Genomic DNA, 144,179 nt, shown 5'->3' with positions numbered 1-144,179 from the left:
GGGAATGGCAGCCCGTTCTTCGTGGAGTGCTGCTCTCAGAGAGGTATTGATGTCGGTCGGTGAGGCCTGGGACGAAGTCGGCGTTCCAAAACATCCGAAAAGTGTTCTGTAGGATTCAGATCAGGACTCTGTGCAGACCAGTCCATTACAGGGGTGCTATTGTCGTTTAATCACTCCGCCACAGGCCGTGCATTATGAACAGATGCGCGATCGTGTTGAAAGATGCAGTAGCCATCACCGAATTCCTCTTCAACAGTGGGAAGCGAGAAGGTGCCTAAAACATCAATGTAGGCCTGTGTTATGATAGTGCCAAGCAAAACAACAAGCGGTCCATGAAAAACACGACCACACCATAACACCAACACCTCCGAATTCTACTGTTGGCACTACACACGCTGGCAGATGACGTTCACTGGGCATTCGCCATCCCACACACTGCCATCGGATCGCCACATTGTGTACCGTGGTTTGTCTCTCCCACTGTTCAACTGTCCAATGTTTACGCTCCTTACACCAAGCGAGGCGTCGTTTGGCATTTACTGGTGTGATGTGTGGCTTATGAGCAATCTCTCGGCAATGAAATCCAAGTTTTCTCACCTCCAGCCAAACTGTCATAGTACTTGCAGTGGATCCTGATGCAGTTTGGAATTCCTGTGTGATGGTCTGGATAGATGTCTGCCTATTACACATTACGATCCTCTTCAACTGTCGGCAGTGCCTGTCAGTCAGAAGAAGAGGTCGGCCTGTACGCTTTTGTGCTGTACGTGTCCACTTCACTATCAAATTGTAAACAGTGGTCATAGAGATGTTTAGGAGTGTGGAAATCTCGCGTACAGACATACGACACAAGTGATACCCAACGACCTGACCAAGTTCCAAATCCCTGAGTTCCGCAGAGCGCTCCATTCAGCTCTCTCACGCTGTCTGATTACTACTGAGTTTGCTGATATGGAGTACCTGGCAGTAGGTGGCAGCATAATGCACCTAACATGAAAAACGTTTCTTTTTGGGGGTGTCCGGATACATTTGATCACATAGTGTATGTAGATGGATGTAAACTTTTATTAAAGAGAGGTTAGCGAAAACTACATCATGATCCAAACCTGGAATCAAGAGGGATTAGAATTTTGTTTCTAACTGCCTAATTTTCAGAATATGACAGCTACAAGAAATCATTGAAGCGCAGGAGGAAGACAGTGCCCACAAAAATCCCAAGTCATCGTGGCAGTAGTTTGGCTAGTCGCGTCAGGAGAAAAAATACTGTGTAATTTACAGAGACAGATACCCCCTGAGGTGCTAACAGGTGAAAGAGTCACAGGCAGTGTAGAACTCAAAGGAAAAATAGTCCCTCATAGAATTACACGTTGTCAGCGTTGGGAGGTATAAAAAATTATTTAATGGATGGTATGAAATGCATTATTTGTCCTACAGTGAACTGTCTGACGTCACTGCAGCCAAAAAATGTGAGCAGAGAGGATGGCAACCAGTTCTTCAGTGAGAACGCGCCAGGTGTTGGAAGAAACTGGACAGGCAAAAAATTGGTGGTTCACCTCTATGGCATGACAAGCTTTTCTTGGTCATTCCCAGTTAACAAACTGCCATGAAATACAGTTTCATAGGAAGTGAGTCTGTTTGACATTGATGAAGTATATTTTGTTTAGTGATAATCTACACAGACTTAAAAGATGATACATAATGAGCAAAGCTAACGAAGTGCAATACACCATCACCCCAACTCGAAATGGTAAGTGGGACGTTGTAGGATGCCAAGTTGTCGACTGGTTGAATGTTGTGACTATACCATCGTGCGTGGCCTCTTGGTCATGATGACAGGCTTAAATTAGTTTGTGTCGTGTTATTACTTGCCAGCAGATCCAAAATGATGTGGACTTTGTGGTCTTAAGTCCCATTCGGTGGACCACTCAGTACAGAAGTATTGTTGCAGGGTATAACTGTAAACTCATCTACACACATATGACTACCTCTGTGTCTGATGGGAGAAGCAATCCGTGAGTGCTGGTGATAAGTAGGAGGGTGGGCAAGGAGGGAGGATAGCAAGGAAGCGGTGGGGAAGGGTGCAGTGTTGCTTGTGGGAACACGCAGGAATATGATGGGGACATGACAAAAAACAAGATGTCAGTCCGCATGACAAACTGTGACCAAGAGGCAGCTGGACACCCAGTTGCTGAATATGCTGCCCAATACATTGGACCTCAGTTCAGTGACTGCTTCACAGCCTGGGCCATCTGTATCCTTACTAACAGCACCAGCTTTTTCTGAATTGTGCAGGTGGGAACTCTCCTGCAATTATCTTACCTTCCCATCTTTGCTATTCCTTTTGCTCCACACTCCTATCCCATTCCTACTCCCACTCCAGCTCTACACAGCCTTCTGTTTCATCAGTTCCTTTACTACTCTGTTTCCTCTCATCTCCCTTTGCCATTGCCCTTCCCACCTGCTCAAATGGTAACTTTAAGGGAAGTTCAGCTCCGTATGACAAACCTGAAGGCCGGCCGCAGTGGCCGTGCGGTTAAAGGCGCTGTAGTCTGGAACCGCAAGACCGCTACGGTCGCAGGTTCGAATCCTGCCTCGGGCATAGATGTTTGTGATGTCCTTAGGTTAGTTAGGTTTAACTAGTTCTAAGTTCTAGGGGACTAATGACCGCAGCAGTTGAGTCCCATAGTGCTCTGAGCCATTTTGAACAAACCTGAAGAGTCTTATGAACTCCAGCGGTCATTATCAAGTTCTCAGCCGGTGTCACAAGGTGTTACCTTGATGTCTCCTAGATGACCAAAGTTTCGTCCCGTCTACTGACTAACTAATATTAGTCTCGGAAAATAGAGGTAGTAAACAAAGCTTAGAGAACAAATATGAGAACTGGAGAAGAGGATTACACGTACGACTATGGGTTGGTTCTTTCAGCGGCGTACGTACCCTTGTGCGGAGCAAGAGCGAATGCAGTCGGCAGCGACGCCGCGGATGAGGCCCCTGCTGAGCTCCCTGGAGCTGTCCTCCGTGAGGTGGCGGACCTCGGCGAGGGCGCGGCCGCACTCCTCGTCCTCCTCGTGGCCTCTGCGCGGCACCAGCCGTGTGGCGGCCGGCACCGCGGCGGACGGCGCCCCCAGGTTCTCGCACGTTTCGAACAGATAATAATTTCCTGCGAAACGATTTTCAGTACCCATTAGGCTGGCACACTGACTGATCAGACAGGTTCTTGTTGACTACTACTGTCTAGACGGTGACTAGCAGCCTTTGAAATTGCAACAAAAAAGTCGACTCCACCGAGACCGAAGGTTGCCAGGTTGAACTGGTCACTCTCATATATCTCCGGCACCTGGTGTCATCGTACGCGGAGCCATTTGCTACACAGTAAATGGCTGGAAACTTTCACAACAATCGTTAAATTTCTGACATGTTAAGACCGGTCAGTGTTCTCTATCTTCGAGATCTGCATCATTCTGTCTCCAGCAAAATATTAAGTTCCTGACAGATGAAAATCGTGTGCCGGACGGAGACTCGAACTCGAGACCTTTGAATTCGTGGGCAAGTCCTCGATTGGTAGAGAACTTGCCCACGAAAGCCAACGGTCCCGAGTTCGAGTTTCCGTCCGGCACACGATTTTCATCTGCCAGGAAGTTTCAGGTCCAGAGTTCGAGTCTCCGTCAGGCACACAGTTTTAATCTGCCAGGAAGTTTCATATCTGAGCACGCTCGACTTGCAGAGTGAAAATCTCATTCTATGTTTCCCATGCTGTCCCAACGTACATCAATACAGGGAGTGTTGGGCTGTCATGTCCAGCACGTCCTGCAGACCTCTCACCCATTCAAAGCACCTTGTCACGTGTTGCTAAGAAACGGGCACATCAAAACTCACCAGCCATTGAGCTCTGGTACAGAGTTGAAGAAGGGTAGAATGTAACTACACCTGTCATCTAAGCTTTAGTTCGACTCAACGTCCAGTCAGATCACAGCCACTGTTGATGGCACAACTGGAGGCTCTGTGTACAACAGCTTGTATAGTCATCAATCAGCTAACAACGCAATCGTATAATCTGCCTGTATTCTAAATACACACAGAAAGTACAATTTAGTTATTTTCTGTACTTTCTTCTGTTACGATTCTAGTAACCAAATGTGGGCTTCTACATCCATAATTTAGCGACGACTTTGGTGTACAGCAAACCAGCTACTTGGAATTTCCTGAAGGAATGATACTGCGAGCCGGACCGGGGCTCGAACTCGGGAACTTTACTATTTTCTCTCCGGACTGAGCCACCCAAGCACGACTCACGACCCCTCCTCACAGCTTTACCTCCTCCAGTACTTCATAGAAGTTTTCCTGCTGCTAAACTTACGGGATTAGCACTCCTGCTTCAACGAGTTTTCTGATTTAGCACATTTTCTGCAGTTTTTGAGGTGTGACAGGAATCACTCGTCTTTTTTAAACAAAAATCTTGTTCAATACTGCAGCATTTTCAAGAACAGTCTCAAATGTCATCATTCGTTAAAACACTTCAGCGTCGATTGTAATGATACGTTCACTACCATACCTTTTATCTCCGTCATATAACGCTTCAGCTTAGTGAAGCATTATACACTTAAGCGCCAAAGAAACTGGTATAGGTATGCGTATTCAAATGCAGAAATATGCAAACAGGCAGAATACGGCGCTGTGGTCGGCAAGGCCTATATAAGCAAAAAGTGTCTCGCGCAGTTGTTAGGTCGGTTACTGCTGCTACAATGTCAGTTAATCAAGACGAGTTTGAATGTGGCGTTACAGTCGGCGCGCGAGCGATGGGACACAGCATCTCCGAGATAGCGATGAAGTGGGGATTTTTCCGTACGACCATTTCACTAGTGTACCGTGAATATCTGGGATCTGGTAAAAGTCAAATCTCCGACACCGCTGCGAACGATAAAAGATCCTGGAAGAACGGGACCAACGACGACTGAAGAGAATAGTTCAACGTGACAAAAGCCCCACCGTTCTGCAAATTGCTGCAGATTTCAATTCTGCGCCATCGACAGTGTGCGAATCATTCAACGAAACGTCATCGGTATGGGCATTCGAAGCAGAGCACCCATTCGTGTACCCTCGTCACCGCACGATACAAAGCTTGACGCCTCGCCTGGGCCTGTCAACACCTGCACTGGACTGTTGACGACTGGGAACATGTTGCCTGGTCGGACGAGCCTCGTTTCAAATTGTATCGAGCGGATGGACGTGTGAGTGTGTGGAGACAAGCTCATGAATCCACGGACCTTTGCTTGTCAGTAGGGGACTGTTCAAGCTGGTGGAAAATCTGTAACGTGGGGCGTGTGCAGTTGGAGTGATATGTGGCCCCTGATACGTCTAGATACTAGATACGACTGCTGTTCAGAAGAGATCTTCACGCCGTAGTACTCTTTCGGATTTATGGACAGCCCTGCAGGATTCATGGTGTCAGTTCCCTTCAGCACACCTTCAGACATCAGTCGAGTCCATACGACCTCATGTTGCGGCACTTCTGTTTGCTCGCGTGGGCCTTACACGATATTAGGTAGGTGTACCAGTTTCTTTGGCTCTTAAGTGTAAAAGAAATGAGATGATGTGGTTGGCATTGTTGTGGATAGGGAACTGTTTTCTATGTTCATTTTCGTAACGTCTTTTTGTAATCTACATTGTTTTATGTGTGGTTAGCTAACATTTTGGGAGAGAGAACCTATATCCACGTTGAAACAGTTACGAAAGAACTGATCAGTGAAATACCTAGAAGTAGCGCTGCAAAGCGATGTGCAATGGAGCGAGCTCGTAAGGACGGTAACAGGTATTAAGATGAATGGTCGACTTCGGTAACAGGGAAGTGTAGCTCATCTGAAAAGGAGGCCGCGTATAGAAGAATTGTGCGGTCCATTCTTGAGTGCTGGTCGCGTGTGTGGTACGTGCGCCAAGTCGAACTGTAGGAAGATGTCGAGGCAAATCAGAGGAGTGCTCCTGGACTTGTTACCTGCAGGTTCGATAAACACGCGAGTGCTACTAAGATGCTTGGTGACGTCAAACGGGAACTCATGGAGTGATTGGACCTTTGCACCACGTGGGAGAAGATCAAACAGAATATCCCCTTTAGAATCCGACAAGACCGACACCATTATTTTACCAACTGACCGTACGGCTTTCAGTTTTTTCTTCAGAAGTGGGGTTGTGTGGCGCCACTCCATGGACAGCCGTATTGTTTTCGTTTCGAAGTGATGAATCCAAGTTTCACAGCATGTGACGATGTCCGACAAAAATTTGTAACTATCAGTCACGTAACGAGCAAGCATTTCCGCACAGACGGTCCTTCCATGAAGTTAAAATCTTCTGGGCTATTAGGCCGCTTCATATTTCCTCTAAAATAATCGACGTTTCGACCCCTCTGCTGGGATCTTCTTCAGGATCTTCCCGTGTCCACTGCTGCTAGAACACTCTTTCTGTTAGGCGACGAGGAACCCAGCGGGCGCACACCTTTGAGCAGTTCACGTGGTGGACGAGTGTGTCAGCGCTAACAACACGGGCGTCCAGTTCTGCAGCGAGATGTCTGAGTGTGATCCGTCCATCATCTGGAATGAGAGTGTCCGCACGTTCCAACACTGCAGGAGTCACAGCTGTGTGTGGACGGCCGGCACGCGGCAGATCGGAAGGTTTTGCGCGACCTTGTTGCGATGACGTTAGATGCCTCGCCCAACGACTCACCGTGCTTTCGTTCACTGCCGCGTCACCGTAGACATTCTGCACGCACCTGTCAGTGTCTGCGACGCTCTGGTGTTCCGCCAATAGAAATTAAAAATTCTGTCTGCTTGGAACGCACCTCTGTTACAGACGCCATTTTAAAGGCTACCTGTTGTTCCCCACCACCTATCGGAGTTCCATGAGACAATAGGCGGGAATATTCCAATATGTAGCATACAAAATTCCGTATTTTTTCAATCAAAATTTTCCGAGAAAAATTGTGTTGCATTACTTATTGAACGCCCCTAGTGTAGTGGTTTTACTTTCTGTGATGCGCCTCTGAGCTGCATACGTTGAATATCTCGTCAGGTATATTTACCTGACGATCTCCCGCCATTCCTTGTTTTTTACTCTTGTAAGAGAGTCAGAGTGTTACAGTATTTTTTCTACGTAGACTTACACAGTTGACAGTAAGCTAATACGATAGCTAATTACTCAACAGTCTTCGGATCGGTTAAAACAATAATCCAACAGGATCTGCCTTTATATGTGGTAGTGTGGCTCACAGATGAGTACACGCCGGAAATGAAGCATCAGTCAGAGCACTGAATGACAGCAAGTGGACCCACAGTAAATAAAAAAAAGAAAAAAATTATATTCATCTGCCTAAAAATTTATGGTCAGATTATTCTAGCACGCGAAAGACATTATCCCCGCTAGTTCCGTTACGAAGGATACGAGAATATTTTAAAATGGCAAGTCAAGTCTCCTTTAGGAAGAGCACCGAGAAAGAGCAATAAGAGCCCTAGACTAAGAGATACAGGAGAAAATTCAGTGTCTCTGGAAGCAAACAACGCTGAGCCCGTGAGAAGCGACATCGGAGCCATCCGATAAAGTTTATCTCGGTTGAGAGGTAACCTCGCGAGAGAACATTTAAGCTGTTTCGTACCTGCTCCGTGTTACTGTTCGTTGCGATGTTCCCCGCAGTCGGTAGCACTGTCGTGAAGTAAACTCATGAAGCGAGGCCTCTGATAGGCAGCTATCATCAACAGCCGAAACATTGGGATGCCATCATAGTGTGTACATTGCAAATAATCAATGTGAGCTTTACAGTAATGTGCATGAGATATTAGTAAACTTGTAAATTCAGAAAGCTTCGAGGTCCTAATCGACACACAGATCTTGGCTGCATTGTGTCTGAAGAGCCAACGAACTCGCTTCGCACGCAGCACAGCCCACTGCGCAGTTTGGTACGACTGCGTGGCCTCTCGTCTCATCACTGTCCTCGTCATTTGTCTGGAGAAGGCTGGAAGTTTACTGGATCGGAGTAGCGTCGCAGTGGCTGAAAGACACTGCCTGACATTTTTTACAACAAATATTAATCATACTTATTTCTACTTGTAAGTAACTGCAATTTCCGACGTTGCCCAAGATGTTTAATATCTGTCAACAAAGTGATTAGCCCTGTGACTTGTTGATACCCACAGCGAAATCAACCCGCTTGGGAAACAGCAAACAACTTTTTTTCTTCCTTACTGTTGCTTCCCCCTCCTCCCCCGCCCCACCCCCACCCCCCGCCAACGTATGGGCTTTGGTTGGATCGTCAGGGGATACTATTTGTCGCGCTTCAGTCACATGACAGGGAAAATTTTAGAAAATTATTATAAAAGCTGAACATGGCAGTTGCCAAAAAATTTACGTTTTGTACAATAAAAGACAGATCGACAGTTATGTAAGTCAAAATACAAGAAGTTGATTTAGTAATTAATTAAATTACAGATACAGATGAATGGAAAATGAGAGTCGCATACGAATATACAGGGTGAGTCACCAACTATTGCCACCAAGAGTAACTTCGAAAGTATGATAGTAGCTGAAAAGTTTGTGGGACAAATGTTGCATGGGACAACGGTGGCCATTATATGACTTTGGTTTTTTGTTGCTAGGTGGTGTCGCGTCAGAGATATGAAGGTCAACTTTGTTTTCTTAAATGGGATGCTATAGTGTGGTACTTATTAGCTGATAGCAGCTATCGAGACGAATTCAATGACGTGTAACAGTAAGGTCTTTGAAGATCAACGAAGGTCAAAAACGTGGCATGAACGTCCGTGTACAGAAGGTGTTCCAACTGATGACCATTGGTATCAAGTCAGTGCTGCAATCTTCTTATCATGGATTGAGTCGTATTCCTTCTCAAAAATAGCTCTGATCACTATGGGACTTAACATCTGAGGTCAACACTTCCATAGAACATAGAGCTACTTAAACCTAACTAACCTACGGGGATCACACATATCCATGCCCGAGGCAGGATTGAACCTGCGACCGTAGCAGCAGCGCCGTTCCGGACTGAGGCGCCTTGAACCGCTCGGCGACCGCGGCCGCCTATTCCTTCTCACTTCGGCACTTATCGAACCACATGCTCTGACAATTCTCTCTCGCATATCTTCAGGTGTAGTAGGAACGTCTTTATTAACAATGTCCTTTATTAATCCCCACAAGAAAAACTCCAGAGGTGTCAAGTATGGCGAACGAGCCGGCCACGACTCGTCTCCTCCGCGTCCAATCCAACCATCTGGGAATTGTGTCTGCAACTCGTTTCTAGCCATAAACGAAAAATGTGTCGGACACGCAAAGTGTCGATACTACATTGTTCCTAAAAGTATTTCTTCCAATAACAGACCTAATGTTTCTCGCAGTAACACGGTGTACTTCCCAACATTAGGATTTCATTCGATGAAATAGGGGCCTGTAATTCTGTCCAGTATCCCACACCGTGCATTCACCGACCACGGTTTTTGGTGTGCAACTTGCCGCAGCCAACATGGATTTTCATGTTGCCCAGTAATGTATGTTATGGCCATTAATCAATTTGCGCATACGATTCTTCATTTAAGGAAGAGAACCACATTTGTAACTTTTTTATATCGTAAGATGGCATGCTCTTGTATATGCGTATAATCAGTTTAAATGAAACTTTCTTAAACTTTCCGTGTGACTTGATTATTTAATTGTTCAAATGGCTCTGAACACTATGGGACTTAACTTCTGAGGTCATCAGTCCCATAGAGCTTTGAACTACTTAAACCTAACTAACCTAAGGACATCACACACATCATTGCCCGAGGCAGGATTCGAATCTGCGACCGTAGCGGTCGCGCGGTTCCAGACTGTAGCCCTTACAACCACTCGGCCACTCCGGCCGGCGATTATTTAATATTAAGCTAAAAGTAAAGGTAGCTCAAGATATCTTTAGGCCCCTCTTTGAGGTTTTTCTGTATCTGCCACTGCTCGTGCGTAGGTATGTATACAAGTTTCTGAAAAGAGCCACAGGTTGCAGTTAGTACTATTTATGCACCGGTTTCACTCTCCAAATGACAATACCAGCTCTTGCTAAAAATATATGTAGCTTATGTCCTCCCAAACGTTCATTAGGGGATCATGCAGAAATTTGAAGTAAATCGGCAAAGAACTTTGAGAGTTATTTCGTAAAAACCTTTCCTCTATATATACCACATACACATATATTTAGAGCCACATTACGAGATATTATGCAGACAGTGACCATCCTCTTCCGTTGAAGGTAAAGTGTGCAAAATTTCATGAAGATCGGAATAATACTGTAGATTTGTATGAATTACAATGAAACGAACACTATACACCGTGTATCATAATTAATAGTGTAAACGCATAAAGTTGAAAGTACACGATGCTAGAAGCAAAAAAGTCTCAGGAAACATAGGGTCGATAATGGATACCTTAAGAACTACGAGCAGTTTTTCACCTTCGATACTATGAAGCAGGTCTCATCTACTGCAAGCTCTTTGCTTACCACATTTTGGGAAGTAATAGTATGGACGAAAACAAGAAAAGATGTCCAGTAAACATTGGCTCTAAAAAGTACACCTTAAGAGCTATGAGCACGTGCTCATCTTCGCTACTTGGAAACACAACTCTTCTAATGAACAATTGCTTATAACTTAACAGGTTTGCATTTTATAGCAAATGTTACTGGACATAATTCCTAATATGTGGAAAGCAAAGAGCCTGCAGTAGATGAGACCTGCTTCACAGTTGTTGTTGTTGTGGTCTTCAGTCCTGAGACTGGTTCGATGCAGCTCTCCATGCTACTCTATCCTGTGCAAGCTTCTTCATCTCCCAGTACCTACTGCAACCTACATCCTTCTGAATCTGCTTAGTGTACCCTCTCTTGGTCTCCCTCTACGATTTTTACCCTCCACGCTGCCCTCCAATACTAAATTGGTGATCCCTTGAAGCCTCAGAACATGTCCTACCAACCGATCCCTTCTTCTGGTCAAATTGTGCCCCAATCCTATTCAATACTTCCTCATTAGTTATGTGATCTACCCATCTAATCTTCAGCATTCTTCTGTAGCACCACATTTCGAAAGCTTCTATTCTCTTCTTGTCCAAACTAGTTATCGTCCATGTTTCACTTCCATACATGGCTACACTCCATACAAATACTTTCAGAAATGACTTCCTAACACTTAAATCTATACTCGATTTTAACAAATTTCTCTTCTTCAGAAACGCTTTCCTTCCCATTGCCAGTCTACATTTTATGTCCTCTCTACTTCGACCATCATCAGTTATTTTGCTCCACAAATAGCAAAACTTCTTTACTACTTTAAGTGTCTCATTTCCTAATCTAATTCCCTCGGCATCACCCGACTTAATTCGACTACATTCCATTATTCTCGTTTTGCTTTTGTTGATGTTCATCTTATATCCTCCTTTCAAGACACTGTCCATTCCGTTCAACTGCTCTTCCAAGTCCTTTGCTGTCTCTGACAGAATTACAATGTCATCGGCGAACCTCAAAGTTTTTATTTCTTCTCCATGGATTTTAATACCTACTCCGAATTTTTCTTTTGTTTCCTTTACTGCTTGCTCAATATACAGATTGAATAACATCGGGGAGAGGCTACAACCCTGTCTCACTCCTTTCCCAAGCACTGCTTCCCTTTCATGCCCCTCGACTCTTTATAACTGCCATCTGGTTTCTGTACAAATTGTAAATAGCCTTTCGCTCCCTGTATTTTACCCCTGCCACCTTTAGAATTTGAAAGAGAGTATTCCAGTCAACATTGTCAAAAGCTTTCTCTAAGTCTACAAATGCTAGAAACGTAGGTTTGCCTTTCCTTAATCTTTCTTCTAAGATACATCGTAAGGTCAGTATTGCCTCACGTGTTCCAGTGTTTCTACGGAATCTAAACCGATCTTCCCCGAGGTCGGCTTCTACTAGTTTTTCCATTCGTCTGTAAAGAATTTGTGTTAGTATTTTGCAGATGTGGCTTATTAAACTGATTGTTCGGTAATTTTCACATCTGTCTACACCTGCTTTCTTTGGGATTGGAATTATTATATTCTTCCTGAAGTCTGAGGGTATTTCGCCTGTTTCATACATCTTGCTCACCGGATGGTAGAGTTTTGTCAGGACTGGCTCTCCCAAGGCCGTCAGTAGTTCTAATGGAATGTTGTCTATTCCGGGGGCCTTGTCCCGACTCAGGTCTTTCAGTGCTCTTTCAAACTCTTCACGCAATATCATATCTCCCATTTCATCTTCATCTACATCCTCTTCCATTTCCATAATATTGTCCTCAAGTACATCACCCTTGTATAGACCCTCTATATACTCCTTCCACCTTTCTGCTTTCCGTTCTTTGCTTAGAACTGGGTTTCCATCTGAGCTCTTGATGTTCATACGTGTGGTTCTCTTATCTCCAAAGGTCTCTTTAATTTTCCTGTAGGCAGTATCTATTTTACCCCCAGTGAGATAAGCCTCTACAACCTTACATTTGTCCTCTAGCCATGCCTGATTAGCCATTTTGCACTTCCTGTCGATCTCATTTTTGAGACGTTTGTATTCCTTTTTGCCTGCTTCATTTACTGCATTTTTATGTTTTCTCCTTTCATCAATTAAATTCAATATTTCTTCTGTACCCGAAGGATTTCTACTAGCCCTCGTCTTTTTACCTACTTGATCCTCTGCTGCCTTCACTACTTCATCCCTCAAAGCTACCCATTCTTCTTCTACTGTATTTCTTTCCCCCATTCCTGTCAATTGTTGCCATATGCTCTCCCTGAAACTCAGTACAACCTCTGGTTCTCTCAGTTTATCCAAGTCCCATCTCCTTAACTTCCCACCTTTTTGCAGTTTCTTCAGTTTCAATCTACAGGTCATAACCAATAGATTGTGGTCAGGGTTCACATCTGCCCCTGGAAATGTCTTACAATTTAAAACCTGGTTCCTAAATCTCTGTCTTACCATTATATAATCTATCTGATACCTACTAGTATCTCCAGGGTTCTTCCACGTATACAACCTTCTTTTATGATTCTTGAACCAAGTGTTAGCTATGATTATGTTGTGCTATGTGCAAAATTCTACCAGGCGGCTTCCTCTTTCATTTCTTAGCCCCAATCCATATTCACCTACTACGTTTCCTTCTCTCCCTTTTCCTACACTCGAATTCCAGTCACGCATGACTATTAAATTTTCGTCTCGCTTCACTATCTGAATAATTTCTTTTATTTCATCATACATTTCTTCAATTTCTTCGTCATCTGCAGAGCTAGTTGGCATATAAACTTGTACTACTGTGGTAGGCGTGGGCTTCGTATCTATCTTGGGCACAACAATGCGATCGCCGTGCTGTTTGTAGTAGCTTACCCGCATTCCTATTTTCCTATTCATTATTAAATCTACTCCTGCATTACCCCTATTTGATTTTGTGTTTATAACCCTGTAGTCACCTGACCAGAAGTCTTGTTCCTCCTGCCACCGAACTTGACTAATTCCCACTATATCTAACTTTAACCTATCCATTTCCCTTTTTAAATTTTCTAACCTACCTGCCCGATTAAGGGATCTGACATTCCACGCTCCGATCCGTAGAACGCCAGTTTTCTTTCTCCTGATAGCGACATCCTCTTGAGTAGTCCCCGCCCGGAGATCCGAATGGGGGACTATTTTACCTCCGGAATATTTTACCCAAGAGGACGCCATCATCATTTAATGATACAGTAAAGCTGCATGCCCTCGAGAAAAATTACGGCTGTAGTTTCCCCTTGCTTTCAGCCGTTCACAGTACCAGCACAGCAAGGCCGTTTTGGTTATTGTTACAAGGCCAGATCAGTCAATCATCCAGACTGTTGCCCCTGCAACTACTGAAAAAGCTGCTGCCCCTCTTCAGGAACCACACGTTTCTCTGGCCTCTCAACAGATACCCCTCCGTTGTGGTTGTACCTACGGTACGGCTATCTGTATCGCTGAGGCAAGCAAGCCTCCCCACCAACTGCAGGGTCCATGGTTCATGGGGGGGGGGGTGCTTCACAGTATCGAAGATGAAGAATTGCTCGTAGCTCTTAAGGTATGCATTTACGACGCTATGTTTACTGAGACTTTTTTGCTTCTAGTATCGTGTACTTTGAACCACATGCGTTTACGCCATCAATTATATATATATATATATATATATATATATATATATATATATATATATATATGTGTGTGTGTGTGTGTGTGTGTGTATGTGTGTGTGTGTGTGTGTGTGTATAGATTATTATAACTATGATGTTTGGAGTCCCTTCTCTGGGTGATCCGCGATCTACATGATTGTATGCAGGCAGGAGGTCTTCTCAAGTACCGTTCCACCCCTCACAACTACGGCCTGCTCTAAGCACCACGCAGTCTGACTCGCCATGTCAGCTGAGCACGTTCACCCGCCGTTGAAAAACACATGTCAGCTAAGCACGTTCACCCGCCATTGGAAAACAGTGGTAGCACTACAAACCACTGCTCGAAATAACAGAGGGCACTGGAAAACTAATACAGCTGTTGGAAACGGCTGTAGCTGTTCAATGCACTACAGTACATACCGACAGGAATTGCAGAAAATATAGCCGGCCGAAGTGGCTGTGCGGTTAAAGGCGCTGCAGTCTGGTACCGCAGGACCGCTACGGTCGCAGGTTCGAATCCTGCCTCGGGCATGGATGTTTGTGATGTCCTTAGGTTAGTTAGGTTTAACTAGTTCTAAGTTCTAGGGGACTAATGACCTCAGAAGTTGAGTCCCATAGTGCTCAGAGCCATTTGAACCATTTTTTTTTTTTTTTTTTTTTTTTTTTTGCAGAGCGCCAAAGAAACTGGTGTGGAGAACACCGACATTGGGCCGTTGATGACTGGAAACATGTTTTCTGGTCGGACGACTCTCGTTTCAAATTGTATCGAGTGGATGAACGTGTACGAGTATGGAGACAACCTCACGGATCCATGGATCCTGTATGTCAGCAGTGGACTGTTCAAGCTGGTGGAGGCCCTCTAATGACGTGGACCATGTGCAGTTGGAATGATATGGGACCACTGATGCGTCTAGACACGACTCTGACAAGTGACACGCACATAAGGATCCTGCGTGATCACCCACATCCATTCATGTTCATTGTGCATTCCGACGGACTTGAAAATTCCAGCAGGACAATGTGACGCCCCTCGCGACCAGTATTGTTACAGAGCGGCTCCAGGAACACTCTTATGAGTTCAAAATCTTCCGCTGGCCACCAAACTCTTCAGACATGAACATTACGGAGCATATGTGGGATGCCGTGCAACGTGCTGATCGGAAGAGACCTCCGTCCCGTAGTGCACTTACGGATTTACGGACAGCCCTGCAGGGTTCACGGTGTCAGTCCCCTGCAGCACTGCTTCAGATACTAGTCGAGTCGATGCCACGCCGTGTTGCGGCGCTTGTGCTTGCTTGCTGGGGCCCCACACGATATTTGGCAGGCGTACCATTTCTTTGGCTTTTCAGTGTAAAAGACATCAAAAAAGCGTTCATTCTTAACAGGTGTTATGTGTGGGTTTCATGGAGAAAACATTAGCGATAATCTGCTTCGCGCCGCCCGGTTGCTCTTTCTCTGTACGAACGTTCTGCCCCTTCAGACTGCCGATGCCGCCTGAGAATGCTCGTATTGTCGGCGTAAGGAGGCGCTTAACTGAATCGTTGATGATACCTTCTCAGTACTGTCATGACAGACAGATAACTGATAAATTATAACACGCAGAATGCCGTTCGCCATTTTCGCTTATGACACGGAAATTTACATTTGGCTATCACTGCGCATGCACCGAATTCCGATTCCTTGACCCTGCAAAAAGATCGCAATCTTCAAATACCTTCTACAATTTCTTTCGTTCTGACTGATCTACACGGGTAATTTGCAGGCTTTCCCAAAAATACTTCAAGATATCGTCTCGCCTGAAAAACAGATTAGACAAAGTCCATAGATCTGTAGGCTTGAAACTGAGGTGTCGGTTTCCTCTAAAAAACTCAGTCCTAATAAACGTAGTCCTTCAAAGGAAGCTTGAGTCTAATGTCAAACAGGCACCCCATACGTTCAATTATAGGTGACGCTGACTTCGAACTACCCTCGATACGTTGGAAAAAAATATATGTTTACAGTCGGTGGCATGCAAGAAACTTACTTCGAAATACCACTGAATGCTTTCTTAGAAAACTATTTCGAACTGTTAGTTCAGGAGCGCACTCGAAGTGTTAATGGTTGCGAAACTATGTTTTAACTCTTAGCAACAAATAATAGTGAGCAAATAGAGAGCACAATGGCGGATACACATATTAGTGACTACAAGGTTGTTGTAGCGAGACTGAATACCGTAACACCTAAACCCACCAAACGTATGCCATGTTATCAGAAGTATCCGGACACTTGGCTGACAATGACTTACAAGTTCGTGGTAATGCTGGACTTCACCCTTAGCCTTGATGACAGCTTCCACTCTCGCAGGCGTACGTTCAGTCAGGTGCTGAAAGGTTTCTTGGGGAGTGGCAGCCCATTCTTCACGGAGTGCTGCATTAAGGAAATGTATCGATGTCAGTCGGTGAGGCTGGGCACGAAGTCGGTGTTCCAAAACATCCCAAAGGTATTCTGTAGGATTCAGGGCATGACTCTGTGCTGCCCAGTCCATTACAAGGATGCAATTGTCGTGTAGCCACTACGTCACAGGCTGTGCATTATGAACAGGTGCTCGATCGTGTTTTAAGCATAAATCGCCATCCCCGAATTGCTCTTCAACAGTGGAAAGCACGAAGATGCTTAAAGCCAGCCCGAGTGCCGGAGCGGTTCTAGGCGCTAGAGTCTGGAACCGCGCGACGGCTACGGTCGCAGGTTCAAATCCTGCCTCGGGCGTGGATGTGTGTGATGTCGTTAGCTTAGTTAGGTTTAAGTAGTTCTAAGTTCTAGGGGACTGATGACCTCAGAAGTTAAGTCCCATAGTGCTCAGAGCCATTTGAACCATTTTTGAAGATGGTTAAAACATCAGTGTTGGCCTGTGCTGTGACAGTGCCACGCAAAACAACGAGTGCAAACCCCCTTCATGAATAACACGACCAGACAATAACATCGCCGCCTCCGAATTTTACTGTTGGCACCGGGCGTTCGCCATACCCACACCCCGCCATCGGATCGCCACATTGTGTACCGTGATTCGTCACTCCATACAACGTTTTCCCACTGCTCAACCGTCCATTGTTTACGCTCCTTACACCAAGCCACGCGTCGTTTGGTATTTACCGGCGTGATGTGTGTCTTATGAGCTGCCGCCCGACCATGAAATCCAAGTTTTCGTGCCTCCTGTCTTACTGTCATAGTACTTGCAGTGGATCCTGATGCAGTTTGGAATTCTTGTGTGATGGTTGGATAGATGTCTGCCCATTACACGTTACGACGCCCTTCAACTGCGGGCGGTCTCCGTCAGTCAACAGACGAGGTCGGCCTGTACGCTTGTGTGCTGTGCGTGCCCCTTCACGTTTGCACTTTACTGTCGCATCGGAAACAGTGGACCCAGGGACGTTTAGGAGTGTGGAAATGTCGCGGACAGACGTATGACACAAGTGACACCCAATCACCTGACCACGTTCGAAGTCGGTGAGTTCCGCAGAGCGCCCCATTCTGCTCTCTCACGATGTGTAATGACTACTGAGGTCGCTGGTATGGAGTACCTGGCAGTAGGTGGCAGCGCAATGCATCAAATATGAAACACGTATGTTTTTAGGGATGTCCGGATACTTTTGAGCACATAGTGTACATGCAAAATACATCTACTTTAACAAGCAGATAAAAGTCCGCTTCACGCAGTCTTCACTCTTTTCGATCTCAATATGTAAATACAGACAAGACGGGGTTTGAATGCTAGGAAATGGTATCGACCACCGTTGAGAGATACGTATCAAACAGTTTCCCCATGATACATAAAACAGATCAGAACGGTGTTGCTGAAGCATCAGAAAAAAAGCACGCAAATTTTGAAAAGAACGGAAGAACACCTAGATCGTCAAAGTTTTACAAAAGCTCGAAATTTAGCGGACATGTCCTGAATAGTTTTCTCAAAATCTGAAAGAAAACAGAGAAATTCCGGTCATATGTAAAGTACAGCAGCAGCAAGACACAATCAAAACCTTCACTGTGCGTTAACAATGGTGATGTTAGTGATGACAGTGCCAGTAAATAAGAGTTACTAAACATCGTTTCTCGACATTCGTTCACCGAAGAAGTCGAGGTAAATATACCAGAATTCGAATAAAGAACAACTGTCAACATGAGTAACTTAGAAGTAGTTGTCCTCGCTGTAGCGAAGCAGCTCAAATCTATTAATAAAGGGAACTCTTCCAGTCCCGACTGTATAGCAGTCAGGTTCCTTCCAGGCTACGCTGATGCAACAGCTCCGTACTTAGAAGTCGCATACAACCGCCCCCTCCACGGAAGACCCCTACCTGAAGACTGGGAAGTTGCACGAGTCACACCAGTACTAAGAACGGAAACAGGAGTAATCCTGTGCATTGTAGATCCATATTAGTAACGACGATTTGCAGTATGATTTTGAAGATGCACTGTGTTCGAACATTATGAATCACCTGGAAGAAGGCGTTTTATCGAGAGATAACTAACACATATTCACTAAATATCGTTCTTGTGAAGAAACAACACGCTCTTTATCCTCACGAAGTAATAACTGATATCGAAAGGGGATGTCAAATTGATTTAATATTTTTATATTTTCAGAAGGCTTTTGACACTGTTCCTCACAGGCAGAATATTATCAAATTACGTGTGTATGGATTATCGTCTCAGTTGTGCGAGTGGATTCGTGTTTTCATGTCGGAAAGGTCATAGTTCGTAGTAATCGACGGAAACTCATCGAGTAATTCCCAAGGAATATTTATGGGACTTCTGCTGTTCCTGATCTACATGAATCATTTAGGAGACAATCTGAACAGTCCACAAAGATTTTTTTCATCAGCATCTACATCTACACGGGTAAATCACATTTAAGTACTTGGCAGAAGGTTCATCGAACCACTTTCACAATAATTGTGTATTATTCCAATCTCGTACAGCTCGGAGGAAACGAACACCTGTATCTTTCAGTGCGAATTTTAATTTCCGTTATTTTCTTATGGTTATCGTAGGTCAGCGTAAGCAAAATATTTTCACATTCGGAGGAGAAAGTTGCTGATTGAAATCTCGTGAGAAGATTCCGTAGCAACGAAAAACGCCTTTGTTTTAATGATGTCCAGCCCAAATCCCGTATCATTTCAGTGACACTCTCTCCCATATTTCGCGATTATACAAAACGTGCTGCCCTTCTTTGAACTTTTTCGATGTACTCTGTCAATCCTATCTGGTAAGGATCCCACACCGTGCAGCAGTATCCTGAAAGACGACGGACAAGCGTAGTGTAGGCAGTCTTTTGAGTAGACCCGTTACATGTTCTAAGTTTGTTGCCAATGAAACGCAGTCTTCGGTTAGCCTTCCTCACAACATTTTCTGTGTGTTGCTTCAAATTTAAATTGTTGGTTATTGTGATTCCTAGTTATGTAGTGGAAGTTAACGGTGCTTAGATTTGACTGATTCATCGTGTAACCGAAGTTTAACGAATTCTTTATAGCACTCAAGTGGATGATCTCACACTTTTCATTATTTAGCGACAATTACCAATTTTCGCACTATACCGATATTTTTTCTAAATCGTTTTACAATTCGTTTTGATCTTCTGATGACCTTATTAGTCGATAAACATCATCTGCAAGCAACCAAGGGCGGCTGCTCAGATTGTCTGCCAAATAGTTTACGTAGATGAGGAACAGCAAAGGGCCGATAACACTAACTTGGGGGACGCTAGAAATCACTTGTATTTTTCTAGATGACTTTCCGTCAGTCACTACGAATTGCGACCTCTCTGACAGGAAATTACGAATCCAGTCGCATAACTGAAACGATATTCCGTGAGCACGCTATTTCACTACAAGCCACTTGCTGCTGATGCTGTGATTTACGATTGTCGTAAAGTCATAAGATGATAAAAAACAATTTCAAAATGATTTAGGCAGGATCTCTGTATGATTTGAAAAGTGGCAACTGACTCTAAATAATGGAAAGTGTGAAATCATTAACATGAGTAGTAAAATATGTCAGCGAAATTTCAGTAACACGATAAATTAAAGAAATCTAATTGAGTTAAACAATTAGAGATTAGGATTACGAGTAAATTAAATTGGAAATGTCACATAGGTAATGTGTGTGGGAAGGCTAACAAAAGACGTCGATTTATTGGCAGAAGATTATAAAACTGCAACAGGTCTACTAGAGAAACAGGCTACACTACACTTGTCCGCCCTGTTCCGGAATATTGCTGTATTGAGTGGGATTCTTACCAGGTAGGATTGACGGACATCGTAAATGTCCAAAGAAGGGCACTCGTTCTGTATTACCACGAAATAGAGGAGAGTTTGCCACAGATATAATACAGGAATTGGAGTGGCTGTCATGAAAACAAAGACGTTTCACGTTAAAGCAGGTTCTTCTCATGAAACTTCAATCACCAGCTTTCTCCTCAGAGTGTGGGAATATCTTTTTTGGCGCCCACCTACACAGAGAAAAAGAAGAATAGAAATCAGGGTTCGTATGAAAAGATTTAAATGTTCATTTCTCCTGCAGGCTGTTCGAGAGTGGAGCACTAGCCACGTAACTTGAAGGTACAATGTAGTTCGATGAACTGCTTAAATGTGAGCTTTAGAGTGATCATACAGATGTAGACGTATGATGTACTCTTTCGCTGGTGGGCTGTGAACGTTTGACAGCACTACGTGTAAGTCAAACAGCCTGTTTGCAGATAATAACTGTGTACTGCGTAACGTCGAGTGGGTCGACACTGTACGAAGATGTACTCACCGAGGTCTTGGCAGTACGTCTCCCACATCAGTCCATCGCCGTAACTCATTTCGTCGGTGACGCTGGCGACGTGGTTACAGACACAGTCGAGCACCGAGGTGTTATTTGCTGCCAGCAAAACCAGCAGCGACGTAGCTACGCCCGCTGCGTCCATTGTCAGCTACTCACGCAGAGGTGGGAACGAACACACGCGGTGCGTACCGCAGGGAGCACTGACTGAGTGTGCGCTACGTGCAGCGGAAGTGTTTCCGCAGGAAGGTTAAACCGCAGGAAGCGTGACGTCTCCCACCCGTGACTCGCTCACTTTTCCCTTTACTCTACCAGTCATCAACTGCGGACACGCATTCGTCACAAAAGAGTATTTGTTTCACAAATACGCCTGCAACGTGGACTTAGGGCGACATCGTGTTACACTAAGAGACTTGTAGCAGATGTCCAGGCGTACTGGTTTACTATTCCGACACAAAAATCTCATTACGTGCCAGTCTTTAATAATGAATTGGGAACTGATGCACATTCAAGTGCCAAAGAAACTGGTACACCTGCCTAACACCATGTAAGGCACCAGCGAACACGCAGAAGTGCCACATGCACTCGACTAATGTCTGAAGAAGTGCTGGAAGGAATGAACACCATAAATCCGCAAGAGGGAGTGGAGATATCTTCTGGGTAGCACGTTGCAGCACATACCAGATGTGGTCAGTGATGTTCATGTCTGGGGAGTTTGGTGGCCAGCGGAGGTGTTTAAACCCATAAATGTGTTCCCGAAGCCACTCTGTAGTAATTCTCGACGTGTGGGACGTCGCATTGTCCTGCTGGAATTGCCCGAGTCCGTCGGAATGGAAAATGGACATGAATGGATGCAGGTCATCAGGCAAGGTGCTTACGTACGTGTCACCTGTCAGTGCCGCATATAGACGTATCAGAGGTCCCATATCACTCCAAGTACACATGCCCCACATCCTTACAGAGCCTCCAGCAGCTTGAACCCTCGCTACTGAGATGCAGGGATTCATGAGGTTGTCTCCATACCTGTACACATCCATCCGTCGCTAGAACTTGAAAGGACACTCGTCCGAGCAGGTAACATGTTTCCAGACATCAAAAGTCCAACGTCGGTGTTGACGGACCCTGACGAGGCGTAAAGCTTTGTGTTGTGCCGTCATCAAGGGCAGACGAGTGGGCCTTCGGTTCCAAAAGACCATATCGATCATGATTTGTTGAATGGTTCGCACGCCGATACTTGTTGATGGTGCAGCATTGAAATCTTCAGCAATTTGCATAAGTGCTGTACTTCTGTCACGTTAAACTATTCTCTTCAGCCGTCGTTGGTACCGTTCTTGCAGGATGTTTTTCCGGCAGCAGCGATGTCAGAGATTTGATCTTTAACCCGATTCCTGATATTCACGGCACACTCGCGATATGATCGTACGGGGAAAACTCCCCACTTCATATCTACCTTGGAGATGCTGTTTCCCATCGCTCGTGCGCCGACTATAGCACCACGTACAATCTCACTTAAATGTTGATAACCTGCCACTGTAGCTGCAATAACCAATTTAATGATTGCGCCAGACACTTGTTGACTTATATAGGCGCTGCCGACCGCAGCTCCTTGTTCTGCTTATTTACATATCTCTGTATTTGAATATGCATGCCCATAACAGTTTCTTTGGCGCTGCATTGTAGATCTACAAAGGGCGTTCAAAAAGTTTTGCACAGTGGTCGCTAATTTTTTTATTTTTTGCAGGAGGAAAGTTAAATTTTCTGTGAACATACTTGGAACATTCAGCTATAAGTGTATAAAAGTATTTCCTTTCATTTACAGGTGAGCCATAATGGACCGTGAAGTAGATGTCAGGTGGCGACTATGGTCGATGATGGAGTTCCCCTTTCAAAACAGGCGATGACTCTGCCACATTTTTCACAGGAAGTTTCTCCCTGTTAATGGGGAGGACACTGTGAATCGCAGCAGTATCCAGCGGTGGTTGCAGAGGTTTAAAGAAGTTTATTTCTCTCTACTGGACAATCCACGGTGCGGTAGACCATCGACGGCAGTGAGTGACGTGAATAAGGAAACCATTGATCAAATCATCCAAAATGACAGATGTTTGACGACACGACAGATTGCTGGAATGACTCGTTTGTCATTGGGTAGTGTGGTATCACTGGTACAGTCACTAGGGTACAGAAAAGTCTCTGCACGTTGGGTGCCTAGATTACTGACAAGCGAAATGAAAACGATGAGAAAGAATGTGTGCTAGGGTCTCATGAAGACCTTTACTGAAGAGTGGAAACAGTGTCTTGACGGCGTCATTACACAGGATGAAACATGGCTGTTTTTGTCCGAACCTGAGAGCAAAGTCCAATCCATGGAGCGGCGCCATCCGGGTTCCCCTCGGGAGAAGAAAAAAAAACTTTCACGAACAGCAGGGTGAAAGGTGATGACCTCGTTCTTCTGGGATCAGTGTGGTGTCGTTTTCATTGACTTTTTGGAACCTAGCTCCACAGTTAATCGGGACCATTACTGTTTGTCAATGGACAAGTTGCGACGTGCCGTCAAGACCCACAGACCACAGCTTCAGCGTCAGTTCTTCAGACTACACCGTGACAATGCCAAACCCCATACATTTCTTATGCCTCAGAAAAAAATCAGCACAATGGGTTGGAAAATTGTTCCTCATCCTCCCTACAGTGCGGACTTGGCTCCATCTGATTTTTACCTCTTTGATCCTCAGAAGGCCCACCTGCGGGGTAAAACATTTGATAGTGAGACTTATTTCCTGTGTCACGCGATGGTGTAAAAGTCAATCCCCAGAATTTTACCAAAGTGCATAGAAAGAACGTTGGGCCAGATGCGTCACAGCTGATGGAGGCTACATAGTGTAGGCTCAATGTAGAGCTAAATGTTCCAAGTATGTTTACAAAAAATTTCATTCTCCTCCTTCAAAAAATAAAAAAATTAGAGACGACTGTGCAAAACTTTTTGAACGCCCTTTGTGCATTAAATATATTCGAAATTGCGAATATGGACAACCATAAGCTGTGGAGTGGAATGACGACAGTGAAAATTTGTGCCGGATCGGGACTCGAACCCGGACGTCCCACTCGTCGCGAGTGGCCGCCTTACGATTAGGCTATCCGAGCAGGACCCGCGGCCAGCCGCAAACACCTGTTTGTTGTCAACCATGTGTCTGCAAGCTGTACTCTTACCTCCATTATGTGTATTCCAACACAGGGGAGACATTTCTCTAGGAAGTCGCCTGCCTACAGTCGGAGGATGAATACGCCATTGCAGTGCCTGCGTTACTCCGAATTACGATGCAGGCACGTCGAAACGAGCTTCACGTCGTAATTCGGAATAACACAGGCTCTGCAATATCGTATCGTTATATAAACCCGTCGATAACTGCGTTTGTAACAAAAATAAATTTGTTGAACAAAATGATTGTCGATGGATACGTTATGCAGGAAATACGCTAATGAGCGAACACATGACCACCACGGCAGTCCGGGAAGTTGAATGCCGCCAGGTACCGCTTAGTGTGTGTATATATTGTAGTAAGTGCGAGGTATCGAGATGACTACTATTCACGAGAAAACTGCGCTACTAAGATATTAGTTGAAAAGACAAAGGCACCACATCAGCAGGGGGGGGGAGTAGGTAGTGGCTGTGAGGGGAGGGGCGGCGAGGGGGGTACGCCAGGGAGGGATTCCTTCGAAACAGAGAAAGCTGCACCCCTATAGTCGGATCTGAAAATCGCAGCACCAAGGAGCAGTTGTGCAACATAAACGTAAGTTGGGAGGCGTCTTTCTGCTTCAGAATGATGATGTCTATCCAGATTTAAGAGCAGTGCCAGTCGCACAAGAGTGTGGCTAGCAGCGCCACTATGGGGATGCAAATCAGGTTTCCTTTAAATACTTTCTGCAACGTTCGTGAGCGTTAATTACCTTTGAAACTGTCCGCCCCCGGTAGCTGAGTGGTCAGTGCGACAGAATGTCAATCCTACAGGCCCGGGTTCGATTCCCGGCTGGGTCGGACATTTTCTCCGCTCAGGGACTGGGTGCTGTCTTGTCCTAATTATCATCATTTCATCCGCATCGACGCGCAAGTCGCGAAAGTGGCGTCAAATCGCAAGACTTGCACCTGGCGAACAGTCTACCCGACGGGAGGCCCTAGTCACATGACATTTCATTTATCTTTGAAATTGGACTTTGCCATTTGATGTTTGTCACTGGGGCTGAAAGAGGTTGTGTATCATGGCTACAAGAAGGTCCATGTTCCTTTTGCAACATTACAGAAAAACTTGCCCCGAATGTTGCCACTGTACATCATTGTTGGCAGAAACGGTCACGACAATGTACTGCGGAGCCAATGAGATTGGACTCCAAACGGCCACGTGGAACTACAGAGAGGGAAAACAATTGTGTTTGGCGTATGGCTCTGGCGTACCGTACTGCATCTGCAGCGGCAGCGTAGGTGGAAGTTGGCACCACAATGACACAATGAACTGTTAGAAAGTGGTTACTTCAAGAACAGGTCCGAGGTGGATGCCTTGTAGCGTGCATTCTACTACCCACAGACCAGCGACGTTTGAGACTTTAGTGGTGTCAAGCGAGAACTCAGTGGAGCGCAGCAGGGTGGAGGTGTCTTGTGTTTTCTGGTGGAGGCTGGTTCCACCTCGGTGCCAGTGATGGCCGGGAGTTGACTAGGATCAGGCGACTTGAGTGCCTGCAGCCGACCTGCCTGCCTGCTAGACACGCGGGACCCACACCCGGGGTTACGGTCTGCAGTGTGGCTTCGTGTGACTGCAGGGTCACTCTCGTGGTTACTCCATACAGCCTGACTGCTAAGTTGTACGCCAGTCTGGCGATTCGACCTGTTGTGCCCAGAAGCGACCTCAGAGTTCTGCTTTGCTGCCGTGAGGCGATATGCGAATGAACTGTTTACTGAACTCTGCATTCCGTTATAAATTCCCCAACGTTATTCTTATGCACTTAATGATACCAAGGTAATGCTGTTCCTTATCTATATAAACGATTTCGGAGACAAACGATGAATCGTCTGAGGTTGTTTGTAGATGGGCTCTGAGCACTATGGGACTTAACTTCAGAGGTCATCAGTCCCCTAGAACTACTTAAACTTAACTAACCTAAGGACATCACACACATCCATGCCGGAGGCAGGATTCGAACCTGCGACCGTAGCGCTCGTGCGCTTCCAGACTGAAGCGCCTAGAACCGCTCTGCCACTCCGGCCAGCTTGTTTGTAAATGATGCTGTCATTTACCATCTAGTAAAGTCATTAGAATATCAAAACCAATTTGCAATACGATTAGAAAAGATATCTGTATGTTGCGAAAATTGGCAGTTGACCATAAATAATGAAAAGTGTGAGGTTCTCCATATGAGTGCTAAACGGAATCGGTGAAACTTCGGTTAGACGATAAATCAGTCAAATTTAAAGGCTGTAAATTCAACTAAACACCTAAGAATCACAATTAAGAACAACATTAATTGGAAATCATACATAGGAAATGTTGTGGGTAGGTGAACCAAAGACTGCGTTTTATTGGCTGAAGATGCCACAGATCTACTAGAGAGACTGCCTACACCACGCTTGTCCGTCCTCTTCTGGAGCGCTGCTGTACGATGTGGGATCCCTACCAGACAGAATAAACGGACTACATCGAGAGTGTTCAAAGAAGAGCAGCACATTTTGCATTATCGAGAAACAGGGGAGACAGTGTCACTGACACGATACAGGATTTGGGGCGGACATAATTAAAACATAGGCGTTTTTCGTTGCGGCAGAAACTTATCACGAAATTTCGATCACCAGCTTTCGCCTCAGAAGGCTAAAATATTTTTTGACGCCGACCTCCACGGGGAGAAACTATCATCACCATAAAATAAGGAAATCAGAGCTCGCTCAGAAGGATATACGTGTTCGTTTTTTCCGCTCGCTGTTTGAGACTGGAATAATAGAGGATTATCGTGAAGGTGGTTCGATAAACCCTTTGCCAGGCACGTAAATGTAATTTGCAAAGTATCCCTGTAGGTGTAAATATAGATTAAGGGTTTACTACGAGTGATATTACGGACTTAAAAGGCCGTCTATGGTTCTTTCACTTGCTTGCATAAACTGTGATAATAATTAATTTAATGCATGAAACTTCCTTGCACATTAAAACTGTGTGCGGGACCGAGACTCGAACTCGGGACCTTTGCCTTTCGCGGGCAAGTGCTCTACCGACTGAGCTATCCAAGCACGACTCACGCCCCGTCCTCACAGCTTTACTTCTGCCAGTACCTCTCTCCTACCTTCCAAACTTAACAGAAGCTCTCCTGCAAAGACAGGAAGTTTGGAAGGTAGGAGACGAGGTACTGCCAGAAGTACAGCTGTGAGGAGGCGGCGTGAGTCGTGCTTGGGTAGCTCAGTCGGTAGAGCACTTGCCCACGAAAGGCAAAGGTCCCGAGTTCACTCATCAAACAAAAGCGGACAATTGATACACTTGTTAATATTTCTGTCAAACTCATTTCATGCCTAGTGCATGTCCCACTAAGGTCTCGTTTTCAAGACCCAACGTGAAATGCCTCCCCCTTGTTTTCTAACACAAGATTTACTAAGAAGATAGTAATAACTCAACATTATTGTAAAATGAATAGAGCACATCCACAACTCAAAATATCTACAAAATAATAACAATAATAATAATAACATAACTAGTAATGAGTAAATTTTCCATAAAATAACTTTTTTTTGCTAATTTTTCTCTGTAAATAACTAGATCGTACAATCAATGCTTATTCCCAATCCATTCTGCCACACGTACAGATGTAGTGTACAAAGACTCAGAAAAAGCTAAACTGCAACAATAAACAGTGCAAGAAACAACTAACAAAATGTGACTGACAAACTCTCGAAATATATATATATAAAAAAGCACCAAATGAAATAATTACCTGGACAGTACAGTAACAGAAAAATAAAAGCAAAGACTGGATTGTCTCGTCTTTAGAAGTAAAACGCAAACTGTAATTGTAAAACGAAAATTGTTATTTTGTAAATAAAAGTCTATATACGTTCAAAAAAAAAAGTTCGAGTCTCGGTCCGGCACACAATTTTAATCTGCCAGGAAGTTTCATATCAGGGCACACTCCGCTGCAGAGTGAAACTCTCATTCTAAAAATTATTTTTTGCCTGTTTGTTTTTAATGTTGTTGCTTTCTTTTTTCTTACCTCAAATTCTTTGCGATATAACTTGTGGCTATTTAATTCGCGTGAGCTGCTATGAAATTTTATTGTATGTATGTGTATTATCTTTCTTTTCTGCGATACATTCTTTGCTTTAGGAATAAACCTCATTGCCTTCAGATGTAGCGTCTGTGACTTAGATATGACGTCGGTCAAAGTCATAGAGTAGAAAAATCTCTGGAGTGTGCACTGCGTGACGCTCACGTTGTCAACATTAAGCAGAAATCATCACGTGATCTCGGCATGACTCTTTTTAAGAACAGTTCATCTTGGCCATTGAGTCCCGCCAAACGTTGCACAATGCATTTCAAATGGCGGCATTCAGTCAAGTCGTCAACAGACCGTCACGTCACGTCACAGCAGGTCAAGGTTTCCCGGGAAGTAAATGTCGACAGTATCATCGTCTGCTAACATCGTAAGTTAACCTATTTTGCCGCACTCACGCGTGTTATAGTAGTGGATATTGTGCTTTGTATCTTCTTAATCATTATTTTATTATTGTGCTTTATTTTCGTGCAAATTGTAAATGTTTCATGCCGACTTGGAGGTTTTTTGCAATGGATGTTTTTACACAAGCAGTGTGAGATATCCGAAAGCGACAAAACTATTTAGGTTTTACAGTAATAGAACAGATGCTCACTTTCCCACAGCACAGAAATGTCGACGTTTTGAAATGTTGTTTCACGTCTTAGCACAAACAAAACTGATCAAGAACATAATTTATGAGGTTTTCTTTGGCCATTAACAACCTTGTTTCCTCAGTTGCAATACTATACTCTCACACAGACTAAGCGAATTGACGTGACATGACGTGACAGACAGTGTGAACACACGCTGACGTGATGGTGCAGTTAGACGACGCCCGCTCATTTTACTCATCTAAGCTGAGAGAAGAATTTATTCCAGGTATCGAAAGCAAATTGTTATGGCGTCTACAAAACGCCTGTCCCAAATACTGAGCACATACGAAGGCACTCTGTCGGTACTAAGGATATGGCGGCATTCCAACTTTGTGGGACGTTTTACGGACAGACATACGCCGCCCCGAGGTCACGTGCCCACTGTGGCAGTGTGTGTCGACAACAGAAAATCAAATCCGTGCATCCGAATGCTCACTCTGTGGTCAAAGCCGAGGGTGAAACGGGACACTATAATTTATTCATTGCTTTTTTACCGTTTGTGTATCATTAAATGAGGCGTCTTCATCGTCCTTGCGCCAGTGAAATTCGTATCCTTAAAACCAGTGCAATACTGTCACGTTATGTTGGCTTCTCATCTCCCTAGAACTGAAATAATAGAGATTGCACGAATTCGAGCTGCTGATACTTTGATTCATTTCGCCGTCGACTTTGGCAAAGGCAAATTCTCGTAATTTTCTGTAGTATGGTATGTATGACACATGGACATGTTTCTCATTTAAACCTGTGTATGATGTGGGTATTCCTTTCGGCATGGTGTCACATTTTCATGCTATGAACATGCTGTTTACATCTTGTAGACACAGTAAACACTGATCTTCCAAAGATGTATTTGTAAGTGTATTCGCAGAAAACATAGTTCTTCCAAAGATGTATGATTTTATGTACCTATGATCTTCCTGTGAACATGTGTTATCGTACAGGGACATACAACCTATGCTATTCATCTTTCGGCATTAGTCCATCAGTATCTTACATAGTATATTTTCATACCAAATTCACTACACATGTAACTATTGTACTAATGTTCATTCTGTGGCTCGATTGTTTAATGACTGGAAAACATATTTGCTACCTGTTTGTCACAGATTCAGACGATTTTGGACTTTCTGCACGCTGTGACATCCATTTCAATAGACCTTGACGATGACTTCACTTAACAATGTCTGATTATACCCAGTGAACCTGATAATGACTTAAGGCCAAAATCATGATTTTAATATAGAACAAGGAAGTGTGTACAGTCAGAAGGCGGAAATATCATTCAAGAGCTGTGATCGTCATTGATTAAAGCTGTGTTTTATTTCAGTGATATGTAACATACAGCAGTGAGCATCATTTACCTGTGACCTCTTACACACTTGTGCATCCTATTATCTGATAGGTTCGCCGACGACGGGTTCATCTAGCAGGCTACACATGTGCAATATCTCGCTGGTAATGTCAGGAGCAATTGTTGCTAGTTATTGGTCACAAAACACACCAGCGTTTTATATAGCAATTTTAATCAGTAATTCGAACGATACAAAGTCTGGAACACCCGCTATCGAAAATTACCTGGAGTGATGAGCAAAATCTCGCATGTCGATTAATACCCGCAGAAAAACAAGAGTTTAAATGCATTAACGTTCTTTTGGGATGTTACAGACTGGAAACTGTAACATGTCAACTAAAATGGTGTGCAGACTTACACTCCTGCTCTTCTTCCTTTTCCCTTATCTCGGCATTTGTAAGTAAGGCTCAGGATTAACCCATTGCAGCTTATACGTATTATGGGTATTTTATGCTGTACTACATTGTTGTCAGTTAATTTTTCTCAAAATTTCCCTGGAAAGAACTACTCTCCTAACTCATACATATTTTTAAAGCATAATATCTAGGAACCCATAATGGAGAGAAATAATCGTAGATGCAAGATTGCAGAAAAATGCTCTACAAATTTTATTGACGCTGCGTTTACCGAAATTTCCACTGGAAAGTAGACATAAAGGAAAAAGATTTTGTCGTGATTTCGGGTGTTTTTTCGAATGTGTACATGTACACGTCCACTCTAACGTCGAGACCTTAGACTTTACAGCTTAACATACTAAAAATCTGGAACTACCGGAACGAATGCGATCGTGGATAAGCAATTGCATTGAGCTACAGGGTGTTCTGAAATTCCTGTTCCAAACTTCTAATACATGTAGATGGGAGTGGGTACATAATATTTTGGACAAAAAACCACGGCCGAAAACTTACGGTTTGTGTCCAGCTTTTGAATTCACCCACTTTTACTTGAGGAATTGAATTATACTTTGTGGTTGTGGTCTTCAGTCCAGAGACTTCTTTGATGCAGCTATCCATGCTACTCTATTTTCTGTGCAAGCTTCTTCATCTCCCAGTACCTACTGCAACCCACATAGCAAAACTCATTTACTACTTTAAGTGTCCATTTCCTAATCTAATTCCCTCAGCATCACCCGATTTAATTCGACTATATTCCATTATCCTCGTTTTGCTTTTGTTGATGTTTATCTTATATCCTCTGCTCAAGACACCGTCCGTACCGCTCAGCTGCCCTTCCAGTTAACTTTGAAACGTCCCCTTAGAACAATTTCTAAATTACTGTGCTGATAAACCTCTTACATTATTTGCTTTTCAAACAGCTGAGCAAAACTGAACGTACCCAAAGATTCACTAAAGTGACACACAATATTTTTTTAGCGCAACGCAATCTGACTTTCAAAAATCCCTACAAAAGAATGGCCCTGACTAACATTAACCTATCCCTTTCACAAGTCACTTACCTCACAAAATCTTCGTTACTCAAGCTACAGCAATACAGCGAGCGTGACTACTGCCAGCTAAATAAAAGATCGAAACTAAGGAAGGCACTAACTACTGATAGGCATAGTTAGCAAATGAAAGATTTTAATAGAGAACAAACAATGTATTTACCTTAATAGTCATCAAAAGTCATAATATATATAGCAGTTCATGACATCCAGTCTTACAAATTTCGAAACTCCGCCATTTCTATCCCCACATCCACCACTGCTGGCGGCTCACCTCCAACTGCGCAACGCTATGCGCTGTTAACAGCCAACAGCCCAACACTACGATGGCCGACAACAATGCAAACTAGCCACAGACTGCACACAGCACAGCCAGTGATTTTCATACAGAGAGCTACGTGGCGTTACCAATATAAAAACCTAAACAGCCTACTTACAACTTGCTGACTCTGACAGAATTACTAGGTGATCGAAAAACCTCAAAGTTTTTATTTCTTCTTCATGGATTTTAATTCCTGCTCCGAATGTTTCTTTTGTTTCCTTTACTGCTTGCTCAGTATACAGATTGAATAACATCGGGGCGAGGCTACAACCCTGTCTCACTCCCTTTCCACCCACTGCTTCCCTTTCATACCCCTCAACTCTTATAACTGCCATCTGCTTTCTGTACAAATTGTAAATAGCCTTTCGCTCCCTGTATTTTACCCCTGCCACCTTCAGAATTTGAAAGAGAGTGTTCCAGTCAACACTGTCAAAAGCTTTCTCCAAGTCTACGAATGCTAGAAACGTAGGTTTACCCTTCCTTAATCTGTCTTTTAAGATAAGTCATCGGGTCAATATTGCTTCACGTACTTCAACATTTCTATGGAATCCAAACTGATCTTCCCTGAGGTCAGCTTCTACCAGTTTTTCCATTCGTCTGTAGAGAATTCGCGTTAGTATTTTGCAGACGTGGCTTATTAAATTAAAAGTTCGGTATTTTTCACATATGTCAACCCCTGCTTTCTTTGGGATTGGAATTATTATATTATTCTTGAAGTCTGACGGTATTTCGCCTGTTCATACATCTGGCTCACCAGTTGGAGAGTTTTGTGAGGGCTGGCTCTCCCAAGGCTGTCAATAGTTCTAGTGGAATGCTTAGAACTGGGTTCCCATCTGAGCTCTTGATATTCATACAAGTGGTTCTCTTTTCTCCAAAAGTCTCTTAATTTTCCTGTAGGCAGTATCTATCTTACCCCTAGTGAGATAAGCCTCTACATCCTTACATTTGTCCTCCAGCCATCTCTGCTTAGCCATTTTGCAGTTGCTGTTGGTCTCAGATTTGAGATGTTTGTATTCCTTTTTGCCTGTTTCATTTACTGCATTTTTATATTTTCATCAATGAAATTCAATATTTCTTCTGTTATCCAAAAATTTCTACTAGCCCTTGTCTTTTTACCTACTTGATCCTCTGCTGCCTTCACTATTTCATCTCTCAAAGCTACCCATTCCTCTTCTACTGTGTTTCTTTCCCCCTGTTCTTGTCAATCGTTACCTAATGCTCTCTCTGAAACTCTCTAAAACCTCTGGTTCTTTCGGTTTATCCAGGTCCCATCTCCTTAAAGGACCACCTTTTTGCAGTTTCTTTAGTTTTAATCTACAGTTCATAACCAATAGATTGTGGTCAGAGTTCTCATCTGCCCCTGGAAATGTCTTACAATGTAAAACCTGGTTCCTAAATCTCTGTCTTGCCATTATATAATCTATCTGAAACCTTGCTGTGTCTCCAGGCCTCTTCCATGTATGCAACCTACTTTCATGATTCTTGAACCAAGTGATAGCTATGATTCAGTTACGCTCTATGCAAAATTCTGCCAGGCGGCTTCCTCTTTCATTCCTTACCCCCATTCCATATTCACCCACTACTTATCCTTCTCTTCCTTTTCCTACTATCGAATTCCAGTCACCGATGACTATTAAATTTTCGTCTCTCTTCACTATCTGAATAATTTCTTTTATCTCATCTTACATTTCATCAATATCTTCGTCGTCTGCGGAGCGTATTGGCATATAAACTTGTAGTACTGTAGTAGGCATGGGCTTCGTGTCTAACTTTGCCACAATAATGCGCTCACTATGCTGTTTGTAGTAGCTTACCCGCACTCCTATTGTTTTATTCATTATTAAACCTGGTCCTGCAGTACCCCTATTTGATTTTGTATTTATAACCGTGTATTCACCTGACCAGAAGTCTTGTTCCTCCTGCCACCGAACTTCACTAATTTCCACTATATCTAACTTTAACCTATACACTTCCCTGTTAAAATTTTCTAAACTACCTGCCCGACTGAGGCGTAACACAATACAATTATTGGGTAACAGAAAGAAAACATAACGAAACATTCACTGATGAAGATAACACATTAGTTTCTATCATCACACTACACCCTTGATTACACGTCGGTGATCATATACAAGCATCGGAATCATGCTGGCTTTCGTATACATTGCAGCAATACCCTCATACTGAAACTTTTTGATCTCTATTTACACCTCCTCTCAAAATATGGAAAGCAAAGAGCTGGCAGTAGAAGCGATTTGTTTCACAGTATCGAAGATGAAGAGGAGGTCACAGCTCTTAAGGTATGTGCTTTAGAGTATACGTGTGCTAAGGCGTTTATTGCTTCGAATGATTGTCGCTGGAATATCCCTGAATATCGAACGTTCCTCCTGAGTCACCCTGTGCATTTGCGTCTGTCAGGTATGTCGTAGCGCAAAGATACAACCTAAACAGCAAACTGGCGGAGTCATTTCAGACTCTAGGATGCAGTTGGTACATTAAGCGGGGTTTACACGGGCACGTATCGGTCGCGCCTGTTGACTTACACATGTAAAGATGCGCGTTTGGAAGCCCAAAATGGCACGTCGTAGCAACTGAAAACTGAAACCGTGTGTAGCTAGTACCTTGCCTCGTTTTTACTTTATCCATTCACCTACCTTCGTGCAAAATTTGAACCCATTTATGCAAGTTAAAAGTACAGAAGCTGCACGTTTCAAAAAATTCCCAGATAAACGTGTTTTCTGCATGTTATTGCACACAAAATGCTATCGGTGCAACTACAAATGGCGCCATTAGCAGTGCATTAGTTTCATCCCAATTAAAATCTTTTGCAAAACGAATTAATCGCGTTGCACAACTTCCCTGGGCGCCAGCTCGGGGTCGTCGTTCGAACCTCGCTTAATACAGTATACTGTAACGTAGCTGCAGTAAGACAGATGTCGAATGGCTACACAAATGGCCGCCGGTTCGAAGTAAACCAAAGGCAGTTAACCCTATGCAGCCAGCTCAGACAGGAACCGAGCACCAAAACCTTCCTCCCTCCCTCCCTCCCCCCACCCACACACACACTGTTACAGTGCTCCTGCGTTGTAACGATAAGTAGCCCGGGATGGGAGAAACAGTCTCGTAGCGAACATTCAGTGTTTACTGTCAGCCATAACAAAAAAGTTAAAAGAACTATCGATTTGAAAACAACTACGGCGATGGTACTAGTCCCATGTTACCCAGTATACGTATTGGGAAAAATGTTACTCCAATTCTATCCAGTTAATGAATTTTTCGCCCCTGTATTTTGGACGGTGCGTCTTTTTCAGTAAGCCAAAATTAAACTTCTTAGGAGATTAAAATTGTGTGCCGAGATTCGATCTCGGTCCGGCACACAGTTTCAGTCTGCCAGGAAGTTCCATATCAGCGCTGACTCCACTGCAGAGTGAAAATCTCATTCTGGAAGCCAAAATTAGACGCACCTGTGCAACTGTGTTTTGTTTGTTTGCTGAGGATGACATACAGATTCGCAGTGTGTCTCAAACTAACCGGTGCTCTTTCACCCTGCACTCAACACAGAGCATTTTCTTAGAGTAGGGTTGCCCAATCTGTGTCCTGTGGAACATTGGTGCTCCGCGAGGACAGAATATGTGCTCCACGAAAAAATGTTTATAACATGGAGTTTTTTTCGTCAACATCTTGACGATATTAGTTTTTATTTCATTTTATTATGGTTCCTGTGTTAATAATCATGAGCTACATTGAAGTAATCACCGAATAAAACAAATCCTTCTCTTCTTTTAAAGTTTCATTAACGTTCAAAACAAACCAGGCGTTCCGTAAAATTAACAAGATTCTCGAAGTGTTCCGTCAGGGGAAACGTTTGCAAACCCGTGTGTTAGATGCGTACTCGATATTACGTTGCAACTTCTGTTCCACGCAGTGTGCGTCTTTGTACTGTATTCGGAGTAGATACCACCGAGACAAAGTACCTCACGTTTCCGAACACTTGCTGAGAGCTTACTGCCAGTGCTTCAGACAGCAAGTAAACCATTTTATACACATGACTGAGTGAAACACTCCTTTAAATAAATATGACTTGGACGGAGCATGTGCACAATGCTCTTAGGTGAAATATGCCTTTAACGACATTTTTTAAGAATTATCTGATATATTATTACTTGTATGTAGTTCATATTACAACATTTATTAACAGTGACAATGGACGACACCGATAACAAACTCTTACTCTCACGAACGTTAGAGAAATAATTAATAAACATCAAAAACAGCTCACAGTAAAAATTACACAATCTCTCATGAAAAATCTAAAGTTCCCTGATGTGGATGTCTCATTCAACAGTGAATCTAGCTTGTAAGTAGGCTGTTTAGGTTCTTATATTGGTAACGCCGCCGTCACGTAGCACTCTGTATGAAAATCACTGGCTGTGCTGTGTGCAGTCTGTGGCTGGTTGGCATTGTTGTAATATTCGCCATTGTAGTGTTGGGCAGCTGGATGTGAACAGCGCGTAGCGTTGCGCAGTTGGAGGTGAGCCGCCAGCAGTGGTGGCTGTGATGAAGTGAGAGAAACAGTACATTTGTAAGAATGGATGTCATGAACTGCTATATATATTATGAGTATTAAGGTAAATACATGTTTGTTCTGTATCAAAATCTTTCATTTCCTAACTATGCCTATTAGTAGTTAGTGCCTTCAGTAGTTTGAAACTTTTATTTAGCTGGCAGTAGTGGCGCTCGCTGTATTGCAGTAGTTCGAGTAACGAAGATTTTGTGAGGTAAGTGATTTGTGAAAGGCATAGGTTCATGTTAGTCAGGGCCATTCTTTATAGGGATTGTTGGAAGTCAGATTGCGTTGCGCTAAAAAAATATTGTGTGTCAGTTTAAGCACAATCATGTATAATTTTTCTAAGGGGACGTTTCATATGTCGACCCTTAGCCGAGGATACCTCACTGGAATCTTCTGATTTTTTCTTGTAGTTTGTGCAATTAGTGCAGCCTTTGTTTATTGCTAGCGCGTAATTGTAGAGAGAATTTCCTTTGTAGTTGTAGTTTTTCATTGTTGTACAGTAAAACAGTTGTGGCATGCATGTAGATTTGCACCAAGTATTTCGCAGCTGCACTTGCAATTAACGAGATATTATTTTCAATGCTATGTTAATGTGTTTTCTTATTTTGCTCTTCAAATTGTGCTTTTCTGTGTTGTCGTGTGAAATATTGTGACAATAATGGCGTGTGAAAAACGTAATAGTAGGCTCCAAAGTAAACTGAGAAATGACAGTGAAGACGAAAGCAGTGTGTTAGCGCCACCGAGTAATGAATTAACTAATGTTCTAAACTAATGCACCAAGTATTTCGCGGCTGCACTTGCAATTAACGAGATATTATTTTCAATGCTATGTTAATGTGTTTTCTTATTTTGCTCTTCAAATTGTGCTTTTCTGTGTTGTCGTGTGAAATATTGTGACAATAATGGCGTGTGAAAAACGTAATAGTAGGCTCCAAAGTAAACTGAGAAATGACAGTGAAGACGAAAGCAGTGTGTTAGCGCCACCGAGTAATGAATTAACTAATGTTCAACATAGTAATTTGGTAATTGTGCATAAGGAAATGGAGCGGGCTGCAAATAATGGTGTAGGCAGTAAAACAATTAGTGAACAGGGAAGCATTATCGATCGATCGGTCGGCAACAGCTCGCCTCAGGAATCCGAAATGACAGGACACAATCTTGCAAATTCTGTAGATTCAGGTTTTGCGTCCTCACCGTTTTCTCAAATAAGTCAAGACACATTTTCTGCTTGTCAAAATGTGAATGTTGCCGGTGCAAATGCACTGCCGAAAAGCGTAGAGGAACAGATTCCAGACACTAATGCATTGTTATTACAGTTAATACAACAAATGGAACAAAATCAGAGACAAACATAGCAAAAGCTTCAAAAGTTAGACACAATGGAACAAAATCTTCAAAAGTTAGACACAATGGAACAACACCAGAGACAAACACAGCAACAGTTAGACACAATGGAACAAAAGCTTCAAAAGTTAGACTCAGTGGAACATGCGCTCGCCATCCAGAGTAGCTAACTTGGATGGGCGGACGAGAATCGGTGTATTCAAAAGGTACGGCCGTGTGGGCGTCTCTCCAGACATACAGAATTCACAGCTGTCTGCCGAAACCGTGCAATATTTTATGCAAGGATAGCCGCCCTGCACTGCGTCCGATGCGGCAATGAAATTACGTGTGTAAGTGGTGGTGAAGTGTTGGTCTGTTTCTACTGTACTCCACCCTCGATTGGATTCAGGAGTTGATACTGCCGCTAAACTGGACGCCCACGCTTTTTGGAAAATGCCCATAATGCAGAAATATCTCGTGTTGGCACTTAAATGACAAATGCGAACGGGGTGTCCTATTCTCTGTGTCAATTTTCTAGAAGTCTGGGCCACAAATCTGAACGAAGTTGTGAATTTGACAATTGCACTCAACTTCTGTAGTATCGTTGTAATCATATTCGTTGTAGGTCTGTTGCCGACAGCACAGGTGTTGCTTCCTTTCACGGCAGTAGCAGGCAGTGTGTGTGTCGGGCGGTCTGGCTGTGTACTCGGCTGGAAGCTGGCCTGCCGTGTGCTGGACACAGCGTTAGATCAGGGGGATTTTGTACCGACATACTTCGAGTGATGAAAACATGTCCGTATTTCACATAATTGTAACTGTGTAGTTTGTTATTGTTATGACACTGCGTATGGCTGACGTTTGCAGAAGAAATTTCATATTGCTACATAACGTTTTGTCTCGTAAGTGAAACAACTTATCAAAATAGCGTTTAGTGTTAGTACACCGTATACGGCCATTAGGTAGATGTAACCTGCTGAGACACAACTGCGAAATTATTGGTAGATCGGGGGAAAATATCTTTGTAATATCGTGACATTAACATCGAGCCGGACGCTGGTGTCTGCGATCACGGCTGAATTTTGAATTGTTGAGTAGAACTGGAGCTCGAATCGCCAAACAGTGTTACAGATTTTATATGCTAAGTGATAATCGCGATTTAGTTTCGGCCTCCCCGTCGCGTGGCCGGTCTTCTCTCTCTGTGTCTCTCTCTCTCTCTCTCTGTCTCTCTCCCCCTCTCTCTGCTCGCAGCGCCCCTACCCCCTGTTCCCGCCCCAACCGCCGCTTCTGCGCATGCGCGGCCCTCGGCCGGATTCGCTGCCCACATTCCGCGTCGCGCCCCCACCTACGACTTTCCCCGCGGCGTAAATGTCGCCCCCTGAAGCTACTTGTACGTGGATAAAAGTGCCGTAAGCATTTTTGCCTAAACCACCAGACCGAATGTTTACGCAGGTTTTCGTCACGTAGAGAGTAACGCAGCATGTTACAGGTGTGGATCGCTTCCCACAAAGAACTCTTTCTTTGGCTCGAGTTCCATTGTTGACATTCGGATCTCTGTCATTTCTGTACTGTTCTCTCGTGTTCCGGCGTGGGCCGAGGCGCACTTGTATGGAAATCAGTGCCTTAAACTCATCGCTGTGATCCTACAGTGTACTGTACGATACTCTTCAACTTCTTCCATTGATACCCACGCTTTTAGTACTGCAGAGGAAATTTTGGTGCTGACTGCTCAGGTAGTCTGAAGCCTGTTTCTTGTCGCTCTTGCTAGGCAGAACGACCTTCCAACCTTTCTTTGTATTCCTGTTTACAGTCGTCTTCAGTGATGCTGTAACGGCCTTGTGATCGCCGATTCCCAGTTCTACCCTAACACATTCGAAAAGTTCGGGTCTCTTTGTTACCGGCAGGCCTAAGATGTTATCTTCACCAGTCGCCTCTCAGATTAATGGCTCGAGGTAGTTTTTGGGTAAAGCACTTGGATTAATTTATTATGATTTTCTGGCCCTACCACCATTCTTAGCCACGTCAGTCTCCCTGTATAGATGGCAGGATAACGTTTCCACCTAAAACTGTAACATGGACAGCAAATTCACGCGAAATATTCTCCAGGTTCGCCTCAAACAGTTGCGCCGCTGTTGCTGCTGAGTCTATAGAAGCGTCCGATCACCACGTTTGATCCAGTTTTAACGCTTGTCTTGTCACAAATCATTTTACATTCGGGATGTCCACTGATCTCTCTAATGCAATCCTACCTCTCACTGCTTTAAACACCAGCGGTCGACCTCTCTTTACGACCTACATTGCCACCGGAATTTAGAATCTCGTTGCTACTGACTTCGCGTTTCACCCAGCTTTCTGTCCCTACTGCTGTGTGACCATTGTTACTGCTTATAAGCGAGATTAGTCCTGAGAACTTTCCGCAGACGCTCCTGCAGTTAACTAATACCACGTTGAGACAGTGAGAACAATTCAAGACCAAGTTCTCCAGATTATAGCGTGCTGCATGCGTGACGGCGCTGGATCGGTTGCAATAAACACGTCACGAGTTGAGTGGATTCTGGGAGCAATGGCCGCCCAACGTCGGTCTGTCGCCAAAGGACGAAAAACCAGACAGAGCTCTTAACAGACGAGTAGTCCGAAGATATTTCTCGCACCGTCCCTGAGGACTAACCTGGCACGGCCTTTTACTTACCGAATATTCTAGAGTCCTCCGTTCCGAATCATTGATACATGGGAAGCATGTCAATACAGACGGCAGAATTTCAGCTCCGTTCTCGATTGGTTCCTGAGTCACAGTAAGCCTAGCCTGAGAATGAACCTTCTGAACTACAGTTGTGAAGCAGCTTTTTGGAAGAGGAGGACAATGCAATTTCATAATCTCAATACAGTTCAATAGAACTGCATAAAAATTAAATTTTGATCGGAAGTACGTGAAGGATGCGCTCGGTACTTCTGCTAATCGTTATTGCAACTGATACTTTGAGCTAAAACTTATGAAAGCTGTTAACTCTTGTGGGCGTAAAGTTTTTCAGTCTATTTCAAACTTTTTGATGAGAGTACAACACATTCGCGAATGCAACAGCAAAAGGCTGAAACACCTGTGGTACTCAGAGTATCCTCCGCCACACACCAGAATGCATCTGTGAAGATATCATATCATTTCAGACGTTTCTGATCGGTAAATTGTTTCAGAAAGGTGTTATTTGTCAATTTTTAAGCAGTTTCACACAAACTCAGATGCGTTAAATTCTATGTTCATTTGCATTATAAATACAAAAGCAGTTCTGGTGCAGTCATTGTTTCCATCTCTTAAGATAAGGATTAACAGTATCCAGGGCCAACATTTTAATCTAAGTCATTAGTTTTGTAGACAAGTTGCGTATATAAATTACATTCAAAACGGCCTGCTCTCTCGCAGGCAAATTGTTTGATGAACTGGCTACAGGGTATTTCGCATCGTGTAGCGTGTCCTTCACATACATTTTTATACAGTTCTGCTGCACTGTATTGAGATTTACGTATTTCGGTATCAAATTTCAACAATTAGTCAGATACCAGTCACATTTTAAAAGACGAGTGTAAATAAATACGAACACGTTTCAAAAGATATCACCTTACTTTTATCACAACATATATGCGGTGAATGCCGTTGTGTTTGGTGATGGGAAGAACGCAAATGGAGTTCTGGGCTGTTTCCCCTCTGCTGAAGCGTGCCGTACCGTTGCAGTGTGCCGTAATACCAGAGAACAACAGACGAAGGCCGTTAAAGGAGCGTTCCGAATTTTCGGCAGTCGCCGTTCTTCAGCGCGCTCTAGCGCCGTCAGCCCTCGTTGTCAGAAAATCACACCTGATTGGTGCGTTTTGTAGAAGAGTTTGGCTACTGTAATTTTGTGCAGGGTTTTCAACTCCGAGAAACGCATAGTCTTCGTGAAACGAACGAAAATCTGAGAAGAGAGTGAAAATTTGTGGGATCTTTCGTTGTGAAGCCGATCTCCTACAATGCACCAAAACAAGAAATTCGGATTTAGCATCACAAAGCACGTAATTATAGAACCGCTGAGAAATTATGTTCCGCTCTTTCGTTATGGGACAACCTCCAGTTTTCTGCGCTTCATTCAGTTGCAGAGGTGAAAACAGGCGTACAACGTTGTATTTTAAGAATCTGCCAAAGGAAAGAGGTCTAAAACTAAACTCTCTAATATTTGTAGTTATTTAACTCCATTACTTTGTAGATTTTTCCATTTTCTTCGATAGCGGTGTGCTCAACACCGATTATGTTAATTATTTTCCACTTCAGCTCTAAGACATTTTTTGCACAATTAGACATCCGTTGCATCGTTTGAATTACATTTTCGAAATTACGGTTGAACCTTTCTTCACCTGATTGTTCTGTAGTCTCCTAGAGATTATCGCCACCTGTTAGAACTGTTCTATAACTGGAGATGCGAGAAAAACAAAGTATTTTTCCTAATATCAGCCTTTACTGTGCAGCTGTAAGTAAACATATACAGGGCTGATAATATTTTGTAATGATTTTCTCATGTACAGTCTGGGTCGTGCAGCACTGCATTCAGACTTAGTTCTGGTGACATATTGTGCTGAAACAGCTGGAGGCTATCAGTAAAAATACAAAAGGTAGAAATTACCCCGAAACTAATAACATACCACAAAATATTTCAAATATGAAATGATGTAACATTCATGGTGGAAAGGTGGAAAATGTGTTTTGCATTATAGCACAGCACTGTAGCTATCAACGCAGCGCGCGAAATCACAATAAATTCTCCAGTTCCTGCGTGGCGAGTCGTTTTAAGTATTTTACTCGTAGTGTGTAAGCGCGTCGCACCAGTCAGTGTGCTGACATGTGTAGTTGTGAGTAATTCATGAAAGGCTGTGTTGCTGTTGTGGCTTAGTGAAGCATAGTTATACTTGGAACCTTTCTCTCATTTGTCAGATGGTAACTTCAGTTCCTCTCTTTTCGTTTTTGACAGTTCTGTCATTATACTAATACTAAATAGGTTGCAGAAGAAATTAACCTTCCGTTCTCAGAGGTAGGCCAACATATTTAATTACATTGCCCACTGTCAGATAGTGTAATTGTCGGGATATATCTGTGAAAGGGCATCATTTCAGAGGTTTGAAATCGGTAGATGATCTGAGACAGGTGTTACCTTGTGAGTTTTGGAACAGTTTGAACACAAAGTTGGATGCGTAAAATTGTGTGTTCATTTGCTCTCTAATTACCATAAAACTGCTGGTTCAGTGATTTTTGCAAGGCTAAAGATAAACATTAACAACATTCAGTGGCAACATTTTAACCTGAGTCATTTGTTTTGCAATCAAATAGCATTTGTAAGTTTCATTGAAAACGCCATGCTCTCTCGCAGGCGAATTGTTTGACGTGCTGGCTAGGCTGGATTTCGCATCGTGTAGCGCGTGCTTCACATACTTCCGATCAAAATTTAATTTTATAACAGTTCTGCTGTCCTGCTCTGAGATTAACCTATTTACATATCAACATAAATTTTACCAGTTTCTCAGATACCAACCAGACATTTACATACACGAGTTTAAACAGGAACACGTTTCAGACTATTTGGCGTCCGGTTATTGAGCGATATGAGCAGTGAATTCCGGCGTGTTTGACGATGCGAGGAAAGGGGACGGAGTTCTGGGTTGTTTCCCCTCTGCTGTAGCATGCTGTGCCGTTCCAGTGAGCCGCAGTAGCAGGCAGCACCAGGTGGAGGGCGTGAGGTGCGTGCCGAACTTTCGGCGAGTTGCATAACATGGCTCTGTTGCCTCCTTAAAGAGCGTTTAATATCAGATTGTGTCTGATGTGGAAGTCGTAGTTGCACACAGAGCAACGAAACGTCAGCTTACATGTGCCACATGTGGGGAAGACGTGGCATAAAGAAGCACTCGAGTTAACTGCGATACTTCCCCATGACGTTTCTCCTCTGTCTCCAGTACAACTGCTGTTTCTAAGAAACTGATTTAACATGAAAGTGGCAGCTACGGAAAGTTTTAAAAGAAAATATCGGCAACGAGAGGGTCTGTGTGGGTAGGTGCCATGCATCCATTTTACGAGAATTTGCCAGGATTACAATGGGCGGTTGAACTTGCTAATAACCTGGACTGCGGGAGCAACACATTGAACTAAGGAGCATTCAGAAGTATTTGAAATTATTGGCTGCAATAAACATACGTAAAGTTGTACTTGAAACCGGAGAAACGTATGTTTCAAGTAGTATTAACAACAGTCTCGCGGAAGAATTACATCAGCTGAGAAATGTTGGGACACTACGCAGAAAGTTGCAAAGTAGCAGAAAATATTGGAATATCACCTGAACTGAATGTAATGATTGATGACGGAGAGAAACGGCACGGCAGAAGAAAACGCTTTGTTGATCAAGCAGCAGGGGACGATTTAAACCATAGCTCGAGGAACAGTTTTCAACTAAATGTTTGCCACGTTATTACACAGCTGTAGGGGACTTGACTGTACCGCGTGCAGCCACATGCAACACGGAGACATTCCGTTTCCTGTGGAACTACGTAAGCGAAAACGATTCTCCTGTCCAAGAGCTTGTGGGAAACGACGAATCTTGCTACAGTGTAGACGTGAACAACGAAGGTCTCGGAGAAGAAATTTTACTGTTGAAAAGATTCGTGAAGGCAATGTTGTGTCCGAGCATTTCTTCTGCGCCTTGTCAGTCCTCTTTGTGAGTGAAGTTTGAGTGACGGCCTCACGGACTGTTCTGCCGTTTGCCTGCTGGCGCCTCACAAGCAGAGAGGCCGCTGACAGTTGTGGCAGGAGTCACGGACTGGCGGGGAGCGGCGAGCTGCGTCAGCTGCGGCCGCAGGGAGTGAAGTGAGGTGACAGCAGCTGAGTTGACTGGCGTACACTCTCCACTACACTTATTTACTCGATGTATGAGTGAAGGTAAGTGTAATTTTATTACCTGTAGCTCCACGACTTGCGTCACCGTCTCAGCTGTGCCGTTGTGACCGATGAGTGTCGAGACTCGTGTGCGTCGTTGCGAAATTGCTTTTGTGTGCTGAAACTGGGGCCTCGGTGTTCTGTCTCCAATACAACTAGAATTACTTTGCTTGTTGCAATCTTTTACGTCAAGTAGAGACAACAATACCAGATAGAGAGGATTTCCTTCACATTTTGTATGCGTGTCATGTTGTGGTCTGATTGTGTTTAGTTAAATGTGTACTGACTGTATGGTTCCAGATGATAGTCGCATTATGTAGTGTGAATACTGCTACTAATATCTCATTGTTATTAAACACAACAGGTACGGTAGAGTAGAATGTTTGCTGAATATGGAGAAGTAAATTGAGTCTGATGTCAGGAGCGAAAATTCTGGTGATAGAACTGATATAGCATTAATCTCGGTATGTTGCAAATTAGAATAGTCTGATGTAGCACCTTGCAGACTGGTGTGAAATACTTTTGAGCGATCAGATATTATACAGCAGTTGTGTTTGTTCACAGTGAACTGTTGACTTTTGCCAAGTTAAGTCTGCAAGTGTACTCGAGACATTTTTCTTGAGAGAAGGATTGTCCGTTGTTACCTGAATTATTTTGTTGTTATCTGGCGTTGTCTGGGTTTTGCTACAACGTTCCTTAGAGTATTTGTGTGGTGTATGTTACTTGAGGAGGGCTGAAATTAGTGAGTCACGATAGGATTGAGTTTTTTGGATCTTTATTTAAAAAATTATGAATGTTACTCTCGTACAAATTCTTTCAGTTCTTGTTTTTTTGCACAGAGTTTGCTGGACTGTCTGCCTCATGACAGCATCTCCACCAGCCGCCTGTGGTTGAACTGCCTGGCGATGTCCAGCGCTGTCTCCCCATCACCAGTTGTGGCCCCCCTGTCGGCCCCCGCGTCGAGCAGCGCAGCCGCTACTTCTGAGTGGCCACAGCCTGCCGCAAGATGCAGCGGCGTCCACCCATCATCATCCCTGGCGTCCACCGCCGCCCCCGCCCCCACCAGCAGCCTCACCGCCTCGACGTCTCCCCTGTAGGCTGCCCAGTGCAGGGCGGTGGACCCATCCCCATCCTTCGCCCCCACGTCGGCCCCTGCGGCGATCAGCGCCCTCAGCTCCCCCACTGCCCCCTCCTCAGCCGCCCAGAACAGCCTCCTGCCCCTCTCCTCTGCAGAGAGGCTCCTGCACAAAACACACAAACTGCCACTGTCTGCTGCAAACACACAGCACACAGAACGAGGAAAACAGCCACACGAGGAAACAACTGTTGCGAATACAAATCTGTCCTGAAACAAACCTACTGTATTGGCCCTCCCACAGTACAAAACAGTGCGCAATTGTGTGTATGTATTAAATTACAGCAAATCTGTTCTATCTCCCTCATAAGAAAATCTTCATTCATCGTCCATTACAAATAGCATTATACATCCTCTGAAAGATTTTCATTACCACATTTTGTCACACTCATTCCTGCGAGTCAGCTCCTTCGCTCTCGGGACGCTACACCTAACCAGTCGCTCACCTCCACTACAGGACAGGCTTCTTGCAGCTGATACTGGTCTCTGTCTGCAGCTTCACTGCCAGACGTCACACACAAGAAGAATCCCATCACCTGGTTTTCAAAGAGAGACTTTCCTGCTATCCAGGCAAAAAAATTTCACTGCAGTTACCGGCAGTTTTCTTCATTCAGCCTCACCAAACACAAACTTTCTGATACATAGACAACAATTTATTCAAAACATGTGAGAGATAAACACCAACTCGGCAACACCACCCCCATAAAAAAACTGTGTGTGTGTGACTTTTTATGGCGTCATAGCATATGCACATGTATTTAACAAGTACTGTCATGCTCAAAATCATCTGAACGATCTCAGTTGTCGTCCATCTTAATGTTTTTGCGGCGTAAGGACTGTTCCATAAAGTTTCTGGCGTGCAGCCGCATAAATTCAGTGGTTCGGTCCTCGGGTTTAAAAGAACAGACCAAGTGCGGCAGCGTCAGTCACCTCGGCTAACTCTGGAGATGGCAGGACGGTGTTCGGCGGAAATATTAGGAGAAGAGGATGAATTTATGCGGCTGCACGCCAGAAACTTTACGGAACGATCTGAATTGTGTTTCGCCTGATTTGTAATCAGTCCTCTTAACATTGTTCCTCTGCTCTGTTTTCGGTACAGTCTTTGCCTGTACAAAATGTTCACTGCATGAGGCCACAAGAGAAAACTGCTCTGTGTGATTATCGGTTTACATGCAAACTGACACTTCGATAATGCAAATACCAGGAAACGTGTTATTGGACATTACACGGCCATTACGCTTGCATATTCAAATTTATAGTAATAAATGAAACCTCAGAAAGCAGTATCCTCCTTTAAATGACACGACGAGAGTTTTCTTACTGCGCTACTATCCGGGAATGGAATGTAACAAGTAAGGAAGAAATATCTCAAATATGGTTTCAGTCACAAGTAACAAAGAGTGTGCAACTTGAAACTCGAAATGATCTGCCATAAAGTTTTGTGTGTCCCGGAGATTCGAACGCAGCACTTGATCGGATGGTTAACTAAGCGCAATGAAACGTCAGAAATAGTCATTTTTAACTAGCAATGAGATGACAAACTGAAACCAGGAGACGAAAGTGTTTTGTGTAATGGGCATTCGGAACCAACACCTGTGTCGCATGTTTGAAACTGACACGACAGGACGAAAAGCTGCCCGTCTGACTTGGGACTCGAAACCAGTACCACCATTGTTGTTAACAAAGCCCAGAGAATCGGTAAAATCAGAATAATTTCTCACAAGTATTTTGCTGTGCTCATGTTGCAACTTAAAGTGATATGCCAGGATTCGAACCCAGGGATGTGTCTCTTGTGAATGTCTTTATGAGTTTGTAGACAAGTGGAGACAATGAACCAGTGGAAATGCATCATCTGAAAGTGATCAAACGTGACGAAAAGGGAGATCTGAGTTCGAATTTCAGTCCATCGTCAATATTTTCCACGTCTCAGGCTCGAATACAGTAAGAGTCAAGTGCGCTGCGGCCTTGTACAGCAATTGGCTCATTGATTTAAAAATATATCGCTTAAGAAAGGTGACTGGTGACAGAGTTTCGACCCGGCATGACTTCCGCCTCTGTCAGGGCCCAACCTGTAGCGACTCTCTTCCAGGCTACCAGAGGTGGTACAGATGCTGCTTATGCTTGTTAAAAATGATTGCCGGATGTGAGAAACGAACACAGACCTTCAGCACATGTAGCAAGAATCATTTCAACTTTTTCTTAACTAGGAACTATTACCACGAATTAAAATTCATGCGAGTTGCGGTATTCGAATCCACTACATGCAGACTAGAAACTCGCGCCCTTAACCCCTTTTCTGTCATTTAATTTTTTAACCATTCCGAGGTCTGGCCACGACGCCTCCCCCATACCTGTCACAGAGTCGCTGCGCTATTTTCGCGCATAATTTTTTAGTTTTTTTTATTTCTAATTTTTTTTATTTTTAGCACTTCATCAAAAAGACCATGTTTACACACAAACTAACTTAGCTGAGAGCGACGCCTTCCAAGTTCCGTGTTCACGATGGTTTGCTTTCCGATTTATTTCCCAACATCTTGTAACTCGCCCAATGCCTCGGTTCCCGAGGCTCGTTTGGAAAGTTACAGGATCATTTAGTAATCGCGAAAGCGTTACGGAGATGATAGATAAACTCCAGTGGAAGACTCTGCAGGAGAGACGCTCAGTAGCTCGGTACGGGCTTTTGTTGAAGTTTCGAGAACATACCTTCACCCAGGAGTCAAACAGTACATTGCTCCCTCCTACGTCTCGTGAAGAGACGGTGAGGATAAAATCAGAGAGATTAGAGCCCACGCAGAGGCATACTGACAATCCTCCTTTCCACGAACAATACGAGACTGGAATAGAAGGGAGAACCGATAGAGGTACTCACGGTACCCTCCGCCACATCATCTAACTTAAAACTAACTTACGCTAAGGACGACACACACGCCCATCCCAGAGGGAAGACTCGAACCTCCGCCGGGGGCAGCCACGCAGACCGCGCGGTGAACGGTGGAAAGTATCGACACAAAGGCATCAGACGTGACGAAAAGGGAGATCCGAGTTCGAATCTCAGTCCAGCACCGATATTTTGCACATCTCATGCCGAAATAAAATAAGAATCAGCTGCCCAGTGATCTTGCACGATGAGTGGCACATTCATCAAAAAACACTCTCGCGTAAGAAAGCTCTCTGGTGACTGACTTTCAACCTGGCATGATTAGGCCTCCGCCATGGCCCAACCTATAAGGACTCTCGCGCAACAAGTAGCAAAGTGACGTCTCTTATGTCCATTTGGAACCACAGTGCAACACTACATTTTTCGAATGCCGTCACCAGAGGTGAAGATGTGCTGTTTGTACTTCTTAAATTGATTGCCTTATGTGAGAACCTAGCCCCGACCATCACAAGAATCATTCCAAATGAACACCCGTCTGCACAGAGCATTGGTTCATGACTGTGTCGTAATGAAGGCCTTTCCGCACTAGTGGAAAATTCCGATTCCGTGGAGGTCCATTACAACCTGTTCGAAACGTTTCTTTGTTGGTCCACATCGACAGTCAGTGGCCACCTTGGCTGACTAAGGCATGCTCCTGACTTGGTTCTGTTATCGCCGAAATAACATCACGTTAAGAGGCAGCTGCACGAACGGCCAACACGGTATAGTGCGCAGATTTCTGCAGGATGTGTCTCTCCACTTGCAATTCTACGCTCATAGTATTTCGGGTCCATTCACAAATCTGTGTAAACCCAAAGGCCAGATATGGAACATACTCTCGTCTTTGGTTTCGAAATTGCATTTCGTCTCGCATAATTGCATTCCTGCAGAATTTTATGGGGAGAGTACTGAAGCATGTAAGCAACCAGGATAGATTATACCTAAAAACTGGACAAGTTTCTGCCAAAACTTAAATCGTGTTTGCAGGTGCTAGTAACATAATTGGTTGGATGAAAACGTGCACTTTTGAAATGCAGCAAACAGCTGAAGTATTGTTCTGCAAGGCGATTAAGGCCCACCTGCCAGGAAGGTGGAAATAAAATAAAATCAGAAACTAATAACATATTTTAGTCTACCGTACTCTTATCAATGTATTTTACTTCGCTTGATAATTCCTGGCCACAGGAATCAATTTTGTTTTCGTTTGACGTGACAGCAATAAACGAAGAGGAGACAGCAAAATCACTAAACGTAAACGCAGGCCACGTGGAGATCAGCCACCTCCCCACCGTAACTCACAAGGAGACGGCACGACCACGGGGTCGGGGATTTGTCCGAAACTTTGCGTGGACCCCTAACACCTCACGTGGTTAAAATATTAGGACGCGCTACTCGGAAAATCCCGTGAAAAATCGATCCAAAGTTTCTCAGGTGCCTTATGAGTATAAAATGTTGGTCCAGTGCAGAGCCGCCGTTTGGCCTAGTCATTGTGGTATTATTTTGTGAATAGGAAATTTTCTACGAACTCCAGACTACATTCCATTCATCTGGCTGATTCCCCTTCGCGTACCACTTGCAACCTGATTGACACAGATGAACATCAATTTGTCTGTGGAAATGCAAATAATATATGGTTGCCAATCAGAAAAAAATTAGCAACTATGCAGAGAAAACCGCCGTATTTGATAACGCCAACGTGGCTTTTATTCCCGGAAGAAGAATTATACCCCACCTCAAAGAAAAATGCCGTCAACTGGTTGAAGGGACACGCGGTATTTTACCTGCTGTCCAGTAAACAAGGGAGCAAAGGAGATTTTTGGACGTACATCTCCGATCGGCATCACAAGCTACTGCGCATAAATAATTACTATGATACATACACCAACTTCCTCAGAAGAAGCGTCATGTGAACTCCATTTTCGATTATGCGATTCAGAACATGAAGAAACGAGAGACAATTTTAATGTTCGGAAAACAAATATGATCAAGTGACCAACATCACTATCTGGTTTATGCCTTGATTTCTTCTAAAATGTCAAGGAACCTGTAATTAATTTTCGTTACTTTTATTGCACTCTATGAAGCAACAGATCTTACAGATACAGCCCAAGTTGTGATATACATACGAGGTGTCGATAACGCACTTTCTGTAACAGAGGACGTTTTGGACTTAGTACCTTTGAAAGGGACTACTACAGGTGCGGACTTACTCCAAGCTGTCTAGCAAGCGATTGATGGTGTCGGTATGGATTGGAATCGGTGGGTCTCAAATGGTTCAAATGGCTCTGAGCACTATGGGACTTAACTTCTGAGGTCATCAGTCCCCTAGAACTTAGAACTACTTAAACCTAACTAACCTAAGGACATCACACACATCCATGCCCGAGGCAGGATTCGAACCTGCGACCGTAGCGGTCGCGCGGTTCCAAACTGTAGCGCCTAGAACCGCTCGGCCACCCCGACCGGCGGTGAGTCTCAGTGACTACAGATGGAGCACCATCAATGCAAGGCCATCGGAGAGGACTCGTAAGATGGATGCGCCAAAAGCTAGGACGCACAAATGAGACGTGTGGATTCATTGCATTCTGCATCGAGAGGCGCTTTGTGCAAAATCAGTAACGTTAGCAGACGTCATGCAAATTATTGTGCATACTATAAACTACCTGAAGACACATGGGCATAAGCATCGCCAGTTTCGGCAGTTCTTGGAGGAATTAGGAGCGGAGTACGGTGGCATAGCTTACTATACTGAAGTACGCTGGATCAGTTGAGGTAAAATGCAGAAAATATTTTTTGATTTACGTTTGGTCATAGTAACATTCTTACATGAGAAGGGAAAAAGTGAACCTATGTTGGAAGACCCTTGTTGGATATCAGACCTTGAAACTGTTGTGGACATTACCTCTCACATGAACAGCCTGAACATCAGTTTGCAAGGTGAAAATAATTTAATTTCTGACATGTTGGAAAAAGTAAATGCCTTTGAAAGGAAGCTTCCGCTTTGGGAGCGCCAGCTAATGACAGAAAACACTGCACATTTCCCGACTCTTGGACTGGTCCATGAAAGTGCTAGATTTCAAGAATACGTATCAATAATTGGAAAAATTAAGGAACAATTTCGAGCACAATTTGCAGATGATACGAGTTTGCCTCCTGCCATTCGCCTCTTTGCCCGACCATTCTAGTCGTCAGTTGAAAATGCTCCGAGTGATCTACAGATGGAACTGATCGACCTACAGTGCAATACAAGACTGAAGGACAAGTTCTTTGCAGTGCGAAGTACAAAAGAATTCTACGAAAATTTTTCACAACAAGAATTGCCACACCTGCACAAAGATGCCGCGAGACTTATGTCCATGTTCGAGTTGACATGTTTATGAAAGGTTTTCCTGGGTGATGAAAATGAATAAATCAAGGTTTCTACCAAGCATAAGTGATGAAAATCTTCACAACTGCTTGCGTTCGTCAATGAGCTGATCTTTCATGCCCGATATTAACTATATCATCCCTCATGACCAGTGATAAACGTGTTTAGATTTATTCCTTTCATAATTAAAAATTGTTTACTAACTGTGCATTATTGCATCATTCTGCTCCATGGTACATTATTATCAGGAAAATAGCTCATTAAACCGATTGTTCCAATGTATACTTACATTTAGGGTTTTTTTTATGTGTGAAGGGCTACGCTCAGCTGAGGTCGATAAACAATAACCTTCATCTAATTGTCGGTTATTATGCAGATTTTAGACGGAACTGATAATAGTATTGAAATAACAGGTGATCGAGACGTCTGCGGTTATCATTCTGTTCAGAGGTCAGTGAGACAAATTATGTGGGTGTAACTGAGGGCACCGAGAATTAGTTATAGGAAACCTTGCATTAGTTTAATGTTACTTGAAATCATGAATAAGGTTCGCTGGAAGTCGCTGACTGCTCTCTTTCTTAAATACTAGATCAAAAACGTTACGCGTATTTGCGTGCCGTCAGTCAAGCTGCCTTAATAAAAACCCACGGTTGTTAACTGTATTACTTTTCTTACTGGGTTAAACTGGTAACATAAAAGTAGACGTCTCAATGAGTAGATTGTGACAGTATTTTAAATGTTTTAATACGCAAAATACCTTCCCATGGTTGGCTTGCAAGCTGTGGAAAGAGCACTAGAATGCGCTGGTACAGAGTACCCCAGCAAGTGGATAAAGCGACATCTGTGCATAGAAACGTGCACTACATGAATGCTGACGGCTGTGGCATGCATGCTGTGACCCGGAAGTTGCACATGTGCAGGAGCACCGCACGCGTGCAGAATTTCTGGCCGGCCCCGAGAAAGCAGAATTTATTACTGTCTTAGAAAGCAACAGTAGATAATTTTCGGTTAACCCGGACTGGCTCAAAATTTTGGATACTGTATTGCAACTCTGGATCAAGATCCATTCTTTGTGGAACCGTATTCGGTAACTTTTTCTAAAAAATAGGCCGTACAGAATGAAACAGATAAGATTATGGAATGAGGAGTGGTATAACACAGTAACAGTGAATATATCAGTCCACTTATCATTGTAAACAAGGATGGAGGAGTACATGTGGCCATTGATGCACAAACTCTAAACAAAGTAAAAAGAGAGGTGCACAGGCCCGAAAATCTGGACAAAATGTTGCAAAAATTTCATAATGAGGGATTTAACCAGCTTCGACATAACTGCTGGCTATTGGCAAATCCCATTAAGTCTAGAATCGCATGAATATAAAGCAATCCTGTTTACCGGGAAATGTTATTGATACAAAGTAGTTCCATTTGGACTGAATACCTCTCTGGTAGTGTTTATTAGAGCTCTGGACTTTGTGTTAGGGGAGAAGTTGAGTTGCAGGTTAACTATTTATGTAGATGGTTTATTTATCTCCAACGAAATCTGGCAAAAGAAGCTCCAAACTGTTGCTCTTCAAGCAGGAGGCATCACTTTAAAATTATAGAAATGTGAACGTGTAAAATTAGAAATTAAATTCTTGAGCCATATAATTACTACTACCGGCATTAATAAGGACCTGGAGAAAGCTACGTGCCTTAGAAAAATTTCCCCAACCAAAAAATAGGAAACAGATGTAAGCCTTTTTAGGTTGGTGTGGATTTTACAGAAAATTTGTTAAGGGGGAACCCTTCAATAATCCACACTTGAACAATCTATAAAAAGATTTAGTGCTTTTGTTTGGACAGATGAGAGTCGGCAGGATTGTGAATATTCAAAGATTAAACTTTGACATTATAATGTTTTACATCACCCAGTACTGTCAGAGACTTTCAATATGAATACTGACAGTAGCACCTATGGGATTGGTACTGAAATTCTCCAGGAGATAAATGGTACAGGAAATTTAGCACATAGAACTATAGCTTTTGCCAGCAGGGCATTGACAGGAAACAAAAGGAACTACACCGTATCAGAGGAGGTAGCCTTGGCCATATTATGGGACCTAAAGAAATTTATAGATTGGTGGGGTTTTAAGATCATCACACATTGACCACAAAGCTCAAACATTCCTTAAAGATTGTTGCCTTCTAAATGGCAGGCTCACCCAATGGGCTTTATACCTGCAACAATTTAATTATGAAATCTGCTATGTAAAGGGTACAAAAAATTATGTGGCAATGAATTGTCCCAATGGTACTGATGAAGTACCCAAGGAATGCAATGGAGATGGAACTTTCCAAATTAATTACATGAAGAAGTTCAGGCAAAAATGAATTTGAACAGATTTGCAAAAGCATGCGATATCATAAAAATGAGCAACCAAATTGGAAATCTGTATAAGTAAATTTTGATTTTTAAAAGTATCTTGTATAAGAGGAAAGGCTTCATTACTGAAGAATGGATGGTGTGTTGGCCTACCCAATTTGATACAGATGTCAGATTATTTTCACTAGCATTGGGCCAAAAGAGTGTCTAGATAAATTGGCTAGTGTTATAGTGATTGCCAATAGTACGAGTCGAAAGGTAACTGAACGTATTAGGTCTTGTGACATCTGCCAGGGAGCTAAGGTAACCAATAGAACTAATCAAGGCCCAATGTAGAACATGTTACCTAAAGATACCATGGATTTACTGTCTGTGGACCTGTATGGACCCCTCCCCACATCTTCTGGTAATTGTAAATGTATTTTAGTGATTTTGGAAGTATTTTCTAAATTTATATAATTGTATCTCCTGAAAAAGGTGGATGATTCAGTATTGGAGAAGCATTGGAAAACCCAGTACAGTACTGCCCAATAATGGCCACAATTTAATTCCAAAACCTGGAAAGATGGAATGGAGCAGAATGGTGTAGAAACTAAATATATTTCAGCCTACCATCCAGGCAGCAACCCTGTTGAGCGGTATACGAGGGAAATAGCATGGTTATGTAGGACCTATTGTCACCATAACCACTGAGCGTAGCGCAGATTTGTATGTGAATTTGACAGTTTAATGAAGACCTTGCCTCATGGGTTTACTGAGTTCACACCTGGGGAAATTCTGCTCAATACTAAGAGCAAATGTTTAAATGAGGAAAAACTAGAGTTCCCACCATTTACAGATTTGGGATTAGCCCAGAAGAAAGAATTGGTAAAAGAAAAAACAAAGCCAAAACGAGATCTAAAAGGCACAATAGCAACCTGAAGTTTGCCGTGTTCAAAATTGGAGACTATGTTCTTCTGAAGACCCATGAATAATCAAGTGAACTTAACCACGAAATTTCTAAATTTATGTATATATAATGGGCTATTCACAGTACAAGGCACACCTCACAACAATGCCTACTATTTAATCTACCCAGAGTCGAAGAAGCTCCTTGATGCCCATAATGTAGTGGATTTCAAACTGTATGTACCTAGGAATGAATAAATGAAGAAATCATACCAGACTAAAAATGTATATTATGCTGTAGATGAAATAATGTATCTATCTTATGAGGCTACTATACTGCATTTAACTGTAATTTATGTTCTTATAAAAATGCTGTTACCTATGTAAAATTGCTGTTACTATCTTAGAAGTTTCAGATTCTAAAACCTGTTGTAAAATATGTGAAACCCTGTACTTTCAGTACTTTGCTACAAGCTACAAGCAAATGTTTCCAAATTGAAAAGAAATGTGGAATGCCTTAAATACAGAATGGGCAGCATAGAAGACTTGCCAAAGTGGGGAAAAAAACTATGTCTGTAATAGACTGCCAAAACCCAAAATGGACAGCCAATTGATTAATGTGATATGTAATTTGTTAATGTTGTCAAATGCAGTGCAATATGCTATTGCAGGTAGCAAAATTATTTTATTTTCATATCTGTTAGTGTTGTATGTGTTTTGCTACAGTTTTCAAAGAGGGACTGTGTTTCAAATAAAGGCAGTAAGAAAAGAATAGTAGGTTCAGTTTAAATATGTTTGTTTATGTAATATCAAAGAATGGACTACTATTATTAGAATCAGCATTGATAGTTTCCTCCTTTGTAAATTCAAAATCATGCCATAGGATGTGTTGCATGTTCAATGTCAAATTGCTTGTGATATTTGTAGGGGGTATACTTGTATGTGTATACCTACATTTCTTGAATGCTTACAAAATGCTACTCAATATTCTTGGCAATACAGATAAATTTTGCTTACTACTCAACTTACTGTTTCACAAAATGAGAGTCAGTTGTGACAGGTGTACATAGTTGAATAATGTTGCTTATGTCTTGCTCTGGTAATGAAGTGTATAGTGTTTTAATGTGTTTTGCAATGTATTCTTTTCATGCTCAACTCTGGATGAAGTGATTATTATTATCGACTGCTTGGTACGATTAAGGTGTTATTGATGTTTGCCTAGCAGGAATCTTCAGTGAACCCTGGATCATATGTAACATCCATTTTTGACCTACTTTGTATTGATATTTCTATTTGTAGAGTTGCTTATGTAGAGTGCTGTATCTGTCATATGCAGAGCGTTTTACCTGTCACGGAAATTCTAGACAATGTATACATATTTCAGTTATGTAAACTTTTTGAACAATGTTCAATTTATGCTTATGAATGTAAATAACTACTGGAATGATTGTTATATAATGTACTGTAAATGACTTGATCCATAGTTAGGGAATGCAGGGTTGAATGTGAAAGATGTGGGGAAGCCCTACAGCTACGGAAGTAGCCTGGCGGAATGGAAAAGGAGTGGTTAGCGCAAGCTGAAATGTGTCCTTTGCAACGGGTAGGAATCGGGCCTGACCAGAGCTGTGGTTAACATCTCGCTAGCAGTAGCAGAACATTGTAGTTCATATTCTTGGAGTGTTGAGGCAGAGGAACTTAAGAGTGTTACATATGGACCTCTGATGCTGCATTTGGTGATACCATTATCATGGCATTGTTTTCGGCCGTTCAAAAATATAATTCAGAGAATCTATAACAGGGCGAGGCCAACAGTACTGCCATGACTACATCGCCGCCATGTTAACAGCCACTGCAAATCACGCCACCAGTGCCACCAGCCTTCCACCAAAATGTTTATATTTGGCACTCTGTAAATGGACCAGGTATTTGTGAAATTTGGTTGATTTTAATAACAATCGTGGTGCTGCTAAAAGCTCTATATTTCACCTGTGATTATCCCAAATCACAAACCTTGAGAATCCTATCCTAGTGAATTTAATTCCGCATGTGCTAATTAATTATGAAAAGACTTAAGCAGCCGTAAAAATAGTTGTGATTGCTTTCTAATGTGTGGAGTTATTGTGTTTCAAGTTCAGTTTAATAATTTGAGAAATACACCACTTCCAGTGCATTTTTAAATCGCTCTGCATTAATTTTCTTAAATACTTTGTCTTACTTAGAAGCTGTCCAAAAATAGTAAAGTTGTTAGTTAAAAGAATAATAATAATACTGATTAGAAGTGAAAAAGATTATTAATTGTTGCATTTATGCACTTTGATCAGAATTACAAAGTTTTATTACTGTTCATTCCATAAGAAGGTGTTTTAACTTGAATTTAATGGTGGTGGCATTTGCCCAGCCAACTATATTTTGAGAGGGTTAAAAGACTACTTTTCAAAGCACATTTGTTATTTGAAGAGTTATAGTTTGTTGTGCTTCACTTAATGAATAATTATTGATGAGAATACTCACCATTTTCCATACACACTTGTGAAGATTTGTTAATGAGCATGGCTGTTCAAACCATGACACTTTGAGGCACTCATGTGCTAAACTAGTTCGTTAATGAAGCAAAGCAAAGGTCCCTCCAGAGCCAGTGTAGTTAGATTTGCATTCTGTTTAATTGCTTCAAACTGGGCTCAATAAAGAAATATTTACTGCATTAGCTACTTTAATGCAAGCTGGGTAGCGTTAAGGTATAGAGACCGTGTACTAGCAATGATGTTATATGGTATGATAATAATAGACCTCCTGATTTAAATCAATCACTTCATGCTCTGCCCTGTTCAATATTGCTATTAGTATCATGTGTGTTGGTGACTGGTTCTATTAACTGCTGCATCTAGTTCTTTCAAGGCAGGGCTTAATTTTTAAACTTTTAGGTGCCGTAAGGTGCCCCCCTTCTACCACTCCCCCCACTGGCCACGGAGAGAGACTTGTGATAAGACTTACAATGAGAAATTCTTTCTTAAATACAGTTCTGAAATTCAGGTTTTTAAACCATAATATCTTATAATCAAAAACATAACACCACAAGGTTCCACCATCTGCCGTACCAGTGTCACTTTGCTCCATAGTTCTGCTTCACACGTATTGGCACCAAGTCATACTCACGACATCACATTTTCAAATGCTGCCAGCCACAACGTTCAGTTTTTTTGTAGCTGCTTTATGAACGTGTGTTCAGTATTTATCAACAAGGCATTTAGCAGTTAATGACTAAGATATTCCTGCTCCATCTGGGTCTAGTACAATTTTGATTTCTCACATCTTCACGCAACGTTAATTCTGTGAGCATTTTGTACCATAGCAGCTGATTGTTGCGTCATGCCAGAGTTGATAACAATGCAAGATAAAGTTAAAACATTCCCCCCCTCCCACTTCCTCACCCTGAGGCTGCCGTAATCTTCCTCCTCTCCTCTCCTCTCGTCTCCTCTCCTCCCCACATCATGTTACACTGCCATGGGAAAAGACTATATGTAATGTTCTTCAGTCAGATTTTGTCATTTGAAACTTTCATGATAGTGAGTGAAAAAGAAATCACAAGTTTTATTTATACAGGTAATAAATAAATTCCCTTCTGAATGTAAAATGTAACTAATAGACTAAAAATATCTATGACTTAACTTTTACACTCGTAAAAAATTTAGTTGTTCCTATGTTACTAGCCAAAGAGAAAGGTCTTTACCATTTAATTAACATGAGACCCTAAGTGTAAAAATTGAACTGAAAAAACACTATTGTTCCCAGAATGAGATTTCCACTTTGCGGCGGAGTGTGCGCTGATATGAAACTTCCTGGCAGATTAAAACTGTGTGCCGGACCGAGACTCTAACTCGGGACCTTTGCTTTTTGTGGGCAAGTGTTCTTTATGTTATAATAATCAGGAAATGATAAACTCGTCATAGAGATGACAGATTTGTTCTTTTCCATAAGCCCACAGTGTCTTAACTGAGAAAAACATATTTCATGAGTAGCCGATGCAAACTGAATATTTATTTATTAAACCACAAACAATCAAAAGGGACCTGTTATTATAATTGTTAACACATTTGCTGCAATCTGACCGAAAAACGTTTTACATGTAGAATACATCTTGTAGGAAAAGCAATCAACGCATTTGGCATTGAGAGAGAATTATTACAAAAATAAACATGAACTTATATTAAAATCAGCTTCACAGTGAAGTCTACCATTTCAGTCAAAGTCACACTTATAACAATCATCCATCTTTGGCGAATATTTTACAAAAATGTCAAAGCTTCTTGAGTTCCATTATAGCTCTGTTAAAATTACTTTTTCATTTCCAATAACATACTGTGTATATAAAAAAATTAGTTTGTACGTTAAACCATTATTTAAACAATTTTACTTCAGCGGGCTGCACGAAGATGTTACACTGTTTCAAGCAGCAGTTCATAACTTCAAGAATCCCACATCTCAGTAGATTTTTAGCTCTATTTGCCGTTCAACAGTTAAACCAATAATGACCAATAAACTGAATCGGTCGGATTGAGTATTGATCTGTTAACTCATTCATGACAAAATTACAAATAATTCCAAATCAAGAATATCACATTAATAATAAATTGTACTGAGCATTAATTTTGAGATTACAGTTCTGTAGTTTGAAATATGAATTTAATTTCCCTTCACTCATAAAATAAGTCCTGTCAACGTGCAGTATATATCTTTGACCTAAGGGTATACAACTTTGTTTAAATATTTCCCTTTAAATTTTATTACACTTTCAACATAGCGTATTAACTTAAAATGACAATCATCTGTTATCCTGACAAAAGTCAGTGGCATATGACCAGTCAGTTTATACAGAATATACATTGTGTATTTATTGTTAAAAAGTACCTTTTTAGGATGTATTATTAACTGAACTCCTAGTTTTAACTAAGTTCATACTCAGTGGCTCAAATAAAGGAAGAAAAAGTAAGCACTGTGAAATTATTTCAAACACAATCAATGGAGATGGATTAAGAAAAACATTTCCATAATACAGAATTATCCTCATTATACATTATCACTTTGTGCTTTTGACTGTGTAGCAAGTGCAGAATGATATCCCTTCACCATCCAAGACACCCATTTTCATATCTAGCTACAGGTGGTCCCAGAAGTCTGATGCTTAATGAACTACAAACAGTGCTGATGTAGAGTGACGATCTCAGTGGTGTCATAATTAAGTTCATTGCAGAAATGCCATGTTCACACTCTGAAATCGACACTGCAATGCTGTTTATTATTGATACAAAATTTTTGAACATTGGTGGCTGTACAAGAACAGTTGGCATTTCTCCGCTTAGTACTGGTTTCAGACCCCGTTTGTACTCCCTGAAGTCCTTCATTATTTCAGAGGGCTATTAATCTTAAATCTGTCACACATTCGAAAAATCTCATTTTCTCCGTAAGTGATCGATATGTTTTTAGGCCAGAATTTCAGGTGAATGGCCTTCATGTAATTCATAACATCATCGTAGCTTTCGGATGCAACCTAGATGACAAATTATTTGCCAAGCTGTGATAAAACTGTTTATCAGGAATCTTAGAAATATTTGTGCTTTGAGAAAGTTTAACACATTGAAAGTTCATATTTTCCAGTGCAATGTTAGCTACATTTGCATGTTGTCCCATTGAATCAACCAGACTTTCAAACACTTTTAATAAAAGTGTAATGTCGTTGTGAGCTTGAACAAGGTTAACACTTGATCTTTCAAGCTGTAGGGATAGATCGGCCAACTCTTCTAAGGCATCAGACATTACAGCTAGGTTGGAGACGAAAGATGTAGATGACAATGTATTACAGAGCCCTTTGTAAGAAGACCGTTGTTTTGAGTCTCGTTTCGTGTCCTGTGATACTTCTAAAAAATGACTGTACAGAGCCCTGCAATCTTTCCACACAGCTTTTACTGCCAATAAACTGGAGGCCACCCCAAGTGTCAAACATATGACCAATTTTTAAATTTCTTGCTCCAAACCTTTAGCAGCAACTGCCAACTCACTGCTGTTTTTCGGAGAGCAGCTGAAGATATTTCTAACTTTATCCATGAATATTTTAAAATGATTAATTCCCATCACTTCTTCTATTGTGTTGTGCACGATGAGTTCTGAACGATGATTCAAACAATGCCAGATGAATAAGTTTGGAAACATCAGCTTTGCAAGGTCAGACTTTTTTCCTAACACGACAGAAGCTCCATCGCAAGTCAAAGTGATTAAATGGTCTTTCAAAAACTCACAGCCTAGTCCTAGTGATTCTAACTGCTTTAAAAGTTATTTCAAGATATCAGATGCTGTTGTGTCATTTAGCTCAAAAAGTGTCAAAGAAATTGTCATGGAGTTTCCCCTTTTAACAATGTTCTGAACTATACAATCAAAGCTTTTTTGTGTGAAAGAGAAGTGGCTTTATCCAAAAGAAGTGAAAGTTTGGAGTCACTTTTTATTAAATTATTTATTAGGTCTGATGTCATCTGGTCAGAAATATGAATCACTGTATTAGATCAAGCTACATTTGAACATAGTATTCGGCCCATATCCAAACCATTTTTAATTTTGAGATCAATTTCTGTCTCAAACTCATAAAACGGTCTATTTAACTTTGCTTGCTTATAAGGTGTCCAAAAACACGCCCAGTAACAACTTCTTGTTCCTTTACCTAGTGTAGATACACTTCTACAAACTTGGCCTTTTTTTAATAATTAACCACAGGTTTTTAGCTTTATAATCTGTACATTGTTCGACAGACCGACAATCTGGCTTTTCATCATCATTACAATTATCAATACTGTCTACAGATGTTTTGTCTGTATCCATATCCACCAACTTATAGAAATTTTCATTTTGCTACAATGACATAGGAGAAGGATCGTCTGATTTTTTGTTTGCATCGTCTTCTCCAGCCACAGCTGACGTCATGGATTCTACATCTAAACTGTGGTTTGTCTTTTAGATTTAAAGAAGTCACTAATTTTTGTAGAGAAATACGTAACTATTAAACTCTCGTGTCCAATCACAGTCTCGCTGTGTAAATAAACACTACGAGCAAACCGAAACAGTGCTGTCGGTTCTGAGCAGAACAACAACTGAACTGCAAGCGATTGACCTACATAGAGTGACTGAGTAATATCGTTGAACTTTAATTCCTAAAGTGCCTGTTGGATTGTCTGTTGGCTTCTCCGTGAGGCAGCGATGGCTAACAAGGTAAACTGATTCAAACTGAAAAAGCCGTAGACACGACCTGTCTGAATCGTGGACTACAAAGACTGAATTCACAAATGGACATACAGATAGGCGATTGTAACGTGAAAACCACTTATGAGATTTACATGTTTCTTTCTTTAACTCACAGACATATTCATTTACTATCTATTAGTATATATTTCGCTACTTTAGGTAGCACAAGAAATAAGCTGTGGCTATAGTTGTAAGTCAAGTCGCAAAAAAGTGGGCTGCCTTCGTGCTCTCTTACAGTATGCTACATAAACTATTAGAGCAAAATCATTTGATTTTTTAATGAATTGTAGACCTCAAAAAGAACCACGAAAAGTCAGCAAGAGCATATGTTTGTCTTTCATAGTTGAGTCACACTCACACTTTCTCTGCTTTGTGGGTGCCGAAACAGGTAATTTCAGAAGACAAAAATCGTCATTATTCTTCAACCTTAATCTTATATTTAGGTACATCTTTTTGAGCTCTACAGTTTGGCACTACGTAACGTGATGTAATTCTTATGGATTACGTAATGTATTTCAAGAGAGCATGCTGGCGGAAAACATTTTTACTTCATATAGCTCATGACATTTAAATGGCTGAACAGACTTTCAGAAATATATCTAAGAACCGTCCTGATTAAACCAGCTGTCAAGTAAAAAAACGGCTTTAAAATTGGAACTTTCGTTTGAGAACTATGTTGGGGCAGACAGACAGATAGACAGACAGACTTATGGGTCAAACATATACATGTCCGTTCTGCATTGGGAGTGTCAACCATGTTCTAACAAGAGTGCGGGCAGATAAAGACAAAGGTCAAGAGTGCCGTGCACAAAGGGACGTATCGGCTCGAAAGACTGCCAACTTTTAGTCATGTCTGTTCCATACGCACATTTGATTTTTAGCTGTGACATAAATTGCAACATGGAATGAAATGATTTCATGAAAGCAAATTATAAAGACATTCACATTCAAACATGGCTTACATTATTTATTTCTCATTGACACACATGAGACGTTGCCTTGCTACTACATCGCTGAGGTTGTTGGCAGTTGTAAACAAAAGGCGATATGTACCAATCACAACTTTGGAATGATACTCCACTTATCTTACACACACACACACACACACACACACAGTACCTCCTGCCCATCACATCATATTGGCGACCCATTGTCACGTTCACTTGTTCTGGTGCAGCGGAAAATTATAGTTACGTTTTGATTTAATACTATTTCAAATCTCCAGTGCTGTACTGTAAAAAAGGGAGAATTAGAAGAAAGGGAGTTTCTGGGAGGTGCCAGAACGTGTTCTGACCGAAATTAAGCCCTGATTCAAGGTACGTGTTGTTGTGAGGCATATGCTACTGTTTGCTATCTCATTGGCCATTTGTTTGACTTCCAAATTAGTACTACATTTATCTGCAAGGCTACGTTACTCTGTTGTAACGTGAACAGATATAAAGAAAGAGTTTTGTGTGTGTGTGTGTGTCAAGGAAAGTTAGGTTAGCCTTAGCACTGCCTTCTGCTTTATTACATTGTTTGACAAGAATTCCTAATTAGGCTGGTGACTAATTTTAATACATAACTAATATTTAATTAATAAGACTTGCTTTTGTGCTGGAGAACATCTGTTCCTCACTCAAATGTTTGGTGTTGGTTATACTCTGCTGGGGTGTTTCGGAAACAAATCCCAGTCTGTTTGTTCTGTTCCCATTGGGTTATCTCATGGTCACAATTTTCTCAAAAATTCCTCAGAGAGGTTTAATGTAATCACTGACTGCCATTTATGGTGGTCGGTGGTACCGTTACAAGCACTCCCTTTGGAGGAGCCCTCCTGCACCATTCCACCACATGTGGATGGCTGACTTGCTGCAAGGCTATGTCCTGTGTTCTGTGACATTTGTGCGGTTGCTTCGGTATCTCAGCATTTTCAGCTCTTAAGGAGGGAGGCAGAGCATTAGCTGGTAAAGACATTTCCAGCTGGAGTACATCATAACCAGACACACACTCTGGAGTCAGGTATTGAATTGTAAGGTGTATCCAGGAACAGATGTGCACTCAGATCACAATTCAGTTATGATAATGACTGAGCCAGATCGCTGGTCGATCATCAGCAATCGGCTTATCTTTGGTGCGTCCCCGGGCATGAGCATCTTTGCGTTTTCGGCTGGGGCGCGCGGGACGGCGAAAGGCAGTCAGTTTGGGGCGGCCGGTGAGACTGGCGGAGTTGTGGCTCGGGTGTAAGCACATGTGTGATGTCTGTTATGCTGGGGCTGTTTGTGAATAGTGAAACTCCTGTGGCGGTTACTGGTTGCCTGGAAGACATTTCGTATAAATTGTGCCAAGCCTCGCAGTGAGAGGGGAGTCCGGAGTTGGCCTAGATGTTTGTACAAATTGAGGTGCCTGTGTGAGAAGCACGGTGTGGGGCTGTTGGTTGCTTCGTCCTTCTGGGAGCCACCGCAAGCAGATGTTCGGTCGGAATGTGTACAGTTTGTGGTGAGCATAGTGTGAACAAGTACTCGTGGGATGTGCTCCCGGCCTGACTGTTGGCCTATGTTATTTGTGGGCGCCGACCCCTTGTCTGTTACTGCTTTCGGGTGTCCTGTAAGATTTCACAGCAAAACTGAGATTTTGGGGCATTCTGTGTTTCTGGCTCAGCCTCCGCCTAGTAAGGGGAAAGATTTGGAATTCCTTAATCCTGTAGTTTAAACATATAAAAAAAAGTATTTTATTCCCATTTGATGCCAGACAGATTCAAATTTAGTTTACCTGGTTATTGGCTTAACTCTCACTTCACGCACTAAATCAGCTGATATTGAAATTGTTTTTTTTTTTTTTTATTGCTGTTTAATGTCAGACAGATTCAAATGTAACTTCATTTATGTATTTGAAATAAATGTGTTGGATTGACCTTAATGAATTATGTGCAATCTAAGTAAGAGATCCAGTCCTTCATTAGTGCTTACCAGTGGCGTGTGGTCCGGGTTGTGACCCCCATGCTCGGACCAGTTCGTGAACTAAATTTTAAGAAAATTGTTATGAAAATTCAGTGTGTAAATAATAGGATACTGAAGTACACAGGAATGGAATAGGAATTTTAACTTCTTTGAGGCTCTAGATGATGCGATAATAAATGGCAATCACGTGAGTATTCACATTTGTCTGCGTAATCCATGAGACAGGAGTCATAACAACAGACTGCCGGAGAAACACCATCCAGGCACTACAGAAGCAACCAAGCGCCTATAAGTGCAATAGCTGAACAGCTCATGAATAGAACTTACTGAAAAAATAACAAAAACATGCAGAAGAATGGAAGACAAAGGTGACAATCTGTTTGAGAAAACTGAATTTGGAGTAAAGGATCGAGGGATAGTGGAAGGGATGTTCAAGAAAAATCAAGAGATCTTTATTGGATTTGCAGATCTTTACATGACATTTGACAGCATGAAACAGTGAGAGTGCGTGAAATTTTTTTAAAAGGTACATATAAGATATATGGAACAGCAGGTAACATAGAATATGTACAATAATCAACAAGAACTGGTATTCTGAATTAAAGATGGTTAAAGATAAGGATGCAGGTAATCTCCACAAATGTTCAGATGAACACTGAAGAAACATTGGTGAAACTGAAGAAACTTATAGCAATTTAATTAAAACTGAAGGTGAAAAGGATTTCATTGATAAAATTCACTGGTGATATTTCTGTGTTCACTGAAAGTCAGACTGAATCACCAGAATTGGTGAATGTAATAAACAGTTGAATGAGTGCCAAATCAGGATTAATGAATGGAAGAAAGAGGAAAGTATTGGGGTGTGGCAGAAATAACATTGGTGGCAAAGTTAACAGAATTAAGGACCACATAGTAGACCACTTGTAGGGACTCTGGTACACATCATGCTAATTTACGCTGAGGGTCAAAGCACGGTTGTTATAAGGAGTAATGTAGCATGGAATAACAGGAGATTCCTCGCAAAACAAAGTTACTAATATCACAGATAGGCCTTAATTTGTGTTAGACATACCTGAATGTATGCTTGGAGGACAGTACTGCATAAAAATTAATCATGGATTATGGAAAAACAAGAGGGGAATCGGAGCATTGTAAATGCGGTGCTATTGATGGATGTTTAAACTAGGTGAACTCATAACAGAAGAACTATCGAACATCTCTGCAGAATAGGTGAGGATAGTGTGATATGAAGAAAACTGTGACAAGTACAAGGGTCAGCAGAGTAAGTTATATTTGAAGGCATCAGGGAATAACCGCTGTGGAACTAGAGGTGGTTGCTGAGGTTAAAAACTGTAGGGAAAGACAGAGATAGGAATGCATGTAATTGGGAGCTCATGGCACTGCAAATTTGCTGCTCAGACAGACACACATTGTCAACATGTCTGGTTACCGAGACTGGCTGTTACAGAAGACTACAGTGGGGCAACCAAGGTGGTCCACACCCTGGCAAGCTGAGGCTCTGCTGGCGTTTGCTTCTGTTTGGTGATTGCCGAGTATATTTCTTGTGACTAACAGAAACTTTATAGCAAATTACTGGGTTCTTTCTCCTCTCTCATTCCTGACAAGCACCAAAAATGGTCTCATAAATGTGTGTGTATGAGTCTGACCTCTACTAGACCATTACAATACATCTAAAGTAATAGACATTTATCTCATCTGACAGTTTACACATTCAGTGCACTCATTTTCTCCCCATCACTAAATTTTCTGGGCATGACATTGTCTGAATTATTGAAACTTCCTGGCAGATTAAAACTGTGTGCCGGACCGAGACTCGAACTCGGGACCTTCGCCTTTCGTGGGCAAGTGCTCTACCAACTGAGCTACCCAAGCACGGCTCTCATTCTGGAAACCTCCCCCAGGCTGTCGCTAGGCCGTGTCTCCGCAATATCCTTTCTTTCAGGAGTGCTAGTTCTGCAAGGTTTGCAGGAGAGCTTCTATAAAGTTTGGAGGGTAGGAGCCGAGGTACTGGCAAAAGTAAAGCTGTGAGGACGGGGCTTGACTCGTGCCCGGGTAGCTCAGTTGGTAGAGCTCTTGCCCACGCAAGGCAAAGGTCCCGAGTTCGAGTCTCGGTCTGGCAGACAGTTTTAATCTGCCAGGAAGTTTCATATCGGCGCACACTCCGCTGCAGAGTGAAAATCTGTCTGAATTATTGTTGGCATTGGTTTGCTGGTCTTGGTGAATAAGACACTGAACTGTTGACAATAACTATTTTTCCTACCAACCTATTCTTAACTAACCTCTCTCCCATGATACTATGATCTTGTCGTGGAGATACCACCTCTGATTGTATGTTTTGATTTCATTCCCAGTTCACTTTGCTGACCCTCATTAAATCTAGACTGAGCATTTATACTTTGCTTTTCAGTATTTATATCTTACTTACCATATAATTGTGTGTGTGTGTGTGTGTGTGTGTGTGTGTGTGTGTGTGTGTGTGTGTGTGTGTTTTGAGGGAACTCACCGCATTTGAGAGACAGTGGCCTCATCAGGTGGAGGAGTCATGGGCCGCGCAGCAGCAGGTGTCTGGTGAGGGGCGCTGGCAGAGGTGGTGGTGGCAGCGGTGATGGTGGCGGTTCTGGTTGTGGTTGTGGTGCTGGTGGTGGTGGTCCTCGGCTCTGTAACGACTGGTGCACTGCACATACAGAGAGGCAGGGTGTGAGCTGGCTGGGCGTGTCCTCGTGGGGATGTGGAGGTGACTCACTATGGCCAGCACTGCTGAGGGACCATCCAAAAGGGGATAGGGCTCCAGTTAATACAAATGAATTACCAGTAAGCTAATAAAAATCAGTAGTACGATCTGAGCTTTCCATGGCAGTTGTTCAACCCCATACAACAGGTAGTTCAAATCTAGGTGCAGCCAGAAGGTACATACAATGCCCAATACTTGCATAAAACATAATTACAGAATTACTGGACATGTTAGCTCAGGTGCTATCGTCATCAAAACTATCCAAACGGCCTGAATTCCACTCCACCTAAATTGTATGATGATGATGAAGTCCCATATTCCTTGACAGAGTGTAGGGGAACAACGCACGCACCCACATAATGTTACTGTCTTGCAGTTCCTCTGATCTCTTTTCGATATGGGCATTTCACTCTACAAAATGATTACTACAAGACCCCACTTGAAGCAACTGATTTGTAACACTGAGTCCACAATCGGACTAATATCACGATAGTGTGAATATCGAATCCTGTTATAATTAGATGGCAGCTTGTAAACTCAAGTTTATTGCAATAAATGACTTTTTGGAAACTAAGTTTCAACTTGAAATTAAGTGACGAAAACATTTGTATTAAGACTACCATCCAGGATTCCAATTGAGCACCTATTGTCTCTGTTAACTAAGTACGAAAGATCTTAAATATCATTTCAGCCACACGTAAGCACTTGTGTGTGGGTGCATGTTGAAATGACTTGGCATTGTGTTCGATGATTCAAACCTAGCAACTAATAGGATTGTTAACTAATTGCAATAATACATTACATATCCAAATATAGCAAAATGAGAATCTGAACTGTTGAGAAAAAGTATTTTGTTCCTTTACTGGGATCTGAATCGACCACCTCTCATTCTTTTCTAACCACAAATACATGTTAAACATCTTCTTAGTTTAGCTGTAGCAGGATGTGCCCATATATGAACTGGAAATAACCTAATGGAACATTCTGTGTAGGTTGGAAATCTATCCCCGTGTGCTGCATGCACCATCGTTGTTGACTGCACACAAGATGATGATGATTATTGAATTCTTTTTCGCCACTTGCTACGAGGTACGTGTTTTAACTTTTCAAGCAATCATTTAAAGTTTTGTGTGACAGACTTGAAATCGACACCACGTGTCATAGTTGACAAGACATGCAGAGGTGATAAAAATCAAAATTGCTTTTCTCCTCTGGTTTTATGTACACGACACAATGAAAATCTTTGCAGACAACCATGAATACAATGGATGCTAATAACTATGGACATATCCATGGGAAGAATTTCGTAACACAAAAGAGCTTCATTACACCAGATGTGTACTGTTACATTCTGAGGACTCACATTAGCCTTTGATTTTACGTTTTTTGTCAGGACCAAACATTTTTGTTTTATGAAGGTAAAGCCAAATAGTTCAAATGTCCATCCAACCATCCTGTTTTAGGTTTTCCTTTATTTTCTTAAACTAAGCAATGCAAATACTGTGACCATTCCTTTGAAATGGCTCTATTTCCTTTCTAACATTTGAGAGCTGTAGATTCTACTTTGTCTCTAATGGTCTTGCAGTCGATGGGATGTTTGACACTTAATTACTTCTTTCTTTCTTTCTTCCTCGACATTTCCTATTGAATTAAAGTGCCACATGATGGCTAATTGGTCACATTTCATGACATTTGGCAGTAATCGATTGAGCCATACTGGTAAACCACCACATCAAAACAAACCAACTGCAAATGAAAAAATTATTTCCTGACGTAATTTCTTTGACACACTTACCACATACACACACAAAATAATACAACAGAACAAATACATTTCCAGAATACAAAAGGACTCAAAAGCTGAAAACTTACAAACACACACTGACTACACCACACAGAAAAGAACCAGATGGTACACCATGACCTACACACATAAGCAGAGCCAAAATAAAAAAAAATACCACACCATAACACACACACACACACACACACACACACACACACAAATGCGTACACAAACAGATCACAGATACTTCAATAATTACACTCGAAAATTTCGCAATAACATTCGATCTTTGGTAAAAACATTTGACAGTCGGCAACAGAAACCAAAACATTGCATTGAAACAATCTTTCAGTTCATAGTGCTGTGGAGTGTGGGAAAAAACTGCAAATTGGCATTCATAAGAAGAACAACACCAAAAATGCAATATGTAAGAAATTGTCCACACAACCTGTAAGTACAGTTCAAAACATTACTACTTAATAGGACATACCAACCACCAGAACTGTTTATAACCTATAGGCACAGTGACAAAAATGTAAATTAAATAGCTAACATATGTACATATTCCAGGCCACTGATAACGCCTTGCAGAAAATAAACTCGAAACGCGTATGGCACTAAAATTGTGTTTTATTCAGTTGCTGTCAGATGGTCCATAAGTAAAAATTATCAATATACTGTGATGCACAAAATACTTCATGCATCATTTTCGAAGGTTTAAACAACAATCCTTATGACCTTCAAGTGTACAATATTCAATAAGTCACTCCAAGAATATTTTATAGCTACAAATAAAAAACTATGATTGATAAATATACTTATTCCAACCTGCATGACAACACGTCAGACAAAAGTCTATGATATTATGCATGAATCTACTTGTTTCAGTTAAATTATGGGTGGTCCTTTTAGGCTACATGCATCAATGTAGTATGCTACATGAGGAAAAATGATGGACTTTCTTACGCACTTGCACGGTACATTTTTAGGCCTCCTTTTTCCACATGGAATTTATATGGAGGGATTATCTGTGCTACATAAGCTACATTTACTGAAGACAAGCCTCATCTTTGCCAAGATTGACGGTGTTAATAATAACATAAGAAATTATAATAGTGAATGATCTCTTCAAAAAACTATTATAGTGGATAAACATGGCTGCTTAGTAGCTTAATACCACTTCAAAGTAAAAAATAAATTCCTTCTGAAATTATAATAAAGGGAAGCCACTTCAAGAATAACAATGGATGCATTCTCAAACAACAGTCACTGCCTATGGTTGACTACCTTATATATCAAATTCATCTCTTCTTTTAGTAAAATTATAAGCCTCTATCACAATAATAAAGAACTAGAAATTAATTAACGTTCCTTGACACAATGCCACACTACTGCAGTTATAAATGTGACAATGATCCCTGGAGAACATTCTGGAAGTTTGATTGATACTTGTCACTGAGTTTATTTTGTACGATCTAGTGTTGGTGTAACCTAAACTCTTACAAGATCACAGCAGCCTGGGTGGGAGAAAACACTTCCTGCAGAAATTTCTGTAGCCTACAATAATGCCAGTAGTGCAGCTGACAATTATGTGATTTTATTTCAGTGATTACAAAAACAACTCTAAAGTACACATTAGGTAGCTGAGGCAACTAGTGGCCACTGATATGGATCAACAAGGAAAAGAATGTTTTGTAAAGGCTGTAATGAACCTCCAGGGAAACGGAACACTCATCCAGTGAGGAGCATCCTTCGTTAACGGCAAAACAGTGGCACTGCATTGAAAGTAGTTTGGTGGTCTATTAAAATTGCTCTACCTTCATTTGCTGAAGCTCTGTGTTCGAGTCACTGATCAGCCAAACACTTAACACGTATTAACAGACTCTCTTTGCCTCTGGTGACTTCTGTTGAACAACATAAGGTTCCACTTTCCTTCCTAATCTACAATAAAGCCGACACTCCTTCACTACCTGCTGGAGGAGAGTCGGTGTATGTTGGGCCATGACAGAGGCAGACGTCCGGCTAGTGGAAGCTCACCATTAACCTTTCTTGCACCAGAAATTTTATTTCATCCCTAGAACAATTGTCATGTAAAGTCACGGCACACTTATTTGAACTTGCAATGTTGAAAATGTTGGTGCTGAAATGGGAATCTAACCCAGATATCTCTTTCTGCCATCTTGAACACTTTTCGGACAATACAGTTCCATCATTTTGTTGGGTCCCCAACATTCCATAGTTATCCAGGTTTCAATGAAAGGGGAAGGTCTGGTTTTAAATACTGGTTGGGTACAAAAATTTTCGCTGTGTGATTTCAAGTTGTAGCATTCGCACTGCAAGTAATATGTGGAAAGCAATTATGATTGTTAGCATTTGTGCATGCAACGTCAACAATAACAATTGGTGCCAATTTTGACCCTGAAACAGGCAGAGAACTTTTTATCCTATCATTTCAGATTTATAAATTCCACTCCTAGTGGCTGGTGGAAAAGTATTTGACAGGTGTGTAGCCAGTGGTGATAGCATATACAGGGTTAAGAGTCCCAGTCAGCACAGAACTTTTCCTCGCATAATTTCTAGTTCAGACATGAGCGTATCTCACTGGTAGTGAAATAAACTGACATTGTGTATCTATATGTGGCTAGAAAACAACATGATATATGCTGGGTTCGAAACGCAGCAGGGGAATACTTTGTTGTATAATCATTTCAGTTTCATCATCCCTCTAGCGGTGAAAAATTTCGATACATAAAATTATAACAGTTTATTGTGCTTCATTCACAATCCTTGCCCAAAACAAAACTTTATGCCCCATCATATCAAGTTTGAAAAAGTGCATATGATGTTACATGCGGTTAAAATGATAGTTAAGATCTGTAGTGACCGGATTGGAGTCCTGGATCCCAGTCCAATACAAAAGCATGTAGTTTGAAGCTGAATCTTGCTTTTTGAAATCTCATTTATTATAATTCACTTCAGTTTACAAGCACTGAGGACCGTCATCTCTGGTAAAGGGTTTTCTGATATTTACATTACTGTGGTATTGGTTTTCATGTGGACGATAATAGACAAAGTGCAAGAAAGTTATGTGGCTGCATACAAACCAGGTGGAACGCAGTTCAGGAAATTTGGCTGCTTCTGAGCATGGTAACACACGCATATAAATTTGACAGGCACGACACTCGTCTGATTGTCAAACATTTCGTATTGTAATTAATGTGGTACTTTGATCATCAGACATCGTTCAAAGCCTGTCTTAAAACTACACAGCTAATGAAATGGTTGACAGCGTGTTTCAAATTGAGCTGGAGAAGGAAATCAGTACAGCGGGCAGTAAGGCACGGTGAAACTCGTGATTTGACAACAGAAAGAGGCTGTGGTTGTGCAACAGTTACGTGTCATAACAGTATTACCACATTCATCTCAATTTCATTCATTAAATACGGTTGACAAGAATTTAAGTATTTTTCAAGTGAGCATCCTCACTTTGTAAGCACACATGAAACCATGGGGTAGTTAAAGTAAGCCGCGTCATTCCCCAGTGATGCAAAAACACACACTAATTGTGTGTGTGTGTGGGGGGGAGGGTGATGAGCAATGTTTGTGATTGATGATGTAAGCTGTGCTGTAAACTTGCTACTGAAATACAATTAAGTTTGTCCTCCACATACAGTAGGTATGAATGGTAAATTCCGTGAGAATCTGATGTCTATCTAGAAGGGCTGGCATGGGTACAAGGGGGAGTAGGATGAACATGGGATAGTGAGACATCCTCCCCAAAAAATGGGAAAACACTATCACTTCACTGTGTGAAGTGGACACTGTATGAAGTAAAAAATAATTCTGCTTACATGTGGTTTTATACATCTTATTTTAATTATTAAAATCATAGGTACCTGTGGTGTATAAAATTTGTGTGTAATACTATGTATAATTTTGAGAGGCCGGGAGGGGGGGCGTCAAGTGGAATCAGTGAAAGACAGAGGCAGTTCCAGAACCAAACATTGTATGTGTGTCTGTAACTGACACCCAATAATGTGGGAAGTATGAGGCAGTGAACTAGGTGAAGATCACGACAAGAATCTATTATACATCATCAAGAGAATTTTTAAAATGTACACAAAGATTACTGTTAGTAAAAAGATTCCCGTTAACAAAAATTTTTTCAAACATAAGAGCTTGAGTCATTTCCCACAGCGTGCATAACGAGTTTGGAATAATGTAATGTTTTAAATTTTTTTCAAGAATGTAAATAACAATTGTAATATGTTTATTGCTTAAACAATGAATTTTGATGTTAATCTTTATAGAATAAAAGAGAAAGACACTGAATGATTTACAACACTGGCTCTATGTTTATTACAATTGGTTCAGGGAATGCACAGTGTCATCTCGAACACAAGATTTCCAATATGTCAAATAGCACATAAAATACTACATAAGTATTAAATTCTAAATGGAAAATAAATGATCATTTATCAGTGTTAGTGGCTATTAGACTTGTATGAACATATGTAACTGTAAGATGGTGCAGAAAAATGGTAACTCTGGTCGCAGAGACACTTTAATGGTCACAGACTATCAGAGTTGGAACAGCAACAACAATGGATGGGATAGATAATATGATAAGGTGTGCCACAGGAGAATGGAAGCCTGTAGTGTTCACTGGGTGGCTATAGTAAAGCCATAGATCCACTGAAACACACACACACAGGGGTGGACACCTGTTCGTCGAATACACAGTAAGGCACGGTATTCTGTGTGTCACAGAAGGGAACTTATCCAAGCACTGCGTGAGCTTTATGTAATGCTGAGTCCAGAGGCGAACAAAATGAGGTGGGAAGACTCAATTTTAATGGACCAGCTGGAACTGCTGGTAGGTCTGCCCTGTGATCCTGCGAGGTGGTCTCAGGCTGCAAGAGGTGTGAGCAGTCAGCCACTGGGGCACCAATGCTTACTTCACCTGGTTTTCTGAGCATCTTCCATACAAGCCCTCACAGCAGAGCATTCTTTTATATTATGTGCCTTTAGAGCAATTAACATCTTCCGTGTACTGTCTGGATTTGGAGAGAACTAAGAATTATCTTGGGATAGTTACTGGCATATGGCTTGCACGTGGAAAGAAAGTGAGAGACAACTACGCAAGAGCCAAAGCTGTAATACTAAGGTGTGAATAATGATTACTCTCCTTTACTACACGAAGAAAATTCCACAGGTCAACATCATCAATATAAAATTGTAGATAAGTTGCCGCCCTCCTCTAATCATTCTGCAGTACACTAACTTTCTCGAGGTGTCGGCTGTAAGTGACTTACTCGGTCATCATCTTTATGCAGTGTGGCACTATTCAAAGGTGTCTCATTGTCATCAGCCACAGAGGCTATGGACAACTTTAGCGACTACTTTATGGGAACAGGCCTACAGCAACCAGTACAGGCTGCCGGTTGCAAACTACACCCGTCACTGTGTCGGAGCCTATGCTGGGCAATACAGCTTTGTGTCCACAGCAGTCTGGGTCATGCTCTATTCACACAGTGAGTGTACCCTCTGTCATGACAGTTGATGCTAAAACCTAAACAACCACTTTCTGTATACATGTAGTTTAATATAATGCCTACAAACTGGCTCTCTGATGATTTTTGTTAGCTACCATACCTGGTAATGAACACTGTTCAGTTTAGGGGTTCACTGAAACTGCTACACGAGGGTAATGATAGCATTGTGAGCTATCGTGAAATGACTGTCTATGATGGTGTATTTTACAGCAGACACATATCTACGAAAATGCAGTGGGAAACATTACACAGTTGGAAATACACACACCTAGAACCGAGAGACACGAATCAGTGGGTTGTCTCACACTTACCTGGTTTGTGGTGGTGGATCGTACAGCAACCGGCTCACTTCGATCAAGTCTTCCGGCTGCTTCCGCATGGCATCTGCCCACCCCTGAGTGGCCATCACCTCGAAGGGACAGGTCTTAATAAATTCGATGGCTGCTCGCCTGAGGTCACTGCAGGAGTGGCGGACTGCGAGGGTGGCTGCGGCCGCCGCGGTCTCCACGGTCAGCTGAGCGGCCACCTGCCGCTCGCACTCCGCCTTCAGCCCCGACGCCCCGTACTTATCCGCTGCAGTCAGCAGCTGGGGGGCCATGCCGGGCAGCTGGGGGGCCCGCAGGGTGTACAGGTAGGAGACCAGCTCCCTCAGCACCGGGCCACCGATGTCGGCAATCCTCACCACGCCAGTGCAGGCCTCGAGGGTGTCGTGGGCGAACATGGCCGCGAATACGGGGCTCCTGTCCGCCAGGACGGCCCTGTGCACCACCAGCCGAGTGTCACCTGCCTCGAGTATCACCATGGCGTCGTCCCTGGCGTCCAGGAGTGCACCCAGGTTGACAGCCACCGTCTCTGTGATGTCCTTAACTGCTTCCATTGCGGACGATTCTGAAACACGGCAACACGGAGCAGCCGTTTCAGCATACAGGTGACTGACGATACTTCTACGAGTGACAGCCACACCTGTCTCCAGCGACAGTTGATAAATACAGGGTGAGTCACCTAACGTTACCGCTGGATATATTTCGTAAACCACATCAAGTACTGACGAATCGATTCCACAGATCGAACGTGAGGAGAGGAGCTAGTGTAATTTGTTACTACAAACCATAAAAAAATGCACAGAAGTATGTTTTTTAACATAAACCTACATTTTTTTTAAATGGAACCCCGTTAGTTTTGTTAGCACATCTGAACATATAAAGAAATACGTAATCAGTGCTGTCTGTTGCATTCTAAAATGTTCATTACATCCGGAGATATTGTAACCTAAAGTTGACGCTTGAGTACCACTCCTCCGCTGTTCGATCGTGTGTATCGGAGAGCACCGAATTACGTAGGGATCCAAAGGGAACGGTGATCGACCTTAGGTACAGAAGACACTGGAACAGCACATTACGTCCACATGCTAACACCTTTCTATTGGTCTTTTTCACTGACGCACATGTACATTACCATGAGGGGTGAGGTACACGTACACACGTGGTTTCCGTTTTCAATTACGGAGTGGAATAGTGTGTGTCCCGACATATCAGGCCAATAGATGTTCAATGTGGTGGCCATCATTTGCTGCACACAATTCCAATCTCTGGCATAATGAATGTCGTACACGCCGCAGTACATCTGGTGTAATTTCGCCGCAGGCTGCCACAATACGTTGTTTCATATCCTCTGGGGTTGTAGGCACATCACGGTACACATTCGCCTTTAACGTACCCTACAGAAATAAGTCCAGAGGTGTAAGATCAGGAGAATGGGCTGGCCAACTTATGCGTCCTCCACGTCCTATGAAACGCCCGTCGAACACCCTGTCAAGGGTCAGCCTAGTGTTAATTGCGGAATGTGCAGGTGCACCATCATGCTGATACCACATACGTCGACGCGTTTCCAGTGGAACATTTTCGAGGAACGTTGGCAGATCATTCTGTAGAAAAGCGATGTATGTTACAGCTGTTTGGGCCCCTGCAATGAAGTGAGGACAATGTTTCAAGCGTCAACTTTAGGTTACAATATCTCCGGATGTAATTAACATTTTACAATGCAACAAACGGCACTGCATACTTCCGTGCATTTTTGTATGGTTTGTATTAAACAATTACACTAGCCCCTCTCCTCACGTTCAGTCTGTGGAATCTGTTCGTCAGTATTTGATGTGGTTTACGAAATATATCCAGCGGTAACGTTAGGTGACTCACCCTGTACAGTCCATCCTTAGTCGGTTCCAGCAGTATCACACCCTTTCTGTCCGACTGATGCCATTGGTGAATAACAGCAGATCTTTAATAATACATTTTTCAAGCTTTACCTTTTCTTTCAGCATATTTCATTTGGAGAACAAGCTCCAGAAGTGGCAAGGACATTATTTCTATCATTTTTTCTACAGTGCAGTGTTATTTGGTGTGGAAGTGGTTTGAAATAGACGTCTACCAAAATACTAAATAGGCTGTACAGAACTATAGTATTACTCTATTCAACGAGATGTTCTCTTTACTTCTCCTGTTATTCAAGAAAACAACACTGTTTTATGACCTGAATCTGTATTATTCGTCATTTAACAAGCAGTCATGCATGAAGCCTTGCAGGAGTTGCTTCACACAGTGGATGAAGCCTGTGTGTCGGGAGACTGACTCGTGCGTTCACAGTGAAAGATCGTGAAGTGGGTTCAGCCGAGTACATAGTTCAAACGTTCATCCACCAAAGTACAGTAGCGGACAGACACATTCAAGAAACAGTCAGTCAAGGGAATGTTTTTGTGAATTGTAATGTTTATTACTTGAAGGATTTTTCTTTTATGTTTGTACAGTTTTGTGTATGTTTTTAGTAGTGTGGATGCTGCGTGAATGTGGTATAAAGTAAATATGTAGATCATTGTTATAGTGACAAACGCCGTACGAAGTAACGTGAGAAATTTTTAATACACTGTGAATGAAGACGACGGGGAATTTTGTATTATAGTGTGTCAAGTATGTTTATGGTAAAGGGAAGCTAATTTCAGTGTAAATGAAAACAGTTAATAATGTAAAGTATAAATAAAGTACCAGAATGTTAAATATTTTGGAAAAAAGTACAGTTCGAGTGTGTTGTTTATTGATTTGTTAGTCATGAAAAAAGCGGGCTAACACAGGAGAATAATATTTTTTTTTTTTTTGGCCTTAATGTAGACTGAGCAATCAGAACAGAGTATTCTTCACGCATCTCTTCTCTTGCAAACGGAGAATGCTTACACCAATCTAAGAAGTCAGAGCCCAACCTTTCAATGGTACGGTCGTGTGTAGTATGAGCTCCAAAGGAAGTAGTTGTTTGCCAGTTTCATGTCTACATGTGCTACATGTCTGAACAGTGCCTTACAGTGAAGGTAAATAAATTCATTCATAGCGGTATCAACGAGCAGCAATACGGCAGGGCAGCGCTGCCAACTTACACGACAAGCGGGGACCCTGAAACTGGGACGGCGGCAGACGGAGGACGTCTGACACTCAGTTTCAGCACGCCGAGGCTGCAGCATTCGACAAAAGATAAGTTTGTTAGAACTGTTGTGTGTGTGTGTGTGTGTGTGTGTGTGTGTGTGTGTTTGTGTGTGGGCGCCCGAGCAACTAGCACACTTGAACAGAGAGGGGGAGTAGATCAGGCTGTTCCCGCTCGTCGGCTCCGTTGTGAGCCGCAGAGTGCTCCCTGCTCCAGGGAGCCGTGTCGCTCGCTGTGACCATTCAAGTGGGCCGGCACGCCGGCAAGCGTTTTGACGTGCCAGCTGCGTCTTACAAGATCGACAACCTCATACTCTTAGCTGCTACGATGTGGTGACATGCTAGACCAGGAAATACGATGTTCAGGAAATAAGGAATAAACAACTGTTTTACAAGAAGTTGCATATTAAATTTATTGGGCCTCTGTAGCTCGACATTTTCTTTTCATTACAATGTCGGAAATATCAGGCGTCAAAGTGTTCGCAGCGTTAATGCGGAGGATGGACTACATTGTTGCATCCTGAAGAAACGATCGTTCCTTACTTTTTACTCTTTTCATTGCTGAGAAAAGCTGCTCACAACAATATGTAGATCCAAAAATGCAAATGATCTGAGGGTACTGTTGTGAAGCTTGGGAAATGTTTTTTGCTGTAATGAACGATACCATCGTGACAAATCCAACGTGTTGTAGTACCTCTCTTTCAACAAAGTTGAATTTTGGAAATCAATAATCTCCAATTGAAGTGACGATGACAAATCATGGGGGAAACTGAAAAAGGAGTGCTGAACACCTTAAGTTCCATTTTCAAACTAGTGAGGTCTTGGAATCGTGTTTCAAACAACGTGATGAGCTGCTTTCACTTTGCTTGGTAATAGCCGAAAGTAGTACCTTCAGGTAGTTTTAAAGAAGCAAGACGATTGAAGAACGTTAAATGTCCACTACTCATCTGCCTTTCAAATAAACGTTACTTTTCCATGAACGCTTTGATCTGGTCGTGCATGTCAACGATTAGCTGCTCTTTGCCTTGCAATGACAGATTTAAATTATTCAGATGCATAGTTATGTCAGCTAGGAACGCCAGGTCTGATATCGATTTTATATCTTTCAGACAACGAATTTCTTCCCGTTTCATTTCGAGAAAAAGGGATATTTCCTCACGAAAGGCAAAGAAAACATCAAGAACTTTTCCCCGACTCAGCCAACGAACTGTACTGTGGTGAGGTATATCCTCATACTCCGCTTCAGTATCTTTCAGGAATCCTTTGAATTGGCCATGATTCATACCGTGACGCCGCACAAAATTCACACACTTCACGACATCTTTCATTACGCCACCTAGCTCTACTGTTTCAGCACATTGTGCCTCTTGGTGAATAAAACAATGAAGAGTCAAAATGTCTTTCCGAATTCGTCCCTGAGTTTATTTTTCAAACGAGAAGCAAAACCTTGGTGACGCCCGATCATTTTTGGTGCACCGTCTGTCGCTACAGAACGGAGCTTATCCCACGGCAAATTCATATTGTCCACTGATTCACAAACAGCTTCAAAAATGTCACGTCCTGTTGCGGTGCAATCGAGTGCTACCACATCCAAGAGTTCTTCAGTTACTTGCAGCTCCATGTCGACACCACGCACAAAGACTGCAAGCTGAGCACAGTCCGATATGTCGGTGCTTTCGTCCAGCGCTAGCGAAAATTCAACAAAGCTCTCCGCCTTTTTCCTGAGCTGTGTCTCTAAATCCGCTATCATGTCCAGGATTCGACGAGACATTGTTTGCTTCGACAGGCAAACCCCTTCAATTACCCATTCAATTGCCTGCAACTCCCTTGGAAACAGACATTCTGCAACTGATACCATGCACGATTTACCATGCACGATTTTGCGAGTGGTCTTACCAAAAACGGCTTGCCACTCGTCGCAATAATGTGAACGACCCTGTAGCTTGCTCGAATTTCAGATTCAGTAGTGTTTTCTCCGCATTCATTCACCTGAAAATTATAAACGCATTACAGAACACGAACTATGTTGCACGTTTTGATACCCTCCGTATTATGAAACCGTTTTTAAACTTAACGTCTCCTGGTAGGTCGTTCTTAAGCCTGGCCACCAGTTCTCTGCGTGCAACGCCTTCTACCTAATCGTAGTGCGCTGCGTGAAGACGTGTATAATGTCGTTGTATATTGTACCTCTTTGCAGAATTAAATACCTTAAATGACATACAACACACTGCGGCGACCATCCCTCTCAACGAACAGAAAGATATCCTCCAACAGAGGTACAGGGCTACCGCTTCTGTCATAGCTGTCATTGAACACGGATTATTGCGTCGGTTGCGACTGCATGCGGCCAGGGGGCAGTGAGTTCGCTTTCCCCCTCCACGCGGGCTCCGAGCTGCCGCAGTGAGCGCTCCGGAGCGCTCCGGCTCCCTGGAGCTCGGTTGGAACAGCCTGGAGTAGATGTTAAAGTAAAAGAGGAGGTTTTTGAGGATGTTTCTTTGTTATTTACGGACGGTGAAGTAGACTTTGCTTCAAGTACGTCAGTTGATGTAACTAGTGGAGACAATGAAGATCCTGAAAGTCACATTAAGCCGGCCAGAGTGGCCGAGCGGTTCTTGGCGCTACAGTCTGGATCCGCGCGACCGCTACGGTCGCAGGTTCGAATGCTGCCTCGGGCATCGATGTGTGTCATGTCCTTAGGTTAGTTAGGTTTAAGTACACTCCTGGAAATTGAAATAAGAACACCGTGAATTCATTGTCCCAGGAAGGGGAAACTTTATTGACACATCCCTTGGGCCAGATACATCACATGATCACACTGACAGAACCACAGGCACATAGACACAGGCAACAGAGCATGCACAATGTCGGCACTAGTACAGTGTATATCCACCTTTCGCAGCAATGCAGGCTGCTATTCTCCCATGGAGACGATCGTTGAGATGCTGGATGTAGTCCTGTGGAACGGCTTGCCATGCCATTTCCACCTGGCGCCTCAGTTGGACCAGCGTTCGTGCTGGACGTGCAGACCGCGTGAGACGACGCTTCATCCAGTCCTAAACATGCTCAATGGGGGACAGATCCGGAGATCTTGCTGGCCAGGGTAGTTGACTTACACCTTCTAGAGCACGTTGGGTGGCACGGGATACATGCGGACGTGCATTGTCCTGTTGGAACAGCAAGTTCCCTTGCCGGTCTAGGAATGGTAGAACGATGGGATCGATGACGGTTTGGATGTACCGTGCACTATTCAGTGTCCCCTCGACGATCACCAGTGGTGTACGGCCAGTGTAGGAGATCGCTCCCCACACCATGATGCTGGGTGTTGGCCCTGTGTGCCTCGGTAGTATGCAGTCCTGATTGTGGCGCTCACCGGCACGGCACCAAACACGCATACGACCATTATTGGCACCAAGGCAGAAGCGACTCTCATCGCTGAAGACGACACGTCTACATTCGTCCCTCCATTCACGCCTGTCGCGACACCACTGGAGGCGGGCTGCACGATGCTGGGGCGTGAGCGGAAGACGGCCTAACGGTGTGCGGGACCGTAGCCCAGCTTCATGGAGACGGTTGCGAATGGTCCTCGCCGATACCCCAGGAGCAACAGTGTCCCTAATTTGCTGGGAAGTGGCGGTGCGGTCCCCTAAGGCACTGCGTAGGATCCTACGGTCTTGGCGTGCATCCGTGCGTCGCTGCGGTCCGGTCCCAGGTCGACGGGCACGTGCACTTTCCGCCGACCACTGGCGACAACATCGATGTACTGTGGAGACCTCACGCTCCACGTGTTGAGCAATTCGGCGGTACGTCCACCCGGCCTCCCGCATGCCCACTATACGCCCTCGCTCAAAGTCCGTCAACTGCACATACGGTTCACGTCCACGCTGTCGCGGCATGCTACCAGTGTTAAGACTGCGATGGAGCTCCGTATGCCACGGCAAACTGGCTGACACTGACGGCGGCGGTGCACAAATGCTGCGCAGCTAGCGCCATTCGACGGCCAACACCGCGGTTCCTGGTGTGTCCGCTGTGCCGTGCGTGTGATCATTGCTTGTACAGCCCTCTCGCAGTGTCCGGAGCAAGTATGGTGGGTCTGACACACCGGTGTCAATGTGTTCTTTTTTCCATTTCCAGGAGTGTAGTTCTAAGTTCTAGGGGACTGATGACCACAGCAGTTAAGTCCCATAGTGCTCAGAGCAATTTGAAAAAAAGTCACATTACGCATGAAATCGGTAACAATCAATTGCGTGATGACAATATTGGTAGTGTTACGGAATCAAATGTGGATACCAAATTTGGAATAGTACCGAAGGAAAATGATAAACAGGGAACAGTAAAGCAGAAAATAGAACAAAGAAGATATGTTTGCAGCATTAATGGATTCTATGAAAGATGGACATACTAATTTGGCTGAAACAACTGATCAGAACATCAATGGAAAACTTGAAAAGCAGACTGCGGTTTTAAAAGATATGTGGGAAAATGATCTGAAGTCATTAGAAAGTAAAGTGGATGGCAAAATTTCTGAAGTTGAGAATAACTGCCAACAATCTACTAGAACTGTAGAAAGTGAATTAACAGATGGCTTGAAAAAAGTTGCTATTGGAAACAAAGGGCAGATGTGATAAAAGAAAGTGTGCAGAAACTAGGTCAAAATTACGGCGGTAGTGTGTGTGTGTGTGTGTGTGTGTTTTAAGATCACGAACTGTTAGGCAGTAAAATCAGTTCTGAATATGCCAAATGTATGACTGAAGTAAAAAGTGTGTCCGACTGAGTGGGTGTGACAGAAGAAAATGTTATTCAGCTAACTAACCAGGTAGAAGAGGTTGAAAATAAGTCGGGTGAGCATAGCAGTAGATTATGCCAAGTTGAAACTAACCTCAGACATGGAACTAACAGTAGTGGGTGTAGTTTTGTAGCAGCAGCATCTGAAATATCATATGTCGCTAACAGGCAGTTTTCACGTTTTGATTCAACAGAAAATGTACATCCAAAAGAATTTTGGAATGACTTCGAAGGAGTTCTACCTACTTTGTGGTCAGACAGACAAAAAACAGGGTTCATTACCTCTCAACTCTAGGAAGAGGCTAGAATTTGGGGGGTTATCGCTACTAAACAGTACGATACTCTAGATAAATTTAAAGAGGCGTTTTTTAAAGAATATTGGGGCAAGCAAAAACAAAAGGAGTTGCTAAATAGCTTCTGGGCTAGGGAAACGTTTAATCCCAGGAAGGAAAGCTTAAGAAAGTTTGCGTTAAAGTGGACGACAAACTTTTCATATTTAAACAACAAGGCCGAGACAGAAGAAATTGTTATGGGCCTGGAAGGTAAATTGCCCATGAATTGGCGAAACAAAATTATTGCAGCTCCTAGGGATGACGTTTATACATTCATTGCTATTTGGAGAGAGTTGACAAGTTGTTCCATGAGGAGGAGCATGCAAATCGTAACATCAGACCACCAAATAATGCAGAACCGCGACAGAATGCAAACGTTAACAGAATTGGTGTGTACCCAGGAAACAGCAGGAGGTGGCGCTACCCAACAAATGATAGGCGAAATAATGGGGAGCAGGTGCACAATTATCGGCCGTATTCTCCGGTGCGAGAGGATGATGATGCGCCAAGGTGACAGCAAATGGTGGTAAACTTAAGAAATGGTACAGAATCCGTTAAACTAAATGCCGTCTGTGAAAGGGCTAGCGTTTACAAGATGGGAAGTAGTAATTTGAACCCTCTAGCAAAACCCTTTGTACGTGTTAGAACTAAACAGGCAGGGACTGTGAGTGAGGAGCAGAAGAAGGTAGTAACAACAGACGAAACGAGCTATATACACATCTGTACATTTAACCGAGGTCTAGGAGATTTTTTGGACAGACATGAAATAAGTACTGTATTGCAGACGAAACGGGTGATGAATTAGCGGAGAACGTCCTTAGCAACCAAGTTGAAGTCTAGTCATGTTCTGGGGAAGGAATAAGTACAGAAGCTGCAGAATTACAAGAGATTGGTGATATCAGTATAGAAGAAATACTATTGTCTATAAATGACATTTGTGAGGCTATAAGGGAGAGGCAGGAAAATAGTGACCAAAATGGCGGTCAGCCAACTAATCGTGAAAGAGAGAGAGAGAGAGAGAGAGAGAGAGAGAGAGAGAGAGAGAGAGAGACTGGGGGGTGGGGAAGGAGAACACGGAGAATGGCGAAACGCCGGAAAAAATTTTTGAGCTGTCATTAGTGAACAGAATAAATAGTATGGGGGAGAAAAGTGATGTGGGTAATTCTGCAAAAATCTGTGTAATTTCTGGAAACAGGGAAGATTTCGATAGAAGAGAGGTTGTGAACGATTTTTTGGAGCAGGGTTCTGACACCAGCAATGAAGAGAAGGTGTTGAGTCAGCCAGTAATCAGTCTGCAAGTGTGTAACGAAGAAGTGCAGTGCTTGGCAGATAGTGGCAGTGATTTACGTGCTGTGGGTAAAAGTTTGTTAGGATCGTTGCCAAATAGAAATGAAGTTGTAACAATGCCAGTAACGGGGCTGCAGATAATTGTAGCTACAGGAAAAGTTAAAAAACCTGTTAAACAGGAAGTTCTGTTGCGATTAAAAATAAATGGTGTACTCCATGACTTCCTTATAATCCCTGATCTATGTATAAAAATGCCAATTGGCGTAGATTTCTTTAACCAGTACAAAGGGAGATTAAGTTTTAATGAAAATGTATTTTTTGAAAGTAATAGAAAATGACTGAACATTTAAACTAGTTGCCCATCCAGCGGAAATAGTAATTTTATTTCCTCAAAAATGTGAACGCACGTTTTCACAAACTCACTTTGGACTAAAAAAAAGGTAAAAAAAACAAATGTGCAGGACTGGTGGTGTTTACCCCCCCCCCCCCACACACACACACTTAGCGTTAAATGAATGTTGCTTTGGTTCTGTACAATTTTACTCCTTGTTTTCCACATGGCTAATTTGCGTAACAGAAAAAAATGATACGCATAGAAAATTCTTTCTATATCTACATCCATACTCCTCAAGCCACCTGCCTTGAGTACCTCTATCGGTTCTCCCTTCTATTCCAGTCTCGTATTGTTCGTGGAAAGAAGGATTGTCGGTATGCCTCTGTGTGGGCTCTAATCTCTCTGATTTTATCCTCACGGTCTCTTCGCGAGATATACGTAGGAGGGAGCAATATACTGTTTGACTCCTCGGTGAAGGTATGTTCTCGAAATTTTAACAAAAGCCCGTACCGAGCTACTGAGCGTCTCTCCTGCAGAGTCTTCCACTGCAGTTTATCTATCATCTCCGTAACGCTTTCGCGATTACTAAATGATCCTGTAACGAAGCGCGCTGCTCTCAGTTGGATCTTCTCTATCTCTTCTATCAACTATATCTGGTAAGATCCCACACCGCTGAGCAGTATTCAAGCACTACTGTAACCTACTTCCTTTATTTTTGCATTGCATTTCCTTAGGATTCTTCCAATGAATCTCAGTCTGGCATTTGCTTTACCGACGATCAACTTTATGTGATCATTCCATTTTAAATCACTCCTAATGCGTATTCCCAGATAATTTATGGAATTAACTGTTTCCAGTTGCTGACCTGGTATTTTGTAGCGAAATGATAAGGGATCTATCTTTCTATGTATTCACAGCACATTACACTTGTCAACATTGAGGTTCAATTGCCATTCCCTGCACCATGCGTCAATTCGCTGCAGATCCTCCTGCATTTCAGTACAATTTTCCATTGTTACAACCTCTCGATACACCACAGCATCATCTGCAAAAAGCCTCAGTGAACTTTCCAGGTCATTTATGTATACTGTGAACAGCAACGGTCCCATGCATGGCTGTCTTCACTTAGCCGCTGCAGCTAGGAAAGGCGGGTGACCTTGAACGAGCTTCGCCTGCCGGCCACCAGGGCACGAGGGATCGCGCTCTAGTTCTAACAGAGCGCGATCCGCTGAGAAAGCTTACTTCCGGCGCCGCCATTGCAGTTATCAGCGCGCTTACTTCCTGCCGCGACCATCTTATCAGTAGTTACGTCACTGCATATGAGGCAGCTGCACGTTATTCGACTCCAGGCAGCCGCACAGTACAGACAGCCATGCCGTACCGCAGGAGAAGATATGCAAGAAGATCAAGACTGCCTGTTTACCGGAGTGTGGATACATTTGATCTTACACCAAAGAATACAGCACAACAGCAACTATTGGAAGGGCCTGTTGTCTTTGTAGGGTGCAAGATCAATTTTTCTTGTACTACGACAGAAGTAGTTGCTGGTAATTCTTGATTTACTGTAGCAATAATTAGAGGAGGTGATTCTGCGCTTGGAGGACTGGAGAGTGTCAGATCACTCGTTCTTCAACATCAGTTTATAACTTTGTACTCCAGCTCGTGTGACTTCCTTCATAGAGCCAAAGTCATGATATTTGAGGTGTTTGTTTATGTTCGACGCTGCCTTTTTCTCTACACTTGTACAATTAAAGCTTCAGTCTAGGATTGTGGTTACACCAAGACAAGCTGCATATGTATCTGAAACGCTGGAAGGTTTGCGAGGGAGTCAACTGACGGACTGTGAGTGCTTTCATCATTTTGGTCTTACGTTTCTACTGTTCTGTAGTGTGAGTCATTGTACAGTCCAGACCTATTGTGGGAATGTGTGTAAGGTTTCCGACCAACAGATACAATAAAATGTTTATGAACCCCAAAAAAGGCACGCCATAAGATTATGTAAACGCAAACAACAACGTAACATACGAATCAGCTGAATTTTTTTCAACGAACCCCGCGGCAGAATAGAAGGACTCACCCATGAGAAACTCTTCACTTTCGATTGGAAAGCGCTTGGATTACTGCTAAGATGTTTGAATTCTTGTGGTAGCTTATTTAAAATAGGCGCAGCAGTACACTGCACTAGAAGCAAGGGAGTGCGATCCTGTAAAATTACTGATTCTTCCTACAGGAAACATTACGAGCTTTCCACAAATAACTTACTGTAACAGAAAACGAGTACTTCTGAACATTTTCATGTATGACATCGGTAGCACGTATTATCACAGCGGGTAACGCAAAGTTGTTCAATGCGCTAAAAGTTTCGCAAACCGTCGACTTTTACACGCATGTTCGGCACAAACTGTTCTCCTGGTTTTCTGACGACCGACTTTGTCTCTCGTGGTATTAATCGTGTTTCGACGTCTGAGCTCGTGGTTCGGTTCTCGCCTGATTGGTTCGTGACTGCAGTCCAGAAACGACTGCCGCTTCGATCGCGTGGTCTGTACGGCCGGCAGAAACCTTTTTGTTCTAACTTAATCAGATTTTTACGTTTTGCACAAACTGCAACACCGTTACAGGTTTTCACGCTAATTAAGGCCGTATAAGCATCGTCTCTTCCGAATGTAGTTTTGACCAGAATGCGATTCCGGTAGCCGGTAGCTGGAGTCCAGAGTTTTTCTTTATCGCGCCTTTTGCGTTGCTCTGCAGATATTTCCATAGCAAGTTCCATACCGTGACAAATATTTCTTTATACCTAACCCAGAGGTGAAACAGCAACTTTCATAAATGCAGCTTTGAAACTTTTTAATGCAACGAAATATTTTCTTAAAACTTTTCGTCCCCTATTCCACTCCCTTAGGGGTTGAATTTCCAGAAACACTCAAACACGTATTTTTTTATTTTCTCACTGAGAAAGCAAACACTAGTTTTTGTAGTTCTAGCTCCAAAATTACCTTAATAGAGACATTTCTGAAAAATCCTTCATCCGAATTTCACCCCCTTAGGGTTGAAATTCCGCGCAATCTCCTTACACGCACCTCCTGGAGATTTCCAGTTTCGGTTTGGGCTGGGCGATGATGGGTCAGACGGGCAGGACATTCCCTTTTATGCAGAGAGGTTATTAATTAATAATCGTACAGTAATTTTTGCTCACGAACTGACCTGGTGACCGATCTCGAGTTATTTTCCGTCTAAGCTTATGGCCGATGCCGTTTATTTATTCCATACTTTTATCTTTCGTTACTGTGTAAAAGCAGTCGCACAGTAACAATTCGTTTACAAGTGTATCTGGATTTTTTCGTATTTTCATTATTCGTCTGAACATACGCGTTCCCAAAGTAACTGGGAAAATTAGGCGCACGCCTCATGTAAACATCCTAATTAAACGGAAGTCCAGCTCCGTTATACCTTGCGTAGTTACAGTTTAGCGCAAGCCGCACCTCGACACATGTTCAGTCATTCTGCGTATGTGTGGCATCTGGAGCAGAGAACAAGTTTTTCAAGCATTTCTCAAGAGAGCTTTCAGGGATTAACGATCTCTAAAACGTCGCTGCACTGCTGTTACGGTTTTCCGGCAGTGTCAGACGGTGTGCATCGCGTCAGCCCAGAGGGAGCGGCAGGGCAGCCGGCTGTGCTGGAAGCGGAGTGTGTGCGCATGCGCAGCGCCGGTCAGCTGGCTCGCCAAAAGGAGTCAGGCATCACGTACCGCTCACGGATCGGATCGGATTTATTTCAGCCACAGACGACACGAAAAGAATTTTCATCGACATGGACTTTTAGTAACTTCCAATTGGGGTAGAAAATTCGACGTTGGCTAGATAGACATCTTCACTCCCCTAACCTCCTCCCACACACACACACACACACACACACACACACACACACACACACAAAATGCGACATTGTGGTTCATCTCATATCTGCTACACGTTGTCAATATTTATAAATTCTGCCGTCCGTTACCACTTTAACACACAGCATGTGACACAGCGTGTCCTACAGAGACTGGCATTCACGATTTGTGCAGCAGTTTCCGCAGTCCATGGTCTCGTGGTTAGTGTCCCAAGTTCGATTCCCGGCCGAGTCGGTGTTTTCCCTCTCTACGGGTCTCGGTGTTTGTTCAGCCACCATCATTGCCGGTCGGTTTCACCGCCGCGCAAACCGACAAATTCGACTGAAACAGGAGGTCTTTCTCCTACCGGCCGAGAAACCCCAAACGGGATCATCTCCCGGTCAGTTCACTTCATTTTTAGGGTTCCAGGCTAGGCGCAAATTGAGACGCATATAGCGCGTGTGGCGCGACGCAGCGCAGCGCGCGTTTTCCTAACTTCAGGGTCAAATGGGGCCGCGCAAACTGCGACGCGACGCGACTGGGACGCGACGCGACGCGACGCGCGCCTGCGCCAGGTCGCGCGGCGTTGTGGTTGCGACACAGTTTCTGGCGACGCGCGTCACGCGAGCACAGCGGGACGGGGTGAGAGGGGGGGGGGGAAGGAGGAAGGCAGTCCTGCCGTGTGCTCACCCCGGCATGGCGCGTATGGGCAGTGGAAGTATTGGCCGTCCCAAAAATACAGCCTTATGGTAAACCGAATTTTATTAACACTGAGTAGTGTTTCGTCTTTCGCCGTTCAAGCGCTCCATCTATTTACGTTACTACATAATAGTTTTCAGTTGCAAATATCTCTACAGTTCTTTTGGTTTGTTTCTCCTTTTGTCAAGAACAATGGACAGTTCAGTAACTGGTGAGCCCTTAGCCAATGGCATTATTGTCTTCTGCCTCCGTCATGTTTTCAGATCGTAAGAACGGATAGACGATTCATCCTGAGGGTAGTGAATAAGGAACTAAGGAATAATTATAAAATCAAGTGATTTAGAAACGAGGCAGGAAATTAAAATAAGGGTATCTACTTGCTGCCTGTAATGCTGACGTATCTCTACGATCTGCTGCAAGAAGTCGAAAAGGCGTTATTTTCACAGGTATGACCTCTTTCTGCTTCTGATAAAACGTCGAAGATATGAAGTACGTAGCTTTGACTGTCGTTACTTGGATATAGGTGTAATAAGAGACATTATAGTATGTACCTGTCGACATTACATGTCCACTGCAAGCGAGAAACACTCGAAAAGCAGTCAGAAATAACAATGTTTCAATTGGCTCGCCAAGATGAGAAACAGCATTTCAATTGTTGCATGCACATTATTCCGCATTAATAAACTAATTATACAAATGGAAAAAAAATGGTCGGTATTATTACGAAAGTAGGAATATCCTAAAAGAGTGTGGTGCTTAGATATGTTTAATTTGTTGAAATGTACTGCTGACAAAGGGAGATCGACTTTCACGACAATGTTCTTGTAACTCCAGCTCACAAGGCACACATGGCCAGCTTCTGCATTCCTGTCGCGCGTATTATCCTCCGCTGCTGACAATCCACTGACCAGTGTATTGTGCGACAGATCAATTCTTTCTTTCTCTCAGTAACAACTATTTCATTCGCTATCACACAGTTTGGCCAGAGCAGTAGGTGAGTAACCAGCATCCGGCAGGTGCGTATTTACTCCGCCTGAAGGAACGCTCATCATTATTTTAATACTGCTCAGACAAGAGAAGAAATAAAATCCTTTGGTAAGTTTCCATTCCAGTCGCTCAGTGTTAGACACTATGGGTTACGGGCATTCGACCAAAACTCCAACAGAATTGGCAATTAATTTTTGTGTGAAACTTCCTGGCAGATTAAAACTGTGTGCCCGACCGAGACTCGAACTCGGGACCTTTGCCTTTCGTGGGCAAGTGCTCTGCGCACACTCCGCTGCAGAGTGAAAATCTTATTCTGGAAACATCCGCCAGGCTGTGGCTAAGCCATGTCTCCGCTATATCCTTTCTTTCGGGAGTGCTAGTTCTGCAACGTTCGCAGGAGAGCTTCTGTAAAGTTTGGAAGGTAGGAGACGAGGTACTGGCAGAAGTAAAGCTGTGAGTGCCGGGCGTGAGTCGTGCTTCGGTAGCTCTGATGGTAGAACACTTGCCCGCGAAAGGCAAAGGTCCCGAGTTCGAGTCTCGGTCGGGCACACAGTTGTAATCTGCCAGGACGTTTCAAAAATTCAACATATTGGCTAAATTTCAAACGCAACAACACATGGTGTAACCAAACGCAAAATCATAGCGACCCGTATTTTTCATTGCAGACTTTTCGAAGTTTGCGTAGCGTCTTACTATAATGTGTATACCGCAATAAGTATGACCATTAGCGAGATGATGGGCACTTGCCCACGAAGCTGCCATATAACGCTACAAGCAAGTAAAAAATGAAATATTTTTACTGAGTAGTTTCTGTAAAATCATTTGAGAAAGAGTACAGTGTGCGCGCGCTTCGTTTCTGTCAGCGGAGAGCGCCGTCAGCCGGCGCGTGCAAAACACGTGCACGCGTCTCGACATGCGTTGGACACGCGCGCCACGCGTGATTCGTGCGCGTCGCGCTGTAGCGTCGTGTCGCGCCTCAGTCCGCGCCTACGCCTAAAGACGGCCCTTCCTCAGCACCGGGTGGGCTGTCACCAGCGGCACTCTGGTGGGAGTGCCGTGGACTCAGTGGCGGCAGGAACGCACTGCGGATGCGTGGAGCAGCAAAGAGGACGCTGACCGCCAATCGACGAACCGCACTCACCACAAAACCGTACAATTTGTGTTGTCAAAGTACGCCAGCATGTCAACAATTACATTATTTATACGATCTGAAGGAAACTGTTGTTCCGCCCGTAAACCGTAAATTTTAAGTGGTCCCAGTGTTTCCTGTTACGAATGTACCGGTATACTCTCATCTGCATAATTGTTAATTCGTTACATCGCCCTTTACCCGTAGCAATCAAATCTAAACATGAAGTACTAAATAATATTGCGATGCATAATGTAGCAGGAATGAGTTACCACCTGCACTTTACGGTGTGTGGTGGAGGGTATTTCGTGCACCGAGGCCATTCTACTCTGCGCCTCGTTGGCTTCCCGCCCACCCCCGCCGACCATCACCAGCGTGGCCGCGTGACGTCACCTCCCGCCGCTGCCGACCCTGGACTGGCGACACGCACTTACCTGCACCCACCGCGCGGACGCCCGCTTCCTGCCGACAAACCGCAGTGCCGCAGTGCAAGCGTGTCTCCTCGACGCTTTCAGGCCTGCAGCGAAATGAGCGAGACGAGAAACTGCAGCATACACACGGCCAGCCACGTACCACTCGCGAGCGGCACAGCCAAGGCGGATGGGAGCAGTCAGTGGTACCAGAGTACCCTCTGCCACACACTGCCACGCGGCTTGCCGGCTCGTACATACAGACTTAGGTGTTGGACTTGCAAGTTTGCTGAAAGTCCTACAGCGGCATGAGGTACAGTGCAGAGGTCTCACAAGTCACAACCAGTATAAACCCCACCCCACGCCCGATTCTGTCAAGACTACAACTCGCACTTATACTACACGTGTAATCTATTACTTTACAAATGCGCCACTGTCTCGAATATTTGACGTTATGCATGGAAGCGAGAGAAACTTTTGAGAAGGTTTGAGATAATGTTCAAACTTTGTTGCAAGTTGCCAAGTGCTGTCATTCCCAGACAATGGATGAACGTATCGTGGGTTATTTGCGCTCCACGAGATGCGATGGCAATCTCCGTATCTGTCTCGTTCAGCGTAATACTTCTCTCGCTGTAAGAGGGCTTTGAACACAAGTTTGTACCTCTTAGCGAGCAGTTTACGACAGAGCTTTTAAATTCGCGCGATAACAGCGCGAAATACTGAGAATAAAATTTTCGTTGCCTCCAGAAGTCGTTTGAGGCGCCTTATTTAACGAAATAGGTTCACCTACGTAACTATTTGTAAGAGGCTTGTACAGACGACGTGGGCCATTTCTAGTTTGATGTAGGCTTGTCGATATAAACGAATTTATTTAGTCAAGACGGAGTCCGAAGTATCCTACTTACTTCACCATAATACTTTCAGTCACAGTTTCACTTCTAAACATGGAATAAAATTTCCAGAGCGAAGTTTTCGCTCTGCAGCGGAGTGTGCACTGATATTGAACTTCTTGGAAGATTAAAATTGGGTGCCCGACCGAGGCTCGAACTCCCGACCTTTGCCTCTCGCGAGCAAGTGCTCTACCACTTTTTTTTTTGTTTTTTTGTGCGTTGCGGACGTCACATGACATCCGGTCTGGTTCGTTTGTTGATCCTTGGGCTCAGTTTTTTTTATTGCAGAGGCCAAACACCTCTCTGACCGAACACGCTGAGCTACCGTGCCGGCTTACCTGAGCTGCCGAAGCACAACTCAAAACACCTCCTCATAGCTCTACTTCCGCAGCAGAGAACTTGCCCGCGAAAGGCAAATGACCCGAGTTCTGGACTCTCGGACCGGCACACAGTTTTAATCTGCCAGGAAGTTGCGTGCAATAAAATTTGTTTCGCGAGAGGCCGTGTCTGAGGGAACAAGTAATTTTCTTTCATTTCTATTCTGTCACTTAGTAACAAGCTGAGTTTATTGTACCTAAATGAGTTGTGAAATGCATGTTGCCGCCTTTTCAGATCACAACGAAAACATTTTTTTGTTTTGAGATTAAACTGAGTACATACTGTCAATTATAACAGCTGTCTGTACTTTGCCGCTATTTATACTGAATTCAACTATTAGTACCGGCAATAGTTGCAACATTTTTTGCAAACAAATGTTGCACTCTTCAGACAGCACGGGACGACTGCGCGTCGTCCCCGCCTGCTGCTGCGCCCACACGCACACTCGCCCGCCCTGCCGTGCGAAAGCGACTGAGCGCCTCCTCGCTGTCCCACAAGCGGCGGGGCGGGGCGGGGCAGCGGCTCTCAGGTCACGTGACCCCCCCCTCCGCCGCCAGCCGCGAAAGCCGCAAGCCACCACCTTGGCGCTTCGTGCAGTGTTTCATTCCCCTTTCCGAGAAGCGAGCACACGCAACGCTTACTGCGACAGAACGCTGCCTAACGAATAAACAACTCCGTCGCTCGCTTCTCCGTACGTCATCGCCTGTATTTTCAGTAGTTATTTTGATTTCAGTCTTAACCGAGAAGCTCATAGGTCACAAGTACATAACGTAATTAATTCGCATGATCTGGCCATTCATCTTATAGCGTTTCAGTTGACTGCCTGCTGCCCTGGTGTCCATGCAAGAGCTTAAAATTTTCTGTCTGCTCCTATGTACTGCGCAAAGTACGACGGTCTAAATGTTTATTTTGCAGCAGCAGTTTTTGCAGTAAGCGGTAGTAATTTTTAACAGTTCGTAATAAGAGGGTGTCATCTGTGCTGTGATTGGCTGAGGCAGAACACACTGAGCAGTCGTCGTATCCGGTTTCATACTATCAGCGCTTTGGTGCCACATTTGCTCACTTTGTATTGAAACTTACGTCCAAAGCAAAAAAGTCCACCGAACACTCGATATACCTGCGCAATTTCTTACAATACAACGGCGCAAAATAACCGAATACCATAACGTCATCCCCGTAAGCTGCAGTTACTTTAGGGTCAAATACCAAGTTTAATTTCCGCCGCTTCAGTGTAAGGCCAACACTGTGGATCACCGCACAAAACATTTGACGTTATAGTAGTTTTGTATACTCCTGTCTGAAAAATTTCGTTCCAGAAAAGCCAAGTTTATAAACTTTTGCATCAACTGGAAACACTGTACTATTCGTCATGTAAAGACTAGGTATTGCATCTCATACTGTGAGAAAAGAGCCTACCACACCAATTACTACACTTTTTTAAAGACCTTCCCAGTGACCTCTGCTCGTGTTGAGACAGTATTTGACTGCCGTGTCCTCTACTGAGTCCTGACTACTGGACCGACGTAAGGGGTCGTGGGTTCTCTCCCAGCAGTTGCTTTCCTGCTCAGAAATCCGCGCCCCGCCGTGGTGTGTCAGAACGTGGCGGTATCTGCTGGACCGCGGCCACACAGGACGGGTCTGGGAATTATTTTTGCATTCTTCATTATTATTCACTATCGTTGTTGGTTCGAGTATTTAGCTTTGCTGCCACTCGTTCTCGGCCGACGATAAACTGCTACAAAGATAATAAACATCAAATAAAAATTTGATTAATAAAAAGATAAAAAATCAGCTCCTTATTCTCATATCAAGTAGACAGACTTTCACCCCAATTAATTCTGAGACGACAGGTAAGACTGCGTACTTCCGCAGGTGATGTACATCGAAGATACCCCTAAAATATAGATACGCTTCTCGTCCAATTTCGCATCAAGAACTTACTTACATTTCACCATGCAATATGCAACAAAGTTTTCCAGATGAATCATTCATATAATTTATGCCACACAACATTTTCACCGTGTACATGATTACGGCGCGATTCACTCTTAAGAGCCTGGCAGAAGGTTCATCGAATTACCCTGCGACTAATTCTTTCCCGTTCTACTTCCCCAAGAGCGCGCGAGAAAAATGCACACTTCAACACGTTCCACGACAACTTTATTTCTCTTGTTTTATTACGATGGTCTTTTCACTCTATGCAGCGAAATATTCTGGTATTGGCAGGACAAAACTGATGACTGAAATTACCGTGAAAAGATCTCGCCCCGACGAAATGGCCTTTCACTTATTGTCATCGCAACTCGCGTGTCATATCCGTGGCACTTTCTCCCCTACTTAGTAATAAAACAAAACAAACTGTCCTCCTTTGGACTTTTCCGATGTTCTCAGTCAATCGCATCTGGTAAGCACCCCTTCTCCACAGCAAACATTCCGAACGAGGAGACGTCAAGGGATCACCAATTTAGTAGCGTGGTGTCGGCCGTCTCTCCAGTAGCTCTATTGTATCTACTAAGTGTTCTGCCAATAAAATGCGCTCTTTGGTTCGCCTTCACAACAACATTTTCTATGTGTTCTTTCCAATTTCAGTTGTACGTAATGGTAATTTCAGTCGGTTTTGCATATAGGTTAACACGTCATTATGTAGGATCAGTTGCCAGTATCCGTACAAACAAGTTACCGTCTCCAAATCATTTTGCATTTGCTTTAGATGTTCTGCTGACCTTAGCAGACGGTAAATGTCATTTTATACAGTCTAAAATGGCTGCTGAGATTATCTAGTAAAGCAATTACGTACGTCAGGAACGGCAGAGGACCTTCAACACTTCCTCGGAGCACCATAGATGCACCTTCTGTTTTACTCTATGACTTTCCTCGAATGACTACGAACTGCGACCTTTCTGCGAGGAAATGACGAATCCAGTCGCACAACTGGGAAGGCGCTCCCTGAACACGCCGTTTCAAATGGTTCAAATGCCTCTAAGCACTATGGGACTTAACATCGGAGGTCATCAGTGCCCTAGACTTAGAACTACTTAAACCTAACTAACCTAAGGCCATCACACACATCCGTGCCCAGCCGGCCGCGGTGGTCTCGCGGTTCTAGGCGCGCAGTCCGGAACCGTGTGACTGCTACGGTCGCAGGTTCGAATCCTGCCTCGGGCATGGATGTGTGTGATGTCCTTAGGTTAGTTAGGTTTAAGTAGTGCTAAGTCCTAGGGGACTGATGACCACAGCTGTTAAGTCCCATAGTGCTCAGAGCCATTTGAACATCCGTGCCCGATGCAGGATTCGAACCTGCGACCGTAGCAGCAACGCGGTTCCGGACTGAAGTGCCTAGAACCGATCGGCCACAGCGGCCGGCGACACGCAGTTCGATTACAAGTTGCATGTGAGGACCGCTGTCATGAGCCTTCTCGAAATTCATAAATATGGAATAGATTTGAGATCCTCTGTCGACAACGCTCGTTATTTGGTGTGGAAAAAAAGAGCTAGTTGTGCTTTACAAGAAATTTATTCTGAACAAATCGCTTTCTTTGAGGTAACTCATTTTCGAAATTATTCTGCAGATTGATTCCAGTGATGTGAGGCTGTCTTTCATCGCATTACTCCCATTTCCTTTCTTGAGTACTGGTGTGACCCGTGTGACTTTACTGTTTTTAGCTACGAATGTTTCTTCGTATGTGTGGTTGTACGGGGTCCATCAGACCAGCCTTGATGCTGACTATTTACTTTACCAAAGTAGAATATTCAACAAGTAGAAAATTAATCACCTCTAAAGTATCACTGCACTGTTGTGTTCCATAACAACGTCTGAAGCAAGAGATCAAACTGGTAACTGTATCTTTCAGCATCACTCAGTACGGCTGTAAATACGCATACAGAGTCCGGCAGGTTATGTGGGGGCTCAGCATGAAAATACCACCAGTGGCTGTCTTGAGCTCCAGTGGGCAGAGTTCAGCAGTACTGTGCGACACGCTTCCGGCACGGCTGCGCCGGCCAGAGTGGTGAGGGAGGAGGGCCGACACCCGCCGTGGTTCCGCACCAGCGTTAGGAGGCAAACACAGCTCCACTGCAAAACTACGCGCGGCCAAAACCCCACAGCAGAACTAAATTAGAGTAAGGAGAGCCTTATGTGCAGCATTCAACGAATTTAGAAGTCAAATCCTGTCTACCAACTTCACAGGATGTACTGGTACCAGGAAGTTTTAGTCCCACTTTAAGTGAATAAATAGGTCGAAAACATCTGTCCACCCCAACCCCCGTTTTTACACTTCCCTCCACTACTAAATTGGGGATCCCTTGCTGTCTGAGAATGTGTCCTGTCAACTGATGCCTTCTTCTAGTCAGGTTGTGTCACAAATTTCTTTGCGCGGCAATTCTATTCAGTATCTCATTACTTACGTGATCTACACATCAATTCTTGTGCATTCTTCTGTAGCACTGCAATCTAAAACCTTTGTTCCTTTCCTGTCTGAACTTTTTATCGTCGTCATTTCACTTCCAGAAAAGGCTACACACTAATACTGTCAGGAAAGACTTCTTAATATTTAAATTTATATTCGAATTGTAAACATTTCTCTTCTTCGGAAACGCTTTTCTCGCCCTTACCAGTGTGCATTTTATATCTTCTCCACTTTGTCTACCATCAGTTAAGCATAACTAGCAAAGGTCACCTACTACTTTTAGCGTCTCTTTTCCTAATGTAATTTCGTCAGAATCGCCTTGTTAATCTTTTATCTTGCTTCCACGACACTGTCCATTAAGTTTAACTTCTCTTCCAATTCCTCAGAAAACCTCAAAAACTTGGATTACAGAGAAAAGCCCCAAATACTAAACGTCCTTTCCGAAAACTGTTTCACTGACGAATATTGGTCCGTAGTTCCGCCTTTAATAATCGCACAAACGTCAAAATAGCAGATATCGAAACATGCGACCATGTGATAGAAAACCAAGTGGAATCGCAAGAGAAAGTGCTACTGCGTTTTTTCTGAGAACTGTCTTGAGCCGCTATTTCGGGAACCCACACACATTGGGAATGTTTTAGACGATTAAACTACAAAGTGACCTGACTTTATAGATACTGTAACTATAAGGACAGGAATTGATGATCTCTCTTTCAACGTAGGGACGATGGTTACTGAAGCTATACATGGTTCACGAAGCCTTCATAACTCACTTTGCCAAGTACCTGAGAAAACTAATCCCACGGCACAGCTGGGGTGTGATCCAAAAGGAGAAAGTAACCTACTTCCAGCCGCTTTACGGTGTGTGGTGGAGGGTACTTTCAGCACCAGGGCCTTTCTGCGCTCTGCCGGCGCGCCGCCTTCTCTGCCGCACATGCCCTTCCCCCCCCCCCCCCTCCTTCCTTCACCCGCTACTGCCAGTACTTTTCCGCGGGTGTGGCCGCACTGCGTCAGCTGCTCGGGGAAGTCCCGGCCTCTGTGCAGCCCGGGCTGGCCGCAGCGGACGCAGATGCCTCCACCTGCTGACGGCCGCTCCCTGGAGGCAGACCGCTCTCTCCCGGCGGCTGTGCTGTGTGCCTCCCCAGTGTGTCCAGGCTTGCAGACACAGTGTTTACTTCCGCGCCTGTCTGCCAACAACAGGACGCCAGCCGCACCCGAGTATTCTGGCTGTTGTGTCGTTTGTGCCCCGAAAGAGGCTTCCAGCGCGGAAGCTTCACTCTTGCCAGCTGAGCTAGCCGCCCACGCCTTACGACACAACTTTAAACATGTCCAGATGCGCAAGCTTCATCTGTCGTGCGTCACAAAATTAAAATGTCAGCAAGTTTTACAACAGTATACGCAACCCCGAAGCGTTCACGGTTCATTCTGTTACCTCCTTTATACGGAAGATATGCAAGCGTCACATCTGACACACTAAAAAAACTTACAAAATTGCAATTTGTGATGTTTTTCCGATAGACAATCTGTTTGCGTGTGAGAAACATAACCCCAGTAGAAACGTTACCACCGATCTGTGGTTCATCTAGCTTGGAAAGAGTTTTACATTTATTGTGAAATTTATTCCCATTTCGCGAATCCGAATTGACGTCCGCTATTTGCGAAACATGAAACGTTTTGCCGGAGCGGGACTCGAACCCGAATCCCGCACAAACTTCCATGTGCCACAAACGGCTCACGTAAATCCAGATTCGTGAAATGCGAATCCATTTCGCTTTATTTACGCAGCTGTAATCGTGAGACGAGAGAGAGTGTATGCACCTCCCAAGGGCAGTGTAATGAGATACAGAGATGGTATTGACACAGCCATTGTAACCATCGAGTTCTATTTGTTTCAGAATATCTAGGCGTTACTTTAGCTCGATTAAGGATCTAGTTGAATACACTGGAATATGCAGTTGGAACTATCGTGCATTGACGGAGACGGAGACTATTGGGTTAAGATTTCCCACAGCAGTCTTGTCAGGGCGCGAACAAGCGCATACATCTGTGACGTGGCCCACTTATACTTTGATAACGATTTGTCTCTACTTCGAAATTACGCTGTCTGCTTCGCGAGCGGTAGTTTCAACTCTCATTTCTTGCACAGAAGGACGCAGATTTCATTTCCATTCCGAGCTCAGTAGCAAACTGCACTCGTGAATGACGTTAGCAGGAGAGTGTCGTACACATTGATGTCTTCTGATGGCACTTAAACGATGTGAAAACGGCGTCTTCCTTATAGGTAAAACACAGCACATGTCGATAATTTTGAAATTCGTCTCTGCTTGTACGTATTTAAACTGATGTCTGCATATAACTACCGAAAAGAGGTATCACGTTTTTGTGAATAAAGTTAACACACTAGAGAGAACAAGGCGGGCTTCATGTCGTACAGACAAATGTGCCCGCCGATATGCAGCATGTAACACCATAGCTCTAATGCTCTACTGATTCATTTTGCCTTTTGTTTTATTTAATGTCACATCGTCGAGTTTCTGTAAATGATGTTTGATTGAATCGATGACAAAACTGTATAGTCCTTTCTTTGTAAAAACTCTGATGTCATGGTTTGATTCTATGCAATGTAGTGTATCTATCATTTAAATTCTTTGTCTCATTTGGAGGGAGACAAAACTTAATGTATATAATTGTAATTTTGTTTAAATAATTTTTTGTAGAAATGTCAATATATGCTAATGTTCTGTTCTTTTTTTTTAATGTTTGTTTGCTGTTATGTAAACTGCTGACCTTCACTTAGGGTTCTTAAGTTATTTCATATGCAAAAGGTGTTGTGGTTCCCCTCGGGAACGGAACTTTGTAGCACGCGCTAAACGTGGTGGGCATGGACAGAAAGGTGGAACCAAGAGTCAGTCGTGGCCGAGCTACCAAACTGTCAACTGCTCACGTAAAAGTTGTGTATTGTGCTGGTACCGAGAGAGGCTTTCCGTGGCGCTTTCCAATGCCTCGGATGGGTGGATAAAGAGCTGGAACTATTCTTGAATTGATATCTATCGTCTCCACCAAGAAATGACAGGGTCCAGCAGTTCTACCTGCAAATCCACCTACCTACATGCAATCGCCACCACATTGCGCAGCCACTGAAAAGGAACCAAGGAATAGTAGAAGTGTATGGTGAAGGATCAGCTCATTGGATGTTTTAGTGCGGACAAATACAAGGTAACTTATACTCGAACTCTTATACCTACCTTGATTTTTTTATCCTTAGTCACACAACCACTTAGGGTCCTTCCCATGCTAAAGTGATTACCGAGTGTCTTTATTGAAAGAACATTAAAGCTCAGTGTTTGAGCAGAACTGAGTAATATAGTAAATAATGCTTGCTGAAAGTAATTTCTCTATTGAAACTGCTTATTAAAATTTTATTGCCAACTTCTAAAGTGAAAGTCCTCAAAACTGAGGCTTATGAAGTTTGCTTAGTAAATGATGACAGTGCAGTCTGTTGAAAATCAACCAAAGGCGAGCTGTTGTCTTATAACCACATCAAGTTGTGTTCTACTGCAGTAAGAGTTGAGAACTAATACTATTGAAGGTTACATGTTCGTACTTGTTAAGGCCTTGTTTCTTTAGCGTATTGAAATTGTGTTTAGTATGCACTCAAAGTAGTTTCTACTATTCTTGCAATTCAAGTGAAATTCTGTACAATATTGGGTTCCTCTTGTGTATTAAAAGTGACGATTAATGGTGTAACAGGGGCAACAGTTTGTCTATTGTGCTCATGCTAGATAACGATTCATAGAAAGACCACTATCTATGAAAACAATAATTTCTTTATTCAAAAGACAGTGAGGAGTAATCTGTTGGTTAATTCCATTTAATTTTCATTTTAAGTAGAAAGGTGCTTAGTAGCGAAAGACTTAATCTACGCACAGTACCTAAATTTTCTGTGGACCATATCCATATTTCATGTCAGATAGGAATTTGTTTGAAAAGTAATATTAAATCTGTGTCCAATTTACGATTCTACAGTGAATATTAATAGTAACGATATTGAGAGGACTAAGTCTTCAAGGTAATAGTGTGTTTTGTTATGTGTTATATTTATGCAAATAGTTTGTTCTGATTTGGTAGCTCCAGCCCTAACGTGAACATGCTATATTCAGGTGCCAGAGTTCATTGCACTCGCGTGTGGCAAAGTATATATTGTGTTGGTCCGTTACAGTTACTCACACCTATTTTGTCGAACAAGAATGTCAATCATTCTCTTGCCTAATTAGGTTGGTGACCGTTTTCTTTATTCTTTGAACAGTGTAGATCGGTAAGATATTGTTTGTTACTGTTTAAATATTTACGTAATTTTGTGTTTCACTTCCGATAAACCACCTCCGTTAGGTACAACACGGTCAACATAACAAAATTCCTGTCAGAGGGTAACACTGCTCTGCTACTTTATACTATAACTGCTTGAATAAAAATAATTTCATTATACGAACTGCCTCCAGTTTTGAGGTTATACCATAACAGTAGCTGTATTTGACAAAAGTGTTATACGTGGCTTTTCCGGGGACAGGACTATTTGCTCTTTTGGGGCATAGTACGTAATATACCAAATTTGGTATCTGATTGCACACGCTACGTACAACCGGTTGCAGTGTTACAAGCAGCCTGTGTCGGCAGCTTCGGCAGCATTTGGTCTGGACTGGGGATACGCCACGACGCTGCAGAAACAGTCTGTGTGCGCCTCGCGCCGCCCTGTACGACCGAAGGTGTACCACGTGTGGAGGAGCCGCCGCCAACGGCACTCTTAGACCTGAACTCCAGAAAGTAAGTTGCTTATATATGAACGCTAATCAAGAAGAGACGATATAATGTTTTCCTAACAGAATATATGAATCAAAATCAACTGACAAAGTATTCTACATCTACATTTATACTCCGCAAGCCACCCAACGGTGTGGCGGAGGGCACTTTACGTGCCACTGTCATTACCTCCCTTTCCTGTTCCAGTCTCTTATGGTTCGCGGGAAGAACGACTGTCTGAAAGCCTCCGTGCGCGCTCTAATCTCTCTAATTTTACATTCGTGATCTCCTCGGGAGGTATAAGTAGGGGGAAACAATATATTCCATACCTCATCCAGAAACGCACCCTCTCGAAACCTGGCGAGCAAGCTACACCGCGATGCAGAGCGCCTCTCTTGCAGAGTCTGCCACTCGAGTTTGTTAAACATCTCCGTAACGCTATCACGGTTACCAAATAACCCTGTGACAAAACGCACCGCTCTTCTTTGCATCTTCTCTATCTCCTCCGTCAACCCGATCTGGTACGGATCCCACACTGATGCGCAATACTCGAGTACAGGTCGAACGAGTGTTTTGTAAGCCACCTCCTTTGTTGATGGACTACATTTTCTAAGGACTCTCCCAATGAATCTCAACCTGGTACCTGCCTTACCAACAATTTTATATGATCATTCCACTTCAAATCGTTCCGCACGCATACTCCCAGATATTTTACAGAAGTAACTGCTACCAGTGTTTGTTCTGCTATCATATAATCATACAATAAACTGACAACTGACAAAGTATTCTACATCTACATTTATACTCCGCAAGCCACCCAACGGTGTGTGGCGGAGGGCACTTTACGTGCCACTGTCATTACTGTATTGGCGCATTTGTGGACGTCACGGACACACGCACTCTGAGAATAGAGATTGGCCAATGGCGAGTGTCTCAGAAACAGCCATTCAGCAGCGATCCGGTAATATTCTCGCTCGCCACCCTGTCGTGACACGGGAATATTACTATCCGTGAGTTCAGCAGCGCAATTCGCCTGGAAGAGCTGAACAAACTGGCACTCGCCACCCCACTGCGTGGTTCGGCCTCTGCCAGCCCGACTACCGTCCCTCCACTCCTGAGGGCGTGGAGCGGCTCCCACTCCCTCTCTCCCTCCCCCCCAGAGCACGTCTCTGCGCTCAGCGTCCCGGGCAGCGTCGGCGCTATGCGACACGGCGTTTTACCGCGGGGGAAGCTGTTAGGGCGTAGGCGGGAGCGCGCGCATTTCCCGCCGCGGGTAAATTGTTCGTACGAAGCGCTGTTCCACAGGACACTTTCTCCCGGGAGAAAACGCGCGGATTTTCGGTGGCAGAACCGCTCGACCGCGGCTGCTCGCGCACCTGCTGTGTGGAGCGGGGCAGGGTGGACGAGGACGTCCTTTGGCTGTCGCTGTGCGCACTTCCGGTTCTCAAACTATACGGCTGCTCGAGCAAGAAGAGGAGGAGGACACCAAAATTTTCGACGAAGAAATGGCTGCAAAGAAGAGAGGAGAGTCTCTCACCTACAAATGTTGCCAATTTTAGAGTGTGGTGATTTCTACAATTACCTAAGAATGGATGGAGAAACTTACCAGCACTTGCTTCCCCTTCGTGAGCCTTTTACTACAAAGACAGGAGACACATATGGGGAGAGCTGCGGCACCGCATGAGAAATCAGCACCAACATTAAGATACTTAGCTACTGGCCCTACATACCGTCATCTGCAGCACAGTGTTGCTATTTCACAACTGGGTCTCTCGAAAATTATGCCAGATACTTGTGCCGCAATTTTCTATGCTTTGATAAATGAACACATGGAGGTAGGTTGTAAATTTAAAAAAAGTTGACGTTATATGTAGCTGTGTTTTTCCTTCCTATGTTACAGTTCCCAAGGTCTCAAGAGGGATGGATTTACAATGCAAAAGAGTTCCGAAATGTCTTGATCATATCGACGGCGAACACGTGCGCATTAATCCTCCCTGCTCCTGGAGAGTGGTAACTACAGTGGCTACTGTTGTAACATGGTGCTGCTTGCAACAGTAAACGCAAATTACGAGTTCACTATGGAGGCTTTGGAACCAATGACGGGATACCAGATGGTGGCGTTGTGCGAAACACAGTATTTTGCAACAAACCGAAGAAAAGTTAAGAATACCGTATGAATCTTGTGTCATAGGTGACAAACTGCCGTATGTTTTTGCAGGAGAGATGCCTTCTGCGTAAGGCACGATTTTATTGATCCCTATAGTTTCAAGGTATTAAATTCTGAGAAGGTGGTTTGCTATTATCCCCTATCCCGTTGTCTAAGAACTGTGGAGAACGTGTTTCCGACTCTCTCTTCCACATTCCAGTCCTTTAAAAATCGATACAGAAAATATGCAGAATGCGGCGCCTGCCTGCTGTGTTCTCTGTAACTACTTACGACGAAGATGCGGCCAGCTCTACGCAGCACCAAGCACGTTTTACGCACAAAACCCGGACGACGGTGCTTCTGCTGAAGTAGAGGTACCATGTTCTGAATATTGCCACTAATGGATGCGGGGAGCAGACTGGGCAGTCGCTGGGTTTATCTACCTGTTTGCGAAGCTATAATTTCGTATTTAATACTTCTGTTACTCTCACTTGCGTATTACGACGATATGCAGTTTAACTTATACACGACATTTCTGAACTCTTCAAAACGGGTCATTTTCATTACTTTTTGTCTTGCGTAAGTCTCAAGATATGTAATGTCAGCGGCTGCCCATGTTTCCAAAACAGTGACTGACCATCAACGGATAAGCCTTAGAGGGCTAAAAAAAATGAAATTTGCTATAGATTTCTCTCGAACATATGTAGCAAATATGTGCGCAAATGTTTTAATTCTGACGCCATTCAGTCCCTTCAGGAAAACTAATAACATAGTAGTATACGCCTAGTCTTGCCGTTATTGCACTGGAAATGACAAAATTCTACCGTCGTTGTAGGCTGGACGTGAAAATTTACACTGCTCTTTAATCGTGTCATTTGAACCTCAAGTAAAGAAGTTTGTAAGTGACAGCGTCACAGTCGCGCATTCTTTCGTAACAAAGAATGCTATTAACGCCGAAGCACGATTGCGGCAAATTTTTGGCACAAAAAGCCACACAGAAGTCGAGGCGTTTCGGAGAGATCCCTTGTGCTTTGCTTTGTCAGCACGCCTTGGACTTCTCGCGCAAATTTTAACACAAGAACAGCCAAACAAAGCACTGCAGCGTTGCATAGTACAAAAAAAAAAGTGTTGTATCTGATAGCTTCCCTTTCATCAGCTAATCTCAAAGCAGGAGCGTGACGTCACAGATGAAAAGAGAAGCATGCAATATTTGATTTCACGAAGCAAAACATCACGACAACACTTCGAGAATCCGCCTGCTGCTAATCCAGCCTTCGCCTCAGTCTAACCGAGGTGCAGGGGAGCGCAGCAGGTCTCTCACTCAGCACAGCCTTAGTTCCATAAAATTGTGAAAATACCGAAATGAAGAAGGTTGTATACATAGAAGAATCCTGGAGATACTAGAAGGTATCAGATAGATTATATAATGGTAAGACAGATTTAGGAACCAGGTTTTAAATTGTAAGACATTTCCTGGAGCAGATGTGGACTCTGACCGCAGGCTATTGGTTATGAACTGTAGATTAAAAACTGAAGAAACAGCAAAAAGGTGGGAATTTAAGGAGATGCGACCTGGATAAACTGACTAAACCAGACGTTGTACAGAGTTTCAGGGAGAGCATAAGGGAACAATTGACAGGAATGGGGGAAAGATATACAGTAGAAGAAGAATGGGTAGCTCTGAGGGATGAGGTAGTGAAAGCAGCAGAGGACCAAGCAGGTAAAAAGACGAGGGTTAGTGGAAATCCTTGGGTAACAGAAGAAATATTGAATTTAATTTATGAAAGGAGAAAATATAAAATGCAGTAAATAAAGCAGGCAAAAAGGAATACAAACGTCTCAAAAATGAGATCGACAGGAAGTGCAAAATGGCTAAGCAGGGATGGCTAGAGGGCAAATGTAAGGATTTAGAGGCTTATCTCACGAGGGGTAAGATAGATACTGCCTACAGGACAGTTAAAGAGACCTCTGGAGAAAAGATAACCACTTGTATGAACATCAAGAGCTCAGATGGAAACCCAGTTCTAAGCAAAGAGGGGAAAGCAGAAAGGTGGAAGGAGTATTAGAGGGTCTATACGAACTTAAGGACAATATTCTGTAAATAGAAGAGAATGTAGATGAAGAAATGGGAGATACAATAGTGCGTGAAGAGTTTGACAGAGCACTGAAAGACCTAAGCCGAAACAAGGCCCCGGGAGTAGACAACATTCCATTAGAACTATTGACGGCCTTGGGAGAGCCAGTCCTGACAAAACTCTACAATCTGGTGAGCAAGATGTTCGAGCCAGGCGAAATACCCTCAGACTTCAAGAAGAATATAATAATTCCAATTCCAAAGAAAGCAGCTGTTGACAGATGTGAAAATTACCGAACTATCAGTTTAATAAGTCACAGCTGCAAAATACTAATGCGAATTCTTTACAGACGAATGGAAAAACTGGTAGAAGCAGACCTCGGGGAAGATCAGTTTGGATTCCGTAGAAATGTTGGAACATGTGAGGCAATACTGACCTTACGACTTATTTTAGAAGCTAGATTAAGAAAAGGCAAACCTACGTTTCTCGCATTTGTAGACTTACAGAAAGACTTTGACAATGTTGGCTTGTATACTCTCTTTCAAATTCTAAATGTGGCAGGGGTAAAATACAGGGAGAGGAAGGCTATTTACAATTTATACAGAAATCAGATGGCAGTTATAAGAGTCGAGGGGCCTGAAAGGGAATCAGTGGTTGGGAAGGGAGTGAGACAGGGTTGTAGCCTCTCCCCGATGTTATTCAATCTGTATATTGAGCAAGCAGTAAAGGAAACAAAAGGAAAATTCGGAGTAGGTATTAAAATCCATGGAGAATAAACAAAATCTTTGAGGCTCGCCGATGACATAGTAAATCTGTCAGAGACAGCAAAGGACTTTGAAGAGCAGTTGAACGGAATGGACAGTGTCTTGAAAGGAGGATATAAGATGAACATCAACAAAAGCAAAACGAGAATAATGGAATGTAGTCGAATTAAGTTGGGTGATGCTGAGGGAATTAGATTAGGAAATGAGACACTTAAAGTAGTAAAGGAGTTTTGCGATTTGGGGAGCAAAATAACTGACGATGGTCGTAGTAGAGAGGAAAGCGTTTCTGAAGAAAAGAAATTTGTTAACATCGAGTATAGATTTAAATGCCAGGAAGTCGTTTCTGAAAGTATTTGTATGGAGTGTAGCCATGTATGGAATTGACACAAGGACCATAAATAGTATGGACAAGAAGAGAACAACAGAAGCTTTCGAAATGTGGTGCTACAGAAGAATGCTGAAGATTAGATGGGTAGATGACATAACTAATGAGGAGGTATTGAATAGATTTGGGGGGAAGAGTTTGTGGCAGAACTTGACCAGAAGAAGGAATCGGTTGGTAGGACATGTTCTGAGACATCGAGGGATCACCAATTTAGTATTGGAGGGCAGCGTGGAGGGTAAAAATCGTAGAGGGAGACCAAGAGATGAATACACTAAGCAGATTCAGAAGGATGTAGGTTGCAGTAGGTACTGGGAAATGAAGAAGCTTGCACAGGATAGAGTAGCATGGAGAGCTGCATGAAACTAGTCTCAGGACTGAAGACCACAACAACAACAAACTGAAATGAACGCAGCACCACAAACATGTCGGCATGACGTCACGGGTTCTGATTCGCGAGTCGATTGCAGGACACGCAATGCTGACACACGAAACAGCGCCCGACGACTGGTTGCTTTATAGATGAGTTGACGCGTGTTATCTTACGTTACGCATGTATGAGAGGAGTTTAGGAACGGTTTGAAATTATTCTTAACATGTGTTCGGGGTGGGCAAGTGCTCTCATTCTGAAACACAGCGTGAATACAGTGTGGCTAGTTGACACTCCTTTTTAAACAAAAGAAAATCTCTCGCGCGACTAAATGTTCGACACACCAATCTCCCAGTGCGCGCACATGTTAATGTGGGTGTGTCTATGTGTGTGGGGCGGGGTGACATTAGGGGAATTTATCTCAAGTGTTTGAAATGTTGTCTGAAGTTGGTTCCGGGTCGCTAACTGCCCACATTCTGAAGTACTGGGTGAATGACGACCACGTATTTCAGCACTGTGAGTTACGTCACCTCGAGACACGCCAAGTTTCCAACTGTGATACATCCCATTTTCTTAGCAATCACGGAGACAACAAGAAGAACTGCACCGCAAGATGATTATTTCTACACCAAGCCAGGTATTTCCAACGCAGCTCTTCAACAAATATCAGAACAGCCATCAGACTTCATAAAACCATACTCAACATTAAGTTCAATAAACTATGTTTGGCTTATAAAATTGTACCTAACTATATAACAATAAATGTAAACAACATGTCACCAGCAGCACAGCAGACAAAACGTAAGGCAGAAATCATGTGGATAAAGCCAGAAATCTGGTCTTTGTATTCCAAAAAACAGACACTGAATATTGAATTATACAGATTGCATATAGAACTAGCTAATCACATAACACACCCATCATTTTTTGATTAACAAATGTACAGGGTTAGAGCATACACAGATACCATAATAGGCAGGAAACAGACAATCCAACAAAAGAAACTCACAAAAATGTTAAATCACACAAACACCCACCATTCCCACTACCGATACAACAAACACACCTTTCACAAAGGAGTGATCAATCTAACAGACATAAAATTATCTGAACAAGAAAGCAGCCTACTTGAAAAGGGTTCCAAACATAACATTAACACAGTGGTGTCACACAGGACAGTAGAAAATATCATAACAGAAACTGAAAACATCATGAAGCAACAAGAAAGACTAAACACACCTGAATTCAATGCAAACCTAACAAGAGAACTAATTGCTGAGGAAATAAGAAACATAATCAAAGAAAACAAAACCACCATAAAAGAAAACACTAGGACTCCTGAAGAAAAAACCTACAGAAAACTACAGAATAAATTAACACAAGAAAATGCCATCATCACAAAATCTGACAAAGGTAATTCAATAGTAGTCATACAAACAGGAATACATTCACAAAACATTAGAATTCATCCAAAGCAACAACATCATAGAATTAACCAGTGAGCCAACAAACCGATACCAAAGTAAGTTACAGAAAACCCTGAGAAACATAGAAACAATTTTCACAGAAACACAGATTAAAAAAATGATACAGTATAATCCCAAGGCCCCAACCCTAAAATCATTGCCTTAAGTTCACAAACCCGGAATACCCATATGTCTTAATAAACTTCACCAAAGCCACAAAATACCACTTCGCCAAACACACTCTGCTGCAGACAATATACAAATACACTGACAACAGAAGTCTTAGACAAAGTAAGAAATGGAAACATACCAAACACAGCATCATTGGTTTCATTTGATATAATTTCAATGTACACACACATCCCAACAGAAGAAACCATCAACATAATAGAAAGAAACCTCCAACTACACGGAAACATACCCACAACAAACATACAAGAAATATTAGCCATACTCAGGCTCATCACAGAACAGAACTACTTCACATTCAACAACAGATTTTACTCTCAACGAGATGGACTACCCATGGGATCCCCAATCAGTGGCCTCCTAGCTGACATTTTCCTCAATCAGATAGAAAAACAAATCTTTGACAAAATAGTAATACCAAAACAGTACAAAATAATATTTTGGTACAGATACATAGATGACATAATTTGCTTAACAGATGAACCACTGTCTCGCATAAAAGAACTTCATGATAACAAACTCCATCCACCCACAAATACAATTCACCATAGAAACACAAACAGATGAATAACTTAATTTCTAAGATATCATTATACACAAGAGAAACAACAAACATGAATTCACAATCTACAGAAAACCCACACCCACCAGCACCATTACTCACAACCAATCCAATCACCCCATATCTCACAAAGAAGCCAGCTTCAGATATTTACTTCACAGGCTGAACGAAATACCCACAAACAAGCGTGACTACACACAAGAACTAAACACGATACAGCAAATTGCACAGGTGAATGGATATGACGCAAAGAGAGTAGACAAAATAAACCAGAAAATACAAAAACAAACAGCACATAACCATCAAAAACACACACATACAAAGACAACTCATCACACAACAAATTAGCAGACAGTAAGCAACAAATGGCACATACTAACTTACAACAACAAGGTCACACACAGGGTGGGTAATATACTAAAGAAACAAGGACTCAACATAGCATACAGAACCAACTACACAATACAGAGCAGACTCTGAAGAAATACCACTAATACTGACAAATACAGCCAGTCCGGCATCTACCAACTTACTTGCAACTGCTGTCAATATGTGTATGTGGGCCAAACATGCAGGACCTTCAGAACCAGATATAATGAACACCTCAGAGCACTGAAAAGCAATAGCACACACTCAACATTTGCAGACCACCTGGTAGCACACAACCACCACCCAACAACTGACCTTCACATCCTAAAAACTGGCAGCAGCCTATACCAAAAATTAGCTACAGAAGAAAACTACCACATCCAAAAATCAAGAGCCCAAGGAAGTAAAGTACTCAATGAATACACATCACTGTGCAACAAAACCCTCTTCGCTACAATAGAACAACTATACAAGTAACACACACACACACACACACACACACACACACACAGACACACACACACAAAATCCTCTCTCTCTATCTATCTATCTATCTATCTCTCTCTCTCTCTCTGTCTGTATCTCTTTCTCTCTGTCTGTATCTCTCTCTCTCTGTCTGTATCTCTCTCTCTGTATATCTCTCTCTGTCTGTATCTCTCTCTCTGTCTGTATCTCTCTCTCTCTTTGTATCTCTCTCTCTCTCTGTATCTCTCTCTCTCTGCCCCAGTACTCATCACACACACGCAAACCACACACCACTAACGCCAAATGCAATTGAAGCTCGCGCGCCTCACCCAGCAGAACACGCTACGAAACAAACGAACGCCACACAGCCGCAACAACACGTAATGGCAGCGAAAACTCCGCCCATGTTTTGAGTAATCGGAAAAACTGCATTGCCACGCGAACACAGGCACATAAGTAAGCATATTTACTTCGCCAACAATACAGGAAAACGTACCACAACTTATCCTGCCTTGGGCATGGATGTTTGTGATGTCCTTAGGTTAGTTAGGTTTAACTAGTTCTAAGTTCTAGGGGACTAATGCCCTCAGCAGTTGAGTCCCATAGTGCTCAGAGCCATTTGAACCATTTCGTACCACAACTTCAAAACTGTAAGTTACGGAAAGAAAAGGCGATACAGTCTTATTTCCGTTCGTAAATGCATAACAAACAGAAAATAAATTACGTTTTGCTGTTAGCAGTTGACAAGTTGTATATTGTGTAGCAGAACAGCTGCCAAAATAAGTGGACAATAATATCATGTAACGTATGTTACTCATGATTACACCCACTTTTCGCCAATTAAGTTATAAATGCAACTTTTACATAATGCTGTAAACGACACAAATATTAATATGTTAAGAACAAATTTACAGTTAAAAATAGAAATAGAACCCACTGACTAAAGCACAAAAGTGCTGAGACATGTATGGGTGAAACAAAGAAAAAAGGTGCCTTGCATAAGGCGGAGCTTCTCATCCCATTTTCTTAGCAATCACGGAGACAAGAAGAAGAGCTGCACCACAAGATCATTATGTGATACTTTTCTTACTGCGTGTCAGATTATACCTCTTAATCAGTACATTACAACATTTTAGATGTTTAAAGTCGGCCGAAGTAACCGAAATACGGAAAAATAAATTGCAACCTGCAATCGCCCTCGGCTTGCGGGGGGGGGGGGGGGGCTGGAGGTCCAGCGTTCCAGGCAGCCACGGCTGCTGGACAAGAGGCAAAGGCGTAGGGCGCCGTGTCGCACTGAAACTCACTCTGTCCCAAGTGCTGACTTCGATGATTTTCGCATACTTGCGTTCCACGAACACTGGTTGTTTCTTTGCAGTGACGTAATCAGGAACGCGTGGTTTCCGTGTCCGACAACTGTGGCACGAGAATTCTGTTGGAATCTACACGGGCACATCGAAACACCGCCCAACTGATTGTGGGGCCGTTTTCCGTTCGTTTCGCGTTATTCTCGCTCAAGTTATCAGCGATTAAACGACTGTGACGAGGCGATAACGAGTAATAAAATAGTAAACACTCGACACGCTAATGTAGCACACTATTCGCCAGTCGTACGGACACTAATTTTTTAAGGTAAGACACGGGAGGAGTTTCTTGACGTTGCTCTGTCGCGAGTCACGCGACAGACGAGAGAAAAGCGTGCAGAACAACACCCGCCGCTTCCGAGTAATCCAGCGGAGCCCAGCCGCCCAGCTGCCCGCCTCACCTTCCTCTGGTGTTGTCGCAGGGCGGCAGGACTAGGCGGACGGCAAGCTGCTGGAAGCCCGGCTGCGCCGTCAGAACTGAGCCGCCGTCCAGCAGCGGAGCGCCGCCTCTCCAGCGACTGTTCCAGAACTGGCGGGGCGGCGGCTCTGACGTCACGAGACCCCCCTTCCCCCTCCACTGCCGCCGCCGGCCGTGGCCTTCGCGCCTCGTCCAGCTTTTTATTTCTTTTTTCCGAGAAGCGAGCACACGCAACGCTTCCTGCCGCAGAACGCCGCATTCCGAATAAACAATTCCGTCCGCCGCTTGACTCTGCAACCGCTCAGCCTCGCTCACTCACGAGACTGAGATCGTAAGCGCCTACTTTAATACCTCGAGGCCCTACTTTGCAATTTAATGCAAACCGTGCTCTACACAGTCCACCCCCCTTTTTGGTCAATACAGAAATTACCTACACAGCGCCGTATGTGTAAATCGGATACGATCGTCAAGGCTACAGCAATTCATAGATTCAGAGTGTATCCTTAAACACATTACATGCACTTCCGGCATTACAAGTCCTTTTAACTCTAAATGGTCGCCGCTTGCATTTCCCACAGTTATTTTGATTACAGTCTTGCACAGAATGCAGCACATAGCGTAATTAATTCGTTTGATCCGGCCGTTCATCTTAGCCATTCAATTGACTGTGTACTGCTCTGGTATCCATGCAAGAGCTTAAATTTCTCTGTCTGCTCCCTTGTGGTGAGCCAAGAACGGCGGCGGCAACGGTTATTTTGTGGCAGCAGTGTGTGCAGTAACCGTCATTTTCGCACAGCTTATTTATCAAAGTTTGTAATAAGAGGGCGTTATGTGTGCCGTCATTGGCTCAGGCAATTGCCGTATCCGGTTTTACACTATCGGCGCTTTGGTGCCACATTTACTGCCTTTATATCGACACTTAGGTCCAAAGAAAAAAATCCACCAAACACTCAATATACCTGCGCAATTTCTTACAAAACAACAACGCAAGAATATCGTTATACCAAAACGCCATTTCCACAAGCTGAGTCTTAGTCTAGCGTCAAACACCAAGTTTAATTTCTGCCACTTCAGTCTTAACTGCAGTACGGTCAACAATGTAGGTCACCACACGAAAGTGTTAAAGCCGTAGTAGTTTTGTATACTCCTGTCTGAAAAATTTCGTTCCAGAAAAGCCACGTTTATAAACTTTTGCATCAATTGGAAACACTGTACTATTCGTCATGTAAGGAGTGGGTATTGCATCTCATACTGTGAGAGCACACCCTACCACACCAATTACTACACTTTTTTCAAGACCTTCCCAGTGACCTCTGCTCGTGTTGAGACAGTATTTGACTGCCGTGTCCTCTACAGAGTCCTGACTACTGGACCGACGTAAGGGGTCGTGGGTTCCCTCCCAGCAGTTGCTTTCCTGCTCAGAAATCCGCGCCCCGCCGTGGTGTGTCAGAACGTGGCGGTATCTGCTGGACCGCGGCCACACAGGACGGGTCTGGGAATTATTTTTGCATTCTTCATTATTATTCACTATCGTTGTTGGTTCGAGTATTTAGCTTTGCTGCCACTCGTTCTCGGCCGACGATAAACTGCTACAAAGATAATAAACCTCAAATGAAGATTTCATTAACAAAAAAATTAAAAATCACCTCCCTCATCTTCATTTCAAGTAAACACAATTTTTCCCTCATTAATCTCGAGTCCAATAGAAAAAACTTAAATTAACATTTTTAAAGACACCTAGGAAACAGATTACAAAGACGATAGTAATTCTCTTTTAGACGCATTAGAGAGTAACCGTCCACAAATACAACTTGCATGTTTTACGTCTATCTAGGTGGAAATGATCGCTTGCATATTTTTTATGTAAATAATAGAAAGAGCAAATAATCTGTACAGCCAACAGGTATAAAGAAATATGCAATACTAATTGTCTTAATACGAAAAGAAAAAGAAACAGCTGTTTGAAACTGATAAATACGGAAACTAAAATCGCACCTCTGACTTGGCAATTAACTTGTTGGCTTGGAGTTTGAAAAATGTACAAGACAAAAGGAAGAAGGCATCAAGGTCGAGGGCATATTTTATTGAACTGTCAGTAGAACAATATTTGATATCACGATATTTGACTAACTATTCAGCATTTCTAACCGTAAACAAACGAGTGACTGAATCATTCGTGAGTGGTAACGAAAATTAGTTACATTATCTGTACAAGCCAGCGCTATAATGACGGACCAACTGTCCTTAAAAGAGCGTCACATCACCAACTGTGGCATTTCGAAGCTTTTAATCGGAATATTACGCAAGGAAAGGAACCACACTTCAATGATACTGTAAGTGGACTAATGGTCGGTAAGACGTCAATTACAAGTTATTGAATACCAACACTCATAGCTCACCACACGCTAGGTATTTGTGTGTTACAAAACACTGGTACATAAATCCCTCAGCATTATTTTGCAAGAAGAATGAAGCCATTGGTGCAGTGGTTTTTCATACTCGAGTCTGCACAGAATGTACTTCTAGATCTAATTTTGGAATTCAAAGACTTACACGCAACCTCTTAACGCTACCTGGATCTTTGTATATGGACACGTCAGTGAGAAGCGAAATTGCGCAGGTTGCATGTACGTACATCATTAAACTGTGTACCACAAAGGAGTAATATGGGTCCGATAAACGTAAGCATATACTCACAGTGTACGTACGCAATCGTTGATTGCCTACGGGAAGATTCCCGACAGTAACGTACACTGTCTATGTACTGATATTAAAGTAGTGCATTAAGTGTAAGCACAGTGTGGTCAGGAACTACCGACGTGGGAGTACATTCTGTGAATTAAGTATCAGGCACTGCAGTGATTAATTATAGAGACACAGAAGTACTTTGATTGTAAACATTGTCACGGGTATCCTTGAAGGCAGATTGTGTGTTCTGAAATTATCTCGATCATTGAAAGAATTCGTAAATACAATTTTGTCAAGAGATCTGAGTAAAAATCAAAATAATTCTTGGCCCTACATAGTACCAGCAAGCAGATCGAAATCACCAGTTGATTCGCTCAGTGGCGTTACCGGCGTAGGAACAAAGGACGATAGATAGAAGGCGGAATAGAGAGATACCATAAATCAGGGGCGGGCAGGAATTCTGCACGTGTGCGGTGCACATGCACGCGTGCAGTTAACAGGTGTTCTGCGTGCACACAGGGGCAAGCTGGCCACCCGCTTCTCACCCCTCCCCACCATACCGTCTCACCGCTTCTTCCCCTGTAATGCGTTTTGTTTCCTGGCCTGTTTTATTAAATGGAGGAATAAGGTTAGTAGGAGTGTTTGAAAGTAATCATGGTTTGAAAGAGTACCTATTACCTACGATACGTTTTGTTTAATTATCACAGGTGGAGTTTACAATACGTTTAATGTCTGGAACAAAATTTTTACATACAGACAAACGCAAACAGTTACGTAAATTTTCATTACTGATGTTTGCTCTTAACCGAGACTTATTAATTTTCATAACAGAAAAAAATCTCTCACAAAAGTATGTCGAGCCCAACATCTATCTTCATGGCTTCACGATGGAGACGAGGAAACTCTTGCTGTGGAAAGTCGCGATAAAGATCTATTACACGTCTTGCCAAAAGGAACTTGTCTCTCAGACGAGAATTACACTGTAGATCTATTAATTCCATTTGCAAACTGAGATGAATATCATCTACAGAAACCAGATTCTCTCGAGAACTATTCAAAACCTTGGGATAAGTGTGATATATCCCCAAATCGCTTGAGAAATTCCTCTTTTATTGCACTAAGAACGGCAACATACTGAAATTTATTATAATGGCGTTCAATATTAAACTTCCGCTCACCAGCGAGAATACTGTCACATATTATACATTTCCAATTTTCACGTTTTTCCACAGAGAACAAATGATTCTCCCATTCCTTTTTAAAAGATAGCAATTCTACAATTCTCCGTTTCCTTGATTCACTCTGCATTTTCCGGTTATTGAAATACAACGTTCACTACGTAGTGGTCGCTTCGCTTCAACGTCCGCAGCTTTTTAGCCTGGCACTACACTGCCGCAACCTGCCGGCTGTCGCCACAGCCCCGGTCGACGCCTGCACGCGAGCAGCACACGTGCAGCGCTGTGCGCTCATGAGCCGCGTGCAACGTTTGCCCGCCCCTGCCACAAATGAATGACTCGTTTCCCGAATTGTAAATTTTCCGAAGTATTACGTGTACAAATATGATTGGATGGCATTAAGAATTCAGCGCCTTGCCAAAATGCCGACAAGGCAAGGGGAGACTTTTCGCGTGTTGGGAGATGCGAGGTATCTGACCAAATGTGACAGCTGCAACCGTTGACGGGGGGGTGAACGAGATTTTTGTACGCAATCCAAAAATGTCAACAGCAGGCACAAGCCGCCAACTCTAAATACCGCAGCAAAGTGTGTGGAAGACCGTGCGTCGGCGGCAACACTTGGGACCACACCGCCTGCATCTCGCACAACAAGTAAAAGCTGAATGTTACGGCCGGCGCCTTCAGATTTGCGCCACAGTTGGGGATGGGCATTTCGCCCCCATGCTGATGTTCGGCAACGAAGCAAATAACACTTACCTGGAAAAGTTTATCTGCGCAATGTGAGAGTGTGGCGTACTGAAAGTCCTCATGAAATTGCCTCTCTTGAACGACGTCCGCCGAGGGTTAATGTTTCCTGTGCAGCGTCACAGACGGATCTGAATGCGCCGTTTTTATTCTGTAAAAGAACTATGGCGAGTACCTCTTAGTTCTATATGTTGCAGTTGTAGTTGTTTCCACAACTGAGTCCGGATTCAGGAATTTCATGTTCCAACGAGACAAGCCACCCCTTATGGGAGCATCGATGTCTGTCGCTACCTAAATGACGAACTTTCGCATCGCTGGACTGGCCGTAGGGGTGGAAGATGATGTGGCTGTGTTCGTTTGGATGGCTCAAATGGCTCTGAGCACTATGGGACTTAACATCTGAGGTCATCAGTCCCCTAGAACTTAGAACTACTAAAACCTAACTAACCTAAGGACATCACACACATCCATACCCGACGCAGAATTCGAACCTGCGACCGTAGCAGTCGCGCGGTTCCTGACTGAGCGCCTAGAACCGCTAGACCACCGCGGCTAGCTGTGTTCGTTTGGACCTCTGGGTCGCCTGACGTAACGCCTTGTGACTTTTTCCTTAGGGGGTTCACTGAGGGCCGTGTCTACGTGCCGCCACTGCCGAGAACACGGGAACAGCCCAGACAAGGCGCCAGTGTGTGTGTGCTGGCCACTGGCAGCGTGCTGCTGCGTGAGGTACGCAACGATCTTGACCACCGCTTGCGTGAGTTTCGAGTCACCACAAGGGCACTCGTAGAGCACTGGTTTAGTGAAAAATGCGATCTTGGTCAGTTTACGGTTACGTTCACGCATCCATCGTATTTCTACAGGCGATATTTCGCTAAATATGGATATCTGAAAACGAATTAATAGTTTACAGTATTTTCCAAGTTATTTGACAGTGGAGGATCGTAACATGGCTCCTCCTTTCAGTCTTCCCACTAACGCCGAAATGGCAGGCGTTAAGTGGTTGCGGAATACAGATTCATCTGAAAACGCACAACGGTGGAGAGGCATGTGCATCGCGTGAGGTACCCGCAGTGTTCCACAGGGGCTGTGCGGCAGAACTCGCTCCCGTCGCAGCAGCCGTTCACCGCAGGTCGCTGGCACCAGGCGACTGAGGAAACTCTGGCCACTCCCGTTTCCAATGAAGGTCAACGGGCAGATCAGAACAACAAGTCTGCACTGCCGTCCGTCCGGAGTCCTTTTATGGCCCGTGTCGGCGCTCCACGTCGACATCCTGAAGACTACGTGGCAGCCACAGCGGCAAACACGCGGGCCGCACCCGGCTCTCTTGTGTGCCGACGTACAGGGCAGGCGGGTGTGGGAGTTGTCCCGCTGCCGCAGGGAAAGAGGTTTGCGAGCGGTTACCCTGTTACTGTTTGGTCGCGTTATGTCGTTCGACTCCTCTGCAATGGCTGTTTACAATGGTACACAATAGTTATCAAGCTCCGCTGAAAAACTGTTGTGTCTCCTAATTCCACAGCTGTAAGTATTTATTATGCAATCAGAACATTCGCAACACTGTCCACTATAACTAAAACCGCTGCTCAATTATTTTCAGTCGTTGCGGACGTCCTACTGGAGACGTTTCTCTGCTGCCGTACACTGAACATGTGTGAAATTTCTAGTATAAGCTTATCGAGTAGTTCCGACGATGATGTCCACCAAAGATACGCCTAACATACATACATGCATGCGCTTATTTTGGCGTGACCAGTGTGTGTGTACTGTGGCACCAGTAAGGATATTTCGTATCAAAAACTTACGTGTATTTCATCATGTAACATACAGCAAAGTCCTCTGATGAAACAATCATATAATTTATGCCAGATCACATTTCCTACATCTACATGAGTGGTGCAATTCACTCTTAAGAGCCTGGCAGAGGGTTCACCTAATTACATTCAGACTGTTTCTTTTCTGTTCCACTTCCCAGTGACACGCTGGAAAAATGAACACTTAAAATGGGAGAAATGAAGAGTTACCGTCGACAGATTTTTAACACGAAGAATACTCTCACTATGTAGGTGCTAGTTAGCAAAATGTTTTCGCATTCGCAGGGCGAAGTTGGTGACTCATATTTCGTGAAAGCATCTCGCGGCAACTAAAAACGCATTCTTTTTAATGATTGCCACCCCAACTCGCGTATCATACGCGCTACTCCCTCCCTAAGTTTTGCTTAATACAGTTTTTTCGATATCCTCAGTTAATCAGATCCGGTAAGCATCGTTTATAGCGCAGTAAAACTCCAGGAGAGGGCGGACAAGCGTAGTGTAGGCAGTCTCCTTCGGTCTAGCTCTTTAGACCTATTAGTTCCACTAAGTGTTCCGCCAATAAAATACAGTCCTTGGTTCGCCTTCTCCACAACATTCTGCATGTGTTCGGTACCATTAAACTTACTCCTAACTGAAATTCCCAGCTATTTATGCGAATTTACTGTCTTTAGATTAGTGTGATTTACTCTAAGTAATTTAGTCGGTTGTGTGCATGACGTCACTCTTTTCATTATCAGTTCCCACTATCCGCACCAACGGGTCATCGTCCCCCCATCATCTGCACACAATCTAACATCGTTGCTCATATTATGTTCTAAACTATTTACGCTAATCAGGATCAGCGGAGAGCCTCCAACACACCGGAGAACGACACACGTGCCTTGTTTAACTCCATCACTTTCCTTGAGTTACTACGAACAGTGACCTCTGGCAGTAATCACGGATCCAGTCCCAGAACTGCGAAGACACTCCATGGGCACGCCGTTTGATTACAAGTCCCTTACGAGGACCGCTGTCAAGAACCTTCTCGAAATTCATAAACATGGAATCAATTTGAGAGCCTCTGTCGGCAACGCTCATTATTTCGTGCGAGTAAAGGAAACTTTTCCGAATCCACGCTCAATGTATGTGTCAACAAATCCTTTTCGTTGAAGTAATTCATGTTCGAACAGGGTACATGTTCCAAAATTCTACTGCAAATCGACTCCAGTGATATGCGTCTGTAATTCATAGCATTACTCCTGTTTCATTTCTCGAGTACTGGTGTGACCTGTGCGACTTTCCAGCCATTAGGTACGGATCTTTCATCGCGCAAGCCGTTGTATGGGGTCGAACGGACGTGTCTTGATACTAAAAATGAACTTCGCCAAAATAGAATATTCAACAAGTGACGCATTAATGGTCTCAAATATCATTGTACTGTAATGTTACGCAACAATTTCCCAAGCAAGCCATAAAACTGGTAACTATCTTACAGCGTCACTGAATACGCCTGTAAATATGCATGTAAAGCTGGGTTTACACTAGCAAGTCGCTTGCAGAAGTTATTGCTGCACGTTATTGCTAGCCGCTTGCATCCGTGTTTACACAGCAGCGCAAGGATTAAGCAAGATTTTTCCGCAAGTTCTTTGGCAAGAAACTTGCGTCAACAACTTGCTGATACTGTTTACATATGCTTTCAGTGTCGAGTGTCGAGTGTCAGTCGAAGTGTAAAATGACAAGTAGGCGGGCGAGATATGCTGCAGCTCTTGTAATTGTAATGAAAAACGTGAAAAAGGAAAAGAGAAGTATTGGGGTTAGAGAGTAGATAATGAGAAGATCGCAAAATGGTGCCTGTAATAACCTTTTGCAAGAACTTAGTATCGAGAGCATGGATGTCCGCCGCTCGTGGTCTCGCGGTAGCGTTCTCGCTTCCCGAGCACGGGGTCCCGGGTTCGATTCCCGGCGGGGTCAGGGATTTTCACCTGCCTCGAGATGACTGGGTGTTTGTGTTGTCCTCATCATTTCATCATCATCCAGGAAATTGGTGAAATTGGACTGAGCAAAAGATTGGGTAATTGTAAGGGCGCTGATAACCACGCAGTTGAGCGCCCCACAAACCAAACATCATCGAGAGCATGGATACTTTTGAAAACTTTTGCAGAATGTCCTCAAATGATCTGGAGTATTTGTTGATGTTAATAGCGCCCGTCATATCAAAACGAGACACAAACTTCGGTACTGCTATTTCAGCAAAGGAACGTTTGCTAGTCACTATGATTTATAGGTACCGGTGAGCTACGAATAAAACAGGCATTTCATTTATTTATGTGAAACATACAACCAAAAAAAGTTTGAATTTTGAAATCTTTTCTTTGTAGGAGACTCATACAAGTCCCTAATGTATTTCTTTCATATTCCCGTCAGCACGATTTCTCTGATCGTGCCCGATGTATGTAGAGCCATTTTTAACGTCTCGAAAAGAGAAAATTATTTGAATGTATGTGAAAACACAACAATGAAATTAAATTTTTATTGAAATAAACTGCATTTTACAGAATGATATGCTTATAAAAATGTTTTTTTTTCTATTGCTCATAAAATCTAAAGTGACAAGCTAAGTAAATAGAACATATAATAATTACACATCGTCTTTTTCTAGACTCGTAAAACAACAAGCGAGTGGATGCAGGTGGCAAAGGGGTTGTGTCTTCAAGTTATTCTACTTTCTATGTACTTCTTTTATAGATGGGTCGAATATCGACGAGATTTCATTTAATGCTCTCATCTTCTTCACTCTATCCTTAAAGTCTCGGTTATGCACCAAATCAGCGTGCAGAGAGTCCTGTGTGCAGCAGTCTGTGAATTTTGGAGTCAAATTCAGTCTACCAACTTCACAGAAACACCGGTACTATTAACTTCTGCTGCCATTTTAAGTCAATAATGTGTCGAAGCCGTCTATCCACACCCCCCCCCCCCTCCCCCCTTTCCCTTCCGCATTTCCAATAGAAAATCGGTGAGCCCTTGTCTCAGAATGTGTCCTGTCAACTGATGCCTTCATCTAGCCAGGTTGTGCCACAAATTTCTTTCCTCGCCGTTTCTATCCAGTACCTCATTAGTTACGTTATCTACTCATCAAATCTTGAGCATTCTTCTGTAGCACTGCAATCCAAAGCCTATTCCCTTATTGTTTAAATTGTTTATCATCCATGTTTCACTTCCATACATCGCTACACTACAAATACCTTCAAGGAAAGACTTGCTCATACTTTGAAAGGGTACAGTATCGCCCGACATTGAAAATAGGTACACCATTGTTCGTTATTCTTGTCAGTACAACATATTTTTTCTAATAACAACTCAATTTAAATTAATACAGCGAAGCCGGATACCAGTGTGGGAAAGAATGACAATTTATATATTTGATTGATCACATGTGCACTCCCACAAAATAAATCCCTACATCCAGTTTGGTGAGATTTGTAAAATGAATGGTCGTCTGCTAACCGCAGATAGTGAATGTGAATGTGAATATATGATCATCTCTGAGACGATCCTTTGGCCACCTTTGGTGGAACCAAAGAGATGAAATATACCGCAGCTTTGAGCGCCTGATATGTGGCTAACCAAAACGGTATCAAGGTGCTCCCCCACTTCGGCAGAGGTACGAGAGGACCTGAACAACGGCCACGTTTAAGCACTCCAGCGCTGGATCTTGTGTTGGTAAGACCTGTCTTAGGTGTGCTCCGTAAAGATAAAAGAGTGGAGACATGGTATGCATGTGAAATACTTAAGAGTAGTTTGGAATAATAATTTCTCTATTTCAGGAACTATTGTGGGGAGAATTAAATGTCAGGCAGGTAATATTAAGGGGATCGTAGTAATCTTCGGAAGTGACCAACGGTCACAGTGAAACCAGGTGTAGCAACAAGTTGAAATACTTCCGAGTGCTTAAGTTAAGCTGAATTACTAGCGTGTGTACTGTAAGTTGGAAATACACTCCTGGAAATTGAAATAAGAACACCGTGAATTCATTGTCCCAGGAAGGGGAAACTTTATTGACACATTCCTGGGGTCAGATACATCACATGATCACACTGACAGAACCACAGGCGCATAGACACAGGCAACAGAGCATGCACAATGTCGGCACTAGTACAGTGTATATCCACCTTTCGCAGCAATGCAGGCTGCTATTCTCCCATGGAGACGATCGTAGAGATGCTGGATGTAGTCCTGTGGAACGGCTTGCCATGCCATTTCCACCTGGCGCCTCAGTTGGACCAGCGTTCGTGCTGGACGTGCAGACCGCGTGAGACGACGCTTCATCCAGTCCCAAACATGCTCAATGGGGGACAGATCCGGAGATCTTGCTGGCCAGGGTAGTTGACTTACACCTTCTAGAGCACGTTGGGTGGCACGGGATACATGCGGACGTGCATTGTCCTGTTGGAACAGCAAGTTCCCTTGCCGGTCTAGGAATGGTAGAACGATGGGTTCGATGACGGTTTGGATGTACCGTGCACTATTCAGTGTCCCCTCGACGATCACCAGTGGTGTACGGCCAGTGTAGGAGATCGCTCCCCACACCATGATGCCGGGTGTTGGCCCTGTGTGCCTCGGTCGTATGCAGTCCTGATTGTGGCGCTCACCTGCACGGCGCCAAACACGCATACGACCATCATTGGCACCAAGGCAGAAGCGACTCTCATCGCTGAAGACGACACGTCTCCATTCGTCCCTCCATTCACGCCTGTCGCGACACCACTGGAGGCGGGCTGCACGATGTTGGGGCGTGAGCGGAAGACGGCCTAACGGTGTGCGGGACCGTAGCCCAACTTCATGGAGACGGTTGCGAATGGTCCTCGCCGATACCCCAGGAGCAACAGTGTCCCTAATTTGCTGGGAAGTGGCGGTGCGGTCCCCTACGGCACTGCGTAGGATCCTACGGTCTTGGCGTGCATCCGTGCGTCGCTGCGGTCCGGTCCCAGGTCGACGGGCACGTGCACCTTCCGCCCACCACTGGCGACAACATCGATGTACTGTGGAGACCTCACGCCCCACGTGTTGAGCAATTCGGCGGTACGTCCACCCGGCCTCCCGCATGCCCACTATACGCCCTCGCTCAAAGTCCGTCAACTGCACATACGGTTCACGTCCACGCTGTCGCGGCATGCTACCAGTGTTAAAGACTGCGATGGAGCTCCGTATGCCACGGCAAACTGGCTGACACTGACGGCGGCGGTGCACAAATGCTGCGCAGCTAGCGCCATTCGACGCCCAACACCACGGTTCCTGGTGTGTCCGCTGTGCCGTGCGTGTGATCATTGCTTGTACAGCCCTCTCGCAGTGTCCGGAGCAAGTATGGTGGGTCTGACACACCGGTGTCAATGTGTTCTTTTTTCCATTTTCAGGAGTGTATTTAAGAAATGGCGTGCGCAGGACTTGAAATTAGAGAAGAGTACTTCCACGTGGTGAGTATTGTGTGAGTCTCAATCTGTGTATGAGACAAAGGATAAAGAGAAGTACTCGTCCATGGTATCAGTTGAGGACTCGCGTGTGTGATGAATGTGTTCTTAATATTACTTTGCGTGTTGTGTTTCCGTGTGACGCTTGATTCGAACTATAATACTCAGAGAGAAGCAAGGTGAGTCAGCCGTCTATCCAGCAACCCCACTTTGCTTGCATTGCACAGGAAGACGTGCATATATCCTCCAGTGTTCGTAGTAGGAAAGAAAAATTACGAAGTGGGGCAGTGTCGTGTGAAACTGGGATAAATACTAATTGAAGTGGGAAAGCTGAAAGTGATGTGATTTTAATGTTGTGACTATTCCCTGTGTAGTATTTCATGTTGTAGTGTGGTGTATGTCATGTAATTTAAGTATGTGTGGTTTGCACGGGAGAGTAGCAAGGTAGTTTCAGAGGTAGTGGGTTATGCATGCTCCTTTTGTACCGCTCGGTCTGGAGGAATGTTTCGTGATGATGGTTGTGAGAGTCGAAGTGTGAGATATAGCAAAAGATCCACCATCCTATCCAGAAAGTGCACTGTAGCGTTAAATAATTACGAGACCATAAGATAGAGAATCACCAATGTAAAGCCATGCCGACTGGGCGGAATTTCTCATGTGTTATTGTTGTAGGTGATAGAATTTGTGTGTTTAGGTTATAGAATTTATCGGAATTAATAAGATAGTGAAAAGAAAAAGATTGGTGGCCTTTTCCTTCGAATAGTATGTAGTCATGATACCCAGGATTTATAAGGTGTGCGCCATTCATATTCAGTGCGATGGCCACGTGTTGATCAAAGCCGTTAAATAAGAAAGAAAATGTGGTATTGCCAGTGCGTACTGAACAGTCAGATTTGTATAAATTATTAATAGTCAGATGTGCGTTATCCGTTTCCGTTGGTTAATATTCAAACAGGAGAATCATTTGTATCTTAATTGTGAGAACTAGAGATCATGTTCCTTGATAAATAAAAAATGAATCCACTCGCTTGGCAGACCACTCATCTTGCAGGCCTGACTGCTTGATGCCACAGTATGAGCAAGGCATGTGGGTGCCTCTCAACTTAAATTTATATTCGAATTATAAACATTTCTCTTCAGAAATACTATTTCTGCAGTTACCAATCTCCGTTTTTTTTCCCTCTCTACACGGTCCACCGTCAGTTATGCGTAAAAAGCAAGACTCGTCTACTGCTTTTAGCGTCTCATTTCCTTACCTAATATCCTCAGCATCGCGTAATTCAATTCTGGTACATTCCATCGTTTTTGTTGTACTGTTCATTCCATTCAACTCCTCTTCCAAGTCCTCGGCAAACCTCAAAAATTTTAATTTTGTTCCATCAACTTTAACTCCTCCTCCACATTTCTTTACTGACTGCCCAGTGCAAAGACTCGATAACGTAGACTAGAGGCTATAACCTTGTCTCACTCCCTGCTCAACCACTGCTTCCCTTTCATGCTATTCAGCCCTTTTAACTGCTGTCTGGGTTCTGCACAAGCTGTAAACAACCGTTCGCTCCGCCTTTTACAGCTGCTGCCTCCATAATTTCGAAGAGTATTCCAGTCAACACTTCTTAAGTACAAAAACGCCATAAAAATAGGTTTGCCTTTCCTGAAGTAAAGTCATAGGGTCACTGCTGTCATGTTCCCACAATTGTGTGCAACGCAACCTGATCTTTCCCGAGGTCAACTATTTCCAGTTTTTCCATGCTTCTGTAAATAATATGTATCAGGATTTTACAACCATGGCTCACTAAACTGATACTAGTTTGGTAATATTCACACCTATCAGCACCTGTTTCGTTTGGAATTGGAGTTATTGCATTTCACCATCACGGCATAGAAAAGTGGATTACAGAGGGAAGGCCGAAATACCGAATGTCTTTTTCCGAAACTTGTTCACTGACGAATATTGTCAGTAGTTCCTCCTCTAACCATCGCACGAACGTCAAAATGACGAATTGAAAGATGTGAGCATGTCATGTCATAGAAAGGCAACTTGCGTCAGCTGAGAGAGAGAACGCTGCCGGCTGGTCCCGGCGGAGGTTCGAGTCCTCACTCGGGCATGGGTGTGCGTGTGTGTGTGTTTGTCCTTGGGATAATTTAGGTTAAGTAGTGTGTAAACTTAGGGACTGATGACCTCAGCAATTAAGACCCATAAAATTTCACGCACATTTGAACATTTTTTTTGAGAAGCCTGTTGCACATTTTCCGACAAATGTTTTGGGCGACACAGAACGGAAATGTTTGAGACGCTGTAGCTACCAAGGCACCTGACGTATCGGCACTGTTAAGTATAGAGACAGGGATTGATGATCATGATGTCGACGTAGGGGCGACGGTTAAGAACCCAGTAAGTCCCTCAGGGATGTTAGGAGATTACGTATGATGGAAAGAGCAGATAAGCAAGTGTTCGTATCTTGAGACAATGAATGGTCATCATTTTGATTCCATATGATAGACGTAGAGGAATTATGGACAAAGTGTCAAATGACTGTAAATAGCGCTCTGGAGCAATACGAACTGAGTGAATCGATTAAGGACGGAGAGGATTGGTTTACTAACAAAATTTTGGAAAATGTTGAGGGAGCAAGGATTATTACAGTTTTGCGTCAAGAAAGAAAGCTGAAACGTCGCCAGTGAAAAGTTAATGGAAACTCGTGTGCTAAAAACATCAAAGCACGAAGCATACAACTTCCACCATCATACCTCATCTTGCCGAGTACCTGAGAGAATTCTGGTGCTAGAGAAAGTTCTAGTCTTGCATAGTATCACTGAGCGGTTCAACGGCTTCCATACAGTCTCGTCGACGAGCATGTTGTGGCAATGAAAGGCAACAGGAGAAACGCTCAAGTCTCCGAGTTGATGTGTGCTGACTGGTTCCCCCAGCAGAGGTGTTCTGAACACCTCACAGGGTGCGGCTGGACTCCACAGAGCAGGCCGCTGGCCGCGGCGTGCAGACTGCGCATGCGCCTCACAAAAAAGCTGCCACTCGCGGCGCGCGTCAACATTGATTTACTCTGTTCTGCACTGAGCAGACACTTACACTGAACGTATTTCGAATACTTTTAAGTACTATCGACAACGTGGAACGTAGGAATTTAGATTATAGTCGAGGCGATCGAAAACTATCCTTCTTTCCAAAGCGTGACGAGGAAAAGGGGTCAGATTTACACTCAGGCGCCAAAGAAACTGGTATAGGCATGCGTATTCAAATACAGAGATATGTTAACAGGCAGAATACGGCGTTGCGGTCACGAACGCCTATACAAAATTGTGTGGGCCAGTTACATCGGTTACTGCTGCTACAATGGCAGGTTATCAGGGTTTAAGTGAGTTTGAACGTAGTGTTATACGCCGCATGAGCGATGGGACACATCATCTCCGAGGTAGCGATGAAGTGCAGATTGTCACCTAATGGCTCTGAGCACTATGGGACTTAACTGCTGTGGTCATCTGTCCCCTAGAACTTAGAACTACTTAAACCTACCTAACCTAAGGACATCACACACATCCATGCCCGAGGCAGGATTCGAACCTGCGACCGTAGCAGTCGCGCGGTTCCGGACTGCGCGCCTAGAACCGCGAGACCACCGCGGCCGGCTTTTAATGATTTACAGCCCAAATCCTGTATCATTTCTGTGACACCCTCTCCCATATTTCGCGATAACAGAAAACATGCTGACTTTCTTTGAACTTTTTCGATGTACTCCGTTAGTCCTATCTGGTAAGGATCCCACAGCGGTAATCTAAAAGAGGTCGGACAAGTGTAGTGCAAACAATCTCCTTAGTAGGTCTGTTACATTTTCTAAGTGTCCTGCCAATAAAACGCAATCTTTGGTTAGCCTTCCCCACAACATTTTCTAAGTGTTCCTTCCAATTGAAGCTGTTTATAATTGTAATACCTAGGTCCAAAAAATGTTCAAATGTGTGTGAAATCTTATGGGACTTAACTGCTAAGGTCATCAGTCCCTAAGCTTACACACTATTTAACCTAAATTATCCTAAGGACAAACACGCACACCCATGCCCGAGGGAGGACTAACCTCCGCCGGGATCAGCCGCACAGTCCATGATTGCAGCGTCTCAGACCGCTAGGCTAATCCCACGCGGCCAATACCTAGGTACTTCGTTGAATTTACGGCTTTAAGATTAGACTCATTTATTGTGTAACAGAACATAGCGTGTTCCTTTTAGCAGTTATGTGGATGGCCTGACACTTCTTGTTATTTAGGGTCAACTGGCACTTTTCGCACCATTGAGATATCTTTTCTAAATCGTTTTGCAGTTTATTTTCATCTCCTGATGACTTTATTTGCCGATAAACGACAGCGTCATCTGGAAACAAGCTAAGACGGCTGCTCAGATTGTCTCCCAAATCGTTTATATAGATACGGATCGCCAAAGGGCCTATAACACTACCTTGGGGAACGCCAGAAATCACTTCTGTTTTACTAAATAGCTTTCCGTCAATTCCTACGAACTGTGTGACCTCTCTGACAGGAAAGCACAAATCCAGTCACATAACAGACAATATTACATAAGCACGCAATTCTACTACGAGCCGCTTGTGTGGTACAGTGTCAAAAGTCTTCTGGAAATCCAGAAATACGGAATCGATCTGAAATCCCTTGTCAGTAGCACTAAACACTTCATGTGAATAAAGAGCTAGTTGTGTTTCACAGGAACGATGTTTTCTACACTCATGTTGACTGTGTGTCAACAGACCGTTTTCTTCGAGGTAATTCATAATGTTCGAACACAATATATGTTCCAGAGTCCTGCTGCATATCGACGTCAACGATATGGGCCTGTAATTTAGTGGATTACTCCTACCTTTCTTGAATATTGGTGTGAACTGTGCAACTTTCCAGTCTTTGGGTACGGATCTTTCGTCGAGTGAACGGTTGTATATGTTTGTTACATTTGGAGCTAATGCATCAGCATACTCCGGAAGGAACGTAATTGGTATACAGTCTGGACCAGAAGACTTGCTTTTATTAAGTGATTTGAGTTGGTTTACTACTCCGAGGATATTTGCTTCTACGTTACTCATGTTGGCAACTGTTCTCGATTCGAATTCTTCTGTGAAGGCATTTCGGAAGGTTGTGTTTAGTAACTCTGCCTTGGCAGCACTGTCTTCGATAGTATCTGCACTGTTATCGTGCAGAGAAGGCATTGATTGTTTCTTGCCGCTAACACACTTCACGTACGACCAGAATCTCTCTGGATTTTCTGCCAGATTTCGAGACAGTTTCGCTGTGGAAACTGTTACAAGGATCTCGCATTGAAGTCCGCGCTAAACTTCGAGCTTGTGTAAAAGATCGCCAGTCTTGGGGATTTTGCGTCTGAGTTTAGCACGTTTGTTTCGTTGTCTCTGCAACAGTGTTCTGGCCCGGTTTGTGTACCAAGGAGGATCAACTCCGTCGTTTGTTAATTTATTCGGTACGAATCTCTTAACTGCTGCCGATACTATTTCTTGGAATTTAAGCCTATCTGGTCTACACTTGTATTATTAATCTGGAATGAGTAGAGATTGCCTCTGAAGGCGTCAAGTGAATTTTTATTTGCTTTCTTGAATAGGTATATTTTTCTCTTATTTTTCGAGGATTTGGAGATTACAATATTCACTAATACCTGAATCGGTTTTGATGCTCGTTATTGACGTAACGAATGGTGATGCTTGAAGAAAACTGAAACACACCACGAAAATCAGAACAGTTTATTTTCTTAACTGACCAGATACTAAATAATTTATGACCAAATGGACCACATACGCGACAGCAAAATTTTTACGAACCGCTTTTCGCCAACAGAGGCATGAATGTACTGGATGTTTATAAATAACGCCATCTAGTCATGGAGGTCCAATGTGGGCTGTAATTGACGTGTAACAACGAAACATGGTAGATATGCTATATGAAAGCTTATCAGGTGCGTATCTCTCGCTGTGCAGCATCTCGCCGAAGTCTCCGGTGCTCATACTGAAGGAAATTGTGCAAGTGGTGGTTAATAATAAAATCAACATTCGGCGTTCCTCAACTTGTTTCGCCCTTGCTGCCCACGTTCCGTTCCCAATCCATTACTTGTAGAAACATTTCCAAAATTGGAAATAATTTCTTTCCAGTGTAAATCCGTTCCCCATTGACGCATCAGTATAGCTACCGATCTTCGCGGCCATACGACAGCTGACGGCCCACGCCGGACCTCCGCGGGTGTCTGGACGTGTGGGAGCCCCCCCCCCCCCCCCCCCCCCAGCCGCAGCCGCGCGTCATGGCGCTGCCTCGCCACCGTCTCCACCTGAGTGGCGGCTACTGCCGGCCCAAGTGCTGTGTCAAGCACCGCACTGAGGAAAGTTACGCAACTGTCACACACTTTGCCCGTGGACAAAACAGCTAAAGAATTAAAAGCACCAAGAAACGCTGTACACACTCCTAAGACGTAACTGATCTTAGTGCCCCATTACGGGCAATCGATGTGTGACTCAAAGCGTGGATTCCACACATTCGCGAGTAACTGGCGGCCTTTTTATGAAACTGTTTTTCTGCTGCGGCTACTGTTCATCCGTCTACGTCACATTTCCCCACACTTCGACACAACTAATCTCGCTACACACGAGACGTTTTGGAGAGGTCTTTAATACGGTGTGCATCAATTGCGTTGCATATTTTCTGATAGACCAGTATAAATACGAAAACCACCACACAAACTTCAACGTCAAAAGAGTGAAAGCAATTTGGAGCACCGATATCGGAGTAATTATTATTCACAGAATTCGTGCGACTTATCAAATCATCCTGTCCCTGCGACAGGGAAGAAAACTTCGAAAACCGGTACATCAACACACCGATTGTCCAAATTGAAAATTATATAGTTGTGGTACTCAAATTTGCGTTTTATGACGATGTGCGCTCTAACTGATACACATTTTCAGCACTGCGTCAGTAAGACGTTAGTGCCAGCCCGTAATTCCGAAACTTAACATCGATAATGGGTAAGGCTTCATTAACAGGAAGTGGCTAAACGAAGTATGTACTATAGGTTTCAGTCAAATATAATTAGCAAATCTCTCTACAAATGTTACCATTCTGACGTGATTCACTCCTCTGACGGAAACTGACAACAGAAATCTACCTCCACGTTCGGTACTATTGCACTGGAAATGAGAAATTAAATCTCTACTCTACCGTCGTCAATAGCCTGCACACAAAAATTTACACTGCACTTTAAATCGTGTCATTTGAGCCTCAAGTACAGAAGTTGGTGACAGTTTCACAATCGGTAATATTCATTCTTTCGTCACTTACGATGCGATTGATGCGCAAGTACGACAAGACGGGCAGAACACCAGGCTCTCTTACCAGACAAATATTAACACGAGAACGGACAGACAAAGCGCTGCAGCGTCGTGTAGTGCAGAAAAATTGTGGTGTGTTATCGCTTCCCTTTCATTAGTAATCTCAAACTAGGAGACATGACGTCACAGAACGATAAACAATACGAAAGGTTTACTTCAAGAGGCTCAAACATTAGGATAAATTCTCAAGAATTCGCCAACTACCAATCAAATCTTCGCCTCAGTCTAACCAGGATATTAAGCAAAGCAACAGATCGCTCGCGCATCGCAACCTCAACTCCAGAGAATCGTAAAAGTAGTGAAATGAACGCGAGTGCTGCGTTTCATGGCCAGGAGCACGTCGGCAAGGCGCCACGTGTTGTGATCCGCGAGTGGACTACACGGTATTCGGAATGCCCATGCGCAAAACTTCCGACGCCTGATTACTTTGCAGACGAATTAACGTGTGTAAGACTTGATGTTAAGCCTGTAGGCGAGAAGTAGTTTAGGGATAGTTTGAAATTATTCTTAACGTGTTTTCCAGGTCGCCAAAACAAAAGCCAGTTTTTCTCGCGGCTAAACGTGTGTGACGTAATATCTGTACAACGACGTAATTTTGCCAACACTTCGTATGGGGTGCGTGGATAATGTCAGCAAACTGTTGGCAATATAGGGTCATTTCCAATGAAGTAATAAACTAAAACGTTAAGTCTGATGCCGAAGGTGACTGCATAACCGGCGAAATGTGCTACTTCACGTGTGTGTGTGTGTGTGTGTGTGTGTGTGTGTGTGTGTGAATAACTGCCGTCATTCTGAAAGACTGGCTGAATAACGTCCGCGTATTTCACCGCCATGAAATACGTCACCTCGAGACACACCAAGTTACCGTCATACTGTGTGAAACCCGTAATGTCAGATTATACCTCTAAATGAGTACGGTAGGACAACATTTTAGATGTTTAAAGTCGGCAAACGTAAGCGAAATATTGAAAAACAAATTTTTGTCATCCCTGCAAAGCGCTAGATAGGCAACCTGTAATCGACCTCCGGTTCCAGGCTGGCGGTCCAGTGCTAACAGACAACCACGGCTGTTGGAATCAGTGGCAGCAGACGCCGTGTCGCTATAAAACTCACCCAGTCACAAGTGCCGAATTTGATGGTTATCGCAAACTTGCGCCCTACGAACATAATCAAGAACGCGAGTTTTTCATATTAAATACCTTTGGTACGAGAATTCTGGAGAAATCTACACTGGCACATCGAAATACTAGCCGACTGAATGAGCCGGTATTTTTCATCCCTTCTACCTAATTCTCGCCCATGTTATCACCGGTTAAAAGGCTCGAGCAAGGCGGTAAGTAACGAGCAATAAATTACTGAACACTCTAAGCAACCCTGTTCGCCATCCCTTTGTTCGTAGCCATCGTGATTTTTAAAAGTAAGACAATATATTAGGGACAAACCAGACAAACGCGTGCAGAACATTGGCAGCTTCCAGAAATTCCAGTAACCAGGAGCAGGCCGCCTTACCTTTCTCTGGTGTTCTCGCCGAGAAGAGAGATTTGCAGAAGCTCTGAAGGCAGGTCGCACGCTCCTCTCGCCTCGGCCGCTCCCTCACAACTGGGTCGCACAGACAGCCGGGGCGCGCGGCTGACCCCACCCGGCTCTGACGTCACGGGGCGGCGTTGCCAGCTCGGCCCGCGGCAGAGCGAGGGAACGGCTGCGGCAGCGCGGGCGAGGCGTCGACGTCGGTGTCGGCACGGCCGGGCAGCCTGCTAGAGTCCTGCATGACCGAGTAGGCGAGCACAAAATAAGAGATGGGGCGAGCACACCCTAACTGGATAGGCTGCCCGCACTAGTTGTAGTGACCGAGCATAGAAGCCGTGACCGGATACGTAGCACGTAACTGCAAACACGTTACACGTGTCATTATCCGTGTGAGACTGCAGCCAGTACGGGCTTCTCATTTCTGGTGTGTCTCTCTCTGTAATCATGCAGCGCGAGGAAGCCAGTGCAGTAAGACGTAAGATTGAAACCAATGTTTACATATTGAAGAAACGGGAACGTCTAAAAGGTTCAAAAGGTTCAAATGGTTCTGAGCACTATGGGACTTAACTACTGAGGTCATCAGTCCCCTAGAACTTAGAACTACTTAAACCTAACTAACCTAAGGATATTACACACATCCATGCCCGAGGCAGGATTCGAACCTGCGACCGTAGCGGTCACGCGGTTCCAAACGGAAGCACTTAGAACCGCACGGCCACACCGAACGGCGTCTAAAAGGTCAAGTATGAAGTACATTTCTGTTGGTTGTAGACGAAAACAGTGCGTCTACTGGGTACGCATCAAGCATAAACTGCTCAACATTATTGTGTTTCGAGTCGGGAACCACTCATCTAAAGAAACATAGTTGCAAGAAACCTCAGGAAGATACAGCTACTTGATGGATACCGGCAATAATAAAAAATAGTACTACAGCAAAGTGTCTTGCAATATGTGCTAAAGATATCAGTCCTTTTAAGGCTGTTTCCGGTGAAGGTTTCAGAGAACTAGGCCAAGAATTAATACATCTAGGTGCGCATTATGGAAAAGTTAACGTGGCAGATGTCATATCACATCCTTCTACTATAAGCAGACATGTCAAAGAACAAGCTGATGCAATAAGAAACAGCATAATCCCTTCTGTTATTGCGGAAGTTATTAATAAGACATGTGCTACGACAGTTCATATGTAGACTGATTCGCGTAATCAGGTGCACTATTTGACGCTTACAACACATTACATTAACACAGACTGGTCTCTTGTGAACAATGTTTCATTTGCAACAAAATTCCCGGACGTTAAGTGGGCGGGAGTAAATATTATGAAAGAAATTGAAGGTAGGATGGCTGATTGGGACATTTCGCCTGACATGTCGCACAGTTTTATTTTTGTCTCCGATCAGGGTGCCAATGTACGTAAAACACCTCGTTTTTACGGGAACGTTTTCCACATCAGTTCTGTATTACTTGTTTCTTTTGTTCATTACCATAGATGCTTCAAGTACTTTGTCATCACGAGCCAGAAAGAGATATCGTTTCAAGGAATGGAGGAACAACAGATCATCCGCAGCAGATGAAGTAGATCTCTGCATTTTAATGCACCCCGGAGATGATGATGATGACATCTTAAAGTGATGGAGCAGACATGAAACAGATCTGCCAGGCCTGGCTGCAGTTGCAAGACGTATTTTATGTATCCTAGCAACAAGCGCACCGTGGGCAAGTGCTCTACTAACTGAGCTACCGAAGCACGACTCACGGCCGGTACTCACAGCAAAGGTCCCGAGTTCGAGTCTCGGTCGGGCACACAGTTTTAATCTGCCAGGAAGTTTCAACAATAACTTTAAATTTGTTTCTGTTACAAACAAATGAAAAGTATGACACGTTACGTCTGTAAATGTTTAATGTTCTTTGTATGCTTTCTTTATGATGATGGTTGTCTTCTAGATTAGAGGGACAGCACTTTTTGAATGTTTCCTGTTAATGAAAGGAAAAATATATCTTCTGTTCGGAAATGAAACTCGTCTTCTATCCTCGACCGTACTGAAATATCATTTAACTTAACAAGTGCTGCATGAATGTTGATGTGCCACGTACCCGTTCTTGGAAGCGTTACTTTTGTATTAAAAGAGAGAGATAGAGATAAATACATTGTGTGTGCGTGTGTGTGTGTGTGTGTGTGTGTGTGTGTGTGAGAGAGAGAGAGAGAGAGAGAGAGAGAGGCGTTGGATTTGTACAGTGCAGTGCAGTGCAGTGAGCCGGGGCGAGGCGAGGTGAGACGTCAGCGGTGACCGGTGATGCTCGGTTATCCGCGTGTCCGGAATCCGGACAGCAGACACGAGGCGAGCACGTGACAGAGCCCAGTCGTGTGGGGCCGGACACGAGCGGCTCGGTCCCCCCGTCAACAGGCGAGCCGTGACGGGTCAAACACTGAGCGTTGCAGCACTCTACAGCCAGCGTCCTATCCACGCCACTGGCCGTTCATCTCGTCCCGCGCTATACAGCTGCTGACACAAACCCCCTCGTACATGGGGCTCCCAAAACCGGGTTTCGTGAACCGATTACCAAATACCGCTTCCGGTGAACGCAAAGAGGGAAAGAAGTTGCTGTATTTTGGTCACGGGTTGAGGACGGGTGTGAACAGATGATTTTCCGTCGCGATTCGTCTCGATCATTTGCTACCCCGGAAGTGAAGGACGGATGTAACAAGTTTTCGTTAAAGAACGTTAAAGTGCTATCAATGTTCAATTGTATTCATAGTTACGGATTAGCTATTCACTGTTGTGTGACAAATTTGTAGTAGATGCAACCGAGGTGGTGGCGTTAAGTTCCTATGGGACCAAACTGCTGAGCTCGTCGGTCCCTAAGCTTACACACTACTTAATCCAACTTACACTAAGTTACGCCAAGCACCACACACACACCCATGCCCGTGGCAGGACTCGAACCTCCGACGGGGGGAGGCGCGCAGATGCAACCGACACTATGTCCTCAGACTGTTAGGGACAACAGTTAGAAGTAGCCGTCAGTTGCAACACAGGGTTCGGCAGGCTCGCTTTAGTGCCCTCCATTGTCTGTTGTTTGCTGCATGTGAGGGAAACTCGTGCCCGTTAATACGAGGAGAGGAAAGTGTTCTTCCTCTAAAACCGTGAAAGGAGAGTTCCCTGTCGAAGTAAACCACGACTATACGAAAGTACAATGTACGCTTTGTCGTTCAGTATTTTTCATTGAACATGGGGGACGTGTCGACAAAACGCAACACATAAATAAAAAGAAGCGACTGATCGCCGTTTCTGCGAGAATTTCTGGCAGCATAACTTTCTTTTTAAGTACGGATAAACTTCAAACAGGGGAAGACTTTGGCGTATCAAGTTGAAAATGTTAGCGGTGGAAAAGTTGTGTGCTTGTAGGTGAAGCCAGGGAAAAGTTACGGCCACTTATGTGACACGTTTTGACAGTCGAAATGACGCACAGCCAAGAGAAGTAGCGCTCTTTGTGTTGATCTATAACAATGAAGACATGAGACGTGGAAAGAAACAATGCCTCACGGTGCCATTAAAGGAAAGTAGCGGAGAGTTTTTAATCTGTAATTACATAGCCCGAGAAAGTACTTTGGTTTTTCTTTTATCCGTTAGTCGTTTTTCATTTCGTTCTTTGTAGAGTCTTTTTCTGTGGGACAGTTTCACGTATCAAACTGAAATTTATGCCACATTCTGCAAATAGAGGAACAGAAACGTATCGCTGCGGAAGAAGTCCTGTTTGGCTTCCATACCACAAAGCACAATTGTTCTTTCCGTTCAATGGACAGCACCACTGTTCTCGTCAGAGGGCAGTTTGAGAAGAAATTTGAATGTTCTAAGACAAAGTAGGAGTCGATTTTAGTGAACGTTTTAAAAATGCTAAGTGTGTGTCTGTCATGTTGGATGCACGAAATCACGAAAGCTTAACATTATTACTGCGAAAGGTGTGCAGTGCAAAGTAATTTGTCTTCCGAGCACCGGTCGAGAAACAGCAGGATTATTAGCTGGAATATAACCTGCGTATTTTAAAAATATAGTTGACACGATTGTCACGTTTTGGCAGGTAATTGTGGTACCACCTTTGGTGCCACAAGATGCGTGGAGTAAACATTGCCTGTTCCTAACTGAACAGTGTTCTCGAGGTGAGCATGGAAGACACCCGTTGTGCAGTCCATGGGGTACACACTGGAGATCAAGTGCAGAAATAAGTTCTTCCCACTGACACAGAAACAACAGTGAATTAATTTCTTCAGTATTGTGACATGGGTGAACTGAAATCATTCTGTGACTTCGTTGATACTGAATACAAAAAAGTTATAGGTACTATTAAAACTAGATTGTTGACATTGTTCAGAGGAGTTTTTAAGAGGAGTTGATATGTATGAACCTTGGAAATCTTATTTTCTATCTCAGGGTAGGTGTCCTACGTTGCCGAAACAATTTTTCTAAAACCCACAGTCACTTATTTGGCTTCATTTCACACAATGTCAATTCAAAATGTTTTTAAATTCAATCCAAAAGTTGCAAATAACCACGATTTCAGCGTCCTTAAAGAAAAAAACCATTAACAGAAAGTTTGGTAAATTTCAAACTTCAATAATTTTTTCATTTTTATTTAACTTAGGAAAGGAAGTATTTTTACTCAGTCAAAATACGAACCTGTTATCAATTTATTTTAAGAGACTCAACTGACTTATTTGGAAGAATGGAGTTCTCCACTTCAACCTCTGAAATCATATCATTGTACAACGCTAAAAAATTCTGTTTCTTGGGCTGAATTTTTAAATTTTCTGATAATTCTGAAGACAGTAGACTGATGTGCAACATTTCAGATAGGATGTGTGAACAACATTGTGTCGCAGAAACTTGAGCAATGGGAAGAAGCTAATTTGGAAACAGCTAAGAGATAGTGTGATGTATTCCACCCCCTTAAAAGTACAGGTACTTCATGTAAAAACAGAGAGACCCTTGTGAGTTTTGCTCTTGCCGCACCAGTCACAACTGCTGTTGTGGAAAGAATATTCTCACCTCAAATTGATAGAGATTCTGAAGACAGTGCGCGACGAAGCAGACCCGTTTTATCGGCTCCGAACACGTCTTTCGGATCATAATCCGCAATTAGGTCGCACAATACTGTCTTCCGTTCTGTTGCTACACTTTGCTGCACATCCTTAGCTTCCCCACACACTTCATTCCACACGATGTTGTGCCTAGCTCTGAAACTGTACAGCCTTCCCATGTATGCATAAACCCGGTGTTTCCAAGCTCTTTGGCTCACTATGCAACGTGGGTCCAGAAAAAGGTAAGTTATTTACCCATGCACTTACGAACCATTCCCACATTATTCCGTTAGTTTCTTCATCTCCCGTCTTCTTCGCCTTTCTTTTCATTTGCCCCATCCCAATCATCCATTCATCCAGAATCTTCTTCTTGTTTCTTAAAGCATCGTAAATTTGTTTTTTTACCGCATTTGAAACGCAGCATTATTTCGTGTACAGAGAGTTGGTCTTTCTCACTCGCCTCGATGATCTTAATGTTTTCATTAAGTGTAAGTGTTTGCGACTTGTACTTTTCCTTCGAATCATTTTATCACTTAAGGCGCTACTAGTCAAATGAAACGGACAGACAATAATGCTGTTAGTGCGTCATCGGAACAACAGTCGTCTCCTTCACTGCACCGACTGCAGCAGCGTCCACAGCTGCGCCACAGTGTTCCAGCGTGCGCCCCCCCGCCCCCTCCTCCCCCCATGCGTCAATAATTATGGAAAACCAGAGACCCCGCCAAACCGAGCGCTCACGAACGAACCATTTCCTTTGACGCACCGACACTACTCGCTAACCTGTTCGTTGTTGCACAGAGCGGTGCAGTCTGATGTCCACGCCCGCAGCACATCTGCTCTTTTCTTGTTTTGCGCCGCTCAGCAGATAGTCAGGCATATATTGTCTTTGTGTCAAAATTAACTTTCGGCATTACACAGTGAATTCTTAATAAAGTCGTAGAATTAGCGATCTGTTTTAGACACGTTCCGCTGTATATATATAAAAAGAAGTTAGCTTGTAAAAGTGTATTGAATGTGTCGGGACCGAATTACTTCTACGGTTTGGGCAGATTTCCGACTTATACACGTTCTGAATTGATCAAATTTTACTATATTTTATTTTGTGTCCACTCTCGAATGAAAATATTTTCTGCATATTTCGTGTAAAATCACCTTGTGATGCAATCAGATTACCTTAGATTTTAATGTTGCTGGCAATCGTAACTGATCATAGCGACATTCTACAGCTGTTGCTGTGTACATTTGTTACGCAAATGCTTTGGCAGTTTTTCCGACAGCATTGAAAGGAAGCACACTTCAGATTCCATCACAAGTAACGTGGTTTCAATGGACAGTGTCTAAAGACAAAGTCGTGCATTCAAGATTATGCAAGAAATAGAACTGCATGCAGCTGACCTGTAAGAATGGTAAAAGTGAAAAGCAAGAGCTGGATTGGCCACGCTGGTGCAGGATGAAGAAATTATTTTACAAAAGCAGCCTCATATTTGCGAGCTTTGTATTCTAGGTCAGCCGAAGCCTTGAGACGCGTGGGGCCTCCCATGAGGGAGGATTTTGCCCACACCCTGCCCCCCCCCCTTTCTATCTCTTCTGGCCTTCCCTTCACCTCTTCAGAAGTAGTGCTTCTCTCCATAGTTTTAAAAGTTTGCTAGTTTCATAATTAAAAATTCCTTTCCCCGTAATAACGGACCCATCTTAAAACCGTTTTACTTGCAACACGGGTAATCTACTGAAGTTATATTTCCCGAAACTTTTACACAGCAAATCGTGGCCAAATCTGTACACTTTGGGGAGATCTCTAATTCTGCCCGTGAGTTACGCTGCACATTTCCGTATGGCGTACGTATAACTGCTGAGACTATCAGATACGCAATTCATCCTTAAAAACACCTAAAGGCTCGCTACAGAATCAAATAGTGACACCCAATTTTACTCTGAGTGCCAAATATTTGAACGTGTAGGGTTTTGTTTGACACGGGGCGTGTTTGACGTGTTTGAGCGAAATTTTGATTGATGGAAAATTTGAAAACGTGGCTGACTTGTGTGCTGGTGTTTTGCCGCACATGCTTAGTGAAATACTTTTGTTAGAATTTATATATGAGCGTATCGTGAGTCACCACAACCAGTGCAAGCTACGATCAAGCAAGAAAGTAAAATAGCACTGGCAGTTACCAAAATAGTAGGCGTGTTGCATCTTTCCCAGCCATACTTTACGCAGGATAAGGTTAAGAAGAAAATCAGCATTCTACGCACAACACGCAGTAAAATAAAAAGTCGAAATTCTTCCAAGGGCAATGTAGGCTTCATGTTCCCACATGTTCCCACCTTAATAATCTGTCATAGAATACCAAGTAGAAGAGGATAAATTTTCTCATACTTGTGTCTTCTTTTTCAATGTGAGCGGGAAGGTGCTCCAAACAAGTTATTCGAAGTTTCCCTGTCCATTCGCAGAAAGCTGACGTAGCCGTCACGTTCCGAGTGTAACATTTCCCTTTAACAGGTTACAGCTTGTGTATTTCTCATTCTAAATCACCTCTGGACCAGCATCTTGTTTTCTTCTTCTTTAAAGACAGTGCCAGAGTATTTTAGAAATGTTGTACCTGCATTTGGAGCATAGACAAACAGCGTCTGCTCCAAAAGTGAGATTAAATTAACAGACTCGTTGGTTCACGATTGACAAATAAGTGCGCGGATGTTAAATCGACACGGCAGCCGCTTCGTGTTCTCCTGTCGGCCGGTCACAGCACGGGACACGTGACGCCACACGGACGTGCTTCTGGAGGTATGACACAGCACCGAGGACGCTCACCGCAGTATTCGTGCGGTATTGTTTTCACAGTTCTGTCAAATGAAGTTTCTGGTGACGGCCTGATGTGTGGCAAACCGCGGCTGGCTGAAAGAAGCAAAGCGACGAGCCGCCACGTTTGTTTACGTGTTAGCAAAGGTAAAGTACCTTATTTGGTCGACCTATACGTGCATACTACGAAAATATGCAGTTTAATTAATGCACCGCACTAGAGACCTGTCCAGAACGCGACGTTTTTTCTGCGATTTGTCGCACAGTAGGGCGAGGAAAGTTTGTTCAGCAGTTGTCGCCACATCGCTTTTTTAAACAGAAAATGAAAACCACTTTAATCGCAAAATTTAAAGTGTTCGTCTTATGATCCTTCAAATTCGAATGACGTGGGACCACTACGGAACGTTTAGACGTGCTCTCAATTTTAAATATGCAACAGTCTTGTAGCAATGAAGTAGACATTGTTGATTAACGTGCGGTGTTGTGTGCACTGCTTACTATTATTGTCGAGAAAAATGAGCGAAAAGTCCGCACCTGGACGTTTTAGCGGGTCGCTATCAACTTTTCTGTCACGTCTGCTATGCATTGACGCAGTTCATAATCTTTTCTTTTATAAGGTGTAATCTGTTAATTATAATGTCTCAGACAGAAAACCGTCCCCAGTTGTCGCAAGAGAGCGCAGGGAAGGTGGGCAACAGAAGCGATTCATAAAACTGCCGCCAACTATCCTCCACATCGATTTGTTGTGCAATTTTAGCAGATAATCTGAGTTAAAACATAGTGAGGTGCCTCGAACAGAATGAGGTCCTCTATGTCAAGTAGCACGCATTTCGGAAAGGTCAATCTCGTGAAACCCATCTCACTTCTTTCTCTCTCGGCATACTAAAAGCCACGAATGGAGGCAGTCAGGTAGTCCCAGTACTTCTCGATTTCCAAAAGTCATTTGAATCAGTAGCACATCTACTCTTATTTTCAAAAGTACAATTGTACGGTGTATCGAGCAAAATATGTGACTGGATCGAGGGTTTTTTTTTTTGGTAGGGAAGACGAAGAAAGTTGTCACGCATCGGAGATTCATCGGCGGATGTATAAGTAACTTCTTGCCTTAGGGAACTGTGTTGAGATCGTAGCTGTTCGTGTTCGTGATGTCCCATTAATGACCATGCAGACAGTATTAATAGTAAGCTCAAACATTTTGCAGATGATGCAATTCTCTGTATGGAAGTAGTGTTTGACAAAAGATGCATAAAATACTCAGTCAGGTTTTTAAAAGATTTCAAGGTGTACAAAGATCGGTAACTTGCGTTAAATGTTGGGATATGTAGTATTGTGCACTTTACAAAACGAAAAAGCGTAGTATCCTGTG

At 43.3% G+C, this 144,179-nt stretch overlaps 1 protein-coding gene and 1 non-coding gene across 2 annotated transcripts; one reads left to right on the top strand and one right to left on the bottom strand.

Annotated features, from left to right (window-relative positions):
• Positions 1–45,698: 45,698 nt before the first annotated feature.
• Positions 45,699–135,004, bottom strand: LOC124553332 (ankyrin repeat domain-containing protein 23-like). The gene is made up of 4 exons (XM_047127209.1): positions 134,925–135,004; positions 76,136–76,712; positions 68,256–68,426; positions 45,699–46,080 (listed from the first exon to the last, which is right to left on the bottom strand). Exons 2-4 carry the CDS (start codon positions 76,699–76,701, stop codon positions 45,699–45,701), a joined length of 1,119 nt encoding a protein of 372 aa, XP_046983165.1. The 5' UTR covers positions 76,702–76,712; positions 134,925–135,004.
• Trnaa-cgc lies at positions 67,798–67,872 on the top strand. Its single transcript has one exon. It is a non-coding gene; the product is annotated as a tRNA-Ala (tRNA).
• Positions 135,005–144,179: the final 9,175 nt, after the last annotated feature.

Source organism: Schistocerca americana, chromosome 11, assembly GCF_021461395.2.
Source record: "Schistocerca americana isolate TAMUIC-IGC-003095 chromosome 11, iqSchAmer2.1, whole genome shotgun sequence".
NCBI lineage: Eukaryota > Metazoa > Arthropoda > Insecta > Orthoptera > Acrididae > Schistocerca > Schistocerca americana.
Note: the sequence above shows the minus strand (reverse complement) of the source record. Positions and strands in the feature narration are given on the sequence as shown.

What these genes read in the sequence shown, in the direction of transcription:
- LOC124553332 (XM_047127209.1), bottom strand. Translation starts at nt 76,701, where the DNA reads ATGGAAGCAGTTAAGGACATCACAGAGACGGTGGCTGTCAACCTGGGT. An exon ending in GATCCACCACCACAAACCAG is followed by an intron (nt 68,427 to 76,135) that starts GTAAGTGTGAGA and finishes CTGTATGTGCAG; the next exon opens with TGCACCAGTCGTTACAGAGC. An exon ending in GCCACTGTCTCTCAAATGCG is followed by an intron (nt 46,081 to 68,255) that starts GTGAGTTCCCTC and finishes TGTTTTGTGCAG; the next exon opens with GAGCCTCTCTGCAGAGGAGA.